The sequence below is a fragment of the Rhopalosiphum padi genome, chromosome 2 (genome assembly GCF_020882245.1).
Source record: "Rhopalosiphum padi isolate XX-2018 chromosome 2, ASM2088224v1, whole genome shotgun sequence".
Taxonomy (NCBI): Eukaryota; Metazoa; Arthropoda; class Insecta; order Hemiptera; family Aphididae; genus Rhopalosiphum; species Rhopalosiphum padi.
In genome coordinates this window covers 90,022,274-90,150,519 of record NC_083598.1, presented here as the reverse complement: position 1 = coordinate 90,150,519, position 128,246 = coordinate 90,022,274, and the positions used below count along the sequence as shown (strand labels likewise).

At 26.1% G+C, this 128,246-nt stretch overlaps 7 protein-coding genes across 15 annotated transcripts; 4 read left to right on the top strand and 3 right to left on the bottom strand.

Annotated features, from left to right (window-relative positions):
- Positions 1 to 13,647: 13,647 nt before the first annotated feature.
- LOC132921666 (synaptobrevin homolog YKT6) lies at positions 13,648 to 17,715 on the top strand. The gene is made up of 5 exons (XM_060984818.1): positions 13,648 to 13,948; positions 14,055 to 14,252; positions 14,315 to 14,415; positions 15,110 to 15,280; positions 15,930 to 17,715. The coding sequence occupies exons 2-5, from the start codon at positions 14,063 to 14,065 to the stop codon at positions 16,062 to 16,064; spliced, it is 597 nt and encodes a 198-aa protein (XP_060840801.1). The 5' UTR covers positions 13,648 to 13,948; positions 14,055 to 14,062; the 3' UTR covers positions 16,065 to 17,715.
- A 25,503-nt stretch (positions 17,716 to 43,218) lies between these two features.
- Positions 43,219 to 80,704, top strand: LOC132920344 (aquaporin-like). 9 transcript variants are annotated; one of them, XM_060982650.1, is made up of 8 exons: positions 43,219 to 43,393; positions 43,886 to 43,990; positions 59,840 to 59,993; positions 78,118 to 78,314; positions 78,382 to 78,525; positions 78,596 to 78,814; positions 79,530 to 79,610; positions 79,691 to 80,704. In XM_060982650.1, the coding sequence occupies exons 2-8, from the start codon at positions 43,913 to 43,915 to the stop codon at positions 79,784 to 79,786; spliced, it is 969 nt and encodes a 322-aa protein (XP_060838633.1). In that variant the 5' UTR covers positions 43,219 to 43,393; positions 43,886 to 43,912; the 3' UTR covers positions 79,787 to 80,704. The 9 variants fall into 9 exon arrangements, with proteins under 9 accessions (XP_060838633.1, XP_060838632.1, XP_060838629.1 ...); XM_060982649.1 differs by having other exon boundaries at positions 43,226 to 43,393; positions 43,882 to 43,990; XM_060982646.1 differs by lacking the exon at positions 43,219 to 43,393 and having other exon boundaries at positions 43,460 to 43,990.
- An 897-nt stretch (positions 80,705 to 81,601) lies between these two features.
- Positions 81,602 to 85,622, bottom strand: LOC132920343 (uncharacterized). Its single transcript, XM_060982645.1, has 7 exons — positions 85,375 to 85,622; positions 85,084 to 85,290; positions 84,866 to 85,020; positions 84,638 to 84,803; positions 84,333 to 84,527; positions 84,065 to 84,258; positions 81,602 to 82,246 (listed from the first exon to the last, which is right to left on the bottom strand). Exons 1-7 carry the CDS (start codon positions 85,462 to 85,464, stop codon positions 82,012 to 82,014), a joined length of 1,242 nt encoding a protein of 413 aa, XP_060838628.1. The 5' UTR covers positions 85,465 to 85,622; the 3' UTR covers positions 81,602 to 82,011.
- A 1,392-nt stretch (positions 85,623 to 87,014) lies between these two features.
- LOC132921847 (uncharacterized) lies at positions 87,015 to 104,678 on the bottom strand. The gene is made up of 5 exons (XM_060985072.1): positions 103,780 to 104,678; positions 97,629 to 97,826; positions 88,832 to 89,109; positions 87,839 to 88,058; positions 87,015 to 87,666 (listed from the first exon to the last, which is right to left on the bottom strand). The coding sequence occupies exons 1-5, from the start codon at positions 104,069 to 104,071 to the stop codon at positions 87,404 to 87,406; spliced, it is 1,251 nt and encodes a 416-aa protein (XP_060841055.1). The 5' UTR covers positions 104,072 to 104,678; the 3' UTR covers positions 87,015 to 87,403.
- Positions 104,679 to 112,964: 8,286 nt separating this feature from the next.
- Positions 112,965 to 115,551, top strand: LOC132920245 (interleukin enhancer-binding factor 2 homolog). The gene is made up of 7 exons (XM_060982486.1): positions 112,965 to 113,355; positions 113,455 to 113,583; positions 113,660 to 113,840; positions 113,917 to 114,079; positions 114,656 to 114,776; positions 114,882 to 115,134; positions 115,206 to 115,551. Exons 1-7 carry the CDS (start codon positions 113,173 to 113,175, stop codon positions 115,340 to 115,342), a joined length of 1,167 nt encoding a protein of 388 aa, XP_060838469.1. The 5' UTR covers positions 112,965 to 113,172; the 3' UTR covers positions 115,343 to 115,551.
- A 2-nt stretch (positions 115,552 to 115,553) lies between these two features.
- On the bottom strand, positions 115,554 to 119,465 carry LOC132920246 (beta-sarcoglycan). The gene is made up of 4 exons (XM_060982487.1): positions 119,217 to 119,465; positions 118,158 to 118,450; positions 117,564 to 118,082; positions 115,554 to 116,020 (listed from the first exon to the last, which is right to left on the bottom strand). Exons 1-3 carry the CDS (start codon positions 119,315 to 119,317, stop codon positions 117,568 to 117,570), a joined length of 909 nt encoding a protein of 302 aa, XP_060838470.1. The 5' UTR covers positions 119,318 to 119,465; the 3' UTR covers positions 115,554 to 116,020; positions 117,564 to 117,567.
- Positions 119,466 to 119,626: 161 nt separating this feature from the next.
- Positions 119,627 to 123,387, top strand: LOC132920247 (proteasome subunit alpha type-2). Its single transcript, XM_060982488.1, has 6 exons — positions 119,627 to 119,849; positions 119,996 to 120,072; positions 120,568 to 120,678; positions 120,791 to 120,932; positions 121,818 to 121,973; positions 123,028 to 123,387. The coding sequence occupies exons 1-6, from the start codon at positions 119,809 to 119,811 to the stop codon at positions 123,218 to 123,220; spliced, it is 720 nt and encodes a 239-aa protein (XP_060838471.1). The 5' UTR covers positions 119,627 to 119,808; the 3' UTR covers positions 123,221 to 123,387.
- The last annotated feature ends 4,859 nt before the right edge of the window (positions 123,388 to 128,246 follow it).

Genomic DNA, 128,246 nt, shown 5'->3' with positions numbered 1-128,246 from the left:
TTCACACATTAATAATGACTAGTGAAACAGCAAAACGAAAGTAGAAACGTCATAGTTGACGCAGATCTGTTATAAATTATTGGGATTATTGAGATAAAAAATTTATTACAAAAAGTGAAGCAAACAATATTTTCAAGGGCATCCTCTAGAGTTTTAACATTTTTTTTGAAATATTTATATATTAAGAAAAAATAGTTAGACAGCTATATTGAATCATTAGTAATGATATACAGAGTGATTCACTATAAAGCACAGTCAAGTTCAACTCCTTTTTATCCTTTTCTTATAATTTATTATTTTAATATTTTTTTAAATATTCATAACTTTTGAATCATAAGGTATTCAAATATTAAAAAAAAAAAATAGAGACTTAATTAACATGTTTTATACTTTAAATGGATATTATAATTTATATGAGCATGTGTAAAAATAATGACGCAATACTGCAATAGTTATTACTAATGCCTAATTATAAATGTATAATAATTAATATCAAAGATCAAAGAAATGTTTATCAGTTTTAAAAGTGTTTAGATAATAGGTATATCTCAATATCTGGTATATATATATTGTAATTTATACGATTAATATGCATTTTCATTTATATAAAAATTATATATGATAGAGGTTTTTGTTATAAAAAGGAATCTGATTATTGGATTAATAATTTACACTAAAATAAGTCATCAGGTAATAAAGAGACACATATAATATTTATACTTACATAGGTGATACATAACATAAACATCCTTGTTTCGTATATATCCTGTAAATTTTATTATTTTTTTTATCTATTTGAAGGTATTTAAACACTAAAACTTAAACTAAACTACTAGACACTAAACTTATTAATATACACTTCCAAATATGTCTATACTCTGCCCTATTCATCTCGAATTAATTTTAAACGCTTGTAAAAATAATATTTACTTGTTTGTTCCTTAAAATATATTATAATCTGTATAGTGTATATAGTTAATATTAGATACTTACTTACATAGTATATACAAATATTTTGACACTTTGAGAAAAATATCTCTTAATGATATCATTATATCAATTTGTGGATTTGTGTTTTATATTTTTGACTCCGAGCAAGTGATTTCTAATACTTTTTTTTTATGAAAAATCAGTAACATTTACTCAAAACTAGTTTTAAAAAAAATTGATTTGATTATTAATAATTGTAAAGACTATACTTTACATTTACAACAAATATTTATATTAACATTTTCTAGACATGAATTAATTTTCGAAATATTTTGTGCTGTTTAAAGACATTTGGAAATGTAGACTATTATTCTTAGTATTTTTTATAGGTTAAAATTCTTGAAAATGTAATAAAGATTCCTCATTAATTGTTCTAACAACAATTAAGAAATATCGATAATAGATACTTATATATTTTTTTTATTTATATAAAATAAGAAAATTTACAATCTGTAAAAATAAACAGAAAGTATAATAGGTAAATGTCATATTATGAGGAAAGGATTCAAAAGTCATATCGATAATAATATAATATATTGCACATTTGTTTATAGACATTTTAAGTTCTAATTTTTACCAATAATCTAATAAATATTTAGACAATAAATAACGGTTTTGGTTATTATGTTATTTATCAAAAAATACTAATTGTAGAGACTTGAACATTTTTACCACTATGTAAATATTTTATTTTCTATACACAAAGAAATTGTCTAAATATTTAGACTAATTTTAATCTATTTTTACCAAGAAACTATTCTACTATATAAATGTGGCACGTGGCATTAGCTTATGAGTTTTAAGAAATAGTAATTAATAATATAATAAAATATATCATCTTGTTTTTCACTTATGTACTGTACTCTTATGCATCGGAGTGTTATATTCTTATAACTGCACTTCCAATATAAAAATAAATTGTAAAATATTTTCATAAATTGGGACTGATACATAATTTCCACTCAAAATCGTATGTATTGATTTATAATTGAATAAATTCAAATTTAACACATCCATACAGTGACCCAGAGACTCAATATTATGATTTACACTCGAAATATACTATTCTACAGCAAATCGATTTTTATGATTTTTATATACTCAACCAAAGTCCAAAATGAATAATAAGTAACAGCTGAAAATCGAGATCCTTATTGTATAGGAATTTAGTAATTACTAAGTGAACGTAATATAACCTTATAAATAGTAATTAAAGACACTCATAACGTATAGGTATAATTATTTTAGTCAATACAAATATACAATCCATCAATGTAAATTATACTAAACATTTCGTAGATAGATAAGAAATAATTTGTACCTACTGGCTACTTATTAATAAAGCAAATTAATCATTAAATAATATAATTTGGTGAATGTGACAACGTTGTAATGCAATTTAATATTCATTAAGTGTACGCAATAGCATCAAACATTCAGCTTATTTGCAGTATATGCAATAACTTAGGCAGAACTAGACATTTTTAATAAGAAGGCATGTTCGTAATGAGGGCGGCAGGAGTAGGAGTTGAGCAGTATATAAAATATTTCCATATAATTTATAAGGAAAATATTATGTTTTATTTAGTTATCAAAATATGTAATGTATACTTTAATTATATATAGGTACTATTCAAAAGAAAACTATATAAGTATGAAATACATATGTACCAATGTACCTACTTATACTGGTTTTAAAAATTTGTAAATTAGTGATTTTATTATTTTAATAAAATATAGGTATCTCAATAAGTAGATAATTGCATTTACTTTTATATAATATTATAGCTCAATGTCCATCGTAATATTTTCTTATAATATAATTAAAGGAATGATTTAAAATTAATTTACTTAAATCTAAATGATTTTTGTTATGGATTATAAAAATAGAATATACCTATAGGTATTATATATTAAAAATATTGAAATTTATCAAGTGCCACTTAACCATAATTCACATTTTTAATAATTTTTCGACGTCACCATTGATTATTCAATAGTTATGATAATCATTTAAACCCAACTTCATTAAAAAGGAATTATCTTTTATTCGAAGATAATTAACCAATATTATTAAGATATAATAATATGTACTTTATAGTTATACTGTTGTAGACTTCTAGAAATTAATCTTTAAACAATCAAACCATATGTGACATATATATATAAGTTAAAGAATTTTTTATAATTCAATGTTATACACTTATATGGACATATGGTGTACTTATACTAATACTAATGCATATCTATACCTAAGCTTTAAGTGAATGATCTCAGATTTGATAGATTTAAGGAAGAAGGTAGTAAAAATCAAATCATTTGATTAATAGTAGACACTCGTGTTCTGTCTAGTTGTGACTATGTAGCAATTCTGTTCAATCATATTCCTCACTGAAGATTTACTCAACTGATTTTGTGTACTTAAAATATTGGAACCTCTTATATTATAGACGCCTCGACTTTATTATAGAGATATAATTGCATACTTCCCTAACCTATATGGCCTATAGATAAATTGTATTAAGTATACACACTATATGATGGAACATAGTCGCACATAGGTATCTATTATTTTAGGTACACAGGAATACAGGTATCGAGAAATCATGCAGTCTCACACAGGGGGTGTGAGTGTCTATCGCGCAATCATCGTAGCACTTATCGGTTTGACCACATTTATATTCACCCACCTATACCTATTACTACATAATACATATTGTTATTGAGCGTACACCATCAATAACGTTTATTAGTAGTATCACTATAGTATCAGTATATTGTATTCAGTATCTACTGTTACAGTTTGAATAATCCAATTGACATTGCCCGTTTTCGATGACAAAATATGTCTCGTGGACTTTGCGTATAATCGATTGCATTACAACTGTCGACGAAAACAGTTCGGAGTTTTATAGGTTTTACACTGACGACCTCATAGTTTATTATAATATCGTGTTATTACATATTTTATGTTCGTGCAAATAGTCGACCAGATGTTCTGCCTTAATACCTACGTCACAAACGTATATGAATGCGTATACATAATATGCATAATTATTGCTTCAAAGCATTTCTCGTAATAATCGATACGATATTACAAACGATATAATTTTTCGGTTATAGAACACTGTCGTTTTACATAGCGAATAAAGTCCGTTTTTCTTTAATTTTCAGCTTATTTATAAATTATTTGTTGCTAGTTAATATTTATTTATTGTCTTTGTATAAAATGCCATGTCCAGGCTCATTGATTCTTCATCGCCTAATCGTAACTGCTAAAGCTACACGATTATGAAATTTGGTCAATAGTTTCATTTTATGATATAGAAACCCACTAAGAAAGTATTTCCCAAAATTCATCCTCTTAAGGTTATTATTTTTATATTTAGCATACATACTCTGTAATAGACATAATAATAATAACTTATATAAATTTAAGACAGAGTAAAATTTTAATCTACAGACATCATTTAATTTTTCACACGTGAAACAACATGCGCGATCAGCTAGTCATCGCTTTAATATGTATTAGGTAGGTGTTGATTGTTCTTAAACAATGAATAAATAATTAATAAGTAAATCAGTACATATTTTTTTACTGCAGTAATGTGTGTGTTATTTAAATATTAATAATAATATATAAAAAAACATAATTTATTATGTTTATTAATTTACTGTAAATAAGGCTAACATCTGTAATTATTTGAAATATTTAAATACATTTAAAAAACAATGTTTAGCTGTACAATGAATTTAAAATGTTTGTAGTTTGGACGAATTTTGTCAACATTTTAACTTCCGAAGCAGTGAGGCTTATAAAAAAATAGTGCTTATTTATTCTTAATAATATATAAATATATTAAATTGCTATAATATATACTTTATAAGAAACCTCGTTTTAAATTTTCAAGCATTTTGGCAGAGCAAAATTTCAAAAATTAGGTCAACAATTTTTAAATATTTAAGTAGCTCAAAAAGAACAAAAAAATATTTAAAAAATAATATCATGTCTATAAAATGATAAAATAAATATTTGATAAAATTTTCAAGTATTTATGAATATTCGTTTTAAAAAATCAGTTTCTCAGAATTTTGTATTGCGTACATATTCCAATTTTTCTCATTTATTTTGAATATATACTCATGTACAATCATCCTTTGCTCAGATCATTCTGTCCTCACTCATTAATCTATTATGCCTGGTAAAAGACATTCATTGACTACTTCGTATCTTAAGAAAATATTTATCTTAAAATTAAAGTAATATGTGTCTTGTGTAGCATTTAAATATATTTATTGACTGAGTCATAATATATATATTATATTATACGCGCAACCCCGACAACTATAATATACTATTATACAGTATACAGTATACACATATTATATTATAAGAGTTTAGTCTTTATATAAATATGTATATCTTATTTCGACTGTGTATATGTAAGTCAGTCGTTAAGTATATGTATATATAAAATAAATATTGTTTATTGTTAGTTGATACACTATACCACAGTCCCCAGATGTTTCAAATTTCAGAATTCTCGAAGTAATAATTTACAATATACAGTACTTCAAAATTTACATGTTTATTTAATAAATAATTTATACTGACTAATGACTTAAAGAAATTTCTTTATTAATTATGTGAATTATATGTTTACATTATCCTTGAACAACTGCGTATAGAATGCTGAATAACGAAAATATTTGTTAGTAATGATTTATTTTATTATGTGTACTTAACAAAGGTTCAAGCTATACTCGTAATGTATAATATATATTATATTGTATAGCTTCGCTAAATAGGTAGATATGGTATGCTATATATATATATATACATTTTAATCGATCATACTCCTACGACCATACATCAATATCAGTGTACTTGATAAAAATCGATTAAATTAAGAAGACGCACAATACCTATACATAGTCTGATTGACTCTATCTTATATAAGACATGTAGTTTAACATTACAAATGAACGTTGTGCAGTTTTTCTCTACGTCTGTGGAGGTATTTTTTTTTAAATAACGAAACTAAATGTGAACGCTGAAGACAACAATATAATAATGCGGGTGTCGTGGTTCCTCTTAACAATTTATAAAAATATTGTTATCCGAGTTGACATTTTTATCCGTACTCCATAGTATAAATCTATAGTAATCTAATTCAACAAATAACAATTAAATTACATATTATTATAATATATTATTTATTAGGGCTCTGAAGTTTTATCAACATAATAATATTGCATTTTTATATAGGTAACTCGCATACTTTACACTACAGCACTAAATGTAATATCCCTTAATCTTTGTTTTATCATTGTACACATATTACATATACTGTTACTGTATGACCGTATGCATATTTATATATATAATACATATAATATTTTAGACAATTTTCTCACTTAATATATATTATACAAGGCCGTAACTGGGAGGAAGGTCCAAGGGTTCAAAAACCCCCTCCCCCAATTTTTTTTTTAAATAGAAACATTTTAGTGGTGAATATAGTTTATTGAATATAAAATTTTAGTATGTATATATTAAAAAAAAAATGTTGGACCTCGACATATTTTTTTAGTTAAAAAATTTGATATAGTATAATATATACTGCCAGTGAACTATTTATGTATCTGTTTTTAATTTTTTAAATGTTCTGAATGCAATGATTTTAGCAGAATTAATTATAATTTGTTATAATGTTATCAATTATTATTCTAAGTATAAAATAAAAATTAATATTTCATATAGAGTAAAAATAATAAAATAAAGGAACATTCAACAGTATCATTAAAGTGCCACTTAAATATGTAGTCGATCCCCATAGTTAGGTCTAAAAGTTGAACCAAAATCCAAAAATAGAATGCATTTACTCGTATCTCAAATTTAAAATGGTTTAAGTCTAGAACACACTTATAACCTATATATGCTATATATAATATGTCCAAACACGGCGTTTAGAACGTACGACCTACCTATAAATATATGTACTTTATATTGTCACGCCTATCATCTATGTAATATGTAAAATTGTTATTAGAATAATAATAGTAATGTAGTTACTTACCAATATTGTCTTTAGTCGTACAGTAAAAAACATAAATCGAAAATAGTTTAAAAAAAATTAATGTAAGTATATATCTGGGCATTATAGCCGTTAAGCATGTAAGTTTTATCTTTTATTCTTATATAGTTATATTAATATTCAATTATAAATCCACAAAATTAAATACACCTATATGTGGCTATGTTATCGTTATTCGTAGTTTTTTTTTTTTTTAGTAGTTGTCGTAGTAGTGCCGTTAAGTGTTTTCCGCCACTTTATTTGTAAAAATGTTTATTAAACAAATTGCAAAATTGTTGTTGTTGATGTTTACGTTGATGATATAGTATTAAAGATGGTCATTATATGCACCTTATAACACGTAAAGATATGCGTTGTATGTGATATTATGATCACTTTATTATTATTATTGTTTACAACAGTCGTAACAACTATAGGCTGTTGGGTGCCGATTGTTTATTAATTTTTTTATTAAAATGTTCAAGCCTAGTGGTACTTTGTAAAGTATAGATACTCCAAGTCTCGAAATGCGATAATAAATTTCTATATATTACAGGAGTGTCCTCGAGAAGTGGCAAAAAGGCAATCGCTACAATTTATTTCCAATTGAAGATTTAAAAACTTTATATGCGTAAATATTACATACAAAGGATTTGTATATTCATAAAATATAATAGAATAACATAAATTATCAATGATTATTATGAATAATATGAATTAAGGATGTATAGTATGTAAAAAATCACACAAAAAATGTTATACGCACTATACTAAAAAAAGTTAATTTTCATATAACATTAAAACTGTTAATAGAGTTGATCTGTGTGTATAAGTTTATTATAGTTAATTAAAGTGGATGTTAAACGATTGCACATTGCGGTAATGTATATATGTACAAGTTATAGACTACAGTTATTTGTATGTAACTGCTAGAAATTTGTCCTGTATTTTTGAGATAACTTAGACTATAACTAAATTAAATTGATGATTAAAATTTGATTTGTTATGTCAAAGAATATTAAGATAACTATAGGCGGTATATTTAACAATTAGTTTTTAACTTCTCCACCTTGGGACTTTCGTGTCTAGACTATTTAGATGCCTGTCATATTCTTTCCTACTGCATTGCTTGGCTAAACTTATAGTCACGTAATGGGCATATTTTGTGGTCCTGTTTTTTGGGGTGCATAGTTAGAGCATGCACATGGCACTCCCTGCATAGCGATGTATTCCATTAGGACATATTGCTAACGAACCTTACCATCGAACTAACTGATTTTTACCAAAAACAGCCCTTCTCAGGGCCATCTAGCGCACCCAGTGTCTCCATCACTGACATCCATATCGATTAATATCGAAGATCTATATAGAAATAAAGAACAATTACTAACAGAATTATTTGTCGAATGGAAACTTCCCAGTAAGATCAAGTAAATATATATAACTTGTTGAAGTATGATGATAGATTATATAGGTAATTACTAATTATTAATACTATTTTCAATTTGTTAGTGTCTTAAAATACATAAGAAATTACTATTTTTTGTATAGTATTGTATCAATGTAAGGCTTTTTTTACGGAAAATTCAGATTTCATTTTTTTGCAATACCGATACCATTTGAAACTAAAATCGGTACCACTTTTAACGTTAATTATATATAATTAACATATTAAGTTTAATGTGTTCTAAAAACAATCGTACATTCGTACAGATTATAAAGTCGTATAATATCTATATTCCTACACAGGGAAGTTAGAACCCATAAATAATATAATATTATCTTGACGGCGCATATTTCTAATTGTTGAAAACCACACGTCATGTAAGTAGGATCGTAAAGTGATGAGAGTTACAATTTAAATATAATTGTTGCCTAATACTTACATACAAGCATTGCAAGATTTAACTGAGGTAATTTAGGACAAAATCCCCATTTTTTTAAAGGCTCCAACAATAGGGGTTTTTAGATTTGAAAATGTGTAGACCGTAGACGTAATTTTTTTTTTTTATTTATCTACTGTACGATAAACGCAATTTTAGGAGATCAGGAAAAAATGTATTAAATCCAGGGGCCCACGATCTTTTTTGAGCTAGGCAATCAAAATTCTAAATCCGGTCTCACGTACGAGCAGATTCGTTTATTCACAATTTTGTCGAATAGCACATAAAAATATAATCATAATTAAATTCGTACATAATACATTTAACTCGCATACGGCAACGGGAAAATTAATTGATATAACTGCAGGAATTGTTTATAATAAAATCGGGAGACGCGCGCACTCATTATAGTATGAATGGCGACTCTGAAGACTAATAATATAATAATAATATTAATATACTACGGATAATATTGCTGTTATACGTTTGCGAGTGTTACGATGCACGATAATATATAGTACACGGATATATTATGAATTATATGATGTAGAATTATGGACAACGGTGGTGTCAAACGGTATCCGCGAAATCCATTGGATTTTTAAAAATTCTTGATCAAACCGTTTTCGCGTCATCGCCGGCCATCAGAGCACAGTAAGTATTTATTTTATTATTTATGATAATAGAAGCGCAGTGTTATGATGCTGATAACATTCTGGTGAAATAGTACTAGGTACACACGTGTAACAATAGTTATTATTCATTACTAGGGAACGGATTTAAATGCGAATTGCATTTTGTTTCTGAATTTACGAAAACATTGCTTTCCAAGCACAAAATTCATTTCATACATCAAGGAATTAAAAATGTAATTTTTATTTTGCACTTTTTTACATTTTTTTACGTTTTTAAGTCATTTTTATATAAGAATTGATAAAATTCGATAAAAATTAAACAGCACCTGATTATATTACAGTGCTATTATAAACATAAGATACAACGAATGTATCTATATTTAAATTAAATATTCATTTTTTGGAAATAATTTTTAGAGTAAAAAGAAGTTATAGGAGCACAAGAAAATGATGAAAATGATACTAATAATTAATACCAAAAAATAAAAATGTATATAATTAAACAAATTTTTTCAATGTTAAAAATAATTTTAAGAGCAATTTTAGTGCATTTTTAAAAAAATTTCTGTTATGAGTGCATTAAATCGTATTGTTTTAAATCATTTTTCTTGTTTTTTTAGAGCATTTAAATCCGTTCCCTATTCATTATATACGGTCAAAGCGTATTATAGACTAAAGATGTTAACGGCAACGCCATCTATCGCCACTGTTTTGAATATTTCAATAAATGAGATAAAAACCACTTTCGATACAACTCATCTAAGATCTTATAAGGGCACGTTATATAGGCAATTTTAATACAAACGTGCAATATAATATTATGTCCATCGTATCCGACCATTTTTTATAAAAGTATTAAGTATCAATGTACCATAACAACAAAACTTTCCAATAAAAGTAATAACAATAATAATAATAATAATATTTCACAATTACATGTACCTAAATAAACACAATACGCTTAAACAAAATTTTTCTAAAAGATCAATCGACATTATTCTTGTTTTTTGACGAATGAGCAATGATCATTCATTACCATTTGTCACACAGTTCACTTGTTTGATGTTTCAGCGATAAGTGTGTGTTGAAAATTGTAATGCCAGTATTAAACAGTGTCGAGAATATTTATATTTCTAACATAACAATTCTGGCAATGAATTTGCAATTTATCTCAGAAGATTTTCCATTGGGGTAGTTGGGGGGAGAGGAGGAAACTTAACATGGCCTTCGAGTATATTTTTTTTATCGATATAACAATTGATTAATGATAACATACAATGGTAAGCCACTTTTTATAATTACGTAATCTAAACTTTATTCATATAGGACTCGGTCCATTAATTATTAATAATTTAGATAAATAAATAAAATATATTACATTGTAACGCGTGAACGAGTCCACTCATCAGTCTCTGACTCCGTGTGGTGGGCCAAAAAATATTATAGATATTATCTATAAGACCCATTCTCGATTTATATGGGACACGCAACAAATGTGCGTGATGATGACATAATATCATAGGTGTAAGCGACACTCAAATCCTTATTTTTTCAGCCACTGCATCGGCAACACGTAAAGACATTCCGTTCGCCCGTCAATGAATATATATATAATATATCCGCGATGACGTTGTGTGATGTACAGCGCACTGTCACGAGGATTCGCGGTCGTTTGATGGTAATTTCGTTGAATCACGTCATCGCGGCCACGGTGCCATTAGGTAACCGCGGTCGTGACGAACAGTAATTAATGATTTTTTTGTCATTATCCATATTTATTACAAACAGGAATCGCTGTTCTTAAACATCGGCGGACGTCCTGCACGTCATCACTGATGTAACTGATGTGACGATATTTTAATAATAATATTCAAATATATTTATTATTATGATTATTAATGCGTTAGCGTTACGATTTATCGAACAATTATTGTCACCCACTCACCCACATCACTACCGCTTCACCCACTCTATTGCGTGCAAGGCCATTTGCAGGGTCAGTGACCTATATATATTTTTCGTCTGACCAAAATCTTATTTTAATAATGTAGGAAAATTGTCCAACTTTGTTTTTGAGGAAAATAGCTATGGCCACACTTGGAAACTCGCATCGTTGATCAGTATAGATCATGCACAACTATAATTTTGATCGATATTTAAGACAGATATTATTTTCACGCGTTATATTTCATATTATGTTAAAGAGGTGCCTATAAAATATATAAATTATGCTCTTATGATCATTACATCATTGTATTTATAATTTGTGTTCTGTTTACAGCCTTTACGGTTTTATATTGGCCAAACATGATTTTAAAAGGATTTGATATTACAGCTGGTAATTTTAATGAAATTTCGAGAAAAATTAATATTTTAAATATATTTAAACAGATGCACTAGTCAAAAGTGACATGCATGATGTAAATTGGAATGTCAGACTCCCACATCACTATCTATCTATATAATATATATATATATATATATATATATAATCATATATTATTGTTACGAAGTCAACTAGGGGGGGGCAGGTAGGTATCTGTCCATACGTCAAGTTGATAAACGTCGTTGTGGTTTTTTAGTTGATAATCAAAATAATCCTTATTCGATATGTAGTCATGACAAGGATTTAAGCGGTACAACTGTTAGACCTTAGTTAGGACTATACACCACCTGCAGCTTTAGAGAAAGTATATATATATGTCATATAATTGTCAGAATACGGTGGTAGGTAAATTAGTTTTCCAAGTAAGTTATAGGTATGCGTAGTGTGTTTTGCTAATTTTCAATCTGCAGAATTCAAAATCCACTCTACAAGTTGAAGATCAAAGCATATTTTTCTACTATACGTATATCTTGTATACACTACTAAAAAAACAGTATAAACACACAATATCAATACATCATTGTAAAATTAATACATTCATCACTCCGCACAGAATCCAAAATATTATTTAAAATTAAATTTTTAGACTACATTGAACGGCTTGACAATGATGTCGATTTATAAGGATAAAAACTTTAACATTCGATATTAATGATGCTTGACCAATGACCAGCCGTAAAAATATAAGAAGAGTCGATTTTATTTTGTTAAATTTATTCGTACATCGTACATATAACATATGTAGGTACATTCAAATTTTAATTAATAAAATAAATATGTAAATAAAAATACAATCAGTTCTTCTTTTTTCAAATATAAATAATGCTTTTTATACACATGTTATATTTCAGGACCCGGACCCCTAAGATAAATAAAAAATCCCTCACCGACTTTACTATAGTAATATAAAAACTAAAAAGAAATAGAAACTTACACCGTAGAACGATTGGATAATACAGAAGCATCCGGTTTTTGCTGAATAGTTTATTGGTTTTTGACATACAATAATTCATCATTGAATTCGAATCAAAATTCAGTGCTAATCAATGACGAAGCGCACTCGAAATCTACTATTATTCATATCTATACTAAACAGTAAAATGACTATTTTTGTATTTTCGTATTATTTATCATATAAAAGATATAAATGTATAAACGGTCCTGACGTTAGTCAGTTATTATTCATATTAGAAGTTATAGTGAATGTTAGAAAAAAGCATTTTTCAACTGACGGAAGCAAATTGGCTGTGCAAAGTTTGTAAGATTAAAGTAGCAGCTGATAAACAGAATGCTGACGTGAATTCGAAATAAGGGATCTTTTGTATCCTGACAGCAATTTACTACGAGGGAGTGGCTAAATTCTCCTAAAATATTATTGTTATTTGTTCTGTTAAAAGTTCTCAAATGTCGAGACTATAATATTATTATATTATACAGATTAAATTGGGAAAATCGTTACTTAAAATTCAGAAAAATTAATTAATTGAAAATCGTAATAGTGTAGTAATCACATTAGTCACTAATTTCTCTCAAATAATATAATTTTTTTAGTAATAATTAATATTACGGCTATTCGACGGTCGTGTTGGTTGGACGCACTGCGAAGTAAACCCTCTTTTTAGTGTATAAACTGTTGATAGTCAATTATTATTATTGTGTCCTTGTTATCATATAAAATAACTTCAAATTTCCAAATAACATGTAGCATCACATATTTTCACTTCCCTATTATAAATTCTCCAGATTTCGTTAATGCGTTATCAACTAAAGCTATATTAACTCATTACAATATTGCCCGATTGTCACGAAAATTCAATATTATCATTTTCAATAATATATTAATATCTAGTTTTGATTTTTTTCAACTCACTGCAATAAGATATTAAATAATATTCATTCTACGATTTCTTATTTAAATTTAATTTTTAACAAAACAAGCAACTAATTGATATCGTTTCAAGGAATTTATTTATCTGGGTAAATATTATGTTTACCTACTTATTACATAATATCCAATAATTCATTACGTATTTCATTTTTTGATGTATCGTAAAAATGTCAATCCTATGATTTTTTCCGACAGACTCCAATATGGTGAAATTGTTTGCAATGAGTGTGTTGTACAAAGGACCCAATGATTCAACGCTATTGAAGTCTGCATTTGAACTGCAGTCATTTGGTTACTTTCAACGTAAAAGTGTACAAGAATTCATGGGATTTGTAACTAAAACCATTGTAGAACGCACAGCGACTGCTGCTCGGCAATCTGTAAAGGAAAAAGGTTTGAATCTATTATCCTATTAACAAAATTATCAGTGTTAATTTTATTATATTATATTTTAGAATATATGTGCCATGTTTATGTACGGGCGGATAATTTGGCTGGTGTTCTAATATCTGACGATGAATATCCTCATCGAGTTGCGCATACACTTTTAACAAAGGTAAGCTCATCACAAAAAAATAGGTATATGTATAACTTACTGTTACTTAAATTTAATGCCAGGAAAATGGTGTGTTCCATTACTTTCCTTTAGTGGTTTATAATGTTTATATGCTATAATAGCATATATTATATTAGAATATAATATGATCAAAATATGTAAAAATCTTTCAACCCTTTATCACAGAATTGAATAAAACTCAATTTTTTGTAATCACTGATCATAACATTTATTTTGTTAGGGGTAAACTTTAATTAAATATTATACTTATCACTTACCTATAATCTTTTAGATAATAAAATGTAGTAAACTACATATAAACTTTATGCAAAAACATATTTTAATGTATAGTCTTTACTTCTTACTTCTCTTTTCGGGTTAAATTTTATTTATAAGTATATTAATTTATATATTTTTTAGTAAATTAGTTTAATGATAAATAGATAATTTATAAAATAAATCAATTCAGTTTATCAACCTTTATTCAATATCTCAAATTTAAAAGCTATAGTTGAAATTATACATTATTATTGAGATATAACAACAAATTAACTTCATCTGAAAACCACAGTATTTATTTTTGAGTTATACAGTAAGTTTTGACAGTACGGCAAGATAAAAAGTTATAACTATATACCTAGCTAGTTTTTATTTAATTTATTACCTTACCATTTAAATGTATTTTTTTATCTAGGCATTGGATGAATTTTCTGCAAAAGTTCCATCACATAGTTGGCCAAAACTCAACGAAACACAAGTTACATTCAATGAACTAAATGCTATGTTAGCCAAGTATCAAAATCCCAAAGAAGCTGATGCTATGACAAAAATTCAACAAGATTTAGATGACACAAAAATCATCTTGGTAATCTTTTATGTTTAATACTTAGTACTTAATTTAAAATTTTCATTAGTTTTGAGTACCTATAGGCTATAAAAAAAATTAGAATTGAATAATTTATTAATTTGATCATTTTTATCATCAAAACTATTCACTAGTACTTATTATTGAACAAGACAAAATATAAACATTTTATGTTTTCTAAATAATTCTTGATGCTAAATGACAACATTTTTCTTAAATAATAAAAATAAAAGGCATTTTTCTTCTTTCTCGATCCTATAAATTATTCCCATATAACAAGATTATCTTTTGTAACATTCCTCACTTTTTTTATCAATATAGCTCATTTTAATCTATTCATTATTTACACTTTTTCTCATCATTTAATTCCTTTAATGTCTTCTTCAATACCATATATATTCTATCTTCCAATAACACTCTTATTCTCTTTAGCTTCCATAGTATCTTTTTTGTAATATAGACCTTATTTTCTAAATTATATTAGTTGTTTATTATTTCTTTTATAAACTATTAATTTTATCAATTTGTTAAGACTATAGTGTACCCATAGAATTAATATACATTATTAATCTATTATAAGTGTATGAGTGTACCTAATAAAATAAAAAAATAAAAATATTATTTAATAATTACTCAAATTATATTTTAGCATAATACAATTGAGGCTGTTTTGGAACGTGGAGAAAAGCTTGATGACTTAGTTGCAAAATCTGAAGGTTTAAGTATGCAGTCCAAAGCATTTTACAAAACTGCTAAGAAAACGAATGCATGTTGTCGAATGTAATGAATTTAATGGTAACCAATATGACTACTGGTTTAAGTATAACCATTTTTTTACTCAGTTAGTCAATAAAAATGTGACTACTTATAAGGATATACAAAACAATATTTAGGCTTATTTATTATTACATTCCGATCCCTTCCCAATTTATATTTTGTATTATAATCGGGGGAAAAAGTGTGTTCATTACTTTTTATCCACATTTGGGGACATGATCAATATTTTGTAATAAACAGGATATAAAAATATATATTTTAACAACAACAATGCATTTAATTTAAAATTTAAATCAATGAAGTTATTTCTTAAAATAATAATAATTTTTATTATTCTATTTTAAGTAGTAGTAGATCCAGCTTCATTACTCTGATTCAACTAGTTAAGCCATAAATACAATTAAATCAAATGTATTTTATTCATAATTGATTTAATAATTATTTTAAATATCATGATATGTAAATTAATGAAATTAAAAATTTAATTAAATATACTGATAATTATTAGTTTTCACTTAGGTATTTCTGGATCTGCCTTTTTAACTCACAAAAGAAAATTTATAGGAAATTTCTTAAGTTGTAAATTATTTAAAATGTATCGCAATTATTATCCATGACATTCTTTGGTAAAAAATTATTGTTTTGTCGCATGTGAATATTTCAATGGCCATATACATTTTCTTATAATTGAATTAAAGCATATTAGCATTATTAGCTGCTAGAGCTTGAAATGCCTCTAGAACTGTGGAATCTTTTGATAAAAGGAAATATAAACATCGAAACAACACTGATTTAAATATATATCCAATATATATTTCTGACATCTATATTAAAATGGGAAATAAGATAAGAATAATTTGAAAATTTAACTCGATTTTGTCGTTTCATATTTAGAAGAAATTCTTAAGATTTTACCGGTTTCTATCATTTATAATTGAAGAATATACATGTTCATTTAGTGAAGGACCAAGGAATTGTTAAAGCTGTATTTTTTTTTTGTTTATAATATTTTATTGTTATTAAAAAAAAAAAAACATTTATTTAACTAATTTATACTTAATAAATTGTTAGTCTTTTAAATTATTAGAATTACATTTATTAATAGTTTTAAGTTTAAATCCTTTAATCCATATAAGTAGCTATTCTATTATTATATTATGTTAAATGTAACAGTGACGTATGTATGAAGGAGGACCCTAAAACATGTACCATAGTAAAATTATAGATTCAATTATAACATGGTATGCAAATTATAACCCCCATAACCCAAACATTTAATTAGCCCATAATGAAAATAATTTTTTATACGCCACTACAATGTGATGTGAATGTTTAGATATTAAATATTGTGATATTTTATGTCATGTAAATTTTAACAAAACGGTTTTTTTTTTTTACAATAGAACGGTTTTGTTCCTTGTATAGGTTACTTCCTAATACGCCCAAATTACGCCTTAATGTGGATTTTTAACAAAAAATTTTTTTATGAATTGTAATTATGTATTTAATTTCTTTATTCAATTTTAATGTTTTGTAAAATAGTTTGTTATCTATGAAGTTAGTAGTTATTATGCTAAATATTATGTAATATATTAATTATGGCATTTTATTTGTTATATTTTGTGGTTTATCCAAATATATTTAATATATTGATTACATATTAGCGATTTGTCAAACATTAACATTGGCTTTGGTTTTAAATTATACAATTTCTATACTTTTTAGATTAATTTGTATGTCCTTGTATTAATATATGGAAATGATGGACATTTTATTTACTTATATTTAAGCAAATATATAATTCATTATAGTTGATCAAAACTTTTTGATCTTTTATAATGTATAAGGGATAAATACTGATATTATCTTTATGATATAATATTAGAACTATTTATATTGATAATAATAATAAATAATAATAAAATAATATTTTACTCATAAAAATAAAAATAAACTTCTGTTTGTTGATTCTTTACAATTGTTCATTTTTTTAGTAAGTTATGAGCGTTTTTAAATTTCCCTATTTTATATACATAACATATTAAAAATTAGATACTTTTTTTTATAGTATTCTGTATAATTTCCAAGATATTTATTTATTAATTGTTCAATTTATTTTGTGGTTAGTTCAGAGCACAATTTTTTTTCTATCAAAAAAGAACTAGGTAGTAATTATACAATGATGTACAATGTAGGTAACTAGGTAAGAATATCTAAATTATAATTTTTGATGAATATATATAACAGTCATATTTTTTTTTAGGGAAGGACATACATATAGACAGTTTTATTTGTACATTGTGTGATCAGCTGTGTATTTATAATCACGGTATCTGATCATTAACGGATATTTGGTCGATTTTTCGATATTTTTTTTAGGGAAGATAGGAAGGCATTGCTAAAATACTAAAATAGTATAAGATGATAAGTCCCTAGAGGAAACCTCTTATATGATGTTGATATGTGTATATTATTCAACCAGATGAAGTGATTGACGAGTTAGGGGTTAGGCGCTTTTAAATTAGGTGTTTAATACCTTTTACAGAGTATTCGAAACAAAAACATAAGATTTTCGTGGACCCGAATTCTGATAAATAATAATATTTTTTAAGTAATTCCTATGTATTTTATTATAATTAATAAGTATCCTATAAAATAGGGCCTATATTATATGGCACCTATATCTTAGTATATTTTTTTAAGTAATTGTTGGAAAAATATTTACTATTTAAAATTTTGTTGTTTGTTCTATATATATTTAGAATTTAATTGCACGTACCTAATGAAACTAACAAATGTGTATTGTAAATGTAATTAATAAATTTGTTGTTTCGTTCAACATCTTAAAAATAACTTAATAAGTTTAACTTTTTAGTTTTTTTTAAATAATACGCTATCATTAAATCTTGATTATTATAAATTTTTAATCGGTATTCACTATTTAGCTCAAATTTTAAATCATTAACGTGTCGTGTTTTATATAATACGCATACGAGTACTTATTGTAAGCATCATTAGGTAGGAATATAGGTAGGTAAGTATACAAACGTTACAAACTGCTAACAGTTGGTAGATACTTTATAGCTCGTGTATAATCGTATAAAAATTCAAAATACAATTTTAGTGGAGTTAGAAAGTTAAGACTTGCTTATACACATTAATTATAAATTATAATACAAGGATTATGAGTTTCAAACCAATTATAATTATGAATCACAATATAAAAATTGGATAATTCGCAACTATATAGGTATACCTACGATTATAGTACTATACCGTTTATACCCAAATAGACATTGCTGTATTTATGCGTGATGTGTCATAATACATAAAAAAAAAATTATATCGCGAGAAGTTAGAATAGTATATTTTGGATCTTGATGTTGCAGTAGGCTTAATTTTTTTTCAAATTAGAACAAGTCATAATTTCGACTAAAATATTTGGAGAAATGTTAACTTTTACATCATGTTTATTTTATATTATAATATTAATTAATAAATAATAGTCGTGCCAACTATCACCAGTTAATTTAAGAAAATGATTATCCATAAAAATAATATCCTTGTAACTATTGTTTTAATTTTGTATTCATTGAGTGATGTAATTTTATGTTTGTATTAAACCTAATGAGGCCTTGATACTTGATATAGTAATGAATATCATTATTTATCAAACAATTAAAAACGATTAACGAGATATTAGTATGTGTCTCAGGCACATCAGTTATATTAGATTATAGTGTATAAAATATTATATAATATATACTCTCCATACGGAGTGATTTTTTAACAGTGATGGGCAGTGACGTGTTTAAACTGTTTACAGGGTAGGCTGCCTAGGCCCGGCCTACTCAATTTTTATTTTACTGTTTGGTTTTTTTTTATCAAAAATAAAAATGTTACAATTAATGTTATTAATATTTATTATTGAATATTATTATCATACCCATATCCCATATGATAGGACAAATCTTCTCTATTAGTACACGCTTATATGCTACAAAACAAAACTGGCCTACGGTAGGCCGCCTACCCAATTATTTTGTGCTGGACACACCACTGACAGCAGCTAGGGTGATCAAATGTAAATAATCGCTTATTTAAACATAATTATTACAACTAATTTATTTATTTTTAAACTTGGTTTTTATAGGTAGGTTCCCATATTATTATTAATCTCAAAGAAATATTCAACTTTGGAATATGAAATTAAAAATGTACTTTCAAAATATACTCGGTAATTCTAAAAAGTAAAAAACTTAAACATTAACGAAAAACACATTTCTAATATCAATATATGTATAAGTTTTAAGTACTGATTTTGAGCACTTCATAATAACATAATATTTAAAAAATCAAGTCAAGCGTTATGTTTTGATAATTTTATTATGTAATATACTTAAATGCATTTACAAATATAAAAATATTGATTTTACTTACCTACTAAATATATATATATATATACATAATACATATATACTATACAGATACACAATGACCGCAAGCACCCATGTAATAAGTTATTTAAACAAATAATACTTAATAGTACCTATAGGTACCTCAAGTCCTAAACAAAAAATATTATAAAATAAAAAATTTGATAAGATATAAATTATTAGATAATTACTACTTACGCGGTACATTTGAACACAACATGGTGAATAATGCATAATATGATCTATGTGAGTTATGACTTATGATTAATAAAAGTAAATAAAAAAAAAACTAGGATAAGGTATAATACTATTAAATTATTACTTCTTAGTTCTTAGATATTATAGAACTTGGTATAATTGTTTGTTTTTTAAATAGGTAGTAATAACGATGTTATAAGTATCTTATAAGCAACTTATGTTAATGTTATAATGGGAATAAATTATAGGGTGATTGAGTTATTCTATATAGTATACCTATAATTTTAGTAAACACGCTCATTATCTCTATAAGTATTATTAATGTTATTGAAAATATTTTGTATTTACCTCATTGAAATTCAATATAAACAACATTTTTGAAATAAATATTTATCATCTATATAAGCTATTTTCGAAATAATGAGTGATTCACACTATAATATACAGAGTACAGACAGATTGGCAGTCGGCTAGACTTTTTATATTATACAACATAACTACTGTTTGATTATAAACTTAGGGTTAAAAACATTGAATTAGTTTTTAACCCTAAGTTTATATTATGATTTTGTAGCATATATTATTTTACGGCTGACTGCTGTTGGTATATTTATCACTATTATTCATATACTACAGATAATTACGAATTATATTTACACCTGCAATTTAATATTTTTGTGGACATATGTAAACTGTACCAGAATTCTTATCTATATCAAATGTAATTTTAACTATACGCGTTCATCTATGCTACAATATACCATTTTTAAGCCCAGAAAATGTATCTGAATATTTTTGTAAATAATTTAATGAAATCAAAGCCTGACGACGGAAGAGGTACACGATTTGCGGATTATTTATTAAATGATTATATATATATATATATATATATTATAAATGAAAAGGTCAGTGTCCATTTGAAATATGGGCTCGAGCATTAGAAAAGCCAACTTTAACCACTAATGCATGCGAGTCATTTCATTCTCATTTTACGTAATTCTAATTTGTATACAATTCATCCAAATATTTTTTAGCATTGTAAATTATTTTTATTATAGAAAAGTTAAAAGAAATTCAAATAGAAACATATATTAAATTAAATATTAAAAATGAAAAAAAAAATGTGAATAGTTACAAAGTTTAATTAATAAATATTATAACGGTGGCGAAACCCTACTTGGTGAATATGTTATTATTTGTCCTAATACCTATTGTACTTTTTAAAATTATATTTTTTTTTTTACATTTTTAATTGTATTCTATTAAAGTATTTTATGGCTGTAACGAATTGAGTATAAATTAGAGATTGTAATTTTGTTTGATTTTGCAAAAATATAGCTCAGCAGTTCTCGAACTGTGGAACGCGAAAGACGTGAAAGGCCGCCGTTTTTGGATAATAAACCCATTTAATTATTTAATTCATATCTTATTTTAAAAACCTAATAAATAAAAAATAATTATACTGCAGTTGTAGTATTTTATTGCCTTATTATTTTAAATAAATGTATTTAACTGTACAATTTGGAATTTGGATCGTTCTATTTTTAGTTACTAGTGGTACGCGAGTGATTGATAATATACCTAAGTGGTACGTAAAAAAAAAGTTTGAGAACCGCCGATATAGCTATTATTTTTTTTAAATTTTACCCGGGTGCAATTTTACATAATATTATATCTTTTTACACTTTAAAAGAACTCGGGTGCAGCTTACACCCGTTGATTTTTGTTTTAGAATTTATTTCTGTATAAATGAATATAAAATTATTTTCAATGGCCACACAGGTACCATCGACCAACGTCTAAGGTTTTACACTATTATAGCATAGCTTATTAGCTTATGTAGAGTATATCGGTAAGCATCTTATTTAAGAGTTATTAAAATAGATTTGTTTATAGGACTCTAATTTTGTAGTGAAATAAATCGTTAAAAAATATTTATGATTGTCAACAAAATATTTATTTAATTTAATTTAAAAAAAAAAATGTTTATAATCAATATCGAAAAACGAATTTATACTATGTATTTAGTTGAATTATTTTCATTAAAACGTTGCGTAATTGGTGTTAATACATTAGATATTTTTTAAATTTTTTTATGTTAAAATCATAAGCATACCATTCTTAGCAAAACACTCTTCACTTTTACTGATCAATTAACGTACCCTTTTAATAGTGCTTCAAATAATTGTTATTTTCATCGTAACTTTGATAAGACTATTATTATTTCGGTGTTCTGATAATTATTTTATGTTTTTTTTTTTAATGAATATATTAAATTTCGACGATTTTTAAATAATATTTTAAGTAGGATAATATAGAAATAGGTGCAATGTTCGTGAAAATGATGCAAACATTAGTAAAGAAAATACTATTAAAAGAAAAAAAAAACATAATATAAATTGTAATTTTACATCATTATTCATTTTAATCATTTTGATATGAAACACATTTATATATTTATACATTTATAAACATATACATTAAAAAACATGTGTTACAAATTTCGAACATTACAGATTAGTCATACACATATATAGCACTATAGCAGACGTATTTTAATAAAAAGTTCATACTAAGAAAAATACAAGAAATATTCATAATTGCTACATTTTATAGCTATTTTAAATTAAATATTAAACAAAGAATAACTACGTTTTTATTTATTTTATTGTTATACTCAAAAATATTATTTGTAGGGCTGTGTAACTTTTCATTCATCACTATATTATATTATTCTTTAATCTTTATTACATATTATAATGAAATTTTCCAAAATTCTATTTTTATTTTTTATTTTTTGTTTATTATATATTATTTTTTGGGGCAATAAAAATTATTTAATTTTCAATTTTGAGTGTAGTTTATTGTAGTGAATTGGATCTAGTTGGTATTTTGGTATTTATATTTGGTTATAATTCAAAAACATTATTCGTGAAATGTGAAGACTTAAATATTTTACGTATATTAATATATTATGCATTTTACTATACGCAATTAAATTTTTTAAATTTTTTGAAGTTTAATGGCTTTACGAACACAAAAATATTCCTTAATTTGATTTCGAACATCTTAATTTTACTATAAGATAAGGTTGAAAATACGTATTTGTTTAAATACTATTATGTGAGTTTAATTTTGCGGTCTAAGGAGTTTCGTATAAATTTGAAAACTTTTTATTATGTGTTTGGATTTGTTTGGAACATTACAGATGATTTTGAGTCTAATCAGCGACTAAACCTCATATCTGTGAATCTCATAAACGGCGCCCAGTGTACTATGTTTTAAATAGATTATTAGGAAAAAAAATATTTGCACATGTGTGTAAAATTTTAAAAACTATCTGGCTTCATAATATAATATAGTTTCAAAACAAATAATACTAGTTACACTAATAAAAAGTTAACACGTCTTATGGCCATAGTCCATAGCCCATAAGGCTAAATATACTTTAAAAATATTTTATTATTTTTAACAGTCAATAATGTATTATTAAAATCGTGTTTATGCAACCCGTATGTATAAACATACAAAATTGCCTATATTGAACTCCTTTAAAACAGTCTGTTTGCAAAATTCTGTACGAGTTCATTGAAAATGTTCTACTTTCGTTTTGCTACCATATTGCGACGCCTTGGCCATGTGATGTGTGCGATAAGTCATTCTCCCAAAGTAACAGTTTTACCGGTCACCTGCGGACGCACACAGGTGAAATACCGTACGAATGTGACGTGTGCGACAAGTCGTTCTCTGAGAAATGCAATCTGATCAAACACCAAAGGATGCACACTGGTGAAAAACCATACGAATGTGACGTGTGCGATAAATCGTTCTCCCAAAGTAACAGTTTTACTGGTCACCTACGGACGCACACAGGTGAAATATTGTACGAATGTGATGTGATGTGTGATATCAGTGGACAGTGGTAAGTCGTTCACTCGTCTTGGCAGTCTGACGAGTCACAATAAAAGGGCGATCCAGAAGTCGATGTTTTTTGTATGCGGACGTGTTGGTAAATTTCACGACGCTGTCTGCTAGGTGGTTTGAAAAAAATAATCCTTTCATTATGATTTCAATTATTAATGATGCTATTGATAATTGTGTTTGTGACAGTTAATAACATTTAATTATGTTCGTTATTAACTGCACACCCGTGTTAATTTCATTGTTTTGTGTGTATCAAAAATAAATAACGTTTGTAGCGAAAACCATTTAGTCGATGTCCATTATTTTTAACAAATAAGCAGAGCTATAGGTAAATCGTAAAAGTAGTATTTACAAGATAAAATTACAATATAAAATAATAATTACGAAGTTAGAACAAAATAAGAGGAGTAATTCACGCTGTGTAAATGGTAACGATGATAAGACCTATATCGCCACATGTCCACATTATAGGTACTTCTTATTCTTGGGAAAAAAATGACCTGCTTTTTGGACGTTCTCGGCGTGAACTGTGCAGATGCTGTGTTTAAACTCAAGTCTTTGGCGAGCGATGACGGTTGGTTTGTCGTCATTGGAATGTAGCTCGGCGTAGTTGAACGAAGCTTGGTAGACATGGATGAATTTTGAAATCCTTGATTAATATTCCATATTTTATTGAAAATATCATTGTTATTAATATTAATTATATCATAGGTAAATTAATTTAAATTAATACCAGGAACATTATTACATTAATATAGGTATTACCTATAAGTTATAAACTCTAAATTAGTTTATAATACCATTATCTCCCGTATATGATTTTTATGAAATAAATTTTAGTTTTTAAATATTTAGAATTAATTGTTTCTTAGCATGTATGTTATTAATATACAAAATATTGTAATCTTGAAGTCATAAATATTTACGTTTTTTACGTATTGAGACAAATTCAAAGTGTTAGTCCATAAATCATTTAAAGATTTGTATATATACGTGCCTTTATTTGTTACTGAATTAGTAACTGATTTAGGAATAAAAATATTTATTAGTTTATTACAATATTATATATGTAATTTAGATTATCTCATTTGCATTACTTTTGTAAAAATATATAAACTAATCTGAAGCACTGCAGTAAACGTGTGTAATATTGTTTTGACGATCGTGACATCGTGTACCCAGCAGTATCAAATATTCAAACGTAGGTATTGTACTTGTTTGTGATGTAAATTTGAAAGAACGTTTCTCTAGATTCTTGTTTATATTAGATGAATATTTTTTAACCACAGGTTCTTCAATAGCCCTGATGTAGATTGTGAATGAAATTGCGTAGGTTTATAGTGTATAATGTATATTATATTTTTTAATATTTAAAGGACATTTAGGTGCGATCAAAACACTACAAAATTATATAATAGTTTGCTGTATATAGGTCATCTTATTAATTTTAAGATTATGACAAATAATATAATTATAATAAAAATTGTTAAAAATTCTTTGACATGTCATTATATGAAGTAAAATTTTTTGATAATTATAATTATTGCCTCCTTTATCATTTAAAATATTCATTTATAATTATTTTAATATATATTTTATAACCACTATATAAGCAATAGACTTATAAATATTATTACATATTTCAAAAATCCTTTAGATTTTTGTATAGTTACCAATAACTTAATAGTTGATATTAAACATTTTAGTAAATAGTGGATGATAAACTGTATTGAGTTGTTTTCTTTCTTAAGTTGACGGTTTGAATAAGATTTATTATATATTTATATCGTATAACCATTTAAATGGTAAACCAATGGTATAACTATTTCAATTTTTTGAGAAAAATTAAAATTTTTAACACACAATAAACACAGCTTTAGTTAATTATCAATAATAATGTGGAATAGAAAATAGGACTGTTTTTATCATTTTATCTGTTTTTAATTTTAATCTAGCTTTAACATTAAGATTAACCGAATACAATTTAGTTAACATTCCGATCCAAGTAATCTGTTTTTAGTAGACTTTGAAATTATATAGTAGATATAATACTGTAGTCCATACTTACATAAAATTGTACACGTAATTTATTTATTATTTAGGTACTATATTATGTAATTTGTTTTTAAACACGACAAATAACAATTGACATGTAGATACTAACCGCATTGATAGGTAAATAGTATATATTACCTACACACCTACACCGGGTTACACGTGATAGTATATAATCTGCACAAGGCTTATAATTTTACTGTTTAGCACGCATTAATGATAATAAATACTAAAATTATTATGCAATTTTAAATTAAAAAAAAACCTAAAATTCTAAAGTTACTTCAAAAATTGATTAAAATGTTTTTCCATTTCTAAATATATTTATTATATTTCTATAATATTGCAAAATAAAAAATAATTTTAAAATATTGCAAAATAAATTTGCAGCTAAATCAATACATGTTGGGTAAATATATATTTATTTCAGTGGTATAGATTTAAAAACATAATACGTACCCACAATCCATGAAAATTTTCCTACTTAAATTTAATTAGACCTTGAATTTAAACCATCTTAACAAAATATGATTGTGCAATTTAATGTCCTTTGTTTGGAATAAATAATAAATTTATTTTGCAAACTTATAGGTATAACAGCATTTCATTCAGCAGAATTGATTATTTCCGTTGTTAGATTTAATATTAAGAGTGAATTAACTAACTGTGAAATTTGAAGATAAGACATTATCTATGTTTGTACGTTGGGTTTTTACAATATTTTATTGTTTTTAAGAGATTTATTAGAATGTTGAATTTTAAAATATAAAAATGTCCATACAAAAATAACGTAGAAAATAAACGTAAAAACATAGATAGGTAATGTTCTAAATTCTTACCTTTAAGGTTGATAATAATTCATCTACCAACAGTACCAACCTATATTAAAGCTAACATTTCAATATTTCAGAATCTACTGAACACATATTTTATAGATAGTAAGTTTGTAAGATGGTGGCTTTTAATAAAAAATATTTTAAGGTTAACCCAATCACTTATTTAAATACAAAAAATATAATAATATGAATTTAATAAGCTTATAAAAATAAATTTATTGTATACAGTTTAAAGAATTAACGTATAATAATAGGTCAACGTTCAACTATGTTAATTCATGGACGTCGGGTTTTTAATATCTTATATAATGTAAATGATATAATTTTTTCATTTTACCTAAAAATATTAATATCCTTTTGTACTAGAGTTTTTGCCCTATATATAGTTAAAATTCTACACTTCAAAATTTTAAAGTTAAAAATTTCAATAATCATTTAATGGTTGTACTAATATATTATGTTAAAATCTTATATCAAACAGTGAAATACGTATCATCCTTTATTTAAAAGTATTTAGACAATTATATTTGTTGGAAATTACTACCTTTATGGCTCTTTAAGAATGATAATTTAAATTTTGTTTCAAGTTTTCATGATTGGAATTTTTTGAATTACAAAAAAACAACTACAATTTTAAAATCGTTATTTTTTGTTTTAATACCCCATCTCTTAAAAATTTGGACATGGATTGATTGTAAAAAAAATTATGCTAAGAAATGTTCTTTCGACGTTTCTTAAGGTTACTAACTAAAAACTATGTATTAAATAACAATAAATACACAACCTTATTACTTTTTCAAGTCTTTGATATATAAATTGAAAATGTTACGTGATTTTGAATTCTTTGAATAAGTTTATCAAAATTTGAAGTTCGAATGCACATAAAAAATTTGTACCCTTGTATTTTTATTTTTTTTTTTTTAATTGCTAACAGAGTGCTTGCGAGAATTATTATACTGCGGTTTTAAGTTTTTTGTTTGAGTAAAATGATCGTAATAATTTATAGAAAATAAAAACCCCTATATATAGCTATATATATATATATATATATATATAGCTTAAAAAGCCAGAATATTTATACAATTATACCATGTCTAAAAGTACCCCCTCAACCCCCTTAACCCCAAATACCTAAAGTACCAACAAGATATAATTAGTTTTTTCTAGAAACCACCTTCAATGTTGTAGAATAAAGAATTTTTATAACTATAAAAAACAAATACACATCATTATAAAACTTATCACTGCTCAGAATCTAAAATCAAACAGACACGTAAAAGTAATTTAAAAAAATATATTATTAACATAACTAATATAATATATTCCTTGTTTCACTCAATATGCAGATGTTTGGTTTCTGTAATGTATTATATTTATTATGTTTAACAGGTTAAGCCCTATTGTTAAAAAATATAGTTTGTTTATCATTATATATCGGGTTAATGGGTTAAATGTTAATACTTAATAGACCCTACACATTTAATTTACAACACGCTCACGTAAATTCTTGAAGCCTTACACTTTATTTTATTTTATTAGATATCGTAGGGTCTTTATAACCTTCATATTACATTATTACATATTATTTTATGGTAATATTTTAAAGTATTGTCTGTAGAACAAAATTATATAAATGGTAATGTATTTTATGCATTGGTAATTTATTAGGTATTATCAATAATACAAAATACAAATGTTTGGAATTATAGAAGTATTGATTGGAAATTACTAGGTAGGTGAATCTTAGAACCCCCTTTTTATTATTAAATAGCTTCTTTAAATGTATACCTACTTTTAAGTTTTAATATACTAGTAAAAGTGTAACTATGTATCAATGTATGATTATATTACAATATATAAGCAATAGGCATAATGCTATAAACAATTTATTCGCTTAAGATATTATTATACAATATACTGTATACTATATAAGTTGGTACTATACTACAAATAAATTATTCTAATAATGGGGATTTTATTTTTACCTATGAGTTTATTTAAAGATTAATCATAGTTAGTAAATATTATGTAGAGTAAATTATAATAATAATAATATATTATAAATTATAAACTCAAGATTCATATTAAATATACAATTTTTATTCTATAATATTAAACATGAATAATATAATACTTATGACTCCTATACAGCCTATAGTCAACTTATAAATCACAAAAAAAGGAAGTTTTGATTGGTGATAGGATAATATGGTAAGTAAATCTTATGCTATTTTCTGTTAAGTTTATGTGACAATTTGTCCCACTCATGATTAAATTTACAGTACCTATCGATAAAAATTAAATTATTAAAGGTCAATTACTAGTAAGTTTTAATAGAAATCAAATGTAGGCTGGTATAAAAATATTATTGGTTTAACACTAAATTAAACATTTGAATAAATTATTTATAATAGAATACTTCAATGGTTTAATTGTAAGTTGGTTATACTTACTAAAAAGTGTTAATAACTCAAACCTTAAGAAAATGTAATAAAGTTTTAAAACAATTGTAATGTGTATTATTCAATAAAGATTTGCATTTTTGAAATAATAATTGATGATTGAGAGTTGTCTTTTAAATTGCAATTGTAATTTGTAATGATACATACGCAGTATAATCATTTATTTTATATTGTCACTTTTAAAACTAAGGTCAACAGCACAACTATATAAATGTGCATACAGCACTAAATTAAATTTGTAAATTTGCACACCACCAGTTGAAATGTTTTCATACTGCAGATTTAATTAAATATAATAAAACTATGAAAGCGAGTATTGAGTACATGTACCTACATTTTACACAAAATTAAAGAGAATAGCATTTACATAATGTCCTGAAACATGTTTTGTTTAATATTGAAATTTTTTTTTTTGGAGTAAGTCCATTTCCTGATCTCGCATCTTTATGATCTTCCTATATAATAATTATACAATAATTCAAATGTGTCCTTCTTTTCCTTTTTAAGTGCTTCTTCATCAAAACTTTATTTTTTTTTGTTCGGTTCGTTTTACAAATGCGTAATCGTCACTTGTTATGAATATAAGCCATATTAGACCAAGTGTTTATTCATTGACAGAAGTACCTACCTATGCATTTTGTTTAGGTACGTTATACATACTATATTATTATGCTACGGATATAGATAATTGTAACGTAATGGATTCTATTTTTAATATTATTATACCTATAGGATAAATGGTGTTGTCTTTTACAGAACGGACGAACGTAAATTGATTTTAATTGATCCGTTTTAAAAAAAAGTAATTACCTACGTCGATAAGTATAAAGACTAAAGACGTAGGTACCTATTAAGTATTAAACCAAGTATTTGTTTATTAAAACATTCAAAAGTAACAAGTAAGTACCTACTTACGTATTTTTATCATACACACTATAATAGGCAGGTACCTACTACTTAGTATAATAAAATGACTAATAATTAGTATACTACGCATAGAAAATTGTAATTTAACATTTAACTAAACAAATTCTTATTTTATTATAATATTAGTATATTACCTATTTATGATAAACTTTTATCTGTTAGGGATTACAAAACAAATTGCAATACATTGATTTTATTGAAATCTGTTTAAAAGTATTATCTTTGTTAAAATATATACGTAAGCGTTTAGATTTTATAAATTTTTTTTTTAAGTAATTAAAGATGAAAAACATACAAAACAATATAATATTTTGATTTTACTAATTATATGTATAGATGATTTTTATTTACTCACTAACTCGAATAAGTAGATTATATTAGTTTCAGAATGAATATACATTATTAATAAACGACAAAACAAGATTAAACGCTTAGTTAAGTATTAAATCTAGCTCCCTACTTTAACACTTGTATACGAGTAGACTGCATACAAATACAGATTTAGATGATTTACACAAGTATGATGCATTTTCATTTGGACTTAATATTTGATAATCATTTTTATATTATTCAACTTACATTTACTATTATTGAAGCAATGGTTATTTATTGTTTTTGAATTATAATAATACGATGTTCAAAAAAAAATATAGTAAAATTTTAAATCCAACTCATTGATAAATTATTATTCGTTTTTTGATTAAATTTACACAAATATGATAGGTGCCTATATTATTTGAGTATATTAGTATTATATTTAAATGTCGAAATCTATACCCGATGTCTAGGGCTTATCGTATTCGGTCTGACTGTGTGTTTTGTCTTAATCATCAAATAAAATGCGATAAAATTAATTCAAACGTTTTACTTTTCAGTAGCTAATTAACAATATTTATAATTCAGATCTAGATGATAAATATATTGCTTTTACAACAATGTGTTTTTTTTTGTCATCGTTTTTTAAAACAGTAAAAATTCCTATTAGATTTTCAACTCTGCTATTGATTTTTGATAGCAAATCGGATTTAGTTAGATCGTTATGGAGTTGAGGAGTAGTATTGTGCAAGCAGACCCTTATTTGTTGTCGGTTAAATATGAAAAAAAAAGTCGTTATAAAGTAGTTAGGGGTTAAAAATTCAAAAAATTCTGTACTTACTTACTTTTTAAATACATTTTTAAAAACCAAAAATAAAAAATTAATAACTAATTGTTATATATTTTTTATATGTTTTTAAAGTTAATTTTTTTACGAATAGCAAGTATTTGCTTGACTATTTTCGTGATTTGCACTACCATAGATTATGTGTAAAACCAATAATAATTATGAATTTTTTTTAAAAAAAATCAATTTTGTTTTTTGATGTCGGTAACTAAAAATAAACATTATACTTATAAAATTTTACATCAAATTTCGACTTGTTAATTAATTATTGACGATAAAAAAATTTTCACTCGTTAAAAAACATAAAAATTGAATACAAGATTTCTCATGAATTATTGTTGTAGGAAATTAAAAAAGTTGAGCGTAAATCCAAAATAAATTTTTATGAACGTTAGAATTATGATAAAATTCATCAAAATCACAAAAATTTCCAATTTATTTTTAAGTTAGGAATTCATAACAATTAAAAGTTGTATCTAAAATTTAAAAATGTAATAAAAGATTCCCCATAAGTTTTCCTACATTTAATTAAAAAAAAAAAGTTTACCGGATTTTTTTATGAGTATTTGAAGTGGTGCTTTCAGTTATTGCACAAACATGCCACTTATTTCCAACCCGAACATTTATTAGTTATTACTTATTAGCTCTAAAGTAATGAAAGTTATGGTTATCAAAATAATGGAATTATTTCCACGATTATTCGTAAAAAGTTTAAACATTAAATTTATTTTATTTCAAATGTAACGTGCGATGGTTTGAAGACTAAAATCCGACTGTAAACTTACTACAAAATATAATCTTTTACAAATGAAGATTAATACGCATTACGCAATGTCACGTAATCTTGATTAAGATATATTTTTCATCGATAAGACGATAAGCAATGATAATCGTGAAAAACGTACGGCTAGATTTGTGTGCAGTGATGCGAGTATTTTAAAATTTGTATATAGTTTTGTCCTGTGCATATTTTGCGCATTTGTGCGCTAAGTGGTAACGGGCGACGTCCGTCTGAAGTTAGTCATTGGATAACCTGTAAATCAACAAATTATTATAGACGATTTTCTTATTTTGTCGTAATTTAAAAACTATTAACTGTAAAGATTTGTAATTTCCATAAAATGTTTATTTAAACATTTTTTATACGTGATAAGATTTATTCGTCGATTTTTTTATAGTACTTCCATATATTACTTATATGAGTATATGACTTCAAGTTTTTACCTAGGTATACCTACCACGAACTTAATCATGCCCTAGACTTAAAAACCGTCTTTGTGTTAAGAATCGTTTTTCGTATACAAACATATGGTGATAATGTGATATTATAGATCACTGAATTAAAATTTTAAATTTAATCATTCCATTACAGTAACCCACTTATAACCTACTATATAGCAGATGGTACCACTTAACCACCTTTTTTAGTTTGCTAATTATAATAAAAATAAATTGTCATAATTTCCCTTATCTTATAAATCCGTTTTTTCGTAACTATCATAATTCATAATATAGGAATGTTTACGTGACTGAATTTAGTTTGTTTAATATTTCACTTTCAGTTAGAGTTGTTATCAAATTAAAAATTTGTATGGAATTAATTTCAAACAAGAAGTTTCGTCGAATAATAAGAATAAATATAGCTAGCTGGAAAATAGTTCTAAACACGCCCATAGTGGCCATAGTATTATAGTAATCACATATGTATATATTTCCTTAAATCCCTGACCATAAAAATATTAAATAAGTCGATTTTCTTTTTAACTTAACGCTAATTATAGCACGCAGTAGCTTGAATTTACACGAATTCCCTGACCAATCATTCTACAATCCATTTTCTTAAATCCCACATTCTCCCCAGAATCCCATAATAGTTTAAAAATCTAATAATGCCAACTAGTAACTACGCGAATACGCGATAAGTAATGATAAATAATATAATTTAATGGTTTTTATTTTTGTTTATTATTTAAGCTTAGGTATTTAATATTATATTTTCTCCGATATGGCAATGTTTACAATGTCTAAATGTCTAGTGTTTGTTGTTGTTACTCGATAGTCGATAATAATATAATTGTCTAAATCACGGATATTAAGGTTAAGGTTACATAGCGTTTTTCACCGTATTTAATTAATAATTATGAACGAAGTCGATAGCGTGTTTACTGTTTTTAAAACTTTCTTTGTTTTTCCCGGAAAGAGTTAAATTTAATTATATCTATATAAATAACTAAATAAGAAATATTTTCAGAAGCATTTAATTTAAAAGTATCAATACAAACATTAAAATAGGTGCTCATAAGTATACCAGAAAAATAATTTAGACGTGGTTTATCTAACATCGTCGTTTCAAAATAGTTGAATTGATTAGCAGATAGTGAACGTTCAGAAACGTTAATGCTTAATCCATAATGCTTTTTAATAATATTCGGATATTCCTCTCATAAGTACATAAGTTGCTCTCGTGACTTGTGAGACAGTATTTTTAAAACGAACTATTATTAAATCAAAATTAAAGTTAGTGATGACTGATGAGTTTTAATACTTAATAATTATATAACATTCTTTATGTTGATAAAAAAACATATGAAAATGTATTGTTAAAATGGAATTGTATCTTACCTAAAAAAGAGATAAAATATCAACATGCAGTGGGAAGATATTTACAATTATCTACTTATAAATACCTACTCAGCAGCATGCCAAGGGATAATATTCTGTAGTATTATAAATTTTTTTAATTACCTGCTATGACCCTTATATTAAATGGGCGCATGTAAACTCCATGTATTACTCCATTAGTGTACCTATTTACAGCATCCTGTAACAAGGTCATTTTTTTTTTTCGATTTCGAATTTTTTTTTTTTGGCTGAGTTTACATTTACCCATTATTGCAGGTAAAAAAAAAACTAGTGGAGTTTACATTAGACCTTTTATTACCTTTTTATCTTAACCGGTATTCTGACGGAGTTTATTATCGTCCTATTAAAGTTGTTATATAATACCTGCTCTTTCCCACACAAAATCAAAATTACAAAATATATGGCTAAAATTACGCATTTTTACCCCTTACTATTTTTCAGTAGAAATTAAGATTTTTGAAAACATTTTTTTACGGATATAATGTACAATATACCCGTAAACATACAAGCGGAGTTATCTAAACTTGAACTGTTTTGTTAAAGGCCGATGTACAAATTTATAGATGATAGATACTGTATTTCTTTGATCTTCAGTTACAACTGTACTGTGTAAGGAGTAAGGATAACAAATACACAAATTCGTGTTTCTGCAATAAACAGAAAAATTGTTAGTGGCCGACAGAGACAGCGGCGATAACGGTCAACACATCTGTCGTTATCTCGGCGTTTGAGCTTATTGAGATCTATGCGGCATCGTTAGTTTTCGCGTCGAAACGATCGCAATCGCAAGTGAAAACCGAAGACTACGCGCGGACACCACTTCCGCCTTTAAATTTATATACCTAGCTATATATATATTAATAAAATCTATACAAAACAACACACTAAATGCTATAGAAATAATGGACAGAAGAACAGATAAATACATTAAACCGTCATATACGTTTTTAACAAATTCAAGGAACTCCCCCAATCATATGGGGAAAACTATATTCAATAATTTAAGTAACGATGCGAAGAGTTTAATAACAAGTTTATGTGAAAATCAATCTAATAATACCAATGATATAGTTAATAAAAATCAAATAAAAAAGGCTATAAATAAAATAGTTAATGAACTAGATGAGAAAGTGTGTATAAATGAAATTTTAAAAAGTGAATATGTATAATAATTTATAATATCATTAATATCTTATCCGAATGTGTATATGTTAAATTTGTTACTAAAATATGTATATGTTCCATGAAATTTTTGACTATTGTATAATATTAATTAATTAAGTCGTATCTTTAATTGTATAAGTATCCTATTTAATAATTTTACTATTATAAGAATTTATAATCTATAAGAACTCCGTATACCAGATACGAGCTTAGCTCAGTTGGTATACGTATCAGGCCAGTATCAGCTATTATTAATGTATTCTTAATGTAATAATTTACTTATTGTTATCATATAATTGTAATTAATTTTTGGCTGAAATAAATAAATAAATATGGATTATTCATTTTAAAGAAAACCCAGTTTAAATAATGAGATAAGAAATAAATACAATATCTTATGTTACCTTATATCTCATTATTATCATTCATTATTTATTTAATATTTTAACATTGCCATTTATCTAATTTTTTTTTGTTATAGACGGTCGTATTTATACAGTACAGGCGGTACAGCTTAAAATTTTAAGTTGTAATTTCTATTATGCTTAAGGTCAGGGGCGTATTTAAGGGAGGGGCACATGGGGCCCGTGCCTCCCCCATTCACCTATTTTATACTTATTTTTATTATATGAAAAATTTTACAACTCTATACCCCATGTTCGCAAATTTGAACTTTTTGTTTGTGGGCGCCCCCCCTTAAGACATTTTTAAATACGCCCCTGCTTAAGGTGCTCATAGGGTAAAAATGAAACGTCTTTAACTATACCACGACGATTATCTTAACGATTGGGCATAAGTCCAGTGTATAAGTTAGTAGATTTGTAGCTATTATTTTCATCACGATATGATGTGCTGATGTAGTGATGTCTACACATTAGACAGTTCATACTAATTATATTTTTATGGCGTGATAAATAAATATGAAATTCTGTTTTTGTAATAAATTTTATCTGATTTTTTTTTTTTAGATATTAATGTTTCATTCTTTTATAAAACTGCTAAATCTTATTATCTACGGCATTATCGACTATTATTATATAATATGAATTATGACTACTATTATACTATTTCCACTTTTCAATTATAAAATCAAATATCATATGATCATCGTATAAAAGATTTTTTTTATCTATATTTAGTAAATATAATGGTATTTTGAAGGTTATAGACTTATAGGTGTATTAGGTGTAAATAATCTAAGTTGTTTGGGGGGATTTATTTTAGATTTTTTACGTTTTTATGCTTATTTTCAATTTTGGAGTTTTGTCTACAACAATTGGCCCAATTTTTTTTGGATGCCATTGTTTTTAATTTTGAAATTGTTAAAATTGTTAATTTTTAACAAAAAAAAGTCTTTAAAAAAAATTATTCTACAGAGTAGAAAAAATCTATAGATTATTTTAGTTTAAAATTTAATAAAAATATTGTTTTAAACACATGTTTTTTATTGATGTTTTAAACGTGTTTTAAACTAACGTTTTAAACATAACAACCCTGTATCGTGCGCAACAAATATAATCTAAAACGTATTATTTATATCAATTACATCATTCACATTCATTATTTATTAAGGCACTTATCTCAAAGTGAGATCTGTGTATCACTGCAGCCTGCAGGATACCAGTTACCCATGCCCCACTGTCCAATTACACTCATCACTTCTAATTATAATACTATTTTATAACAGATCGTTGTTTATTAAATTAAAAAAATAGACAGAAAAATTTAATTGGATAAAAGTCAAACATACGTATAGTTTAATATTATAGTAAATTATTACATGATCGATTTATTTATTATATTTTTCTCTTACCACATTTTCTCTGGTAAAATAATAATAAATAATAATAATTTTATCTTCTATACATACTATACAATAAAAACAATAATAGTTTTTTAGTTTGTTTAACTTTAAAATCGTAGAAAAAATAATATTTACTCAGAAAATTTTTGATTTGGGGAGATTTAGTATAGTTTGGGAGGTCAGTCCCATAAACCCTCTCTTATATTTATGTTCATGTTAAAGATTTTATATTATAAAAAAATGAGCTATTGTATGTAATCTGTATGTTATCTGTAAAAATTTACTTATAATAATTAATATACTAGGCTTTTTGACCCATGTCAAACACACAAAAACATGCGTTATGTTTAAACTTTAAACATACTACTGAAACCGAATGGTAGGGCAGAGACACCGAGGTAGAAGAATGATATGACGTTCTTTATTTAATTATTGTATAGGAATTTCGGTTTAATATATTAATATTATAATCGTTATTGTATACGAAAATGTAGTAGTCATACCTATGAGGCCATGACAATAAGCTCTGTAAGACAAACTGATATCAATTTATTTTTTTTATTATTCATCCATAAATTATGATATCTTTACAATATTAGATTAATAATAGAGAATAATGAAAAACTAGTTCCTGCTTAACTATATAAATATACAAACGGAGACTAAGATAATAAGTGAAGCAGATATTTAATAGATTCCCTGTAAATTGCGGTATGCTATTTAAAAAAAACTCGTGTTAAAAATTAATAATTATAGGCATGGATTTCAATAACGTATTCTTTGCTTGAATGAAATAAATAAAGTAATATAATAGATTAATAATAGACCGTAAATCCATAATCGACGATACCGCTGTGAAAATTAAACAGCTTTTGTTTATTACGTTGATCTATGTGTTTATAACGTGTATATTATATGTAAGATATATTGATACGAGAGGACGAGATGCTGCCATTTTGAATAATAAATGCATAATACCGCGGTGAACTAATGTCTTTTTCAAAATATAAATTTTTTTCGTCTCTTTTACATAATACGCACGGCGGTGGTCTTATAAACGTGTCCCGGCCTGGCTATAGGTTGCAATCTATAATACGATATATATAGATACCTAACTCTCATTATTTTCTTTAAAAATAAAATTATTAAAATTCATCACGAGTTTTTTCTACGTTTCAAAAACATACAAAAGCAAATTTGCGTTTATTAAAACCTCAATTTGTGTTATAGAGTAAATATTGTCAATTGACCTATTATCATACTTAGAGGAAAAAAAAATATATATTTCAGTATTAATTGTACATTGGTATTTTATTTTTTAAGTGAATTATTAGTGTGCAATGTAAAATATTACAATATTAAAATTAAAAATACTCAATATCTGCTGAATGCAAATTTGTTGTTATTGTACATTTGTAAGATGGATATTATATGAGTGTAACGTTCTATATTTTTAAATATTTAACTTATTTATGTCATAAGGAATATAATGTGACAAACCTTTTTTTCTAATGAGAATTTAACTTTAACTGTAAATTATAATGTATGTGAATTTTTATTTTTGATACAAATATATAGACCAAAATTCAAACGAATTGTTTATGCATTTTAAACTTTATATATTCATTCAAAAAATAACCCATGCTAATAGGTTAGAAATATGGTTATGATTATTTGAAAATTATTGATATTTATTTTGTTATTTGTTAAAACTTAAAGTTGTCTTAGTTTGGACACAATTATAGTATAGACTGAATATTATATTCGAAATAAAACCATATACAATATTACTATCCTTCTAGTACATAAAGTTTAATATTACTCAGAAACGGCTCGTTTATTTATATTATTCGATGTAGATGCATCTAAAAAATTATTTACTTAACGATGTGTAGTAAAAAAAAGATAGTTTTTGTTTGAAAATAATAAGTTTATGTCAACACAGGACATTCCTTAAATAGTATAAATGAATAACCTAAAGTGTATATGTGTGCGATGTGTGTAGTGTATCTATATATTTTATATAATATATTATATGTGCGTGACGTCGGTCGACAATAATAATTTTTTTTTTTTTAGATATCCGTAAGTCATAGGTTTGCCTTCTTTACAAATTTGGACATATATTTCATACAGTCATAAAAAAAAATATAATTATATTCGCTAGACTAATGTACAATCAATTAATCAATGATGTCGCGACGGCGACGATGACACGAGTACACGATGATTACGAACAATTAACAATGAACCCACACACGAGATTATTACTTGGTAAAATTGTATATTATTATTTATTGTGGTCCTTTTCCGTTTTTACTTTTTTTCGTCGTAGGCGGGTTGCAAGCACCAGTATCGAGTTACACTAGCAGCTATAGTATAGTATTATATGAAGCGATGTCCGTGCAAACAGTTGATAAAACATTTCATGCAATGCGTAGGTGTATTAGTCGTATAGAGTTGAATACTATGCAGTTTTCTCGCTTACCTACAATGTTTTGTACTTAAATATAATATGCGCACAGTTGTCAGACTGTTATTTTTTTAATGAATAATACATTTCAGATAATTAATTTATTTTGGAAACACTAAGTAGTTTGAAGTAGCTATTGATAAAACTAATTTATTCTAAAAAATCAATATATTAGTAAGGGTCGTAACTCGAAGTCGTGAGCGTGTTAGTGAGTCACGACACCAATCGCTTAGTTCCTTTAATCTAAACTTTTAAATGATGATTACAAAAAACTAACTATATATTTTTGTTGGTGCTATAATCTATAATAAATGTTAGTGTTTATAACAATTTCTAATTTAGAATATAAAATTTAAAAAAAAAATCAAATAAGTAGCCACTCTGCTGTACTATTATAGGTATCGAGTGTTTCTCGTCAATAAAGGTAATAAAAGTTGATGAGTTAAAATTGAATTTAATGATAGATTATTGTAGGCGATAAAAAACGATTCTGAACAGAGACGATTTAAAATTTTATATTCAACATTAGGTAAGGTTTTTAATTCTACCAAAACAAATATTTCAATAATAATATTAAAACTTCAACAAATGAGTTCATATTTTTCCAGATTATTTAAAAAACATACTTAACATTTCTTTTACGTCTCACTCGAAGTACAAACTAAATCCAATTCGTTTCTAGAAATCTCCCTCGAAATTGATGAAAGGAGAAGAATTTTTTCTAGAAAAAGTATTTTTAGTAACAAAAATAAGGAAAAAAGGATCTAATAAAAATAGATATTGTAAAATTAATACATTATCGCTCTGCTCAGAATCTAATCTAATTATTATTCACAAAAAAATGTATATGTTTTAAAAGTTACTAAGGATGGCATTTAAATTAAAAGGAACAAGAATATTGACATTTCAGTGACTCAAAAGCACTCGTAACGTATTTTGGTACCTATGCTATAAATCGATTTTATTTATTATTCTACATTATAATTAGGATTTATAATTTTAATAAACTAATTATCGGATACTCTGATCACTTAAAATAGAAATGCCACCTTCAAATGAACTTTTTATTAAATAATAATATTATGAATCTAATGAGTGAGATACAATTAAAATGAGTCTACTTATCATTTCCAGAGAAATGACTTTTTAATTAAATTGATGATGTATACAATTTTACAAAATCAAATAAATCATTCAAAATATTCAATATCCCTAATATTATTATAGCTGTAGCCGTGTATATTAACTTACTAATTGTTAGTGCTGCAATAATCTAATTTAGCTGATAAATGTGAATATGATGTGACAATTCAACGGCGACAATTAATTTAATCACAATTAATATTTTATTATTACTTTAAATATGTAAGTGTACTTTCTCCATTCGTGAAGCGAACGAATACTTGGTAAACTATTTTGGTTTTTGCACAACATTTTTGAATAATTTAAACTATTTTTATCGACATCGTCTATTTCTAAGCTTTAATTAATTAAATTACAACATATATTTTTAATTTCATAGCCGAAAACAGAAATAAAAACGTTTAGATTGTTATAATATTCTAATTTTTTTTTACAAAAACAGGACTGATCATCAGGACATAATATTATTCGGGATTAGGTTAGCTGATGTAAGGAAAATTGGCATTATGTAATATTTACATACGCATACAGTGTACCCATATAGTGGGGATAAAGTATTTTTTTAAAACGGCAAAAATAAATAAATAAAACTGGCACTAGGAAATCTGATTAACAGTATGAGTAGTATGACATAAATTATACTCGCGTGTTGCGTACATTGAATATCAGTTTAGTCTAATCTAATGTAAACGGCTGAGGCCAGCGACGAAGAGTTCATCGAGCTCACATATTATTATTATTTATTATCGCCGGTGGTTTCATGTAATATTACAATATTCTTTTCGACGCGGCCGGCCGAGTGACCGAACGAACAACTACGACGGCGCGTTGTCTATTCGTACGCATGACATTATTTTGGCCGCGTTCCAAAGAAGATTAAGAAAAAAAAATAATAAACAACCCGGTATTTAATGCGATGTGTCTACAGAGTGAACAGAATAAACGAAATATAAATTCGTCTCGCATATCGCGTGTTCCGATTGGTATCCGATTGGTGATGGTATCCGCTAGTCTAGTGGAGGGCTGAGAAGTAAGATGCCCACTATTCTATCTTGATAAACTAATCGTAATTAGTATTAACTAAAAAATATGATATTTTCAAAGTTTAGCGGCTACCCTTGAATTTTGTCACTATAATATATGCTACAGTTGTACACATACGAGCCAGCCATTGCTTGTCGGCGACCGTAAGTCAAATATATATCTTATTAAGTACATATTATGTAATGTGTATTTATTAAATTCGACTGATTCTAATCGATGATGTAATAGATATTCATATACACGTGTATCCTTTGGATAGGTATGAGCATATCGAATTTATTGGACCAATCGTGAGCCACCAAATCGTGTTTAAGGGGCCATTATATTAGCTCACTAACGATTTAATTAATATTTAGACGTTTAATGATTGCGAGGAATATAATCTAAGACGTATTTGCCCATCGTCATTCCGTTATTTCTTTATGCTTATCGAGTTTTCAAAAAGTCGTTTGTGGGTAAAACAACATGTTACTCTGATTACTCTCTTTTTTTTCGAGTTAATTATTATCCAAAAAGATTATCACGTACCTATAATACCGTAAAATTGCTTATTTTACATCACAAGTCGTGCGTATACGCATCGAACGCGATACGAGGAAGAAAATTTAAACGCGCGACATTGTTACACTATTATATATACATAGTACACGTTACTCGTTATATTTATAAAGTCGGTGCCAAACCGTCGCAGTCGCTTCTCACGGAAACACGCTGCAGCAGTGATCACGTAACAGACGTCGAGCTGGTTCATCGTCGTCCCGAGGATCCTACACGCGCCTTCCCCTCGCCATCGCCCCCCCCCCCACACACGGTAGATCCTACGAAAGCCCTCGCCAACGCTCCGGCGCGCGTGTACCACCCGTCGGACGAGACGACCCGGTGGCGCGGCGGCGGCGGTCCCCAACACGGTTCACTATCCGTCCGCTCGTTTAAAACCGTGTACGCGTGCGGTGCGACAAATCAGATCGCTGTCCGACTCGTCGCCGGCAACAAGTAATAATATATTAGCGATCCAAATATAATATATAGTATATTATACTGTAAACGCGTTATAGCCTATTACAGGTAATATGTAAATTGTTATTTATTAAATTTAACACGACGTACGATATTTATCTACGATGACCATAACGCGTCTCATAATATATACCAGCTATTACCTACAACTGTCTATGTAATTTATATTTTTAAATAAAAATGCAACGTTACGTCTACGCTATACCTGCATTTTATACGCATATCATACGCGGCGTAGAACATTATTATTATTATTATTATTACAACTATTTATATCGCATTTGTTGTGGTGTTATTTGCACATGAACAAAACTACGCCTGCTGTACCTATATAAATTATTGTCGTGATATTTTATGCTTGCATAGGACACGGGCGACCAGGCGGTTTCGTATACACAACGAAATATAACATTTATTATGCTCGCGCTCGACGACGACTAGTGAAAACAATTCGATAAACCAAAACATTTAATACTATTTTGGCCACAGTTACCGTTAATATTTTAATAATCGTGCGCGTGAATGTTTTACTGCAGGCAGACTGCGGACATTTTTACACCAGCGCAGATGACCGACAGAACATCGGCATCCAAAGAGGAAGAACACTGCATTGATTGGATCGACCTTGAAGACGTTCGAGATCAAGTGAGTGTATAACTACTAAAGTATTTCAACTACTTTCATTTAAATTCAAAGCAATAATATGTTGATTAAATTAATATATATTTAACGTCTGATGCAATGTGTAGGTACCTACTTATCTAACCATTCTTATCGCGCTATCAGATTTGTATTTCATTAAGATAAAAGTGTTAATTTTATTTTTAATAAATCAAAACCCTCACTTTTAAGTTGTATTTCTTATGCCAAAAGAATATTTAGTAGCAATTGATTCAACTCCTTAAAGTAAATTTGAAAGTAAATAAAGGAATAACTAAAATATACGGTTATACTTCTAATTTTATAAATAAGAAGTCATTTTCTGAAACTTTTAGCTATTAAGTTATATTTTTATAATTATTGTTTCGTTGAAAATTTTTTACTTCTATGGTTTAATGAAAATTCATATTCTCTGTCTAATAGATACTTAATGTATAGTACAATATATATTATAATTAAGACGTGTAATTTTAACATAATATATTAAATTATAAAAAACATCTAAACTAGAATTTGTCTAGTTGTTATGTGTAGGTCTTAAGACGCTTTTAAATCGAAGAATTTTTAAAGAGTAAAGTCAACTTTAAACAATTTTTTTGTGTTTATAATAGGATTAAGGATAAGATATACACTGCAGTTATGATTAAAAAATATAAATTTAAATATGCATGCGTGAAACTACGAGTTATTATTTTAATTTTTCGAGAAAATAAACTTGAATTTACTTGATTATAGTATAATAATTAATAACTAATAACTAATAAGACTTGTAAAAAAAATGTTCCTGTCAAAGTGATTTTTTGTGAAAAGTCGCCTTTAATTGTGTTGAATCTTGAATGTACTATTATTATCAGTGTACTGTAAACAAGGCCGTATATAGCTATTCTTTTCTTTCCCGTGAAGGAGGTCCAAATTGTAATTTTAGACAATACTGGATTTAAGTTTTGATATTTGGCTATAAATATAATGTAAACAATAATTTAGAACTAAACTATGTATGATGGTGTTAAAAATTATTTTATTTGTAATTTCACCAATCCGGGCATCATGGTTCCCCCTCAAATACGGCCTTGAGTGGTCTAATAGTCAGATTAATTTGAACATCAAATTAAAAAAAATATATAGTATGGTCAGTATGGATGATAACATTGTATATAAATAATATGTACGAATGTACCTATTCGGCTATATGGTAATATAGTACTTAGTACCTATTCGGCTATATGGTAATATTATAGTACTTAGTACCTACTTACAAGTATAAATTACATTTTACTTATGTAAAACAAGTTTAAAAATGCTTATTTATGCACTAATATAAATTGCAAGTGTGTTATAATAATTATTAATTCTGGGAATGATAATAAAACAAATTATATACCAACTAGATAAAACTATATATAATTTGAATATAGTTGATAAAAGTTGAAATTGTTTGTTTTTATTTGACACTTATAATATTTTAATTATTATTTATTATCAATGTTAGATGATATTAAATTGCGGGTTGTGGTAATCGTGGCCTTCAATAAAAAAAAAATCTCATAATTGAATGAGAATAGAAGACAATAGAAGTATAGGTAACTTCAAAACATCACTTCCATGTATATACAGTATAATCTAACTATTAATGTTAATTCATTTTAAATATTTTTTATATTTTGAACCAATTCAATATTGGTTTTATAATAGTATATATTTATTCGTGAAGAAAATTTTTCTATATCAGAAAATATTGCTTCAATCTTCATTATTAAAGATGGAATCTGGTATGAATTGGATTTAGTTTGTAATTGGGTAAGGGAAAAAGGGTCAAAAATAAAACAATTCCTGTTATGTTTTTATTTTTACGGATAATGTCATAAGATATGTATAGAAAACAATAATAAATAAATGATAAGTATTTTTGGATAAGTATAAACAAAATAACAAAAAAAAATCAATAAAATGGTAAATAAAATGTTATCAAAAAAATAATTTTATTAGCTGATAAAAAATGTGTGACTAAATTTTTTTTAATTTCCATTATCTAATAAAAATGTATGAGGAGTCTTGTGTAAAATTTTCAAAACTTAGTTAGAATCTTGTAAACAGAAAAATTTAGGATATTTACGAAACATCAGTTTTTGACAAAAATAATCGTGTGTGTACACGATAAATATTTGATAAAATGTTACGATTTTCAATTTTAAGGGAATTTTTAGATAGAAAATTGGATCTAGTTTTTATTATAAAAATTATAATCGGAAAAAACAAAAAAGTATTAAGAAAAACCGGGTTTTTAAGTAAATCTAAATTTTAAAAAAAATCTATTTTGTTTGTTTTTTGGTGTACTTACCTCAAAAATGATTAATCGTAGATACTTGGAATTTTCACTAAATATTTGTATTATCATTTTGTATTCACGATACAATTTTAAAAGTATTTTTACTATTTTTTGAGCTATTTATAAGCGTGATATATTTTCAAGTTTGTTTAGTTATTTTTTATAAATGTCGATTTATAAATTCACAATTTTTGTTGACGGGTAATCTTGAAAATTTAATATAAAGATCTTTGTAAGTACTAAGTTGTTTATTTCTGAACTAAAAAATATTTATAGTCATGATATCTTTTTAAAAGCGTTCAAAGTTAGAATTTTGAAATAATTCATAAAAATCGTAACAATTAGTCAATTATTTTATAGTTAGAAATTTATAAACATTTTTGTTTTTATACATTAGATTTTAAAATTTAATACAAGGTTTTTTATAAGTTTTTCAACCTATAAACAAAATAAAAAATTGTAGCCAAAAATTAAATTTATTTTTTATGAGCATTCAAGTTCAAATTTTTACAATATTGGCTATTCAGTATATTCTCCTGTAAAATAATAATAATTATTATTTTTTAATTTTAAGTAAATCAATTTACTAATTTATTTTGAGTTTCACATTATTGAGAATCTACCTTTTTCCTTACTGGTTTTTCTTGGAGATGTAAATGGTTTTGACGTTGGCGTTTATTAAAAAAGAAGATTTAATCAAGGCAAATTATTTTTTGCATTCATACTGAGAAATTAAATCGATGAAGTTTTAATTCTTTTGGATTGGTTTGAGCAAATTATATTGAATGGCTAATACAAAACACGAGATTAACTTTACGTTTTCTACCCGTGCTATGGAACATTACAAGTGTACCTACTTAATTAATAGAGACCAATGACTCAATTAGAAAATTGGAGTGAAAAATCCGCAACTATATCGGACCATACAATCATTTCTTGTTTAAGAAAAGTACAATATGGATGAGACATAATTAAATTTATTGACATCAATTAGACGCAAAAGATGTTCTGGTAAAAATAAATGAAAAATGTATTAATATAAATGTAAAAGAATTTAATATAAACTTTTGTTTAATAAGGTTAGTATAGCTAATTACAAAGCAGTTGTCATAAAGTTTTTATTGTGATTATTCTAACTCTTACACAATATTATTATTTTTATTATTTATATTACTTATAACTTACTATATTATGTTTTAGAAGTTTGATTTTAAATGTAAATATGTAACTATAAAAAGTATGGTTAAATTTTTTTCAACATAATATAATAGACAATCGATACCTAGACACGGCTTACGTCAAGATGGTAACACCGAAAATATGTCCTATGAGACTGACTCAACGTACGTTACGTTGACACGAAGTATAATCGAAACCAGGTTTTTTTTTTATTATTTGACTGTTGATTCACGGCCCCACGGGTAACGGTAAAAGTCACTATAGTATAGCATTGTGCCGTTGTCACATGCAGTTTTAATGGGTACAATATAAATTATTGGTACGAGTATAGCATGTACTATAATAATACTTGTGAACCGGTTCAACACCTAATGTATTTTTCTTATAAAATATCGTTAAATGTTAAATAAATAGTATTATTTTATGCATAAATGTATATTGGTCATTGGGTAGCACTGTAGCTTATGTTTTATACTTTATAGCCTACAGTGCTATAATAATTAATATGTATGTGTTTGTATCGTTAAAATATAAATGTATAACTGTTATTAAATACATTTATATTTTAATATTGCATTTTAATGCTGTTAATGCATAAAAAAAAAATTATACTTCCGATAAGAAAGTAAAAATTCTGTAAACTTTTCTTTTTTTTCTTTTACATATCTGAATACACTTGTGATTTAAGGTGTTCAATACCTGATATATTCGAGATTCATCGTACCACTATTATCTAATATTTTTTATGATTTAAGTATAATTAAATTAAATTAGATTTATTAAGTATAAATGTATGTACAAAGTACAACTTAACATGGTTTCAGTACAACTGAGAAAACTTTTTAAAAAAATATATAGATAAATAAGCATATTAATTATAAATAGTCTGATAATATCTGAATAACCCAGCTTGGTTATAGAAAAAATGTCGTGAAATTATTAAAATGCCTCACAGAACAACAGGTACATTAAAATACATTATTAAAATAACGTTTGAATTACTAAACTAATTTACCGAGTATATTGACAGTGGCATAGTGCAATACATGAGTCTTTATTATGGAACTATTGTAACTATTCAGATAACCACAACAACGTGTGAAATGATTCATGTAAATCAGAGATAATACAAAACCCACTATTATGCATGTATAATAAACCACAAACGTTGAAAAATTAGGTTAATTAATCTATTGAAAGATAGTGGGTTATAAAAAATGTGATTTAGTAATATTATTGTTGAATATTTTGCCGCATAAAAAAAAATAATTAAAAATCGTTTTACTACTCATTACAATGAATACAATGTGTTAAATTATTTCAAATGTACGTAAACCTATTTAATATTAATAATAAAAACATATAAATTAGATTGATAAGAGCACACTCATTAATAAAAGTATGTATATTTATTTTTTTATTTATATTGAATAAATTCGACTTTAGTGACTGCAGGGATATTAGACCTAAATATATGTAAAATTATAAAATTATATATATTTTGTATATTAATCTATAGTATTAAACTAATACAAAATTATGTATATTTTCTATTTGTTATGGTATATTTTAATATTTGAATTATTGTTTTTGATTAAAACTATAGATATTTATAATTATCTAGCAGGATATTATGACTTTTACAACTTCATTTGAGAGTTTTTAGAATTATTAAAGTGGCCATTTTTGTATTGAGTGATTTTGGATTGGAATTAAGTCTATCTAAATAACAATAATTATGGATCATTTTTACTTCTTACTTAAAATAGATATAGAAACTGTTGCATTTTATTGTTTAATACTTGCAAATATGAAAATTATATTGATAGTTTATTATAAAAGATATATTTGGAGTATTTACTATAATTTATTTTTTTACAAATGTTAGTTTTAGGTACGTTATAAATGAATCTCAAATTGTGAAACTGATACACTCGTATTAATCTGTTCAGTAAATATTGCACATAATATATTAAACAATTCCTGCACAATTTTGATCGTCAAGTGGATAATAATGATAATAATACTATTCTGAGGAATAAAGGTCAAACCACGTGTATTTGTTTTTCAATTGAAATCCTTGAATATCATATGAATATTGAATAACAATAGAAAAAAAATAATTCTCATTTTCCTATAGTAAATATTAAATAATGCAATAATATTACGCATGAACGACAAAAAATAAACTAATGTATGATGTATAAATGTCGTAGGTATGCTTACTGCTCAAAATTAGAATAGTTATCATAAGTTCAGTTTTTAATTAATATTTGTTTGTTCTTTTATCGAAAAAATGTCTATTTCCTATACTTTACTATGATGTTTCAATATCGGCCAATAAAAGTGCTGTACAAGAATTCTGAAACTTAATGAACATTTTGAAAACTTGCAAACCTAATGAATAGAGAAATACATCAGAAATTATTGACACCAATAGCTTCTTTCTTTTGCTCAGGGTCTGAAATGAAAAGTTTATATTTTTAATTAATTGTTATTATTAATATACATTAATGAACACATATATTATGTAGGTAGTTTATAATAATGATAGATTTAATGTGTATAATTCCTTATGCTACTCATATTAGTATGTGTCTATATTTCCATTATTTTTAATTATTAATGATAAGTACAAAGGTCTTTTAACAGTGTTGATTAATGATGTATCCTTTGACCTTTAGATGTGCAGTATTGTAAGGTAAAACCTGTTTAAGCACATTTATTCAAATAATTACATATTAGTTGTATACTTATACCTGATCTTTGTTAGTTGTTGTCTTACTGTCAGTTTTTTTAAGTAATAGTATATACAAATTTTAAGCCGATTATTTAAAGTTCTCAAGTAAGTCATCATTAAAATACTATCAATTAGTTAAGAAAAGTGTCATATACCTAATAAAAATGGTAGAGAAGAAGTAACATAGTTCTATATATCTACTACCTACTACCTAATAATTATTAATTATTAATCTTTCTCAATTTTTATAATATAATTTGTTAGTATATACAATATTATAATATTATAATTTTTAATACGTCTCGTTCAAGCTTAAATATAAAAATAGGGAACTCACTCAACTGTGTGCCTAGTTTATATGTTTTCAGTGTAAAGTACAGGCAATGGATATGTTAAATATAAATTCAATGATGATAATTAAATAATAATTTGTTTAGGTATACAAATAACGGGTTTGAGTAAAGGAAATTAGTGGATTAGGAAATTCATTTAAAGTTAAAAATGATATATAATGCTGAATTATATTAATGCTCATAAATAAATATGACTGTATTGTATTAAAAATATTTTTTAACTGCTGTAAAAAAAACGCATGGGAAATATTTCAGATTTTGTTAGTTTTTACCGAATTTAAAACATTAGGTACTAGAACCATGAATGAATAATAAAGAAATTGCTACACAAATGTACGACACACACACAAAAAAAAATATCATTTCGAATTTTCATTTAACTTTGCAAAATCTGAAATGTAATGTTATTGTTTTTATAGTAAAATTCTAACGATAAAATGGATCAAATTATACTTAGATATGATCGTACATATTTTTCTTATCTTAATTAATGATTGTACAAAATAAAATAATTATTAGTAGGTACATATTGTTTAACATATATTTAATTATTTTAATTCTTTATTATTACTTTATCTCTTATATCATTATTTAACTTAAATTTAAAAAAAAATAATATCTTAAATAATAAGTTGAAGTACTTAGTAGAAATCGTAACAAGAAAGAATTGTGTTGTGACATTATTTGAAGAAGGGAGATCTTGTACATATAATATATTAGTTATCTTCATCAACTTAACTATATTTTAGCGTTTAATTTTATTACATCCTTATTGTGTATTCTTTTTAAACAGCAAGTGGACTACTAATAAATTCAGTGGCGTAGAAAGGGTATGGCCATTGGTTAAATATAAAATATTTAATCAATAGTATGGCATACTGTGCCTACGTCAGGGGCGTAAATTTGTGCTTCAAAATTGGTACTTAATTTTATTCTACTTTCAAAACGACATTTATTCATTAAATATTTAACATACTATTATAATTATTAAATGTTGAATTATTATATTATAATATTGTATAAAATAATGTGTTGTGACTCTACAACACTCAAATTGATAAATAATAATCTTACTATAAAAATAAAAAATATAAAGTTTAGGTCCGAATCCGGGGAATAAATATAACACGATTCAGTTCTTTAAACAAACAAATAAATACTTGATTAACGATAAAAAAAATAAATTATTAACTATTAAATCAGTAAAAATTGATAAAATAAATCTCATAGTAAATAATATGTACCTAACATTATACCTTCTCTAATCTTAAATTATTTGTTCTATTGGTTATGTAAATTTTTTATTACTTATGCTGTATGCACAACATATTAATACATCTAATATTTTAAGAAAATGTGTACAATATAATATGGTATAGTATGATAATATGATATAATAGATTAGTTTTCCAAACCAAATTATTCATAAACTTATGATCAATAACAGAAAGTAATATTTATTAAAAATTGTATAGATACCTGGCTATAAATTTGTACGTATACGCTTAAAACAATTAAAAAACGGAGTATCAATAATTATTCACGGGTAGGTACATTTTAATAATTTACGATACATAAATAACTAGAAAATTACGATATTAATGCGTGAATGTAATTATTAGTACATTTATTTGAAAAATAATCGAAATAATAATTAATTAAATAAATATTAAATATTATGCTACGTAATTAATATTTTATAAAAGTCATAAATGATTATTAGAAAGATTTAATCTTAAAATAATTTTATGGTGCACGCTTAATTTATTAGTTTATGACCTTATTGCCAATTTAACTCTATTGACATACTATTTTATCATTATTCATAAATCAAAACACGCGTTCTCGTCGTTTAACTTAATATTCCAGTCGAATGATGCGTTTGTCTTAGGATGAACTTATACTTATCAATCAATACAATAAATTTAAAAAAATAATTTATTCCGTTTTATTTACTACCAAACAACAATTATTTTATAGTATGTACCTCTAAATAAATTTATAATTATTATTTAACAACATAACATTGAGCATAAATTATAATATAGTGTTTGGGAACGAACGCGTTCACGTTCATATTTCGAGACGACACGTGAACGTCACTTATATCAGTTATATAACTAAACTCACTTATATTAGATAGAGTGTGAACGAAATCAATATTATACTTATATACGAAATGCGTAAAAACTAATTAAATGTATGTAGGTACTTTAAAACACTGTAAATATCAATACTATAATTAACAAGTAGATATACTTACGCGTATTGCGATGAATAATAATATAAGAACAAATAAACTTAATTACTGAATTTTTAAACTTTCATAGAAATCACTGTGAATTATTATTGTCCACTTAAAGTGAACAAAATTTACGTGAGATTAAACATAATAGGTGCTATTATATTAAACAACATTAGCAGTTTATAACGTACCTATGGAAAAAACGTATAGAACCTATAGCATGATGCATTAGTGAAAAAAATTCATAATTAATACAGATAAAGGTAAATTGGATGGCTTTACTGAATACTGTAAAATAATAGATAAATATATCAACTTTTAGAATATTAAAATTACAATTAAATTAACAATTAAAATAAATTTAAAATAAAATTATATTTTTGATCTTGAGTAAAGCAATAAATGTATTTATTTTACAATGATTTTCGTGTGCTTTTTTTGAGTTTGTTATCACCTTTTAAACTAATTTTTAATTGAGAAATGTTTCTGATAGAAAATTAGATATATTTGGTATTTATAGGGTCAAAAAAAAAAGTGATAAATTCTAAGTACTTTAAAAAAAAAAAATAGGGGAAACAAATTAAGAAAAACGAGACATTTTCACATATAACAAGATTTTGACAAAATCTTAAGAAGCAGTTAATTTTTAAACAGTTTTGTTCTTTTGATATTATTATCTTTATACATTATACAATAAATTATGTGAAACTTTTTTTAACAATTTTATCATTTTCGAGGTACAGGCGCAACTAGGATCACATTTTTGTGAGCGCAAATTATTTTCTTAGTTAAATAGTGTATAAATTACTTATACGGACACATCTCTCTACTAAGTTTGTATATTTGTAAATGGTTCAAAATATTTTAATTATACAATTCCAATATATCGTCATTCTTTAGAAATTGACACAATATCTCTGTATAGATTTTGAGAAAAGCCTAATTAGACAAATAGTGTTGTGGCACTCTTAGGCAACATATTTGCCTGTTTTCATTCAAGAAATCCTTTTTTGTGAGTTATAACTTATAATCCAACATATATTTGGGGGTGTTATTGAAATATTTAAGCACCTTATCAACCAAACCTCCCCATATTTATGTGAAGTCTGGGTGGTTTGCGTTCAAATGAGTAATTTTAAAACATTGTAATGTATTCGGGCTACGTTTTTTTAATATCCTGTAATGAGTTTGGGCCAAGAATTCGACGGGTATGATTAAAAATTTAAGTTTGAAAAAAAAAACAAAAAAAAAATATTTTTTTGAAATAGTTATTACTCTATTAGTTATATAATTAGTGTATTTTCTTATTGCTAAAATTAAGTTTAAAAAATGTTTTATTTTATATATATTTTTCATGAAATTTATCTCTGCGTGTTTTATGTATTCTAATATTTTAATCTCACCTAACACACCTATACTAATTGTCACAGCTTGCTTTAATTATTCTTGCTTATTTAATATAATTTATCGTTGAATGTGTTTTTTTCCTGTCTGTCATCACTTTATTTTGGGGCAATACAAATATTTATGTTTGTTTAACATGTTATATTTAAATATATTTTATAAAATGGAAGTGAATTCTGGTACAACATTTAAAAAGAATTAAAAAAATTAGTGAAAAACGGGATTTTTTATGGCTCTATGACAAAATTTGAATTATCATTAATACTTGAAATTTTCATAAAATTTTTATATTATAATATTCACTGGGTAGAAGTGCTTGAAAATTTAATTCAAAACTTTTCATAAGCTGTTAATTTCTCAACTAAAAAATTTCAAAAATCTAGTCTCAATTTTTTTTTATAAATGTTTAAAGTTAGTTTTGATAAAATACGTCAACATTTCAGAAATATTTAAATTATTTTCTCGTAGGTAAATAGTTCTGAATACTGAAACCATAAAATCTAATTTGCTGGTGGACACGGAAAAGAACAGGACAATGAGAAAATTATTTAATGCCCTTAAAATGTATAACACTATAGCACCAAAAGATAACTGCAGTTCCATTATTTTACCAAACTTATCATCTGTTCTATAATACTTACTTAAACACAGTATATGAATCTCGTTCAAACACACTATTATAGGAACTCACTCAAACACATGGTTTTTATTTTACGGAAAAAATCGTAGTTCACCCAAACGAATTATGTTCATGAAGTCCTCAACAACACTATGTTGGGGAAATTATCTGACATCCCCTCCATGAACAATTTTTAAATACGCCCCTAATAGTGTTTTTCATTTACTTCTACTCAGTATACAATGAATGTCATTGGCGAGTTATATATCTACCTAAATGTGTTTGCACTAGATAGTTGTATTTTCTGTGTTCCATCTTGAAAAACTACGAGTGTTTTGCACTTGGCGTAAAACTGGCGCACGAGCTATTTGAGATGGTTTGATTCAAGTGCTACAAGATAACAATTTTTCCACCCAAGTACTGATATGGCCACCATGGATATGGTAACTGGGAAACTAGCACCAGGTCAGTGGAAAATCAGTGGCACATCAGTGGAGTTAGTTCAGTCAATGGAAAACGCTATAATTGCTAATTATCGCAAAGTGTGTTAGGGAACATCAAAACGCACTAAATCTTATCTGTATTTTATAAAACCATAGTTTTAATAATATATACCTACGTTATATTTACATATAATATTCATTCTTATTTCTGCCATTTTTTGTGAAACACCTGCGTCCCGTCAAAGTGCTCACTGTTTCAATATGGTAAGTACCTACATTGAGTAGGTCTATTGAAGACTATTGCATAATATTGATCTGTAGGCTGTAGTTTTAATATAATTATTGGTCATACGAAATGTAAATTGAAAATTTTTTGGAGTTATTAGTATAACATGGAATATTTTTATATAGTTAATTATTCTGTCGATTTATGTTTTCAACGTACCAATATATTATTTAAAATAAAAATGTTTTATGTTATTTTATGTATGATTAATTTGTAATATTTTAAAGTTAATGACTGATACATTTTTCGTCATGAATTATGTCTCTTGTGTCTACATAATGTTTATATAATTATAAACATAATATTATACACATGTGATACTTAATTAAAAGTTCTTGTTTGAAACTATCAAATAGTAATTTTGTAAAATAAAATTTTTATACCATGTAACCGGAAGTGTGCACATTACTGTATTAGTGTATTGTACATACCATATACCTTGAGAACCGCGTAAGAATCGTTCGTATATTTTACCTGACTTGAATGATTGTAGTCTGTGTATTTTCCTTGAATTTTAATGTTTTCTTGTTTTAAAAGGTTTGAATTTTTTACAACTGGATTTACCATTTATTGTCGATGAGTATTGAGTGTTCGTGTGGGTGTTGAAAAATATATTTCAATAGGCAGTTAGTTAAAATCTAAGTTTTTGATGGACATTTTAAGTGTTTTGACTTTTTTGTTCATAGTTTTTAGATAGCTGATTAATATTATGTCAAAATCGCTCGTATCTATATTTTTATTTTTAACTAAATGACTGCAGATATGCACCAACTATTAAAAGGACATACCACACCCGTACGCTGTTTCTATCTTATAAAATGGACACTATACCAAATTTGAGTTCAGTAGTTCTAATTTTAAACAAAAATAGATATTAACAAAATAATTTTTTTTTTTGTAATTAAAAATGATTTATTGTAGATATTACGTATTGCCTTTCTTACTAAATATTTATAATAGCATTTTCTAGATAATATTAAAGTATAATTTTTAAAATATCTTGGATCTTATTGTGCGAGTTATACGTATTTATCATTTATATATTTGTAATGTTTATATAATACTTACCTATTATTATAAAAGTTAGAACTTCGCGAATAGTGGTAAATTATACTTGCAAGTTTTGAAAACACTTATACCAAAATGGCAAAATGAATAATAAATATTAAATATATTAAATTATTATCTGTAAAAAATGGTATCTAAGTATTTTTTTCAATAATATATCTCATTCTATATAATTCATATTATATTCTTGAAAATACATTCAATCGATCGAGGCAAATCTTGTCTAAAAAAACATTTCATAATAATTATTCATAAGTTTTACCATGTTGATTATAGATAAAAAAAAATTAAAAACTGATAATGTGTTATGCTGTACATAAAAAACTTCTGTTTGGAGCGCATTCTAACGGGTGCGATAAATTCGGTCGGACCATATTTGTTTGCACCGTCCAGCCCGTGTTCAGCGTCCTTCCTTTAAAGTTTATGACCGCTATCTTGCACCGAGGTGAAAGAAGTAAGATAAGTACTCTATACCTGAGTCATAGAATCCTTATATTTAAATAAACGAATACTTTTCTAGATTTTTGCCTTTGGAGATTTATATGAAAATGTTATTAATACCGCTAATTAAACAATGAAAATATCTTTTAAATCCAGTTTTATTTTTTGTTCCGTTTTAATGTTGTTTGTTTAAGCTACAAAACAATTTATAAGAAATCTCGTTTATATTTCTGTAATAAAATAGATATAAAATAGGAAAAATGACATTGTCACACCGACTAACTTAGACACTTAATGAAAGGATAATTTGTATATTTTTTGTGCTTAATAATGATAATACATAAATTATATACGAATATAATATATTATACTTATATTATGAAAATACCCATATCCACTGCTTTTAACCTATTTCGATTTAATCTTTAGTCAACCGGTTTTGGTTTCTTTTCCACTAATCTGAATTCCAGCACGTCGAGTGTAGTATAATAAAAAAAAATCCAAAATCCACCACAATCGTTACATAAAACATTAAAACCCAAGTTTTTAACGTAAGTTTACGTGACTTATGTAAACAAAATAAATCCGTGAATTACATCCAGTTATAATTGAGACATTTATCTTCATCATGATGATATGATAATATTATTAAAATTGTATAATTTAATATAATAATAACATTACGTTTTTATCGTAATATCGTTTATTATAGGAAATTAATTTTCTTGGGTATATTTTATTGAATATAACGAAATAGCTTGTGAATGCTAAGTTTATACCTAATCGTATTATTTTTTTATTATTTAAATTAAGTTTTTCCTTATAAGTTATATAATACATATTTTTCTGTAGGTACTTTAGTACTTATCAGTTATCTAACTATCTAAATAAATAGTTATTTTTTTTTAAAAAAATTCTTTAAAACGGGCGCACGTAGTATAAAAAGTTATGTAAAAATTAATAAGGAATATGATAGTTATTCCAATTACCATTGATAATGAAATACAAACTAAGTAACATATAATAACTGTATAAATAACATTAAGCTACCGATTTATACGTAAGTTCGAATCTTTTATTATTCTTTTTATTTTTCAGCTATAAACAAAACATACACAGAGAACAAAATATAACCAAAATATTATAAAAACACATTGCTTATTAGTTATTAATGATATCATTTATGACCTATCAAAATAATGATTAAAATAGAATTAAATGACTATAGATACTTCCAGTTAGGTAACGTCGATATTTTTTAAAGTAATAAATAAATCATACATTTTGAATGATTCTTGTTTTTTTACCGTGATTAATCTTCAGCAATTAAATTTAATTACACATGTGGCTATAAATTATAATGTACCTAAGATAATTTATTTAACTTTTATAGAATTATATAACTTATACGTTTCTTTTCCCGATAAAGTTATCTATTATCTATTTCTGACATATTAGAATACAAGATTTATAAAAAAAATAATTAAATAATTCTAATAATTTCTAAAATTTATTTCAGATTCGAACGGTAAATGTATTGGTTTTACAGTGATTAGTGTTTATTTTGTGAGTCTAAAAACGCTTTAAATAAAAAAAAAAACACACACAATCTTGAATATTTAGAATTTTGGCAATAAATTGAATTAAGTTTTTCCTATGATCAAAAGTAAAAAAAAACCTTTTAAAATAATAATTGGTATATTGATATATATAAAAAAACAAGAAAATCGAGATTACAAATGTATCACCAGTTTTCAACAAAAATTATTTAACTTTAATTTAAAAATAAATAAATATTCAGATACTTGAAATGTTCTCCACTATAATTAAACTAATATTTTCTGGTTATGATATAATGATTAAAATAATTTGGATTTTTTTTTGTTCAATTTAAAGAAATTTTAAGATTTTTTTATCTATGTTGAAAAAAAATTATTTTACGTAGTCTAAAAGCTTGAAAATCTAAGGTTTTTCATAATTAGTTCTTTCAGATAATAAAATAAACTAATTTTTTTATAAGCATTAAATTATGTTCCAATTTTGAAAAAAATTCGTCAAAATCGCGAAAACTTAAAACTCATATATAAGTAATTTCTTAATTTTAATAGCTGTGTCATCAACGTTAAATTTCTTAAGTTCTTCTAAAAATTTTTTAAAAATATCGAAAACACATTGTGGTATCCTATATGGCATATGCACAACATTTTTTAAAAGAAATTTAAAGTTAAAATATTGAAAAAATTGGATTTTATTCAAACGAAAAATAATGAGTATTCCTCTAACAATATATGATGTTATTTTATTGTGAGTAATTGAAAAATAATTGCAGCATTACGTATGCAATTATTTTCTATACATAATTAAATTTTCAAAGTATTTAGATTCTTTTTAAGCTTTTATGTACCACAATTCTATTCATACCGTTCTAAGATACGTCAGGATACTTATTAACTTATAAAAAATAAATATGTTTTAATTATATTATTAATATCTATGCTTATTTTTATTAATAATTAATTTCTGTTGATTACTTGGAATATAATATCATTGCTGATTTTTTATTAAAATTTTTTAGACATGGATATTGATAAACACAACAAAGTGAAATGATTAAATTAACTATTGATGAAATTAAAGAATTAGAATAGTTTTGTGATTTATAATTACTATTTTATTAATAAACAACATGATTGAAATATTATGTTTAAAATATACAATTTTTTTTTATAGGAAAAAGTTTGGCTAAAAAGAATGATGTCAACTGATAAATTCCTTGTACCAGGAAATGAAGAGCAGAAAATAAGCAGTGTTGTGTTTGAAGCTCCAATGTCTGAATTGAAAAGTAATTATACATTTGATTCGTTACAAGAAAAATCTTTGGCAGGTAATATATGTTGTTACTTATATAATTTTCATAAATATTTTCATTTTGATTCAATTTTATTGAAATCATTTGATCCAATTATATTTATTTTATGAATTTCTTCACCACTTTAACACGACATTCAATAAAGTTAAACAAAATACATTCCGAACATGAAATTGTACAAATTATGTTTAGACTATAGTCTATAATACACAATACTTATTATGAATTAATATTATTATTTTTATAACCTTAACTTTTATAACAAACGGCCCTTGTCAGCAATTAGCTATAAATTATTAAAAATTTGCTTTTAATATTGACAACTATTAAAAAATTTAATTAATAAAATAGTTTTTTTAAGTACTCTTTTTGTCTTTTAAATATATTTGTCAAATCCTACTACTTTGAGAGAGAAGAGAAAGTCGTTAATCGATCTTTAATCGATACCAATAATTGTATAAGTTTGTTAGTGTATAATATTTTTTTTTTAAATTATAATTGTTTTATTAAGCTTTGTACAAAAGTTGTCAGGCTATCCCGGCCTATCTGTATAAACGTATTACATTATTAAGTATTTCTGAAACCCACTTAAAATATCATGCTTTTACTTGAAGGGAGTATTTCTTCATTAGTTCATTGTCTAAAATCTTCTTTGTTATACTTAATCATTTATTTATCATTAATACACTCACACTACCTGCAGTATGCATATATAATTATTCAATACTTATACTACAATAAAAACACCTCTTTACAATGCTAAGTATTATTTGTTATTGTCTATTGACTAATATACATTATAACCTATACTAGTAGTTTTGTAAATCATTACATATTTGTTTAATCTGATTGTATTTTTTTAATATGATGGACGTAGTATTAAAAATTTCTAAATATGTAAGTTATGTAATAATTTCAGGGAAGCAATAGGAAACTAATTATTCCCCCAGCGTCGTTCAAACGGATACATACGATTACAATATTCATACGGCTATTGTATATAATGTAAAATATACAGTTATTGATTTATTGTACACCATTATTATATATCATGTGTTCAAGAAATATATTTTTTTTATTTACTCATGTTAAAATGTAGTTATTCAAATAAGTTTTCTTTCATTAAAAATGAATTATCGTTTTTTTCATATTCTTCAGCTAAAATAGTTCTTAAATTTTGATTTTTTATTTTCTCTTTTGTAATTTTATTTTGAAGTGTTTGATAACTTTCATCTTTTACTTCCATTTTTTGAATCATAGAAATTAAATCATTTTTTTCTTTTGTTAATAATGTTACGCGGTCTTTAGCATTATTCAATTTACTGTTTCTAAATGACAGTTCTCCTAACAAAATTCTCATTTGTGTAGCACATTCAGACTCTTTTTGTTTTAAATTCTCATTTTCGATTTCTAACATCTTTATTTTCATATCCATTTTATGTTTATGCTCTTCGATAGCCATCTGGAGTTTATTTTCTGCATTTGTCTCTAATCTTTCATGTTCATTTATTTTAATAGAGTTGTTTTCTTGATTAAGAATATTATCAGCCTCACTTATTATATTTATAAATTTTGACTGTAAATTATTATAAAAATCATTTAATTTTGGTTCTAATTTTTCAATAGTCTGTTCTTTACTAAACATATTTTGTATTAAGTATTCTCTAACATCATGTAAATCATAGAATTCATTTGGTTCAATAATATTTTGAAGCCAAAAATGATATTTCATATTCCGTTCAGAGATTGCCAAATAATTATTCCATACATATGTATATACTTCTTTTATTGATAAATCTAATTTTTGATAACCAGTTGTGGGATTGATATCTAGGTACAATAATGGTTTATTACGATTGAAAACGAAAACCGCATGATCTTTTTTAAATGAAGCTTCTGGTTTCCCAATTTTGTCTTGCAAAGTGTTTTGAACCTATAAAAGTATTAACATTAAATAATAGGATAAAATCAAAATCGAAAAATAAATATTATCAATTATCATGCATAACTAATTAGGTAAAAATAAATCGCACTTACTATGTAATCAAGTTCTTCAAGTTCTCCAAATTCTGAAATTTTGTTATCAGATAATGAATCCTTTTTAAATTTTTTGATCGATTCATAGCTCATTTTTAATTCATTATATGCTGTACTAAATGCAATCTGCTGTTTTTTGTAGTTACTAAGCTTTACTTTGTATGTTTTTTGAAAAGTATTGTTTTTATGCTTCGTTTCTAATCTGCTGGTATTTAAAGACATAACCTTTTTAATAATATTTTTTTCGTCATCTAGTAAATTTGATTCATTTAAGTGAGTAAGTTGATCGTTACTAACGGTTAACTTTAAAAGTCCATTTTCGTTTTTATTAGAATAATATTGAGACATATTATTGTCACTGTTAAATTTTATTTCAATAAAATGTAATTAATGTATTATTTAAAATAACCTTTTTTCAATAACCATTTTATTCTCATTAGTATTTATTATTTAAAAAATCAACACTCGAAAATATAAATATAATTTAAGCCAATATAATATATTTACATATTTTTTATTCTGAACGGAGCGATGTGTATGCGTGTGTTTTATTTTATTTGTGTACAGTATACGCAATAAATAGTTGAAAAAAGGATTGATTTTCAACTTTTAGGGAAATTTTTGATAGAAAATTGGATCTAGTTTGTACTTTAGAGAGCCAAGAAAGTCAACATTAAAAATTTTCAATAGTTATCAAAATATTTGAGAAATCAAAGAAAAAATTAAGGAATAACAGGAATTTTTGCAAAACCAGTTTTCGACAAAATCGATATTGTTTTTTCTTTTTGTAACTCAAACTCGATTAACCGTAGTTATTTGATATTTCCCCCAAATTTTATTGTTAGCATTTCCTACATATAAAAGTATAATTTTCAAAATATTTTTACTCATTTAAAGTTGTTTATAGACAATTGAAATTTACCATTTTTTCTCTATGTCAAAATATTTGAAGGTTTAATTCAAAGTTCTTCAAAGTTGTTCATTTACCAATTAAAAAACATAAAAAATATTATTAAAACTTATTTTTATAACTGTTTATTTATTGGTTATTATTGTAAATTTATAATTTCTACAACATCACTAAAATTTTGAACATTTTCCAATTATTTTCTATTATCAATTCAAAAACATTTTTATTTTTTTATATAAGATTTAAAAATTGAATTTAAGATTTCTCATTAGTTTTTCTATCTTTAATAAATAAAAAGTTTATCAGAAAGTCATATTAAATTTTTAATGTGATTAAAATTATTTCTAAATATTTAAATATTGGTGCAATTATTTATTTTTTACAGCTATTTTATAAGTCACTTCATAAATTAGTAAATTAGTTAGAATGTCTTTCATCATATATTGATGAGTTACCAGCATTAATAATTTAACTCACTGATATGGTATAATTGTACTATTCTATAAAAATATACAACTGATACCTTTGTTAACCACTACATAATATCATTGCATCTCTATTTACTTTTTTTAATATTAGTTTTTTATCGTTCAAAAACTTCTGTACGAGTAGAAGTGTTAGAAATATTCATTGATTGTTTTTTCTCTATTATTTTTTCAAAGAGTTCAAGAAGCATATTTTTAGTGAATATAGGAATTCTGCATCTATGTATTTAATATCAATGGCAACAAGTAGGTATCTCTTTAATCGTGGTGGTTATCGACCATATATATTAAATACTATAAAACACGTTGCGTACGTATAGCGAGGTAATCTAGTATACAACATACATTGATTAGATAAAATAAAATAAAAAATGAAATTAATATAATACTATTAGTATATTAGTATCGATTACGATTAAATGAAAACTATTGTATTATAATATTGATAATTAAAGTTAAAAACAATATAACATGTAGGTATGGCACTGAATATGGATTAGTAAGCGAGTAAGACCTCACTCGGTTTCCGTTCTAAAAGATTTTCGTAGGAAAAAATTATCGAATTAGTAAAATGTACATATACATTATGTTAGATTTTTTTAATGCTTTATAATTTATTTGATAATTTATAGTTGTTATTACTAGGCAAAAAAAAAAATAGTAATAAATTATTATAATATAATTATATATTGTGTAATACAATATTAATTATTGAAAACGAATATATTATGTAAAATTAATATTTTGTCAATAGAGTAGCCAGTAGGTAATAGTCATGTTTTCAAGTACCAAACTTTAGTAATTATCACAATATAGCATAATATATGATTATGATTTTACATTAAATAATAAAAGACAAATAAATAAATAAATATTTGTTTTATTTAAATATTTTCGTATTATATGTTTAATAGAATATAATAAATAATTAAATGTGCATCTGCATAGTGTCTGGTTTCATATAATATTATCTGATGGATCAGTACAAAATAACCCAAAATATATTGTATTGTTGAAATAAAATTTTTATAATAAGCAGACCTAGCCACCTAGATGTACGCTAGGTGTTGGTTATTTTGTACGTTTTTGGACCGATTTTTTGTTTCAAAACAGTGGGCCGGTTGGGTCCTAATTTGCCTCTGACTATGACGTGTTTAGAACGTTATCCGTCGTCCATAACATACATTTTCTATGATAAAACATGGTATGTTTAACGTAAATTGATATCACATATCTGCTGCGTGATACGTCTTAAATTGTTTATTTAATAAAAATATATAATTAGGAATAGAATCATAGTTGATATTTTAAAAATTATACAAATCTACATGTACGGTTATAAATCAAATTATTATCACAAGAAACAACTGAAGATATAGTGTAGTATAGTGACGTAGTGGCATATCATAATATTTTAATTTTTCTAATTTTATTATTCAAGTTTTTTTTATTCTATAATAGTATTCCTTATCTTGTAAATTGTACATATCCACTATAGTTTATAATCATGGTCAGGAAACTAACATTAAAAATGTATGTATAAGTTATGTATTTCTGTATATAATTATTGCAGTATATTATATTGGGCATCGATGGAAAATAAAAATAGAAACTTATTTTTCATACTTGGTTGAATTATAACTGCTGAATTAAGTTTACTTATTTAAAATTAATTATACATTGTAAAAACAGCAAATTATAAAAATATAACAATGCGTTTTATTATAATAGGTAGGTACCTAATATACTGTATGTAATTCGAGTGATCTACGTTAGTATTTTTTAAACTTTTTAAGATCATGGAATATAAAAAAATAATATTGTTTATGTGGAACCCATATCAAATTTTCTTGAAAAAAATAGGAAAGTAAATAAAACATAACACCAAACGGTAACACATAACAAAACATAATTAAATTATTTATTTAGGTATTATAGCGTCAGCGTAGCACATGCGCGGTCTTTACTAATTTTTTTTTATTTTTTTATTACTATTATCGTTAAATGGTTAATTGTTGTAGAATTCTGAAAAATGTTTTCCAGGCTTTCCCGGAACTCCTATAAGTTATTCACAAAACACAGTTTAAGACACACTGATCTAGTAATCTATAATATTTGCGAGATTTTAGCGATTTTATACCAACTACTAATAATAGGTATTTTCATTATCAGAAAGCGTCCGACAGTGATTAATCTCCAGAGATAAGTGCCAAGTACGTACTAAATGGATTAAAAACGATTCGCAATATAATTGGCTGTGTTTGGGTAATCTCACAATTAATAATAATAAGTGTCTGATGGTAAATAGTCCAATGAGGGGAAATGGTCGCGATTACTGTAATCCTCGTCACCCTATCCATTACGTGCAATGATTTGAATGATTAATATTGTAATTTATAGGATGATCTATCTATAAAAATGTCAATATTCTATAATTATCTTTTATTTTAGCTTATAAATTATTTTTAGTTAACATTTAACTATTTAAGTATTATTTCGTCAATAATTCAAATTTATTAGAAACTTTACTATTTATCAGCTTACGTCACGCCAAAACGTCTCGAACACATCAATTGACCGTCATCATTCCTACTTGAGCTGTCGCTGACTTGTTACTCCTTCTTCTGCCTTAATTCCATTTCTTTGATTTTTCAACTTCCAAAACAACTCTATATTTTATATTTTTATTAACTTACTTAATTCCCTAGTATAGGTAATAGGTATACGTCAATCGCAACCATTTTTATGGTAATCAAAAATTACAATGTTGTACATATTTATAAATTGTTCTAAATTTCGAAATATATATAAGATAGTATAGGTAATGAACTATCAAAGTGTAATAACTAGTTATACTTATTTATTAATTTTGTCGATATAATTTGCTTGTAGCCTGTAGGTATAAAAGAAAATTGTAGTTGACATATTTAACGATTAATGAGTACTGAATACTGAATATATACGTACCCTATCTTTTTTTATTCACTCGCAATTTTATGTTACGGGGAATGCTCAAATCTTCGAGCGAAGCGAAGCGTCGTCACCGACCGTGTATTTTGTCATGCTTAAACCCCGCTACAATCAATCTCTATAATCAGTACCCTTGGCGATGGCCGGGCGGCGTGCGAATTGAGTATTATCACGCTCGCGCCTGCGCAATCGGCGTCGGCGTCTGACCGATAAAAAAATATTATCGGATAAGGCAGGTAAACCGCGTTACGGATGGTACGGAATATAATAAATATAAACAAGACCGACATATATATAGTTCAACGACCGCGGTCATGGGTGATAGTGGTAGCGGTAGTGGTAACAACTGCAGCCGGTGGTGACTGATGTCGGTGGTGTACTACTGACTGTAGTGGCGTATAGACGTGTAGTTGAATCGGTGAAAGCGGCGGTTGCGGTAGTATAGTATCTTGCGACGCGATTCGTAGTAAAACCGCCTACAGAATTGATCGCGACGGCGTGCGGCGCTCTACGCTATTTAGCGTAATATTATACTTTTATTTTTATATCGGACGGAAACTTCGAGGAAATAGCCATGCCGACATACTTTTACAACAGAGGTAAAAATTTAAATTTATTGTTATAAATACGAAGGTATTAACATAGGGTAGATTAAATATATTTAATTTATTCTCTATTTCCGTGATATTATTGATGTCAGTTTTTTCGTCTGTTACTGTCAATTATACTATCATCTTTATATTTATCATAATAAAAGTATATTTTCCGCTATTACAAAATATACTAAAGTTGACGGAATGTCTAATTCATACTAAAAATTATAATAATGTTTGTTTTTTGTGAATATTAAACAATGCTCATTTATTAGGTTTGCTTCTAAAAGTTTCCACCAATTTAATGATAACAGCCTATAAATAATCGTATTTCACACACCCTTTACCTTGCGAGCGTCTAAACGTTATCATTTATTAGTTATACTAAGACTATACGTTGTGTGTATTAATGCTTAGATCAGTGGTATACGAACTAAGGCTTATATTTTATGATCTATAATCCCGCCCATATTTATTTATTTAGATGAGGCGAACCCCTATCTGTATTATTACTTAAGTATTAAGTTTAAATAAATTTTTTTATATATTTGTATAAAGTCGTTAATTTTAAGCAATTTTATATTTGCTTAGTTTAATTTATACTAAATATAAATACAAATTCAATAAAAATGAATTATAGAACTGTAAAAATTAATGAAATTAATAATTTACGATTACACAGTCATCGACGTTACAAAATAATTATACAATAATTGAACGTAATATAATATAGTATAATATAATAATAATTTATGTAGTAGTCATTTAACTTTTTCACTTAGTATGAATTATTGGCAACCCTTATTAAATTTCGTTACATCAAGGTTGTCCTTCATTAGGATAGACGATTAGTATCGTTTTATCATCTATCTCATGTACGATGTATCGATGTATGTTATTCTTTGTAGTCTGCAATGTTATAGATAATATTAATATTATTAATTATATCTTTAATTCTTAACAGGTTGTAGCACTAAAATAGTTATTCCTTAGATCTTTAATATACACCTCATGATACAAAAATGAGTGCTTAGAATAATACTAAAAATTAGAAAATAGGAAAATATAAAAAAAAAACATTAGTTTTTTTTTTTATTTGTTTACTTTTAACTTTTATTAAATTATATATATATATATATAAAAATATCTATAATTATATAATAATATACAATGTGTTCTGAAGGGAAGTGGCCGGCTGACGTCATACGAAAGTATACCTAAAATTATGAAGAAATACCCTTAAAAGAAGGGGTCTAACTTTTTTATTTTATGGGAAATTTAACTTTTTTTTAAACAAAACCAAACCTACCACGCATTTTTTTATGTTTCTCCAAAACTTTTCAACATCTTAAGATAATTTTTTTTATTTTAAAGCTACTTCATTATCCTTTCAAGCAAAATACGTAATTAAACCAGGAACTATGCAAATTACTATTATTAAATTGATAAAAGTAAACATTTTTTATCAAAAGTTATAGAATTTTTAAATATAAATATCGTATTACTCCAAATAATTCAATTTTTTGTTTATGCATTATTTTACTGAATAATACCTATAATACTTATAGCTATAATATTTGGCTTTCATATCTTCCATAATTGTTGTAGAGTTATTACCTTCTCTTTAAAGGGTATGTCTTCATCATTTAGGTATACTTTCGTATGACGTCGGCCGGTCACTTCTCCCAGGAACACATTGTATATAATATTCTATTATGTACCTAACAAGGAAAAAATTTTCAATATACCGCTTCAGTCATATATTTTAAAAAAGTCTAATTTTAAATTTAAACATTCTTGATGAGTGAATAAAACAAAAAATTCAAAAATATGAGAATACACCTAAAAATAGCACTTATAAAATTATCCTAAATGAGCAAAATAACTCAAAAACTCGTAATTTGTGAACATAAACAAAAAAAAATACGAGTACAAACTTACTTAAGATGTTCTAAAATGTACCATAAAAATATATAAATATTAAATACTAAAATAACTTAGTCTTAATTATTAAAACAATTTATCCTCCTTAGTCCTGGGTATCATCTTTATTCTCTTGTTGTGACGTTTGTGTTCAGTCAGTGTCAACTTGTCAAGGCTGTGCGCCAGTGCCGGCATGACATTTAAATCGTTGTGACGTACGTATCTTCCGTAACAACAATTTATTACAATATCCGCACTCCCTCCTTACATAATAATAATAATGAATATTGATTTTATTGTATAAATAATAACTATTAGTAAGAGCGTTGAAAGTGTTAATCAGAATTCCGTGCTTTCCGGTATTCAATTTACCATCGAGTTATCAACTATAGTACATTGACATATATTTTGATGTTCTACATCTACAATATCCAAAGAGCCATAGGCATAATTCACACCTTCTATTCAGTAGATTGATTTTTCCATATTTTTTTTAATATGAATACAATTATATAAAATTTAATATTACTAATATACATGATTAGGTATAATATAATAAATATTAAATACACATATCATATTGATGTACGTATAATACGCTGTTTCATAAAAAAACTGATTACATTTATTGGTTCATAAAAATTTAATTGATCTATCATGGGCCACTAAATTATGTTTAAGGGAAAATTATTGGCTTAATATTGATTTATTCAATTTTCAGTGATTGTTTAAGCAACCCGGTATTAGTCAAGTAATAGTATACAATGTCATGACTAGTTTAAATGTGTATATGTACATGTATCTATATATGTAAAAGATTTTATACTTCTATATCTTCTATGACTAATAAATATTAGTTTATCATTACCATTGTAAAAGCCGATTGGCGTTTATTTTATAAATAAAATAAATAAAAATAAATAATTATCTTATATTATATATTATAATAAATAAATAATTTTTTATTACTAGGTATATTATTTTATTATTATTAATAATAATAATAATAATAGTATATTATTCATTTTTACTCGACTAATCTCAACTTATTAAATCCTTGCATAAATATCTTAATTGACTTATCATGACTTACCTTTATAAGATTTAAGTGGTATCTATTTTATAGTCAACTGTCCATTTTTACTCGCTGAAAATTTCGATAAGACACTAATGAGGACTGAGGAGGTACCAGTCAGATACGCTTATTTTGTACTTAAAAATGTTAGTTTTCCAAATCAACTATTGAGTCTGGGATATATCGGTGAAATAATAATACGTAATATCTAATAAATTATTTTGTGTACAATTTACAAATTAAAAAACATGTCATTACTTTACCAATTTGTATATATATATAATATGACGTATATGATAAATCATATCAGATAAATAGATTAATTATTATACTATACGTATATTATATAAGGGTTATCATATGTTTTAATTATTTAATTTGACTGTATTATAGATTTTTACTTCATGAGATATAATGTAAGCTTATTATTTCACTGTTATTGTAGGCTATTGGATAATTTGTGCTATAGACCTAAGGTCTATGATTTGTGTTTATAAGGTAGTAGGGGTTCTATTGTCACGGTTCACTGCCTGTCGTTGATTTAGCACGGAAACGGCGTTTCTTAATAAAAGCGTACTTTTAGTTCTTTACGCTCATTTACTCACTGTATTCTAAACTAAAAACAGCGTCCAGTATTTTTTGTAATTTGATTAATATAGAGTTTTGTATCTTTTTATTGTATACATATATTATTAAAATTTATCTAAAATACAAATAAATATGTCTGGTTTCTTTGCGAGTCCAGGGAAAGTATCACGTAAATTATTCAAACAACTCGGATCTTCGGTTTCCTTTGGTGATTTTTCAGAATGTGGTAAATACTAAATGTTTGTTTAATATATAAATATTACAAATTATAGCATAAATACAACAAGATTAAAATATATTCAATTTAAAAGTTGAAAATTTATTGGTAATGGATACAAATAAATTTTTAAATTACCTACTAAAGATTATAATATTGTAATACACAATATACATTAATATTTTTTGTTAATTAGTACTTAATGTATACAGAATACAGATATACAGTTATTTATTTGTAACTTTATTATAATCGATATTTTATATTATCATCATTCAATTCATATGTTGTGGATCTATTTTATTTTAAATTTTTATAATTTATTATAAAACCAGTAAATTTACAATTTCGTTTTATATCGGATTATAATAATGATATGTGCTTGAAGTTGATATTTTTATCATTGCGGATTGTAAATCTTCAAAGATTTTAAATTAACTTATTTTATTTTAGTTATGTTGCACAGTTTCGTATTTTTAAGAATATTAAAATGTTCCGGTTGTATTTTTGATCTGGCTCCAGGGCCGCATCCAAGGTTCTAGATATTTTACATTTGTCCTATAATGTCTTTGTATATATGATATACTTACAACATTCTGTCTGTACGTGTAAGGTATAGTATAAGGGTTACTTCACACTATAGTTTCCCATATATTAATGAATTTTATTATGCTCTTTTAACTTGTGTGTCATTTTAGTGTGTCCGCTTCTTGGTCTATTTTATTATTATTTTTTATATTTATACTTCTTTCAGTTCTTTCAATTTAACTTACTATTTTTTCATCCTTTATAACCTATTGAAAGTAAAAGTATACAAGTACCATTTTCATAGCTATAAACTATCTTTTTAACATTTATTTGTTTTACACGTTCATGTAATGTTATTTTTAAAAGTATTTAATTATTGATTTAATTTTTCGTAACTAAAATCAAATAAACTAAAAAAAAGCTTTGTTTAACCAAAATATAGTTTACTATTGTCATTTAGTTAGATAAGTATTAATATAAGAATTAAAATGAAGTCCGTTTTCAACTTAAATAATTGGAGATTTAAACTAATTGGTATCTGAGTTATAATTTATTTTAGAATTATGTTTATTTCTCGAAGTTGATAACTTCTAGACTTTGCTATACATATCATGAATGACAGTGGGTGTTCAATTAAAAGTTAAATACACAAAAATATAAGAATACTTTCTTCAAAATTGAGATTTTTTCTGCAATATGTATAAGTATTAAAAAATATTATCCTTAAAAAAAAAACAATAGTTTTATAACTTTACTGCTTGTACGTTTATATAGTGTAAAATTGTTAAAAAGTTATCTCAGTTCTTTTTAATATTACGCCACTATAGTTAAATTTGTTGTTTATATACCTATCATTTAAATTTAAATTATATTTAATAATTAATTCAATTATAACTGATAATACTAATAATACTTATGTTTAGTGTTATAGAAAATCATTATTAATTTATTATGCTATATATTGACTGATAAGCTTTATAGTTTTTATTAATTCTGGATTATAAAATTTATGTTTTTGGTGGCTAATTATATTTTTTATAGCTGATTAAAATTGAGGCAAATGTACTTGGACATTATATATTTTATTATTGAATGAATTTGTTCCTTGTGTCTCTTTGAATGTTATATACGTTTGCATATTCATGTCGATTATTTCAATAGTTATAAACATATAACGTATGGCTTAACTTAAATAAGATCAGTTATGGATCGTTTTTAGAAGAATTGTTTGAATTCGTCAGATACATCATATCCTTATAGTCTCTATAAATCGACATAATGACTTAAAACTATTATCATATAAAGGTACATTTCGATTTTTCTATTTTATTTAAAATTTTGTGTATAGAATGTAGTGTGTACTGAATAAATTAAATTTAGACAGGTATTTATAATTTGAATTATTTGAAACTTATCAAATGTATAACACTAGAAAATGTATATCTTATAGGTGTATGGTACCTAAATCATAAACTTTTATGATTAAAATACCTATAATAGTGATGGATCGAATCTGATTTTTTTGGTTTCGAACCGAACATTATCTAAGTATTGCGAAGCCGAACCAAACCGAACTACTAAATTTATTTATCGAACTAAAATTCGAATTCGTTATTTTTTTTTTCTATTATAAAAAGATTAGTATACCTAAAAATATATAGTAAATCTAATAATTATTAATTAACAATATTTAACATATAATACTATTAATTCTGATAACAATTTTAAAAATATAAAGTACCTACCTACCAACAATATTTATATTTTTAAGTGTTTAATGCATTTAGATATAATAACTTTTATAAAATATTAAAATAGGAAATTCCAAAAAAAAAACTGATTTAAAATAAAAATATAGGTAATCTAAAAATTGGTAAATAGTTCGGTTCGAATTACGAACCAAACCGAACACTAGGTGTTCGGTTCAGTTCTATTCGACAATATACACATATTAGTATATTAGTAATATGACATAAAAAAAGTTAATACAAAATATCAAATATTCAAGTACATCATTTCAATAAAAATTATCTTTTACATAGATAGGTAGGTACATTTAAAAATATTTACCATTATTGGCGCTTAGTATAGCTTAAAAATAATTTATTCGTTGTATTATGTAATGAAAAAACTGACAGCTGACAAATGTATTTGCTTTGAACAATTGACTGCAAGAAGTTAATATTTACAGCTATTATGTTATTTTTGGCTTTTTACGGGTGGGGATTGTACAAGCTTGTATCTAATGGGTACCTATCATATTTTTCTAACTATTTAATAGTGTTATTCTATTTGTGCAGGACATGCATCACTTTACGAGTCTATTAAACTAAATTAAAATAGTATACATTACTGCTACATAATATATATAACAATTGTAAAATAACTAATAAATTATAAGTTTTTAATTATATTAAATAATTTCATTAATGCAAATTAATTAAAATGGAAGATCTAGTTGAATTAAAAAATCAAAAACATATCAATAATTATTCCATTTATCGGTATAAGACAGGTATATTACTATATTCTCACATTAATTAAGTAGATAGTCTAAATAAAATATATTATTTATAGATATTAAAAAGTACAAAACTTATCACGGATTAATTTTTTTCTAAAAATATAAATGTACCTATATATACATTAAAAATATATGTTTTATTATTATTACTTGTATTATAATGTTTTATACAGTTATACATTGTTCACTAGTTGTAAATATAACAGTACTTACATTTATTTCGAAGTTTCATTAATTTAGCGTTACGATTTCACTATTTTCTGGTCGAAGATCTTTGACCTACATTGAGTACCTTTATTATATTATATACAAATAAATTTAATATAAACGTTTACATTTTTATATTCTTTTTTTTAAGACACTAAAGTACATAATACAATTAAGTTTTGTTGTAAATTTGTTGTTATGAGATATGTCCATAGGACTCATTTATTCACTCCAACCTTTAAAGTGCATTATATTAAAACAACAATTAAGTTATTGTTAGTCTAAATCGAAAGTATTATTTAAATAAAAAAAAAAATAAACTTGTAAATTCAATCCATATTGCGATTGAATTTTTTTTTACCTTTTAGATAATTATGTAATAGGTACTACGATGTATATGCAATATATGGGGTACAATGAGTACATATATTTCAAAAACTCCTATAATATTATATAATTTGCATTTTTATGTAAGTACTGTATTTAGTGTATTTTATTGATAACTACTGATTGATGCTATATACTTTGAACTTTTTAAGTATATAATACAATTAAATGAATTGTCATAAAGTATTATACACTTCGAAATTTTAGTATAAACATAAAAAAATATAATAAAATAGACTAAAATAATGTATTTTTTAAGTTTAAATAAATAGGACATTTATGAAAAGTTTTGTATTTATAATATATATATAAACATATAAATTAGAAAAAATTATATTAATAATTGATTAATTCATATTATATTTATATTTGTATTTTATAACCAATATTTTTTATCTAGAAATAATTCTAAAGTATTTACCTCTTTTTTAAATAAAAATAAGTTGTAGGAACATAGACGTTTTTAAAGTTATTATTCATCATATTTTATTTTATATAAACTTAAGATAAATTTGTAGCTTTAAAATTTTGATATCGATATATCTATCTTTTAAACATATTTTATTAGTATACCTCCTGTTCATTTAATTGTTAAATTTTATATTTTATTAATTTTATTTCATGTATAGTAATGCTTATCTATATTTAAAAGAAACAAATAATAAATTTCTTTGTATTGGTAGAATGGTAACTAACGTAATAGTTAGAAAAAAGTAAAATGTACAACAAAATATCAAAAACTTCTGAATAATATAATTATATGTTATATTATGTCACATATGGTATATGTTTGCCTACAATGTATGTTAGCGTTAAACGATAAAAAAAAGACAGTTCAATATTGAAAAATATGACCATATTTCGACACGTATACAGAGAAAAAAAAAATATTAAAATTATATTAGAAAGATATTTTATTGGTATTCAATTCAATTGATTAGGTACATGTAATAATACAGCTAAACGAAAAACATAATTTATATTATGATATTGTCTTCAGGCACGGGTCCAGAACATATTTACGGTGGTGGGGAACATGTCCCCTTGCCCTCCTGGATCCACACCTGATTGTCTTGTCTATCATTTTAAAAGCTTGATAAATTTTTATATTATCATGATATATAGGTAATATTAATTTCCATATTATTGTTAATTGATATGATATTAATATTGTTATTTCTCTTTATTCTCTCACGTGATTCCCGGCTAAACCGGGTTTACTATGGCAGGGTTTCGCCTAGGGAAGCACAGAAAATTTTTGTCGAGCTGCAGCATGTTCCTTTGCTAGTCCCTAGACAGAGTATAAGAACTAATCGCGTCCCGTCTAATGTGTGAAATATGTGAATATTTGATTTTAAGTAAATTATAGAGAATATAATTTAATATTTTAACTATAAATTGTAATTTTGTCTTTGTACTGAATGATCCTTTTATCAAACCAAACTCATTACTTCAAAATATATTAACATTTTTAATATATTTTTCTCTTACATCATTTCCAACTGAAATAAAATAACATTTTTTTATCGTTATATTTTTTTAAGTTTTACTTTTTTGAACGACGGCATACATTTTAAACTTCATATTCTAAAGCAAAATATTTTTTAAAATTATAAAACTTGAAATTTGTAGAAGTGTCTTATGAGTTACATGTATTTAAAATTTAGGTGAACAGAATGGAGTCACACAGGAATACCTAACCCGCAAAATATTGGTTCACTATTCCGATTATTTAGTAGTTGAGGATTTTTCAGAACCTCATAACTGAATACTATGTATAATTTTTTTGACACAAATCGTATTATTTATTTATTATATGGCGAGTGTATTGGACAGAGTTTGGATTTCAAGAGAAGTCTTCAGAGGTGGAGTCTAGAATTGACTGTTTTACTTTATTAGTACCTATTAACTATAAAATATATTTTAAATAGTATTATATATTATATTGACATTTGATAATTTCATGTTTATTTATTGATAATGATTATTAATTTTAAATTATAATATTAATAGTTCTTATATGAATAGATAATTGGTACATTTTAATCATCACGTTGTTTTGCCTAATAATATTGAGTACACGATGAATACATAATAATGAATATTATTGTCGAGCTCCGACGATGCGAAGCAATTCAAAAATTGAAAAGCGTTTTCTCTTTTGTTTTTGTCCACTTGATAGTTGGTGGTTGTTATTACGGTAGATTGGTTATTTCATTATTTAAATGGCGTACCTATTGACGTACGTCTGAGGTATAGTTTTCGTTTAAAACGTATTGATGCATGCGTTATAGTCGAGCAATTTCATACCTATACCCTATGGATTACGTATATTTTCCAGTAATGTATAATGTAATATATTGTTTAGGATTTGTTAAAATATTACCTGACGAAATCCATGATTTCGCTGTGTCGAATTATGGTGATAGTAATAAACCATAAGACTAAAAAAATATATTATTAATGCAATTTTGTATTTGTGTTTAATATAATTCATGGAAGACAACGTCAGAATAAACACAAGAAATAATAATATAATAAAAAGTAATAGTATTATGTACTATGTAGCCACTATAAAAATATAGTCCTCGAATTCTTATTTTGTTTACTATATATTTGACCAATAGCCAAAACAAATACCCGCCGATATTGTTTTCAAATTTATTGATAAGATAACTGATGATAACGTTGTGTGATTCGACTGATTTGTCAATCGTCGATGTTAATCGGAACGCAGTTAGCATACAATGTATTTTGTAATATACTAAATAGTAAATACTTATTTAGTTATTTGTGTATCATAAATGTTACTAGTAGTAACTTACTACTAACAGTATGTCAGTATAATGTTATTATAATAGAACTATATAAATCCGTGTGATGGAATTATATTACCATAATATAAGTAACTATAATAGTATAGTAGTATAGTGTATAGACATAAAGTACTTATCATTAGAAACTAAATAGGTAGGTACTGTGTATGATGTACTCAGTAGCCAGTGCCCACAATAAATTTAATTTCGTTCTATTATGCTCATACTAAGGTTGGTTACTTCAGTGTCTACTGTCTTATAATCGTTTTCTATTTTAAAATAATATAGGTATTAGGTAATGTCAACCACTAATGATAAGAACTATAAGCAGCTGAAGACTCCCTCTTTTTCTTTTCACCAAGTTGTGATCATTTTATATTCAAAGTCCATACCTATTTAGATTTTAGTTATTTATTATACCTATATAGTTTATAGTATACGTATAGACTATACTAGATTTATTATTGTATATATTTAGTATGAATAGTATGACGCATAGTTAGGTAATAAATAATAATTTATTAAATAAGAAGTAAGAAAATGCTTACATGAAATTTGAATTTTTTCCTAATTAAATATTCTTAATATAACTACCTATTTAACCTTAATAAATTATACCTTCAACTATAGTAGGTAGTATATTTTTTTTGACATTACCTAGTCATAGTTGACTTTTATAGGCTCATATTAAACAAACTTAATTAAAACAGTCGCAGCGTTATTTAATATGTTTTTAAATACAACTTATTAAAGTACTTAGTGTTCAACATTTAAATGAATTATTTAACTTTTGATACTGTGCCTTTAATAAATCAAGGTAAACTATGTTACATTTATTTAATAACAAAACAAAACTCATTGATGTGTTACTTCTTTCAGGTACGGCTGAACAGAATCAATTGTATGAACGTCAGCCATGGCAGAAACTTGTATCAATATTCTTAGCTGAACTGTTTGGTACTGCATTTTTAATGTTCTTTGGTTGTATGGGATTAGTTCCTAAATATCCGGGCGGTGAACTTGGTCAATACAGTGGTGCTATTGCATTTGCTGGAATTGTAGCTGTTACTATTGTTGTAAGTATCCTATAAATATATACTTATAATATATTGTTTACTAATATTAATTTTTCATTAAATTCAGATTATTGGTCGTATCAGTGACTGTCATATAAATCCGTGTGTTACATTGTGTGCATTATTGCTTGGTAAATTACCAATATTAACATCTATTGTTTATTTCACTGCTGAGTTTTTAGGAGCTATCATCGGTTATGGAGTTTTAGTGGTAAGAATCTAAATTGAATAATTCAAGTAATCAAAAGGAAGATTGAATTTTTGTTTTTATTATTTTATAGGCTATTTCACCTTATAATATATTGAATTCATCAGATTCTGGAGTTTGTGTAACAAGCCCAGTTGTTGGATTAACTACATGGCAAGCCCTTTTAATTGAAGCTATAACAACTGGAGTTTTAATACTTCTAGTATGTGCTGTCTGGGATCCTAAAAGTGGTAATGGAGATTGTGGTTCTCTGAAATTTTTAGTTATGATATTCCTGACATCAGTTGTTGTTGTAAGTACTTTTAAAATGTGATTATTAATTATTGTTAAAAGTATTCAGTTAACGACTTTAAGATAAAAAGATAATCATTTAATATTGAAATATTTTACCTAAAATTGTTTCTATTGCTACTATTATATTATCATTTATTTGGTAGATACTGTACATACAAATTTTAATACGTAATTGAAACTAATTTATGTAATTAATGACTCTCTGTATTAAAATATTATTAAATATATACTCTAGTGGTAATGTGGTATAGTGACACAAAATGTAAATAATTTATTAATGATTAGGTTATTAGGTATTAAAGTGTAGGTATAACACAGATTTATGAGAATGTATTTTATATTTATATAACATATTATTTTAACTTAAATAAAGCACAATATAATCAAAAATCTATAAGAAAATCACAAGATTAAATATTTTGTAAATTGTCTTCAAACAGTTAATTATTAACTTTTTATAATCAGATATACATTTTATTTAATATTTAGTGTTTTTTGTTATAAACTTACTTTGAAGGATATTTTTAAGAATTGTAAATGAGTTTTTTTAATAAATATTTGTTAAACAAAGAAAATAAAGTATCTTGAATTATTATTTATTACAAATAATAAAAAGCATAAAATATGAATTGTATCACCTCACAATCAGAAATAAAAACCCTTTTATATTTTATTGCCTATTAATTTTTACTATATTTGAATTTTTCTTCTAGGGCCCCTTCACTGGAAATAGTTTGAACCCAGCACGATCATTAGCACCAGCAATTTACAACAATTCATGGAATATGCATTGGGTAAGTTTTAACATTGTAATAAGTATAACTTTTGAATATTGATGTATACAAATGTGTTCAATTATTTATTTTGTCTTTAGATTTACTGGGTTGGTCCATTCTCTGGAACAATAACATCAACACTTTTCTACAAATATATTTTTATGGCATTAGATAACGAAGAACGAGAAAAATAGTGATATTGTTTTTTTAATAGACTAAGTATCACATATATGACAGCGCTCAAATTCAGTTTCCATTGTACTTTTTTTACATTAAATGCTGAAGTCAGTGTAAATTGTGTCCTGTAATATTCTTTATGGTACATTCATCTCTATGTTTAATTATCTACTTAATTATTTTTTTATCTCCATCAAATTATTTAGTCTTTTAACTATTTGATTTTATTCTACTAGATTTTTTTTCCTACTGTATATGAGTTTTCTTTATACATAAGCTATGTATACTTTATACATCAAGCTATCTACAATGTTGTTTACTAACAGTATTATGTAGATTTATTTAAGTAAAATTAACTGATATTTATATATTGGCAATAATTTTATTCATTTTTATACAATAATACATAATAATGATTATATGTATTATATATTTATAATGAATAATATATATTATATTTTTATTTTAAGTGCATAATAAAATTATTTTTTTATGTATTTATAATGTGGATTATTTTAATAATAAATATAAAATACGCATAAAAACAACATGACAATCTAACTATTAAGTTTTATAACAATATAAATGTTAAATATCATCATATTCGATGATATCCAATATTAATATTAATTGTGTCTCAGTTCAATAAGTGATTATGTTATATGTATGGTGCCTAGCCTTATCTATTATAATTTTGTACTAAAATACACATAATAGTATTTGTATTATGTATTTATGCATGTAATATGTACCTATAATATATTATAATATAGGTACCTAGTAATAGTAATATTTTTATTTTTTATATTTTATTATTTTTTTTCTGAGAAATCTATGTTTAAATATCTATAAAATATTTCTGTGATATATATTATTAATTATTTAAATATTTTTTTCTCATCATAAGTGTCAGCAATATAATATTGGTTACCGTCTGTCTAATTTTTTAATTATTGTGCCATACATATTCTCTATTCTGACCGTGTAATAATTAATAGGTATTTATTGAAAGTAACAAAAATATTAGCAAAATAATATTATTAATATTATAATGTTTTTGTAACAATCAAATAATGTGTATATGCTCACTTATCTCCGATAAACCTAGGTGTGATAAATTTAATCTTAGATTAACTAAGGTAACTGTCATCTGATAATTAAGACATTTAAAATAATTTTTAGGAAGTACAAAATTAGTTTTTGAGTCAAAATAAAGTGTGCAAAATGGTTTCCATATACACTAATAAGTAATAGATAGCATTTAATATTGTTAAGATCTGATGATTGTTATTTTTAAAAATATGAGCAGAATTCTTATCTACTTCAGAGCAAACTGGATATTGTTATGAATCGTTTGACAGAAAACTTGATTTAAAATTGTATTCCGTCCACTCAAATTTATTTTTATTATTTGAAAAAGATACCTAAAACAGTACTTTACTGACTAACATAACAGTTATTTTTATAACTATTATGTATACATTTTTTTGTTGTTTTGTAAACATTTTATTGGGTATCTATTTAAAGTAAAAGGTTATATTTTTAAAATAAATTAATGGTTTGAAAAAAAGATTGTACTTTATATTTGTATAATTGTATTTAATTTATTCAAGTATTTAAATTTGAAGTACCTACCTACATTGTACTAAGTACTAACAAATTAAATAGATGATTTTTAGTGTACATTATAATACTTTTAGTACTCCAATGTCTAAGCTATGTTAAAATCCAAAATTCTACAGTTGGGTAGTTTCAATGATCAAGGAAAAAATATGATAATTTAAATATTGTATGAGATTAAAATTTAAATCTATTTATTAAAAATGATACAATTTTTACTTGTTAAACATTTTTTTTTTATTATCACAAATTAAAAGTTTGATGATAGGGTGTAACATTGTTAACTCATGATTAAATTTATATAATGATTTTGCTATAAAACGACAGCACCATAAAACGATATTTTTTTTATCGTTTAATTATTCTAATATTATTATAACATTTAAATGAACACAAAATCCGTAAAACACTATAATAATTATTACGTAGATATCGTATACTACCTATTATTAAACGACAATGATAATATAATAGAATACAATTATAAGAATTACAAATTTAAAAAAAAAACAGCAAAACCTCATGTTTCATCTAATATCCATGGCTATAATTAATATAATATGTATAAATAAATGACAAAATAATGACAGTCATACATCGTGTTAACTAGCCTATAAACCCATTATGTTAAACATCCATTATCCACGAGTTCTTTAACCAAGTCAGCAATCATTTGGCGGCATAAGTTGCTCGTGGTCATGACGGGATAAGGTTCCTTACTGGGTTCGTCGTCTATGTTGATCGTATCTTCGGTATACATGTCAGGAGCCAGCTCCGAGTCACATGTAATGATCGGTATCATATCTAGTGCCACTCCTAGACCGAACACGTTGTATTCACGCACCTCTTCATATAACCTGTAGATGATATGACCCATTCATTCATTTATTTGTTTATAAAAAAACAAGTAACAGTTAAAAATGATTTAATAACAATAGGTAATATTAATCCAATTTTAATTAAAAACAGTAGATATTAATTTCAGAATAGTGTACCGAATTTAATACCTACTCAGAATCAATAATAGTTAGGTATAGGAGATAGTAACGACTATACACGATTCGTTAAATATTTCAACTCGAGAACCGAAAAGTTATCATGTGGGCCGTGGGGTCAATCTCAAATTTTTAGAACAAAATCAATAAACTTTAATACCTAGTTATTTTCTGAACACTTTCAAATTGGCTTTTTTTCGCAGCGACGAACGGACCATATAAACAATTGGACAATATTTAAAAATGTTGCTAGTACAGTGAAACCTCTAAATACCGGACACTTTCAATCGCTGAAATTTTGTCTGCTATTTGGAGGTGTCCAGTAATTAGAGGGAGAAATAAAAAGTTGAAATTATAATTAAAATTATTTATACATATACATATAGGTACATAATACATTTAATTTATTTTTATTATTTTTATGTATTTTTAAAAATACATAAAAAAGATGTAAAAATATAAAAAAAAATTGATAATATAAAAATTAAAACTAACATATATTAAAAAAATCAGTTATTTTAGATTGTTTCTTATATTTTGACACGCAGTCATTTTGTATGTTAATGCACTTTCTAATTCCACAAATTTACGATATAAATTATTAAAATCAAAATTTAAAATGCCATAAAAGTGTTCGTTATTTAGAGGTTTTCCTATAGAAAAGTAGTGAAAATGTCCTTGTTCCTCAAAAAATGTCGGCTATTTAGAGGTTTCCGTTAAGGGAGGTTTCATTGTAATAGAAAAATATAGTAGGTACCTTTTATTCCCAACACAAGAAGACAAATTAATATAAAATTTTCTATTATATTATAAATACCTATTAAAGAATTACAGTGATTTACCAGAAAATATGAAAATAGAAACTAAATTAACGATCGATTCTGAATGAAAATCTGAGTGTTTATGATAAGAAATTATATTCATATTTTAAAAGCTCATCATAGCTCAACGGCTAACACATATTGTTCTGATTCATAATAATATTATACAATATACAAGTACTTATTGACTATTGTATTACTTAACTGCACACGAGTTAAAATTTATTTATCTTTCAATCATTTTTATTTTTGTTTCAGTTTTAATATATAAATATATAATATCTAAGTATAAACACAATTAAAACGAATTAACTTTATGATAAGCTTAATAAGCTATAAACATCATATGAATTATGAGTTTCAGGAATTGATATATTTTTATAATTTATTGAAAAAGGTCCATTATTTTTAAGATGACAAATAAAGAAATATTAATTTTTTATTAACATTAAAACAATATATTTAAATTATTAAATATTTAAAAAAAATTATCACTAACAGCGTAATTCAACAATATATTAAAACTAAATCAAATGCAATAAGTTATAGGTGCTATGCCAATGTCATACATTAATTATAGTTTATAGAAGTGTTTTAGTCCCATTATTTAATTATCATAAAAAGTATTTGTATTTATAATAGAATGTTTGATTCGATTATTTAGTAAGTACATACCTATATCAATATTGAATAATTACATTTCTCCGAGAAAAACTTATAATTGTCGTCGATATATTTTACACAATTATTTTAATTTTAAGACTATTAAGATTAATTTCTATACAATTATTGTACCTACCTAGTTATTTTAAATAATTCAGTCTTGAATAAAAAAAAAATAAAAAAATGTCGTACTTACTTTTGTCGAATATCTGGATAATGATTCAAGCAGTCTGTTTGCGTTAAGACACTGACTATTGAATCATAATATTCTTCCAACAGTTCAGGTAAATACTGTTTCCTTAACTCTACGCTAGTACAGCAATACAAAAGACTGACCAAGTCCAATGCGGGAGAGCCATACCTAGCCAACTGAAAGTCTACAATAGACACCTTGAAAATTGATGATAAAAATTATTATAATTTGCAATTGTTTTTGGTTTATAAATAATGTTACGTCTTATTACTTCAGATATACTTCCGTCTTGAGCGTACTGAAACAAAAAATTGTTCGTCCAACAGTCACCGTGACAAAGCACAGCTAGCGATTCTTTTGGCGACACCAGTCCCACCATATACCCAAAGAACGATTCGTGGTTAACAAATTTCCGAAATTTATCCAAATATTTTGGTTTTTCATCTTCAGTCAATTCAGACTCCAGCTGTTAGAAATAAAAAAAATACCGCGAATATTATTGTTAATATTATATTATACGATTATTGACTAAGGATAATAATCAAGCATATTATGGACATCGATATGTATATTTACCATTTTCTCTGCGTTCTCTGCAGCTCGTCTGTAATATCCTTTGTACCACAATTCGTTTTCACTCTTGTAGTATACTTCATTTATTGCATCCGAAATGCATTCTTTAAACTTTTCCGGTTCATCGACTTTCATAGACAACGATAACCCATGGAATTTTCCCAAAACTCTAAAAAAACATCACGCCAACTTAAATTGATAAAATCATATTTCCACCAAAGCTTTACCTACCTTAGTATAGCTCTACAGTGATTAAAATCTAGACCCTTCATTCTGTCTAACATGGTGAATCCTTTGCATCGCATATCTTCTAATATGACGATATCACTTTGGGCCAAATAACATTTCGGCACACTATTAAAAGTTTCAACCAATTTTTTGTGCTCCTAAAGCATTATTGTAAGCCTCACGATAAAAATAAATATTATATTATACTTTATTATACGGACTTGATATTTCATCAATGCTGTAAATGATTTTGTATAGAATGTTACTTCATTATTAAACAGTATTTCGGATTTATACGTATTTCTCGCCTGTTTGTTATCGGGCAAACACTTGTAGAACAGAGATTTTGACCATCCGTTGTCACCATTTAGTTGGATTCTGTACAACATTGACGTGTAGTTATCACCTCGTTTTGATCCTAACGCTATCTGTAAAATACACCGTAATTCGATCGAACCCAATATTAATAAACGTACCTACTTTATAATATTATACAATTTCATATCGCTCACTTCGTATGAATTAATTTTCACTCCAGGTTCGATTTTGTCAATCATAGATTGCAAAAAGAACAAATCTATATTTTTAGATCCAGACGTCATGGTGCAGTGTTCTTGACTACAGGATGCATATGATTAAACTGAAGCTGAAATATTCCCGAGTACGAGACCCATTCGTCAATTACGAATACATTTTTGTTTATACGACTTATGTCAGCGTGGGGACTGACGCACATCCGTATACACTCAAGCAGTTAAGTACAATCAAGAAGACAACCATATAGCTTCTGTTATGTGATAAAAATATAACTACTTTTTTTTATGACATCACAAAGTATTATGCACCAATTGCACCAAATATTATGTAGTATGTACTATGTATTATGTATTAGTAGCAAAATGTGTGCATAATAACAAAGGTTTGATTATACACAATAGTTCATATTTTAAACAGCCAATCCTAAACTTACTATATTAAAAAATATAACTATTGAATTCTTCATACATGAAAACCAGTTTTTGATTTTAATAACTTAAAAATGATCAGACATTAAAATATTTAAAATGAATATATTTTGACTAAAGTATATAATATCAATTTTTAAAATTGTACTAAAAAACAATGTTTACAGAAACGCTATATTTCAAAAATGTTTACTAAATATAATTAAAATAATATAGATCAGTTTTTATTTCTGCTGTTATATTAAAGGTACTGTACTGTTTTTTAATCAAATATACCAAATGGCAAATGTCAATATGTCATTGTAAATTATTGTATTATTATTATTTTTTTTTTTTTGTGACAATATAATTATTTAGCGAAAAACAGCTGGGTTTGTTTCCGGTGACAAATTTTAGAGGCGGTAACAATTAAATAGCAGTGTATCTTTTTTTTGTTGGCAGAATAACTTATTGATCATTAGAATTATTTTAAAATTGTAATTCTATTATTTATTGATTTAAAAAAATATATATTCATTTATAATTATATTACAGGTGTTAATAAGTATGATTTATAGACAGCGTATAATTTCAATTTATCAAGGAGGCCGTCAGTAAAATGTTTCTTCAAGACATACTTGTAATGTCTAAACTCTAAATACGCCACTGTTGTCACTTGTGATCATATACAGCTGTATACAGTTTGTAAATAAATTGATAAAAAAATTACTAATCAGCTTATTAAATTAATTTAAACAGTTTTAGCTGCATACCTAATTATTTTTAAATAGCTATAAGTATATAAAGTATATACATTTGCGATTATTATTATTTGGGTTCAAAAATGTTTAACATTAATTTATTTTTAAATTATGTTACATAATAGTAATAACATGTATTAAAAGGAAAAAAGTAATTAAAGTATCTATTGTGGCCTGTTTGACTCAATCATTCGTTGAACCATTTTTTGTCACCCATTATAGACGAGTTAAAATTTAATCAATGCATGAATGTAAATAGAACTAGGAAGTACTTTTATAATATGTGGCTATTATGTACTTATTATTTATAACCTACAATTTTCAGCTAGAGAGGAAATCGCTGTGCGTTTGCACTATGCTTATTAACAAGATCGCCGGGAACACTATATTAATATAATATAATAAGTATATATAACAATAAATAACTAAAAAAAAACCAGTAAGTCATAAATGTTCATTATTTTTATTTACATAACACAGACATTGATCATTTACACGCTATAAAACAATATGCAAGTGAATAATTTATATGTAAAAAAAAAACCAAGTTGTCTTAGGAAATTCGATAATCAGGAAGTCCTACTTTCACTCAAAACGTTAATCGCATAATACGCAATATCGATTTTTTAGATCCTTAAAACTACTGAGACCCATCACGTTTATATAGTGTAGTTAAATAATAATAATAATAACAATAACAATAAAATGTAAGATGTAACAGTGATACACATTGACCTAAAACACGTTCCATCGCTTGAAAGTCGGCTAGGTCATGGTTGATATTCATCGCGGCGGCCATCCAGCGAATTTCTCTTCCAGCCAGTACGATACCATGGTTAGTTGGTCGCGTTTTGACATTGGAAATCGTGCGGCTTCATTGGTATACCTGTCGGCCCGTCGGTAAACTGACAGATCTGCAAGCCCATTTTGGAGAGCGGATGACATTTGCTGTGCTGGTTTCCCCATTTACCGTAATATTGCATCCAAATGGGAAGTTTTTTCGACGAGTTCAACACGTCGACCTTCAGCCAAGTTTTCCACGGAAATCCGTAACCGCTGTCGTCGTACAACCGTGGTATACGCACGTATTTGTGTTTTCCTGTGAAGCGAATCGATAGAATTTATTTTAGTAATACTTAATATGGCATCATCGATCATCATTATTATGGTTTTACGACGAAAAAAAAGTGTAATAACAATTTTTTATTCGAACGCTGACCGCGTGCGATGTCGAGTATACGAATAATGTCTAATCGAGTTATATATCTGACCTGGAGCGGTCCATAGACCGTGAGATCCCTTGGCCGCGAACAACACCGGATGATTACCCTCGTCTGTCAAGTGCACCACTTCGGGAAACTTAGGTTTTTGCAAAAAACCTTTACGCACTTCTTGTCGGTTGAATACGAACTTCCGACGATTCCGGTCGAATCGGTAAAATGCGCCAGCATCGTGCACAGACACGTACATTTCTTCTGGTTCATCGTAGCCCTGCAACAAAAGTAAATGGATATTATTATAGTTTTATACCTATATTATAAGTATACGCAATGGACGTGCAACACTATAGCTGTTTGCAAAGGCCACTACAATCGAAATAATTTAATTTTAATTTTATTTTGGTTATATAATCATGTATTTTGTCTACTACTAAACAAAACTTTATTTACATTTGACGTGTAAATAACAAATGTAAAATTAATAGTTATTATTAATAATAATATGTTAATGTTATAGTTCTAAAATAGATAATTTATTATAATAGGCATAAAGATATACACTTGTATTAACATTTTTTTTCGACGTCGACATTATTCCATTTTCCATTTAAGAATCTCGCAGTTAAGAATAAACCTAGATACATTTGAGCAGTTGAGTTTATTTTTTAGATGGAACTTTCCGCTTTGAGTATAGATACTCGAAAATTGAATACAAGACCATCTTAAACTTTTATAATATATGTCGTATTTATTAATTATTATATATTAATATATTTTCAAAATAAATCATATACTTATAATAATTCATATGATAAAAAGATGATTTTTAATCGAAAAATATAAGCATGATGTATGTATCCTTATAGCTTTTATAAAATATGATTTTTATATGTACATGAATTTAACTAGGTATTCAAAAATCAGAATTTGAAGTTTGAATAAACACATACTTTGAGAATTATTAGTATAATTAGTAAATCAAATAATATAGGTATTAGGTATAACTTTTATGATTATTAGATATTCTACAAGTATCATACGTACGTTAAACATGAGACTCATGTGTTCCCAGTCACCCACATGACTGCCGAATTCTTTAAGGGTACCAAAACATCGGTTGTTGAAGACTGGCAAAGGGAGCGGGCCAAGCACGCCCATGTCCAGTGTGCATATCGGCTTTCCTTGACTGAACGGGAAGAATAGCCAATACGACACGTGAAAATTTTTACGACCGCATTCAGTGACGTGGGCGTAGATGGGAACGGTGGTAGTGTTCGGATTCTGTCCATACAATATGGAAGTCGTGTTTTCCAATAGTTGTTCTATGGTAATCAAAAAAAAAAGAAAACTTGCTGTGATAAATACTATCAAACGTACACGATATAATTCTTAATTCGTAATATATATTATAACATTATTATTATCATAGCAGGACTCATAATTTATGCCATTTGTATATATTTTGTTTTGAAAGTTTTAAACTAACTATACCTACCTATCACGAATGAGTTATAATTTATTGTTTTAGATATAGGTAACAATAATAAGTGTTACCATTTGAAATTTTAGAATTTATGAATGTATTAGTTTGGTTTTAAAATGCACGCGTGTTTATGTGTTTTATTTTATTTTATTTTATTTTATGTAAAGCAGAAGAAGTAAATAATCATATATTAAAAAATAAAAATTGAGTGTGGTTTCTGGTAAAATTTGGATTTATAAATCGAATCATTAATCTTTAAGTTTGTACTTTGAGTGGTGAAAAGTATAAAATTCTAATGATTTACCTTTAACTATATGGATAAAAAAACAAAAATCACAAAATTTATAAATTATTTTAAAGTTAAAAATTCATAAAATGTAATTAACATTGAAGACTTGAAAATTTAATACCTAATTCCTCATAAGATTTCTTAGGGCAATTTTAGACCATATGACACATCGTCTCTCGTCAGAATCGTTTTTAGTAAACAAATTTATCATTGAATTCAAATTGAATACATCCGTTATAGTAACCTGTATTCAATGATAATATAGGTACACTCGAAACTTACTATATTCAATATTGAAGAGTTAATTCGAAATATATGATTATGATATATACCAACCAATGCTATAGCCATGATTTTTTTCGGGGGAGGGGGGGGCTTAATTTTTTATGGCCAATTATGATAACAAATTAAGTTTGCACTGTATTTTTGACAATATGATTCATATAATTCATATTATCAAATCAAGATCAAAGAAGTGTGATGAAAGCGGCGTTACTTTATCATCCAAATTCATAAAATTATTGTCGTGTTTGACATTTCGGGGGGGGGGGGGCTTGAGCCCAGAAGCTCCCCCCTAATTACGGCACTGATACCAACATTTCTCAAACTGTGGTTCGGAAATAAACTGTTAACTTACTATACAGTGACATTATATATTATATATAATATACCTAAACAAATTATTAATCCCGAAAATTATTAGAGGACGTCATACCTGCATGTGTTATCTCCGTCTTACTAACGTACATCATAGCAAATTTGTGTTCAACATAATTCATTTCATATTGTTAGCTTTAATATTGAAGTCAATTTACATATTATCAAATTTAAAGGTAAAAATATTATTTAGGGCATCAAGTAAACTTGTATTGATTTTTTTTATTTTAAAATAAGTTATGACTATATATGAGCATTTTACAGTTTTAATATTTTACATAGCTATATCGCCTATAGCTCACTTTAAAATTAAAAAAATCAACAAAATTCTACACGATGCCCTAGATAATATTCTTACTTTTAAGTTTGATAATAAGTAAATTGGCTTTAATATTAGGTAAAGATAACAACATAGAATGGACTTAACTGAACGCAAATTTACTATGATGTACGTCAGTAAAACGGAGAACACGTGTAGGTATTATGACATCATTTTAACCGGTGACCGCCGTCATACTATTCCTATATCAATTTAATTCGAACAATATTTTGTCTATTGTCAAGACGTCTTTATCACAATAAAATGAATGGATTATTTTCAAACTTACATCACGTCCATCTTTGATACAACGGAAATAAATGAGATTAGTAGTTTTTTTAGAACTACTTTTTTGTCCTGTAAACCATGTGGCTATGTGGGTTGCGATAGATTATCTATAAACAATTTGGGTCGTGGTATTAAAGATATTGAGAACCACTGGTAGGTATTTGGTATATAATACCATATAGGTACAATTAATGTTTAGCTGCAGTTAGCACAGTATTGTGTTTTAAAACGAGATTTTTTTGTGATCAATAAATTAGTTTCGACAATTTATAACGAGTTGTCAAAATACATATTTTAAGTTTTAACAAATTTCAAAATTATTATTTAGGTTTACAATTAGTATGTTTTTATTTTTTCAATTGTCAACGTTTAAAGGGCATATTAATTAATTATTTACTTATATTATATTACTTAAATAAATTATAATATAAAGATTTTTAAGAGCATATGATGATTGTGACCACGATGAAGTTCATTTTTTAGTGTCATGGCTCACAAGTCACAAGCTCTGATTATTATTATTTGTTTGATTAATGATTTTAACATACAATAATAATATATTATACTATTGTAAAATACGTATTTTGACAGTTTAATCACTTTTAAATGTATCTACTATTCTACTATAACTAGTGCCAGAATTAGAAAAAATTAAAAAGGAAATTCAAAAGTGTAAAAATAATTGCGCGTTCCTGACTATAATAAATGCCTTATTGATTAGGATATAACTAGAAAGAGTATTATGCTGACAAATACAAAAATTAAGTAATTAATTGATGCATGAAGAAGACATATCTAATGATAATGGTTCATAGTAGTAAGTTCAATGTTATTGTTAAGGTTAACTATAGACAAATTAGTCAGCATTAATCTTGATTGATACATTAAATAGTTGTGAATGAAACTTCAATTAATTGGAATCATGTTTTATCTTATTAGGATCAGGTGTTTGAGACTCAAGAGAACAATAAACACAGAAAATGTCAGTCATTTTTTGAATAATGTTTAATATATAGGTACATGTTGATATAAAAAATGTATTTAAAACAACGCAAACTTTCAAATACATATAATTCATTGAGTTAAATTTATCATAATAAAAATTAATTTATAACCCTTAGGACGTAATAGAAAGTGGTAAGTATAAGTATATAGTACATAAATATGCTATATTTGATATTTCAACGTTTAAAGTTTAATATTGAAAAACTTTGAAAAATAATATTTAAACGTATTGTACCTATTTTTGTTAATTTCGAAAGAATATATTATCGACTTATAACGATAAAATAATTTTAAAATGTAAAGCCGTATGACTGAAACGAACAAGCAGTAATGAATCTGACATATTTTAGAAAGTTTATGTACGTTTATATGAATAACGAATACGCATTCGTTATTCATATAACAAGAACATTAAAGATTATTTGCAGAGTAATGAAAGCTGCAGAGTTATTATCAAAAAAACTAATTAACTATAACACAAGGCAACAAAATATAACATATGAATATAATTATTTATAATAAATCTATATATTATAATTTATAAATAGATAGTACCTAGTCATAATATTATCATATTTTTTAAAACCTGCTGGGTTCGGACTTCATAGCTTCACTAAAAAGAACTATATGATAAGTCCTAAAAATACAGAAAATAGCAACAAAAAAGTTTTTGTTTGTATTAATTTTGATTTATTATAATTATGAGACTCATTGAGTAGTTAAGTATATCTTGGTACCTATTATATTTTAGATTTTAATTGTTAAAAAAAGCGAATTCATTATTGAACGGCTTGAATTGAATAGATATTTAAACTAATACTACTTAAAATTATATAAGTATAGCTTGTTGTGTTATCTGTTCACATTTGTATTTCAAGTTACTTTCATAATAAACTAAAATTTATAAAAATCATAAAACAAATTTGATTTTAAACACGAATTAGTAAAAACAGTATCAATACGGAGAAAAAACACTATAAATCTAAAATACTTAAAATATGTAACATTAAATATTATATTTGAAATCCTAGGTACATTTAAATTATTGCATATTCGCATTATGCATTTGTTACCTAATATATAAACATAATAACCATCTGCTAATTGCTATTATCCAAAATGATTATGTGCTTTAGAAGGTACTAAGGTACGACATAACATATATAGTTAATAGTTATAAACCTACCTAAATTCGAAGTTAATACTCTATTCAGTGTTCATTAACTATTTATGTAAATACTCTAAACAAGGCATGTCAAACGTAAATTATCAATTGAACCAAAAATACTTGTACAGACTACCTAATATGCGGGCTGCATAAAAAACTTATTAAAAAAAAAACATTTAATATAAATTTATAGCAATCATCATCAGAGGAAATTAAACATTATACATTTTACATAATATGTTCATCAAAATAGATCTTTTTTTAAAATAGTTAAAAGACAATTTAAAATATTCTAATGAAACTGGTTACCGCAGGCCTCAAAAAAAAAAGCCAAGTGCGCATGTGGTTCGTGAGCCACGCGTTTGACATTCATTACATTTCATGAAGATTCTACATCAATGTCAGTAATTAGTATTAGTAAATAGTTAAAATATTAAAACATTTTTTTTTTTGGAAACATAATTTAGATAATTATACTGGTAGAATACAATGTAAATTCTTGACTCTTGTACCTACACAATAACGTGTACGAAATACAATATTGGTACCTGTATTGAAAAGATTTAATTCTGATTATTTTTACATTTTTAAATAATTTTTTAATATTCACGATTAAATAGCTGAGGCGTGTCATCGAAATTATCAAAACAAATACTTACTAATTGAGGTAGGTACATAATTTTTAGCGACTACCTATAAGTATAATTTTAAATGCCGTATCCGGTTGCAATTAAAATTAAAACACGTATGACAAAATAAATTATAAGTATTTCCAAGTTATAAAACATCAACATAAGCCATAAATTATATAATATACTAATATTATTATAGTTGAATGGTTGCAATCAATATTACGTTAATCTTGCAGACATTGAACTTGGAAGTTTATGCACATTTTTAACCAGCCCATACTTACACGCATTGTCAAAAAATAAATTGTTATCGTTTATCGTTGTCTTTTTGCCTAAACCAGCTAAACCCCAAATTAAAAAAAAGAATTAATAAGTTATGAGATTCAAAAAAATAAACAAAATATGAATTGTTTACATACTGATTATATATATTTTTAACACATTATGAACAAAACAAATTATGTATAAAAAAACATTGTAATTGTAAACCACTATTACCACTGCTTTTCTTTATTAAATTCTGATAAACATTATTGACTTCGAAACGACGTGTGTGAGGTTTTTTTTGTCTTTTATTAGGTACCTTTTGAAGCAGTGAAACTCTTTTAATTTTCTACCATTGTCCATTAGGGTGATTTCTGATAGAAAATTGAATCAACTTGGTAGGTAGTTTGGAAGATTGTAAGTAAAAATCTACCATTACTATAAAAAATAATTGATTTATGATTAATTATATTAATATATATTTTTTGAAAAGTTTGAATAGTTTTTTTTTTTTTTTAATATAATGATGATAAAAATTTTAATTTTATTAATTTTTAATATTAAATATGAATAAAAACATTTTTTTTTCGTAAAAATGCTTAACAATTTAATATACAAGGTTCCTTATTTTGTTACAGCAATTAAAAAATATAGTAACAATTTTTTATGAGCGTTTAAATTACAAATTTTCACAAAAATATGTAAGTAATTTAGTAGTATTTATAAATTCATAACAGTTTTAATTTCAATAACCAAGGCTTAAAAATGTAATATAGGTATGATTCCTGATAAGTTTAATGCATCAAGATAATTTTTATTTTATAGGTATTTGAAGTTATAATTTATACATAAATATATAGTTCAATAATTAAACAAAAACTAACAATTTTAGTTATTTTATATATATCTACCTAATTAAAAAAAATATCATTCGTAGGAAATTAAAACTTTTCGTCAGTACGTATGTTATTATTTACTATACCTACGCTCTACATTATGAAAGTTTCATAATATTTAGATTCGTTTAAAGCTATTTATACTATAAACCAATTTAAATGTATACACTGTTTTTTGGCGATATTGAGTTATTACAGTAGCGAAGCCAAGATGTTTCTGTGGGGGAGGGGCTAATCAATTTTTGTAAAATACAATTTAAGATTTTTGTTTCAATTTTCTAAGACCATTAAAAATTAAAATTATTTTTTTATTTTCTTAATATTTCGGGGGGGGGGGGGGGGGGGCTGCAGCACCCCTTAGCCCCTGGCTATGTCACTGAGTTATTATAAGCTTATAACAGCCATAGTAATATTAAATGAAATAATATGTTACATAATAATTATTATTATATAATATACGTAGGTGTGTGATTTATTTTTACCATAATAGAACATTTTATTATTAATACCAATTTCCAATATAATTATTTAATATAAAAATCCTTAAAAATATTGGCTGACAGACCGACTCCATTTAAAATCGTTTTTATTCGTACATACCAAAAAAACTTATCAAATTCAACACAGTCATTACAACTATTACAAGTGACCTCAATGATTAACATACAACTACTAGTTATACAATTATGCAGTAAAGCGACTTACCCGGTTTTTATTTTCAAATTATAAAACACAAAATATATAATTTTTTGTCAATCGTAATTTGAGTCAAACTTAGTGGTTTTATCTGCCTTTATACTCTTTAGACAATATATTGATTTATCATTCATTACACACTTAATATATAGTATATACCTACCGCAACCGTATAAAAATTAATCGTGACACTTTATAACCACAGTACAGCACAGTCATCTAGATACGGACATAGACAACAATTAAAATAATGTAATGTGTTACATATTTGCAGGATACTAGGAAATCCTGAGTTTATTGGAGTATGTATATAATATTATGTTATGTAAAACCGTACAGGGTTAATAATAATAATAATACAATTGTCTATCCAATCGAAAGTGTTTATGCAATTGATTGACTAGATCATTGAATCGTAAACTCACATAATGTAAATAATATAAATTTATTGGTACTGATTTAGAATGTTGTGCCTGCAAATCGCTACATATTTTTATATATATATTATAGTGATTTGTGTTCCGGTCTCCTAACTTAGTTTGTGTACACCGACAATTATAATATAATAATATAATATTATTCAGGACAATAATCGTATTATGACTATACACGTCATCGTTAGTTACATAATGACAATATTACATTATTACTATAATTATTTACAGTTGCGAAGAATTCAAGCCCGAGTTAAGACCTCTAGATATCCAGGTGCTGATAATTGGTTGTAAGCACAAAGTCAATAGAAAAAAATAAAGTCCTATTTTTATTCCCATTTGTACCTCATATTATCATTATAAGTATACATATTAACAACATTAAATACTATATTATATATTTATTTTTATTGAATTAACTGGATAAAAAAAAATAATATTTTATTTTTAAAATTACTAGAAATAAATAAGGTAGGTTTTAACTAAGTGTTCTATTTATCTCAATTTAATTTTTAAATAATATGTATATTTATTTTCGAAAAATCCTGTAATTTTTATACATAAGCTTTGGAATATTCTTTTTTTTTATTTTTTCTCTTTATTGCTCCATTAAGGTACTTTTTATTATTAATAGATTTTTTTTTTTAATATATTTAAATATAGTACAAATAATATTCCAAAAACCAAAAGTAGTAAAAAATCTAAACTGGCAACAACATAGTAGATACCTACGACTAAATGATATTGATATAATAATACTTCTATTTTATCACAAATATAATACATAGTAACTTCTTACGCTATACTTTATTTAATTTTTCTTTAGTTTGTCTTAAAATATATTTTTTTAAACTATAAAAAACTAAAAAGTATAAATAACCAATTAATATGATTTTAGGCTGACAAAACTATGGGCAATGGGATTTCGCGCACATGTTATGCGGAGGCCGAGGTCGTGACTCTTTTAATCCGGATAGGACATAATAATTATACAATTATAATATTACAACAAGAATATGCACTCGAGCAATCCCACGCAATCTTGTGATGTCATTTGGTTTATTTTATCATAAAAATAATATTTCGCTCGTTAGATCATATTATCATATACATAATTTAAATATATATATATTAATTTGCTGAAATTTGAATATTAATGGCAATATTATGGATATATGAACATTGACTCGCATCATAACCACGGCTTAGACTGCTTCTATTTTATTATTATATTATTATACACATAATAGTAGACGTTAATTATTACCAGTATGTACAATAATACGTAACAGCTATAGATATTAATGTATACACAGTGATCATGTTTTAAAAAAGTAAACCTTATCTTTATTTCAAAAAACTTTTCCCAATATTTTTTGATTTCAAAAATATTTTTTTTCACTATTATCTGAATCAGACGATGGTAGTAATTATAGATATTTATTTTTGATTTTAAAACGATTACTAATTATAATATATAATTTTAATTGAAAATATTCTTAGTGGAATACTTTTATTAAATATAAAGTTAAAAATCTTATTAAATAAGTTTCTTGAAGTATATAAATAATAATAATGAGTGGTCGTTGTTAAAAGAATCGTCCTGTATACATACACAATGTTATATATATATTATATACACGGCATTAGCACCAGACACTGATATATGATATGTATATGTATTATGTATATACTACAAGTATTACTCACCAACTTCAGACTTGGTGACTAAAAACCACGACTGCGAATCCGGGCCCATGGGCACTTTAGAGTGTTGCTGCACGTCGCCAGGCAGGCTACGTGGCTTAGGCGTAACGTGATTCAAGAAATCGGTCACGGAACCAGGAAGGAATTGTTCGTCAGGTGCCAACCATATAAGCGGAGCCCAGCGGCGGACCATCTTCTCCACTAAAAAACACATAAAAATGCGACAATATAGTACATTAACTAAAGTATAGTATATTTACGTAAGTAAACGAATTAGTTGGTTTCGCAGGTTCATACCTACCGTTTTACAGTAGTATTTATAACAGTTAATACGCGTTAAATTAAATATCGTACATACTCGTATATACGTAAATTGCAATAATACATTATTTTAATTTTGACAATATCGGGGTGAGATTAAGGTAGGTTAAGTACTATCAATATTTAAAATAGTTATTATTTATAATCAACAGTACTGTCTTACGCCCTTGCACAAAGGTGTTTCACTAAACATACGACTCACGCCCACAATTTTAAATTCTGAACGGAACTATAGATGTTTTCCATGATGTCCGTTTTTTTTTTTAAATTTTATTGATTTTCTTAAATTGTTCTTAGCACAAAAAGTGAAATAACTAAGAAACTACTCATTTGAATTTCAACTTAGGCGCTTCAAAATTTTCAAAAAAAATTATTATAAAAAAAATATTCAAAAATTATTCAGTAACAATTGGTTGTAAAAATGATGATTCTATCTTGAAAAATAAGAGTTTGTATTATCACCTTAAGATTTTCTTTTAATAGTGAAAGAAATCTAAGTATATGAAAATATGGTCAACTAAAAATAAAAATAAAAATATAATATTATAAAATTCCCAAAATCGGAATTTTAATAAATTTATTACTAAAAAACAAATGGGGAGGGGGCATTTATACTCGAAAAATCACTCAATATAATATTTATATATTATAATTTTGACATAAAACTATCGTCATATGGTCGACAAAACGTGAAAAATTCAATATCACACTGGATAAAGCTCATAGTAGATAATTTATTGTTATAAATGATGTTATGCAATTTTTTCATGGTGTGAACCAAATTATTTAACATTAAAATATATTTTGATTAATATTATTTATAAATAGTTATATAAAACTCATTATTAATCGTTATTTACGTGAAAAAAGATAATAATTTTAATATAACAACCTAACCTAACATGTTAAGGGCGTTAAGGCTTCTAAAAACACAACTTGGGTTCTAACTTTCTAAGGCGTCTCAACGTTTTATTATGTTTTGATTAGTTATTTAATGTGTTATAAAGTTAGACGTGGTTAACTTTCCCTGTACCACAATAGTCTTAAGAAAATTTCTCTATTTATTTTGATTTTTTATCATTATATTACCTAATTGTTTACTAGGTCGATGGAAATTAGTTTATTGGGTCAAATTCATCCAATATCCATAAACATTATATGTCTATAATTAATAGGTAGGTATTATTTTAAATTTTATATTGTTATTCTCGACGATGGCCATCGTGGTCATCACTCATTATAATGCGTATCGCTCTTTTCGATCACAGCATGAACTATGAATACATATAAACGTAGTATTAACCATACAAACTATAATGTACTATACATTGTTTCAAGTAGGTTAAATTAGAATTTTATTACAAATCTATTCTCAATACAACATAATATAAATTCTATACAATATTTAACAACCTAAAACCGTGAATAACATAAATACTTATTGATTTATAGTTTTTATTACATTTTTACAATGGTCTACGGTCAATATTGATAAATTAAATTTTTATTGTTAGAAAATGTAATTTTGTTTTTATAAATTATATTTTAAGCTGTTCAATTGCAGCCGCGGATCCAGACTAAATTTACGGGGAGGGGGGCAATACCATGTGCGTATCGAATTTTATCGGCTGCCAAAAACAGACATCTTAAAATTTACCTGTGTGGCAGAGTCTATGGGGAGAGGGGGCATGGCTCCTTGGCCTCCCTTGGATCCGCGCTTGTTCGATTCTGAATTCAAATTTAATCTAACGACATATAATAAAGTTAATATAATTATGATCTAAACAACGTTTTTAAATATTTTCATAGTATAATTGAAATACCTAATTAAAATAAATAATATTTAATCTGCAAGTATAACTGTAGTATCAGTTTCAAAAGAGGGTGTATTATAGTGGGCGTATCAATTTTTAATAAAATAAAATAAATTATACATGTATACGTACCTAATTAACAAAAAAAAAAATCATTAACAAAATCATTATAGATAGGTACTATACTTTAAAAAATAGTTGTAGAAGTATAGAATTAGAATACATGTACTATAATATGCTAGTATGCCACCATAAAAATATTTTTATATAACAATTATGTGTTTGCAGTGAAAAAAAATATCTATTTATATATACAAAATTTAAAAATTACAAAACTTAATTTTTATTAACTCGTCCACTTCATCTTGGCGTTTAATAATTGTTACGATTTAATAAAAAACAGTATAGTCTGAAAACTGTATAATTACAACTCTCTGTCTTAGTAGTTAGTACGTAGGATTATGATATTTTTTCAATATAATATAGTTTTCGGACCACTGTATTTGTCAAAACCGTAACGGTTACTAACTGAATGACTTGATATACTGGATGAGTGAACGGGTTATAAAAATGACATTTTTTTCTGGTATAAGTGCATAATGCATTTGTTTAATTTGTATTAATGATAGTAACTGGAACTTTGCGATATTTTATTAAAAATTAAGTTAATAAAAAATTGTCTGAGAAATTTTATCAGACAATGCATTGTCTCTGCAGTAAAAGAATTACAATATTATTAAACATAGCTAGGAAGAAAATTGAAAGATTTCAACATATAAAAAAGTATGATCATTTTTACCAACAATGAGAAAAACTTTTTTAAGTGATCACGTTGCTGTAGTTAATAATTTTAGTTATTTTACATTGTTAGCATTTACATTGTCTTCTTAAGTATAATTTCTTAATACACTGTACCTATATTCAATAACTCTTGTTATATAATATATTATATTGATATAAATTATGCATAAAAGAATAGATAAATAATTAGAGTTATGTAGATATGATATACTGTGACAAGCGAAGCGAGCAATTTAATTTTTACTAAAGGTACAAAATATTTACTGCATTTCGGACCCTTAAATTCTGCACTGAGTATAAAGTTAATCAAAGATATAAACACCTATGGTCAAATTTAAAAAATAATATTTACCTTAGCAAAGAATAAATCCTTGGCATATTATACAACTAAATTCTAAACTAGTGCCAACTGTTATTATTCTACTTTATTTTTCTATGCACAAAACTGGTTTGTCCAATGTCACATTTCTTTTCAATTCCTGATTATTAAATAAATATTCCCCCCTCGTTAACAACCTAAATGAAAACTACTTTAACAAGTTGAATTGATCTAAAATAGAACTTTTATACTACTTATACGCAACCTACTTAATTGTAGGCAAGCTTCAAAAACTTTAAACGACAAACTTTTAAAAATAAATGTTAATATATAACGGGTTAAAAAATATTCGATAGTTTTAAATCTTGAATATGACCGTGTTGACATTAAATAATACATGTATACATCCAACGAACTACAACAACTAACGGGAATCGGTCAATGATCAAATCTGTCGAGAATAATATGTGTTTTGTTTATTAATATTAAACAGGAAAAATCTTACCTATAAACTTACCTAATATTTAATTTACAATAAGCAAGTTAAACGTATGGAGATATCGTAAACGTATTAGACAGAATGGAGAGTTATACGTGTACAATAAACATAATATTTTGAGTTTTAATAATAACTATTTTCTAAAATGTAAACTGTAAAGAGACACCGAATCAAACAATTTACATAGTGATGAATAATGGTTATTTATGAAATAAATAATATATTAATATGATAGTATTACAGTAATTTTTCATCTTCCATTATTGTGCTAAACTGCTTAGTATTATAAGTATATTTTGATTTTTAGCTTTTAATACAGATATTATTGACTATTGGATTATCCGTTATATTATAACCAATATTATACCTATTTATGATTATACTTTATACTGTAGCTGTATACGTCATCCAAGTATAAATATTTTACGCGTGTCAGCTTAACTTAAAAAGGTCTATGATACGAAAAATACGTAGATAAATGTTGAACCTACGTAGCTTATTTTCAACAAGACATAAAGAAATTTAATCAACAGATATTGTTATCGTACAGCGAATTTCTAAACAGTCTAAACTCTCTAAACCATCTATTGATTTATGAGTTTATGACTGTACAATTTGAAATTTGTTAATTTCAAAAATTATACCGTGTCATATTTATATACATTCTATTAGGGTGTTCACTGTCCACGCCAAAACTATCCCAAACATGTTTTGTTTATAATGTGTGCTTTTTTTTTTTTAAGAAAGTCGTCGATATATACCTATACTATATATATTCAATATTTTTACGAATTAAATTCATTATTAAAATCGTAATACGTCAGTTATCGCTTGTTAATTATAACTACGCTAATTTGGTAGTGAGTTGCATTACATGTAAAATAATTATAATTTACACTTCAGAATAGTTGCACTAGTAATATAGTATAAGTATACCATAACATTTTTCAATAGTTTCACCAATAAACTTTTCTCTAAGAATGCTCAATAAAAATGCTAAGTACATCGTATAGCTAGAAGGATGCCAAATCATACGATGAATTTTTTTTTCGAATGAAGTTATATATATTTGCGTTGAGAGACGATTATTGGCTCTAATTTTAATACGACTGTTGATTTATAGTATTTTAACAATCACGAATCGTAGTTTATTGTGTACAAAATCATACGATTATTTTTTTTTTTATCGATTTGGGCAAACGACTTTTTAAATCAGAAATCGCGTCACTGTCCTTCGATCGTTAGCATAACTAGTTCGTTAATATAATAATACATGGATAATGGACATTATAATAATTTAGCATTGTATTTTCGTAATTATTCTAATTCTACCAGGTGTTGGTTGTGTGTATTTAAAGTACATTATATTAAATTCATTATAATAAAATAACATAAACATATTACAATAATATGAAGTGCGGTTTAATGCAGATGGCGCAGAATACTGTCAAATCATAATACCTACATATTAATAACACGTTTCCTGAATACTGTGGGTTAGGTAAAGTATACTGTAAGTAAACATATATATTATATTATACTCGAGAACACGTTATTGAAAACGCGTGGCAAATATGACTTACACTTACACATATTATACGTGTCAACGAGTCAACGGTGTGCACTGTCGGCGTATGTCTGCATATACATATAAGCACTGCTCGACGCTTGTATACAATGCGGAAACCTCGTTCTTCGTTATAAACCAAACCAGAAGAGGTGAAAAATGCGGAAACCGGGTTGATTGCTATTTCTCTCTTCAGTCTTCATACGAGTATAATATTATAATAATATAATATGTTTATTACGAATATGTAAAATAACCATCGTACGCTGACCTAGCGAGATTGAACAAATTTAAATCTACAGTAAGTTGAGTTATAAAAACTAAAATAACTAAACTTAAATTGTTAGTTACGTTATATGTTACTTTCATTTTAATTAACACAATTGGTTATACAGGTATTTTTATACAATTAATAGGTTTTAGGTGTTAGTTATAGAGTTGTAAGGATTTTACGAGTTAATGAATCGTCCGTTTGAACGAACTTTGGAATGAGAGTTATGAATTAGTTTAATAATAATTATAACTTATGTTTTTATTTTTGCACGTTATTTTACATAATGGCTATAGTTAGAAACGACTTCTTAGGTCAAATGTATCGGGGTTGTCAATCTAAGCTATTTGTGGATGTGTATTGTGTATATAATATATATTATATACCTATAACTATCGAGTCTGCTAAAAAAAATAGTTTATTCGTTAGATAAAAAGTTAAGATTAACATATTATATATGAACTCGCGTTAGGTTATAGATACTAACCATAATATAATTACATAGGCGGGAAAAATGTTGGATTTCGGGGCGTGCAAAATTAATAAATAATAACGACTCAACTGTATAGGGAAGCCGCATAGTCGAACAGGGGTTCGACGGGTGCGAGAGGAACCGATGGCTTAGTGCGATGGTCTTCGACGATCTCGTTGTCCTGCAACCGTTCGTCGCGGTCTCCGATGACACCGCCGCCAAATCTCTGCGGTCGCCAACGATCGCCCATCATCATCGTCGTCGTCATCCCAACCGACAGCCAAGGTAGCTGAAGGAGCAGCAGTAGCAGCAACGGACCGCCGACCCCGACGCCGTCGCCGCCGATCCGCAAAAACGCGGACGCGCACCCTGTCCGGTCCATCAAGACCGCCGCCGCCACCACTGAACCAACCGCGGCGGCCGACGACCAAAGTCATAGCCAGTACAGTTCACATCGGTCGCGGCGATCGCGTCTTGGGCACGATAATATAATTACAATGTTTTTATGATAAACCGCGCGATTTCCGTTACGCGTTTCCGACGGCGCGGCGGTAAGGTCGCGATCGAGCCTATGTGTATAGATTACAGAACGATCTGTGACGGTTGTAATGATATTAGATAATATCGTATACTATAATTGGATTGCTTAGTCTTATTATATGGTATGGTCGCGACGGTATGACGAGCGCGCGAAAATTCGACTGGACTGGCGAACGTACTATTTCCGATATATATCGGTATTTTTTTTTACTAGGAATTTCCGTGAAATAATGAGTAAAAAATAATAATATTGATATGTCGTCTGAGAGAGTATATATCGCGTGATCGGAGGTACCGGCACGACTGGGCCGCTGCAGTCTTCGGCCGACGACGGTCGTATTTAAAATTTAAAAACCGCCCGTGGCACTTTCACCGCGCGCGATGGATAGCGGCGACGGCGGCGGCGTCCGTCGGGATCGCGAGTGTGCGGTTTCTGATTGTTGTTGTTTAGTTTTTTAACTTTGGGATTTTTAGCACCGAACGACGGTGAAAGCGGACACCGGTAGGCAATTTTTTACCCATCATCTTTTATCTCTTCGCGGGTCACGTATATTGGCCACTTGTTGCGTCCCCGCCCGTTTTCCATTTTTCCGGCAGACGCGACTCATGCGCAAAATGTACCTATAATACGAAATACGAATATACAACTAGGCCACGCAAAAAAAGTAAAACCGTACGATAATCGGCTGCATCGGCCGACTTTTCAGTTTCGAGATTTTCGGCGACCTTGCGCGCAATTGACCCGCGAGAAAAATTCGAATATAATATGCGCACGGTTATAGCTATTAGCTGGTAGGCAGGACGTAGTTATAATGTTATATGGTCGCTATGATAATTATTTATCTATTTCGAATGAGCGTGCAGCTGAGTCGCCCGGAGCACTGAGGCTGAATGTTATATTTTAAAATACATGTCGGGCCTATATCGAGTTTTTTCGTTCCGGTCTCCGTCGTAGTATGGCCGTTTAGTTAGTATTAATATGAAATAGATTCGACTATTCCAGCAAATTATATTTTATGGTTTATTATGATTTCCGAGAACACTAAATAATAAACAGACGGTCGTACGAACTTGTTTTTCAAATGCAGACTGTGATGGTTATTAGTCGATTTTCACTCTTTTATAGACGTTTAAAATATACTAAAGAGACTGATTCAATTTATCAATTATTAAAAATTGTAATTATAAGAAAATAATGATCATAAAATAAAAGTAATAATTAAAATTTGTGGACTTCGAAAAATTAACACACATTCATTTAATTTGTATTTAATAATATAAGGTAGAATGATAGTAATATAGAAATATGATTTAATATACAATGTATAATAATGTACATGTACCCATATAATAAGTGACCATGGTTATTACAAAGTGTTACATAATATGAGATACTTTTTTGCTTCGAAAAGAAATTCGTTTGGAGTAAAATGAAAGTTAATATCCGGACTACCTATAGAGAAGTGGCTACATAAATCTGCATTCAGTTTTTAGAAGCTTTATTGTGATTGCGAAATCTATTTTTACATATACCTATTTACAGTTGCAAATTTGCAATATTATTATAATATTTGCTAAGTGTTGACCAGTGACCACCGAGTGCTACGGGTCGATAATGTGAAGGTAAGACTGTCTGGTTGTGGATATAATATGATGTATACCTATAATTTGTAATATTATTTTATAGCTAAGGTACCACTTGTTTTAATTAAAATCGAATGTATAGGTATGTTGTTTTTCACTTCGTTTTCTTCCAAAAACTGTATGATTTTTGTCTTACATATTTATTTTGTAACATTTATTATGATTTATGTCGATGTGAGTGTAGTAGATATTATCACTGGATTTATCACTGAGTGGCATTAAAAAACATATATAGCCATATAGATATATATATATAAACACATATTTTTCCACAATACACGTAATAATCAAAATCAATATGAAATAAACAAAACCTTACATAACTTGAACTAAACAGAACTTGGAACACGTGTACAAGTATAATTAATTTAAGAATTAAATTTAATCGTTTAGATTTAATTAAAATAATAGAATAAATTGTTAATGACATTCAATATACAATAATATACATATTACACATTATATAAGTATAAAATTAACAACATTGGGAAATAGAAGTAAAACTTAAAATTATATTTTTTTTCAAACTTCTATTAATAGCTTGAAAGGTTCAAAGTAAAAAAATATTCATCTAATAGCTATGCCAGAGGCGCGTTACCGGGGGGCGGAAGAGTGTTTTCAGTAACAAATTCTTGCATTTATTTTATTATTTTATAAAAACTTTTAGCGAACAGTTACACACAGATTTTCTATTGTAGAAATTCTCAATAATTGTTTTTACTCCCAAGTTCAAATTATCAAACAAAAATACAAAATTTATAAACAGATAAATAATAAAAATTACATAAGAAATTACTATTTACTTGGTATTAAATAAAATTATATGATAATTTTAAATAGCGTCATTTTTACTAAACACAGTTGTGGGCTTGTCACCCAGTAATTAAATATACATCTACTAGACGACAACATTTTTGTCTTAATATTCGGTAAGTTAGCTAAAATTATCCACTATGTAGGTGTATAAGCGTATTATAGGTGACGGCCATCGTCTGTAAATTTTACAATAATAATATTGTGTTAGTCAAAAGATTTAAACGAAATCAAGTGTTTCGTGTGTAGGTACCTAACGTGTATAGGCGTATAACTCGTTAAACGGTGGCACAACATCGCGAATAACAAAGAACATAAAGATCAATTCTTACGACATTCTAATCATATGTGTAGACAGAATCTATGCATAGGTAAGACTTTTTTTTATATAGGTATATACTGTATACACTATATTAACGTCAAACGTTTGAATGTGTTTTTGTTACACGCTCAGACTTATACGTTATAATAATATCATAATAATATAATATTATTATTGGCATCTACGCGTTAACCTAATCTTGCGTCATGGGAACACGAAAATCTAAAAATTGTATCCAGTTATAAAAGAAACAAACTAAAAAACACTACCCACTATTTATGAAATATAAAAAATAATTAAAATTGTCATTGTAGTTCGTCACACGCATATAAACTATTTCAATATAACATAAAGTGTAATCAAAATAGTGGGTATAGCAGGTATGTACCATTTGAGTTCGGTTATAGTTTTTATTTTTGACTACCTATATTTTATAACTTTAAAAGTAAAAGCACGTGATCAGTGGTTTTCAAATGTTATTTTCATAATAATTTTCAAGGTTTCGAAGGTTCAAGTTGTGATTATTTAATTTTTTTTATTAGGTCAATATTAGTTTTAGGTTACAACCTTAAATTAAAACATAAATTAATAATTTGATTTTACAGAACACGATTTCACTATATTACGCTTACACGTGTAACAAAGATATATAGATAACAGATATTAAAAAGAATAAAATGTATTGGAGTAGTGGCAATGTTTCATCATTTAAAGAAGACACTATCTGAATGAATAATGTGTGAAAACATTATCTGCAGTGTTCTCTCATTGGTTTTTACGATATTTTAATTTAAAAGTTCTTTTTGATTTGATTAAAACATATTACCTATACAAAAATGATTATGTATCTTTTCAAAATAAATTACATAAAACATAACAATCATATTATAATATATCAACCGTAAATAAATTTGATGCGAGTAAAATTGTTTTTTTTTTTAAAACTTCGGTCATTCAACACAGAATCCCCACCAAAAACCTTTGTTCGACGATTATAATAATATCATTATTCAAAAAGATTTCCAACTAAATGACCCACTTGCCTCGTAGTATAATACATCTAATAAAAAAATGTAATCCTTTTATTTTGCAAATAATCTAATACTAATACTAATAGTATAGTTATAGTTTACTTTTTTTCACTAATCTTATCATACGCATATACTTACATTAATGACATTTATCTCATTCATAGTTCTATTTATGTCAGTAGCTGGCCTAGTGTCAGTTTATTCTGACAGATAGGTGTTAATAAACTTTAATTAATAACTTATTGTTTACATAAGTTACATGTCAACCCGTCAAGGTAGTTGCAGACGTTTAATGGAGATGGGAAATTATATTTCCTTTTTTATATAGGATCGTAATTGGAGCGAAACGAGCTGATGGCATCTTAGAGATTAATTTTTATCTTATGAATACACGAAATAATTTTTTTTTTATGTTTTACGGTCAATTTGAATGATTTAAAATTAAAATTAAATTATTTTAAAAGGTTTTATCTGATTAGTACTTATTAAATTCTGAGTAAATCTTCTATAGAAAAAAAAAACAGTCTTCAACATTAAGATTAGTTGCGATGGTAGCAAATTCAATCTACTGTGTACTTTTGAAGGTTAAAATTAAAAAAATAGCAATAAATAAGAAAAACTAACAAAAAAAAAGAAGAGAATATGGGAAACGAGAAAATACACGCTATTTGTTTTTGTTTTTTGTAATTCAGAAAGAAAAAACCCTATAACCTTGAAATGTCTACCAAATATTACCATTATTTAGTTATGATATAATTTTTTCATTTTAATTTAGTTTAACCTTGAATGCCATTAAACCTCTCTAAATGTATTGTATAACCATTGACATCTGCAACTGATTTTTTTTATAATTATTTTTAAGTTCACATATTTTTTTTAGCATTTTTTTATAGGACTATCTTCATTCAATACTTTTATTTATAATTATTCTTACCATCATTAAAATAAAAAATTTGTTTAAAGAAATCATTTTACTCGCTTCGGGGATACCTCTGTTAATTTTATTAATTTTAATTTTTTTTAATGAAATAGTTTCATCACGGATACCAAGAGACGTGTTTAACTGTTTTTATAATTAAAAAGTTTTGTATATACTTATATGCATCTCTTCATTATTTTAGAATTATTATTCATAATAGTTAAATTCAATTTCCCTTTTGTTTTAAAATAGATTTTTTAGGATGTTTGTGAGACTCTTAATTTTGTGATGGTGGCCAATAACAGCCCCTGGAGTATCGTATCAATGCAATGAAAGATGTATAATATGTATAGGTAATGATTATGTAGATTTAAACCACAATGATTGCGGTCGTGTAGCACATTTAAAAATCACTTACATCATAATCATCATATAGTCATACACTCATAGATGAATATGATAGTATTAAAGTATACAAAATAGGAAAAAAAGAATTGGGATCATTTACACACACGTCTAATATTTTTAGAAAATACATTGTTGGCCTGAACGTATAATATGCTGGTCTTGCTGGAGGTTTGAGGGACATTTTATCGAGTATTCTCGGTTTTTTATCTTCTGACAGTCGTAACTCACTCCTGGAACCAACGGCGTTGTTTTTATAGATTACCAATAAATAATAATAATGTATAAAAAATAATACCAATAACAAAATGTAAAAAATAATAATGTATAATTTGGTAATTTAAAAGTATACCCATAACGTTTTACAACTGAAATTGTAAGCAACGCCTACACTACTTGTATGTACGTCACTGCAGCCACTGTATTGTAAATATATTATAATTATTAATTATCTATCAAATGTTTTACACACAAGACACAAATAAACATAAATTTGTATAATCACTATACATTCATTACTTCATTCATAATTTTAAATTAATATAGCAAGTATTAGTTGTCACTTTGTCAGTACAATTATTGTATTAGTACCTACCTATATTTAAAGCAGTAGTATAAATAGTTAATAATTTTAATTTTTTTTCAATCGATGTACTATTACTTATATATTGTATACCGTCTATAATTGAACAATAAAATATAATAATGTGTACTCATAAATAATTTTAAAAAATGCACAATTTGTATACTATAAGAACAAAACATAAATCGATCAAGTCATAATATTATATTATAAAATTGATTTTAATTGTTTAGTATAACGTTCACTTTTAACCCACATTTAAAAAATGTTTCCCGTTTATTGGTAGATTATGTGTAAATGGTTTTATACAACGCTTAAATAATTGCAGACCTTCAATTGCAGTTGCAGACAATCTCAAATTAAATACAGATGAGTAGAGTGACTAGTACCACACAATTTTTTTTTTTAATAACATATAACTAAATCCGTAAATAACGATTTCTGTAACTGACATTGAAATAGAACGTACATTACAATTAACAAACCGTGAATGCTATACAATATACATATATAGCCATTAGCTGGTATTATAATAATTATAGTTAGGTATAACTGTAGTATATGCAATATTTCATAATATATAACTGATATACTATGTGCCTTCTATGCTCATTACTCAGCTATACACTCTAATGATTTTTTAGAACGTAATAATTGTTTATTTTTAACGTAAAAAATATATATTAATGTTATAATTTCAACTATATACTATATAGCTATACAATATATATTGTACCTACAATTTAAAAATATTGCAACATTTACCATAATAATAAGTTTGTATGCGCGTATAAAGTTTAAAATATGTATATATTGTTTGTGAAATCCAACACATTCTATATAATATTTAATAATTGTTTTAAATTTAAAGACAAAATAGTTTAAATACTTATAGACTATACAACAACACAACACTGCAATGTAAGTATACCTATAACTTATTATATTAATCTGTCCGAATCTGATGATGTATTCGAAAATAATTTGGCTGACTGAAATGACCTGATTGGTCCACGTATAGTGATATAGTGTTATATTTATAAGTCCGTCTGGGATCTGCCATCTGCATAAGATACATACAAGATATGTACAAGCTGCATGTCATCATTTAAAGGGAATGTATTTACAATAGAAAGGAATAATTTGCATATAGTGTCGTACTGCCGTGCAAAAGTGAAGATTTTTTTTAATTTCCATAGTTCCACGTGGATACTATGCTATGCTCAGCTACCCCAAATTTAGTGTGTTATACTGAATTAGTAGTGCTGGCAGGAGCTGCACTAGGCAACACTAGGTAGTGCTGGCTTTTATAATGGAGCTACAGAAATGTATTATAATAAAGTATAAAATGTGTTCAATAAAAAGACAACTATAAAATATTAAAATATAATAATATCTGTATTCTATGAGTAATAAGGTATGTTGCATAATTGTATGTACCTAACATATATATCTAATCATCTAAATATATCTGTTATTCCTTTATTATTGCAGTTATTAAGACAGGCACATATGAGTTGCCTCCTGATTTACCCTAAATTTTATCGTAAATGAAGAGTTCTAAAATTAGTTGCCTTTCAACGAGCAATTAATAAATATTATAGGTTGCTTGTTGCTATATGATTCAAACATAAAACATAATTTATCCAGACTTGAGAAAGACTACAATAAGTCAATAAATATACGCTGAGATCGTTTCTATACTTCTATAGGTCGTGTGTGCTATCATAAGTGATCGATTATCGTTAAATAATTTCCAACACTCGTGTGCTCGTTACTCGTTAGTCGTTATATTATGATTTTATTTTTAATTATTTAGTGATTTTAAATTTATAATTTATATTACGGGTACATTAATTAATAAATGTTACTGTGAACTTAATTACTTAATTCATAAAACTATAATAGGTATAAACAATATAGATAAATACATTTATATTTTATTTAAAGGCATACCTACCTGTAACGTTTGAGATATTAATATTTAATAATTCAATATTAATAAATGAAGTTCAATGGGGGGGAGGGGGAGCTATAGAATATTTTTCTCTATATTAATTTTAAAATAAAATAATCAAATTTAGTTGATTTAACTGGACATGATGATCATGTCATGATCATTATTTCCGTATCTAAAGTGTATTTTTGAGGGCATAATGACATTTGTAGGTTCCTATTGAGAGTATTTTAATGATGTTATTAAAAACTAGGTATTTATTTTCTCTCTCGACAATTTGGCTTTGTATTTTAATTTATATTTGAGTATAAAAATAAAAACTTTTTATTATAAATTTAAATGGTTAATATGGATGCCTAAATATAAGCACCTATTACATTTTTTTGAGATATCATTTAAAAAAAAAATTTACGTCATACCAATATTACTATTCTTTATTATTTTTATAAAATGTTTTTACTCAAAGATTACCTACTCTAAGTACTTAATCTGAATTAATACGTTTTGTCTATACGTAATAGATGTGTCAGAGAAAGAAATCAAACAGTGCACTGAAAGTGAAATAGGTACCTACTTATGTTAAAAAATTTAAAATAGTATAATAGGTAAATAGTTATAGTTTATCGAATATACAACGGCGTTCTGCAATCGCATATTCACGTATTTATTAATTATTTATTATAATTATAGGTATATATTATAAATTAGAACAACGGAACTATATAGAAGTTATAGGTACTTACCTTTCAAAAACATTATTTTTTTATTAAAACTTTTGAGTCTGATGTACGTATGCTATAATATGCGATTCTTATTGAAGAATACATACTTTTTTAGCCTTTTAGGAAAGAATAATTAATAATACAATTTTAAAAAAATACTTTAATATAATAAAAATAAAAATTGTTGGCGCTAAAAAACTATACATAATGATATTGTTATCATTTAATGAATAAATTATAATATATATTTTTTACTCCACGAAACCATATTATCTATTTCAGTGACACAGACTTTCAGAGGTTATGTTGTTAAACTTGTTGTTATCGTTAAATTATTGTATTTTATTCGCTGCTCACCAGCGCAGTAGCGTCTGCCGAACGCCGACTCTGCTGTCTTGACTTTTTAGTCTTCTGTATTGTTTATGTATCCATAAATTATTTTCGAATATCATATTTATGTTTACAAAATATTTATTGAATAATTGGTAGAAACCACTCATTCGCCGTCTAAATTTGTCAGTATTTGGCGATTTGTCTTTTAAAACCAATGGTTCGTAGTAGTGGACGTATCAATATGAATAGATTTCCACCATCGTTAGCCGGACCAATGGTTCCTCCGTTCATGTCGCGCAGAGTTCCAAGACATCCTTTCGATATAGTTCTTTGCGAAGGCGCGTTCCCTCGTGTGAAGCCTGGCGCTCATACTACAGAAGAATCAGCTTTCAACGCTGTAAGTGAAAATTCATATTGACTAGTCTTACAACTGTTTTCAGTATAAAAACATTGAATACCTACCTACATATTATTATATTATGTTTTTATTCTCCAGGCTTTACTCAAAAGGGCCCAAGTGTTAACACCCACTTCAGAAGATCATTCATCTCTTTTGGGAGTTGTTACCAAGATACAGTCTATACTGGATAATATTATTATATCCCCGGGAAAAACTGAAGTATCTGTAGGTTTATTGTTATGTGCATATACTTTAAATTATTTTCTATTTGTAATATTATATTATTATGTTTATATTACAGATAGAAGAAGTTAGAGTAGTTGGATCTTTTAAAAAAGCAACTATCATGAAGGGCCACACCGTGGCTGACATAGTGGTTATTTTTAAAACTTTACCTACTAAAGAGAGCGTTATATCTTTGTCACAGCGAATTATAGCTGACTTCAGAGAAAATTATCCGACTGGAATGCAGATTGCTGATGGTTGGTTTAGAATTTGTTTATTCAATTGTTTTTTTTTTATAATATTCATGTTTGCTAAATTTAATATTATTTCTAGATGTTTTGTTGGCTCCAGATAGCACTGGTTTTGATATTATTTCTTCACAAGGCACTGTGCGTATACTAATTTCCACTATATCAACAAATTTAAAGAAGCTCACATCTGGCCTACACTTGGATGCAAATGCAATGAAACTACACATGGGTGCCATACGCCATAGGTGATTTTTTTATTAAAATATTTAGTGTGTTTAATGTTAATTGTTTAGTTTCATACGTCATACAATTTTGTCATTATTCTCAGAATTGTTGATTAATTTGTATGACAATAAAATGATTAAAATGTATAAATACAATTTTTATTTTGTCTTGGAAACAACCATATTCATTCATACCTATTTTACAGTCGTTCACAATCTCATTTATTTGTTTGTAATGACTTTATTTGGAACTCTAAATTTTCCATATGCATGATTTTTTAATGACACCTAAACAATATTCTAAACATTTTTGGCCAGTCAGATGTTCCAACTGTCATGTAAAGATGTATATATATTTTTTTTTTTGATGAACCAACAAAAAAAAAATATACATATTTAACATGTTTAGTGCATATTATTTAAGCAGTTATATGATTTGTTAAATACATATTATTGCGATTATAACAATATTTTTAGTTACAAGTTATGAGCGCTGGTTAACAACTATTACTGTGTTTAATTTTATTATTTAAATACTAATATTTTTTAGGTACAATGTCATTATCTACTAAACCTTTTTGTTTTGTTTATTTATAGCCGGTGGTTTGATGACAATGCCTCTCATTCATCAAATAAGATGCTTGTTAGGCTTCTTAAAGATTTGCGCAACCGTTTCACTGGACTAAAGTGTTTAAATCCATGGATGATAGACTTATTGGTTAGTTTGAAACTTAAAAAAATTAACTACGAGTTAAATGACAATGATAATTGTTCACAATAAGTTTAAGAAACTTACGAGTTTTTTTTTATATGTTTCCCTTAGGCTCATCGTTCACTGTTAAACAACAAACAAACATTACCTATTCAGATAGCATACAGGAGAGTCATACAACTACTGGCTGGTGGGCTATTTCTTCCTGGTTCAGCTGGTATAATAGATCCATGCGAAAGTGGTAACATAAGAATTCAAACCTTACTATCGTTGGAACAACAAGACTTATTGTGCATGACTGCACAACATTTAGTTCGTGTGATGGCTCATGGTGGTTTTATTGCTGTACTAAATGGAAATGATAGTATGTACAACCTATTGTGACGTATGACTGTACATTTGATGTTGTTTGACGTTTGAATTTTTACTTTTCAGACATTCTAAAATTGAAATCCATCAACACTATTGTTTTGGAAGACTTGCAAAAAGCATACGAAAAACAAGAAGAGATGGTAGATGATGTGGATACTACCGGCGCAGAAAATGAAGAAGTAGCAATGGAAAGCACTTGAGTCAATAGTTATAAATTAGTTTTTAAAAAATTTGTGATTTTTCGTGTATATATTTCATGTTTGTGTGTGTATTGAGTGTGCATAATATCTGGTATATTTTCTTTTTTTCAATTCTTTAAGAAATTATCAAAACAATATATTATATTTATACATTCGAGAACCTCAATTGTTGTATAACTTTTTGATTAAATAAATTCCTTCTGTACAACTGTTTGAAAACACAATTTCTTTATTGATTGTATTATAAAAACAAGAGTAATATAACATATTATTTTAAATGTGTTTAAATTCACAACTTAAGTACAAATGTGACTAGATTTAATGACTAGATTAGTGTTTTAGGTAATATTATTTAAGGCTAGTAGTATTATTTCAGTATTAATATAATGATGATGATAATAATAATAAAAAAAAATAACAACAATTATTACATTAATTTGTTAACTATCTCTTATGAACTAATTGTATTGGAGTTATTTCATTAATTCAGCAAAAAATGAAATATTTAATAATGCTAAAATAAAATGCACCTGAAATGGTAGTTGGTATGTTGAAATCCATTCAGAACTTGTCTAATATTTTTTTTTCTTTTTTATGATGCTCTTTGAGTAAACATGATGGCTTGAATAATTCTGTCTATAGTATATATTGACATATTGTATATTATACCAGAATGAACTGAAACAAGCAATAATATTTATTATATCATCTATTTATTGCATTTATATATAACACATTAACATCACAGATTATTTAGTTTTATTGGCGTAAAGTGGCCTAATTGGTTCATGAAAGAAATATTCTCTAGAGAGTAGAGGTGATTTTAAGATAATTTCAAGATTGAACAGTTATAGTGAACTGTGATAAAAGTCGAGTTACTGTGATTTTTGGTTTTGTAAAAAGTTACCATTTAGCAGAAAGAACAATTTTTTTTTAAGTACACATAATTTTTTAGAATAAAACCATATTAATAAGAGATAATTCAGAACAGTAATTTTATGTACTTAATATACATACAAATTTGTCGATAAATGATAAAATATATATATTTACTTTATTAATTATTATATAATATATATAAAATTGTATTGCTCAATACTTAAGAAAAAATAGTAAAAATGTTAGTATTAATAAAATAGATTTAAGATGTTGATGGCTTATTGATTAGCGCACATATATAGGTACACTAAGTCACAAATAATATTATTTATGAACATTAATAGTGAAGATTTTATAACTTAGCTTTTTAAATATTATATTATACACGTCTGAGACAATATTAAAGCATGAATAACTCTATATAAAAAAACAAAAAGAACTTAAAAAACTAATAATAGTATTATTGCGATAGAGCTTAGGTCAAGTAACTGTGGTGTCAAGTATTGTTTCACTTGCATGATACATGCAAGAAATTTGTGTTTCCAAACCAATATAAAATTATTCCACACTGGAATAATGAACTATATCAACTATATCAATAATATGGTGAATATATTCTGGTATGTTTTTTCACACCGGTTTGGGTGAACTAATTTCTATATATTAGTATAAAAAAATCTCATGAAGGGCCAACAACAATTTAAAAATAAGAAGTTTGAAGTTCAAAAAAAAGGGACTGTAGACAAATGTTGGAAAAAGTATAAGACATCAAGTTAACCAGCTCAAAACAGTTATAAAATGGTTTATTAAAATATGCAATTAAAATTACTCGAATTGATGTAGATAATATTTTATATTTATTTAATAATTATAAACAAAAATATATTATTAAGGTTTGGGACTTGTACACTAAATGTTTGAAGTATACAACTAAAATTACTAAAATATACATTTAAATTTATAGGAGGTAAATTACGATTTACGGTATGTATATGAAAATATGCCTTAACATAATAATTATAATGGTTGTTCAAAATCCTAACATTTTTATGATTAAAACAAAATATGCAGTTAAACTTTATGTATTTAATTTCACTATTTCACAAAATATATTATATTATGTTCTAATTAGTATATTGAGCAACAATAAAAAAAAAATTCAAGAAGTCCTAAGCCACAATAATAGCATATACAATAATGATCATGGTATTTTTTTTTGTAAGACTAATTTATAGTTTATACAACCGTTGATTATAGTATTTATTATCAATGGACAATGATAGAACTAATGATTAATCTGAGTTTGTAAGAATATAAATAAGTTTTAAATAATAATATTTACCATTTTATTTGCATGGATGATTGCTTTCTCCTAGATCAATCATACTGCAAGCCATGTGAGAATTGTAGCTTGTTGACACTGGCACTCTGAATACCATTCCACTCGGCATACATATGCATAGTTTATATTGATGAGCAGCAAATTTGTTTGACAGTACTACTGGTAAATTCTGTACATCTAAGTAAATGCCTGCAGAACTCAGTACTACTGTGCCATTTACCGATCTGAGAAATATATCTCCTTCGGCTGACCATTTTATTTTAGAGCCATCAATGACTGTTCCTTCATTACCTTTCAGCCGAGTATAGTTTGAAGATTTCAATATTAGAGTCTCGTTTATTGGACTTACTATCCGATTGGTGTATACTGTGGCTACATCTAAATGACGGACACCTTCTGGAAGTCCAAAGTTTGGAAATGATGTGGTAAAAATAGGGTTTTCTGGATCTCCCACTGTGAACGAGTCAATGTTTTTTACTTGTGTTTTAGAAAATCCAAGTTCAATTGCTGATTCCAAACCTAGAAAAAAAATAATAAATTACAATATACAATTTAACTGCAGTTTATATTCTCTATCAGATTTGTACAACTTACTTTTGTCTTCTGAATTGACAACATGTAAAAGAATATTATCATTTTCACTCATTATTTCTAATGGTATGTCTTTAAACCCTTCCATTATACCATCAACTTTATATATATCATCTAAATCTATATTGCCCATAAGTTTAGTCAATTCGCTGTCAGTTAAAAACTCTATACTTTCCATTTTAGTAGTGAACCGTAATACGACCATCAGCATAATTGTGGCACCTAAGCCAATAATTGCAACTACCATCAATGTCCATGTATATATCCAAAAATACCAATTTGTAGCAACTAATAACCTAGAAAAAAATTTAATTAAACTTTACAAAATTATAATTTATTTACAGATTTTAATAAAAAAGGCATTGGTTATACACTTATACAATAATATATTTTTGATTAATTTTTTTAGGTAAAAAAATAAAAATATTATACTTAAATAGGTCAGTTAGATTTTCATAAAACTCAACAAGTTCTGAATGTTATTATGAATAATTTAATTTAATTAACAATGATTTCAAAAATTGGGTTTATTTTTTATCTAACGAGTCTCTTTACAGTAATAATATAGTATACTTTATAATAGAAATATTATATTGATTAAATATTTCAACATTAATGAATACAAGTCCTTTTTATAAGGGTTATTTTTAATATGTTGTACCACAACAATATAATCAATATCTATAGGTATACTCAATGTTTACTTTATAGTTTATAATATATTTTTATTTTATTTTAAGTATACACCAAACATCATCGGCGCAGTTTTGGGGAGGGCTTGGGTATGCTTAGCACTCCCAAATTGTTTCATGTTAATTTAGATTTTAATAGTAATAAGTATCCATAAGTCATAATCATAAGATGATAAAAAAAGAGGGGCTCCAGCGCTCCCAGTTTTTCATTGAAATTTCGCCCCTTGCAAACACACAAATGTATTAATATTTAAAGTGGCTATTCACAAACTTGTTCAAATCCAATAAAAATAGTTTCAAGCTGGTTGGATTTCTGAATATTATTAATCTATTGTATAAATTTGTCTATATATTCATTTTTACAACTCACCAGTCGTTTTCTTCCGTTTGGTTTTGTTTCTTTGTTGGTTTTATTAGACGGTTGGGCAACAATAAATTTTGTGACGCTACGTTTTTCAAATTTTTCATCATTTTTATAAACAAAATCCAAAATATCAAATTGTATTAGGTAGGCAAGTCGTTGTCTCGTAGGTATCTATTTCGGTAATTTACTATTTATTTTTATAAATAATAATATTGTATTAATGTAATTGCTATCAGATTATCACTGGAATGGTGCTTACTTCTTTATTGATTGTTCTTGTCACGGACTGTGATAAAAATTGACAAGGTTTATCACGATAATATATAGAATTATACTTTGCGACAGTGTTGTGACGTCACTGCTGTGTATTTTTTTTAACCTCAAACCAATATTATGGTACAAATGTAGAATAATGTAAACTTTAAATTTTCCGCTTAGTAATTGTAATCTGTAGTTCTGTACTACTATAAGATACTAACAACGGGATTATTTCGTGAGAACAATTTTAAGTTGATTGTTCGAGGTATACTAAAGAGATTTGTATAAATAAATTATTATTCTTCTGTGGTAATTATTATAATATAATTTCTTGTCAAATATGGCTACTGAAAGATATAGCTTTTCATTGACCACATTCAGGTAAATAAGTTTTTCTATTATGGTTCGAAAATGTCATTATATTATTTAATAATTTTGTACTGTCTAAATTGTATTGTGCATTTAATATCATTGTGAATAAATAATGTTCTCCAGATTTAGTGTAATATTTTTTATTTCTTTTACAGTCCATCCGGTAAACTTGTTCAGATTGAATATGCTTTGGCAGCAGTGTCGGCTGGTGCAGCATCAGTCGGTATTAAAGGTTTGTACAAAAAGATTTATCATTTTAATTTTGATGATTTATTTAATTGATTACTAATTAAAATGTTATATGTATCTTATCTATGTATAAAACATACTAAAATATCTATTATTTCTTTTAAAAAAAAGTTCAGATTTATCAATTTACTGTTACCAATAGGCAATAATGGTTCAGTGAGGTTTATTAATTCGTATTTGATGAAAGTTTAGACTTGTTGAAAATATATTGGAGTAGAATTAGAGAATTTAGAGTTGGTGTATTATGTTTTGAGTTGTTGTTAAACTGTATTGTTTTACTTATATTGAATAATTGATAGTTTGTTTGGTGATTATTTTTGTGTTTTAAAATTATACAAATTTAGTACTTAGAATTTGGACATTTATATGCATATATAATAAGGTCTGTTATTGAAACATTTGATTTAAATTGTCACAGCTGTTTTTACCATTTTTATTGTATGTTTATATTATATTAATACTAAATTTGTTTTTTTAGCTTCTAATGGTGTTGTAGTTGCTACAGAAAATAAGCGTAAATCTCTTTTATATGAAACAACAGTAGAAAAAGTGCAAAAAATTACACCCAACATTGGAATGGTCTACAGTGGTAAATATGAATTTGATATACTATAAATATTATATCAAATATTCTATTTTTATATATAATAAAATATAAGTATTACACAAGGTTTTTAATCTATTGGTTTTGATGTTTTGAGGTATGGGACCAGATTATAGACTTCTTGTAAGAAAAGCAAGAAAAGAAGCAGCACAATACCAATTGAAATTTGAAGAAGAAATACCTACAGCTTTATTGGTACAAGAAGTCGCTAGTGTTATGCAAGAATATACACAATCTGGGTAATTATTTTAAGTATATTCTATGTAATTTATGTTATTATAAGAAGAAGCTAAGCAAACATCCCATTAAATAGTTGTCTAGTCTTAGTAATCATAATTTAAAATACTTGTTGCTTATAGTTGTTTCTTTTGTTTCAAAAAAAAATATATTTTTAGATATTAATATAAAAAAATTCATTCTCAGGCATAAAAAATTTTGTTTAACTTCAAATTTTACAAAATCCATCATGTTAAATTATATTAAAATATAATGTATTACATGTATTAAATATGTTTATTTTTAATCTGTCTTAAAGTTTTATAAGTACTTAGTTAAATTATCTATGTATCACTTATTTCTGAGAGCAAAAACAATGGTTAAGTAACAAACTATCGACCAATTTCATTAATTTGAATAATCCTGAAAATATTTTAAAGTATTTGTATCTAAAATTATTAATCCAATATTTAAAAATATTATTATTGATGTACAATATGGTTTCATATCAGGGAAATCTAAAACCACAAATTTTTTAATATTCCAACAAAATATCATGGATGCATTTAAATCAGGTCAAGTTGACGTTGATGGTTCACCGATATGTCAAAATTATTTGACACAATCTATCATAATATACTAGCTGCCAGATTACAATATCTTGGTTTTTGAAATCCTAATTTATAATCTTTCTTATTACTAATAGGAAGCATATATTACCCTTGGTATAAGACTATGTTGTATTTCAAATACATTATTTGGATTACCATTAATCCATCGTAAAAATAATATGTAAGGAACACATTGGATTATGAAAAGATGAAAAGAAAACTATTTAAAATTGAAAATTAAGGATTTTAAAAGCAAGATATTATTAACGATTTAAAATTTGATTAATTGATTTTCAGTGGTGTAAGACCATTTGGTGTATCATTGTTGGTGTGTGGTTGGGATAAAACTGGTCCTAAACTTTATCAATGTGATCCATCTGGCGCCTTTTTTGCATGGAAGGCCACAGCATTGGGAAAAAATTACGTTAATAGCAAACAGTTTTTAGAAAAAAGGTAAATTTTAAACAAACTCCTTAATATTATGTATTTATTGTTAATTGTTATAATTATGTTAATCGTTGATAGTACTATTAATAAGTAGGATTTTTATATTCATTAGATTTAATAGTAGCTATATACCTATCAGATTATACTATTTTTCGAATTAGTATGTACCGCGTCACACATCTTTATTAACAATAAATCTATCACGACTAGCAACAGCTGAAATTGTCATAAATAGGACAGACATGTGCAAGTTTCTACCAATTTTTGTCTGCTGTCCTGTGCGTTCTTGTTTGAAAAATAGTAAATGGAATCTTGATTGTTATCATTTTATTAAAATAGTATTAGGAGGACGCCATATCAGTATGTGTTTTCTCTGTCTTACAAGTAAGTAACATAGAAAATTTACATTCAGCAGATCACTCTGTTAGTTTAAAAATTAGAATGAATCAACCTATTATGAAACTTGATGGTAAGAACTTTATCTGTGTTGGACTGTTGGTTTTTTATGATTATTATTCACTTTTTAAATGAGTTATGATGTTATGAGCATTTTTAATTTATGTTATATATAACTTGCTAAAAATATGAACAATTCTAAAAAACTAACATATGAATACAGATAATGTTTTTAAGATCAAATTTCATAAAAGTTCGATTCACTTTAATTTTTAAACTAATAGAGTTAGACATGATCTGCTAAGCGTAAATTTGCTATGTTACTTGTAAGACGAAGACAACACATGTGGGTATGGTGTCCTCTTAAGTCTTAATGGACAACTATACATGGTAAATTAATAGCAACAGTCCTCTAACTATGCATTTTGTGTGGCGCTGTGCTTTTGGGTATGGAATTCATTCCATGGTCTTTGTTTATAATGTATCAGTTATTTTTATTAATTTCATAATTTTTTAATTTAAAAAAATCAAAAAATTAAAAACTGCTGATTTGTAGTATATTTTTCATAAAATGTAAATCATTTATGTAAATTATTAAATCATAATATTATTAAATAGATATTTATTAGCCATCATTTACCTTTATTTTTAAACTGTGTCTTAGGTATAAAGAAGACTTAGAGTTGGAAGATGCTATTCATACAGCAATTTTAGCATTAAAAGAAGGGTTTGAAGGACAAATGACTGCAGACAATATTGAGGTTGGCGTTTGTCGTAAGAATAGACATGATGAAATCATTTTTGAAAAGCTTGACCAACAACAAGTGGCTGATTATTTAGCTAATATACCGAACTAAGTTAATGATATTTGTAAATGAGTATCTACTAAATATTTAATGTGTTTGGAGTTAACAGCTCTTAAATTATGTGAGAGAGTATTGTCATCTCATTACATTTTATAAATGTTTATTAATGAAACACTACTCATTTTTCAAAGTAAAGGCATACGGTATTTTGTAAGTAATGTACTACTGTTTTATATTTATTTCCTCTCATGTATTGGTTTTTTTCAACATTAGTTTTACATTTTTTATTTAAATAATATTATTATACTAAAAAATAATAAAAATTAATTTTTGGAAATTGATGATTTAAAATATATTAAATATAAAATTTAATTTTTTAAGTTATAAAATGATAAATTGGTAATTGGTTGATTGATTCAATTGATTAAAAATATTCATTAAAACATCAATATTAACAAACGTATTCACGTAATTTTTTTTTTGTTTTCCATATTCCAAGATAAAAACAAAGTATGAGTTTCAGTGTCATAAGTCATAATCACAAGAATTTGTCAACATAACAAAATTGGTCTTTTTTGATTAATAATAAAAGATTGAAAGTAAAAGTAAAAATTAGCTTCTGGTAAAACTTATTAGTCCAATAATTTAAATGCTTAACCATTGTACACTGACTGATATAGACAATATTAAAAACTGTAAATTTATATACTTAGGTTAGATGTACTATGTCAGAAAACTTAAAAATAAATACAAAAAAAAAATTATTAGATTAAAATAATTATTATCATAGGTACTATAATAATAAGTTAATGCATCCCTCTTATTATCTTTTTCTAAAAAAAAAAAAAGTATTAAATATATCTTTACAGAGTAAGTTATACAAGTTATAATATAATTCATTTCTCCTTATACATATATATATTTTTTTAAATAAATATTAGCTCTATTGTGTTCTTTTTAGTATATTATTAAAATTTAAAAAATATTCTAATAGTTATTATAATTTAAAAACATAAGACATTTTCGATTTTTTAGGATTTTTTTTCTATAAATGTTAAAAAAACATTTTTAAAAATTAATACATAAACCCTCATAAGCTGTTTCTATATCTGTATAAACTATAAAGTTATTAAAAATACATAGGTAATTTTTTTTTATATGATATACATTGTATTTAAATTTTAAATTTTTACAAAAGTACAAATTATAAGTATTTTGTAGTAAATAAAATATTTATAAAATCTTTAATTTTTATAGCTAAGGTTTAAAGATGTAATATAATATTCCTCATAAGTTTCATACCAGAATTAAAAGGTCTTTAAAATGTACTAGCCCAATTAATTTTATAAACATTAAATCATTAAAAGATGTTAATATTTGAACAATATTAAGTGTATAACAATGTTAATTATTTTGTTATAAATCGAAAACATTATTTGTGGGTCATAGAATTTTTACTATGGGCTATGATATTTTTTATTTATATTAAGATTAAGGTTTTGCATAATTTCATCAAGCAAATCCGGAAAAGACAGCAACTATTTTATTAAAAATGTTAAAGTAGTTAATATTTATTTACTTGTGCTTGGTCTGGGTTCTTTTCTCTCTTTTTTTATTATACCATTACCATTCATATTTAATAGTCGATTTAACCGATCAAAGTAATGATGGTTATTGAATTTGAACATACTCGTAAAATTCGGATCAGGTCTTTTGTAGTTGCACTTCAGTACTTGCACATTAAAATACATTCTTCCTTTCTACAGTATCAAGCTAAAGACGATTTTATTCGTCTATGGTCCATTGTATTTGCATTAAAGAAAATTAACGTTTTACTTTTACATTGGTAATGTGCGTTCGTATTGCGAAAACATACTGAGCTAGTTTTAAAAGATTTGCGTGTTGTACGATTTGTACGTGATGTATTGACTCTTTAAAAATAATTTCAGTCATTTCATCACAATCGGTACCTATATAGGTTGTAGGTATGTTATTTTTGAAAACTATTTTTTTTTTCTTTTACAAGTACGTTTGCTGCCGGTTAAACAATAAACTATAGGTAGGTACCAATGGCGCCCAACCCTATTACTAGGTGTAGCGGTCGCTACACCTTGAAAATAAGGGGAGGGTGGGTACTAGGTAATGGGTATGATAACATAAAATAATTAACTTGAAATATGTTCATTATTAATTATTTTTATAAATTAATGATAATGTTATTATGTTTTGTTCATGCTTTAATGCTTTATATTTCGTAAACCGTTTGAAATAAACAGTAAACCACCTATACTGTATACTATTTACATAATACTCGAAAATAAATTTTTATTTTGAAGGTTTTAATGAATTTAAAAAATATAATGCCTGTTACATATTGGTATGAATGTATATTGGTATATCTCTTTAAAAATTAATACACCTTATTCTGACAAAACACAGATTATATTGGTTGGTACCTTAATATTTACTAATATTATCAATTAAAATAATATTATTTTGACTTTTGAGTTTATAAGGTGGTGGGTGGGTGGGTAGAATTATTTCTTGCTACACCTGAAAGATATATATTGGGCGCCACTGGGTAGGTACAGTGACAACGCACACACAATTGTTTTTTCCCCAAACATTTTCCCGATATTATCAGTTTTGTGTATATTAAAAATGATACAATTAACATTATACTACATACTACATAGGTCATAGGTCATAGGTACACCGATTATAAACTTTAAATTAAACTAATTAAACTGAAATTCTCGAGGCGACAGTGAACCATGTACGTACTGCGATCAGCACTAAGGCATTAGGCAATGAGGCACTGAGCGTCTGAGCCACTGTAAGTGTGAATCTGAAAATCGTCGATTACCAGTGGAGCAGCGGCGCATATATCTGATTATGATAAAGTTATACGATGCGTGGCTTATTGCTCGTTATCGAAAATATAATAATTTAGATTACGTACACCACAGTCATTATATACCTATATGGCTATATTTAGCGTCATTACTTTATTCTGTATTCGTTTACAATAATATTTTGACTGGGGTTACCAGACGTCCTCTTGACTCTTTTCTCCGGATATGTCCTCTTTTTAAGCTTAAATAAAAACGTCCTGGGGTTTTTTTCAATAATGGAAAATGTCACGGTTTTTCATGAAAAGTGAATTTATTAAATAATCATCTAGATATATCGATATCAGTATATAATTATTTATATAATATGTTCAATGTTCTCGATCGAGATTTTGGTCATAATCACATTATTAGAAAAACGGAAAAATATTGATATTGTCGATATTGACTAAGTACCTAAACCCTAATGTATCTGATTAATATTATAATTTATCAATTTATGTTATGATTTTCTTTATTTTTATTATTTTTTTTTTTTATATTTACAAATATTTGATAAAGACTAAACAAATAAAACAGCATATTATGATAAAAATGTTGGTACTATTTATTTCTAAATTACGAAGAAATTCTATAGTATTTAATTCACAATTGCTAGGAGAAGTGCAGTGAAGATTTTCAGAACTTTATCTTTTAATTTTTATAGTCAATTCACTACAGAGCTTCAAGAAAAATTAACACATTTTATTGGGCGTTTATGCGTTTTTTATGTTTTTCAGCTTTAAAGCTTTGTAGTGAGTTTACGATTGAAGATAAAGTTCTGAAAATCTTCACAGTACTTCTCCTAGCCAATGTGAATCTAACAAAATCCGTTCTTTAGTTTCGGTAATCTACCACGCTAACGTCACTAACTGAAAATCTAGCAAAAAATAACAATTTTTTTAACTGTGAAAAATTAAATAATTTTTGTGAAAATTTTTAACCTCGAATTTTTTATCTACTTGATAATCCCTTTTTAATGAGCTATCAACCAACTTTTTAGCTACAATAGTTATGGAGAACAGATAAAAAATAGACATTTTGGAACTGTTCACGCCGACGTTTTTGTAGATTCAAATTGTTATATACCGTTTAGGTGTGATATTGGATTACTCTCATTAATAAAAAAATAGTTGTTGAAATTAAAAAATAATTGTAAAATCAGTAGCATCTCAAAATTTTCCAAGTCAAAAACCAATGACAGTTGTCAGTTCTGGATTTACGGTATGTATTATAGACTATATAGTAACACTATTTAGTATTTAAGATATACAGTCGCGGTAAAACGAAGTTGAAAGGAGATACAAATTCGCTTCGAGATAATATCTCTACATAGATAATTATCTAACTCGAATTTATATTAAATTTTAGTTTTTATATAATTTATAGGGGAATAAAAAAAATTCGAGTTGTCAAGTTTTTTAAGTTATCGAGCTTTGAGTTATCGCGACTCGGCTGTATCTAATTATGGTATGAACTATATGAACCTATTTTTATTTTTTTACGGTATTTATAAATAGGTAGATTTTATTACGTTTTGAGCATGAACAATTACTAAGATTATTTTAGTTCATAGTTTCGAGTTATTAATGTTATTATAGGTACATGTAAACATGTTGAGTATAATTGATGTACCTATTCTATTTAATAATAACTTTATAACTTATTATATAACTATGAAAGTAGTTAGGTATGTTATGTTACTTACTACTTAGTAGTTAGCAGTTACAATAGGTTATAGGTCATAGGTGCCTTTATAGTACATTATTAGGTTGTTTATTTACCTATAACTTATGTACCTATTCATTTATCTATTAACTTATTTATTTGTTTATTATAATATACATATATTTTGATGTACGAAATACAATACAGGAAAGATTTTTTTAGTTGAAATAAATGAAGTTTGTACACTCTATTGTCTATGATATATTTTTTATATTTCAAATATTTTAAATATTTATAAATACTACAACGAACAAACAAACATTTCTTATACACTTTTGTAATTCGTATTACCTATTAATAAAAGTACTCCGCCGTACTTGTGCAGTATGATAGGTAGTAGGTACCTACCAAAAAACTTCAATATGAATAAACTTTAGATACTGTTTACCTACTGGCTACTTCCGACGTACCTCCACAAATAACACTAACTTTTAATTTAGAACAACTACCTATCTACC

What these genes read in the sequence shown, in the direction of transcription:
- LOC132921666 (XM_060984818.1), top strand. Translation starts at nt 14,063, where the DNA reads ATGGTGAAATTGTTTGCAATGAGTGTGTTGTACAAAGGACCCAATGAT. An exon ending in GCAATCTGTAAAGGAAAAAG is followed by an intron (nt 14,253 to 14,314) that starts GTTTGAATCTAT and finishes ATTATATTTTAG; the next exon opens with AATATATGTGCCATGTTTAT. An exon ending in CGCATACACTTTTAACAAAG is followed by an intron (nt 14,416 to 15,109) that starts GTAAGCTCATCA and finishes TTTTTTATCTAG; the next exon opens with GCATTGGATGAATTTTCTGC.
- LOC132920344 (XM_060982646.1), top strand. Translation starts at nt 43,868, where the DNA reads ATGTTTTACTGCAGGCAGACTGCGGACATTTTTACACCAGCGCAGATG. An exon ending in ACAAGAAAAATCTTTGGCAG is followed by an intron (nt 59,994 to 78,117) that starts GTAATATATGTT and finishes TACTTCTTTCAG; the next exon opens with GTACGGCTGAACAGAATCAA. An exon ending in ATTCATGGAATATGCATTGG is followed by an intron (nt 79,611 to 79,690) that starts GTAAGTTTTAAC and finishes TTTTGTCTTTAG; the next exon opens with ATTTACTGGGTTGGTCCATT.
- LOC132920343 (XM_060982645.1), bottom strand. Translation starts at nt 85,464, where the DNA reads ATGACGTCTGGATCTAAAAATATAGATTTGTTCTTTTTGCAATCTATG. An exon ending in CACTGTAGAGCTATACTAAG is followed by an intron (nt 84,804 to 84,865) that starts GTAGGTAAAGCT and finishes ATGTTTTTTTAG; the next exon opens with AGTTTTGGGAAAATTCCATG. An exon ending in CAGAGAACGCAGAGAAAATG is followed by an intron (nt 84,528 to 84,637) that starts GTAAATATACAT and finishes TATTTCTAACAG; the next exon opens with CTGGAGTCTGAATTGACTGA.
- LOC132921847 (XM_060985072.1), bottom strand. Translation starts at nt 104,071, where the DNA reads ATGGACCGGACAGGGTGCGCGTCCGCGTTTTTGCGGATCGGCGGCGAC. An exon ending in ACATGAGTCTCATGTTTAAC is followed by an intron (nt 88,059 to 88,831) that starts GTACGTATGATA and finishes CTTTTGTTGCAG; the next exon opens with GGCTACGATGAACCAGAAGA. An exon ending in CGGTCTATGGACCGCTCCAG is followed by an intron (nt 87,667 to 87,838) that starts GTCAGATATATA and finishes TTCGCTTCACAG; the next exon opens with GAAAACACAAATACGTGCGT.
- LOC132920245 (XM_060982486.1), top strand. Translation starts at nt 113,173, where the DNA reads ATGGTTCGTAGTAGTGGACGTATCAATATGAATAGATTTCCACCATCG. An exon ending in AAGAATCAGCTTTCAACGCT is followed by an intron (nt 113,356 to 113,454) that starts GTAAGTGAAAAT and finishes TTTATTCTCCAG; the next exon opens with GCTTTACTCAAAAGGGCCCA. An exon ending in CATGGATGATAGACTTATTG is followed by an intron (nt 114,777 to 114,881) that starts GTTAGTTTGAAA and finishes TGTTTCCCTTAG; the next exon opens with GCTCATCGTTCACTGTTAAA.
- LOC132920246 (XM_060982487.1), bottom strand. Translation starts at nt 119,317, where the DNA reads ATGATGAAAAATTTGAAAAACGTAGCGTCACAAAATTTATTGTTGCCC. An exon ending in CAAACGGAAGAAAACGACTG is followed by an intron (nt 118,451 to 119,216) that starts GTGAGTTGTAAA and finishes ATTTTTTTCTAG; the next exon opens with GTTATTAGTTGCTACAAATT. An exon ending in TGTCAATTCAGAAGACAAAA is followed by an intron (nt 118,083 to 118,157) that starts GTAAGTTGTACA and finishes TTTTTTTTCTAG; the next exon opens with GTTTGGAATCAGCAATTGAA.
- LOC132920247 (XM_060982488.1), top strand. Translation starts at nt 119,809, where the DNA reads ATGGCTACTGAAAGATATAGCTTTTCATTGACCACATTCAG. An exon ending in CAAGAATATACACAATCTGG is followed by an intron (nt 120,933 to 121,817) that starts GTAATTATTTTA and finishes ATTGATTTTCAG; the next exon opens with TGGTGTAAGACCATTTGGTG. An exon ending in AAACAGTTTTTAGAAAAAAG is followed by an intron (nt 121,974 to 123,027) that starts GTAAATTTTAAA and finishes ACTGTGTCTTAG; the next exon opens with GTATAAAGAAGACTTAGAGT.